Here is a 141761-nt window from a genome sequence, read left to right on the forward strand (position 1 = left end):
TGACTATGGAACGTTTGTTGGTGCCAGCAGGTTTGACTATCACAGAAACTATTGATCTTCTGGGATTTTCATGGACAACAGTGTTTCTAGACCTTACAGAGAATGGTGTGTAAAAAAAACATCCAGTGAGCAGCAGTTCTGTTGGCAAACACATCTTGTTAATGAGAGAGGTCAGAGGAGAATGGCCAGACTGGTTCAGACTGAGAGGAGGACATTAATAACACAAATAACCATGTGTTACAACAGTGATATGCAGAAGAGCATCTCTGAACGCACAACACGGCAAACCTTGAAATTTTGGAGAAAAGCCGCATTGGATTTGCTGTACCTCATAAAGTGGCCTCTGAGTGTATGTCAGTGATAATAGTCGAGTCAAATCAAATATATTGTCATTTAACTATATACATGTATATACTGGAACTGTTGTGTCTGTGCATGACTACATATCAATTAAATAAAAGCACACATGGAAGATGGCTTTACCTGGTGTATTCACATTGCAACAAGAGAGAGAGAACAACGTGCATACGCAGACAACAGATCAATATGTAGTGCTGGGGGGGGGTGCATTGCTCTAAAAGGAATAGATCTATACAGTACACTTTCTCCCCCTTTAGATTAATGCAACATAAAACTGACTTGAAATGTCAGGTGCCATTTTTCTTCATGAACAGTCGGAATTCTTCTGACGTGTATCGTGGTCTGTTGTCATTCACAGTTTGTTCTGGTAAGCCATTTCTCGTGAAGATAGCCCTCAGAGCGGAAACAGTCTTTGCTGAGGTGGTTGACCTTCATCGGTATAATCTCCAGCCACGTGGAATGAGCATTCACAGCAATCAGAAACATGAATAAATGGCCCAGCAAAGTCAATATGTACTCTTTGCCATGGCGACAACAGCCATTTCCACAAGTGTAATGCTGTAGGGGTGCATTTTGAACTTTTTACATCCCAAACTACTTTTGACCAAGTTTCTGGAGGATCTCTTCATCGTTTTTGCCAGTCACAATGATGTCATTAAGGTAACATTGTGTTCCAGGGGTATCTTTAAGTACTTGGTCCATTTTTCTTTGTCAAGTAGCTGGAGTTGATGTGACAGCAAAGGAGAGATGATTACACTGGAACAGTATCTTGTGAATGTTGATTGTGAGGAATTTCCTGCTTGACTCCTCTATCTCCATCTGGAGATAGGCTTGTGACAAGTCAATCTTTGGAAACCTCTCCCCACCTACCAAAGATGCAAAAAATGTCTTCTATTTGTGGCCGGGGATACTGCTCAGTACGCAGCACTGGGTTGATGATCACTTTGAAGTCCCCACATTTGCAAACAGCTCCAGCCTTCTCTTTCTTGATCACAGGGACAATGGCCATGGCCAATCACTCCACTCAACCTTGGAGAGAATTCCAGATGCCTCCAAGCTCTGCAGTTCAGCATCCACGATAGAACAGAGTGCATAAGGCACTGGACGTGCTTTATGAAATCTTGTTGTTGCTATTTCATCCAGTTCAATTCTGGCCTTCATGTCTTTGAGTTTACCGATCCCCTTCTCATTAGCATTAAGCAGCTGTGACAGCCTCTGGCTAGTGCTACCATTTGGGCTGCCACTGCCTGTTGATGTCACACTGAGAGCTTTGATTGAGTGCCAGTCTAGTTGGATTTTTCTCAACCATTCATGTCTGAAAAGTGCTGGCACTCCACTTTTCAATACATGAACATATAACTGCTGAGTTAGCCTCCATATGTCACCTTCTCTTTCAGTTTGCCTTTGGAGCACTTTTTCATCTGTGTAAGTCTTTAGCACCACTGAAGTCTTCTCTAGTGGTATTTTAGAAAAAAGTCTGTTGTAGTCAGCTTCTGGAATTATAGACAAGGCTGATCCTGCATTCAGCTCATTTTTCAGTTTTACACCAGACGCATCAGTTGTGATCCATGTTATACTGAGATACGCTTCAGTAATACTATGCAGTTCATGGCATGACAGCTCACCTCGTCAGACTCTATATTGTCTGATTCTGTTTTACATTTGGTAACTTTATGCATTTGCTTAGTTTTGTGTTTGAGACTTTTCACTCGGTTGTGCTTTTGGTCTGCCTTGCACACTCTCTCCAAGTGGCCTTGTCTGTGACACTTTCTGCAGACATTTTCTCTGAACCAAGTCATTTGCATCATGGGGGAATTTGCCACATCGATAACTTCTTCGGCTTTTTGCACCATTCAGGGACATTTCCTGCATTTCATATTCTAACTTACTTTTCTGTAGTTCTGCTGCATCCTTTCCTGCAGTCTCTAACGATATTGCAATGGTGACTGCCTATTCTAAGGTTAGCCTAGCTTGGGTGCTTTGACTATATATGCTACATACAAGCCTGTCCCTTAATCCATGAGAAAATCCATCTCTGAAGTCACAGTGCTGGAAAATTTTGCACATTTCTGCAATATATTCAGAAAAGCTTTCATCTTTTGATTGGTTCGTTTTGTAAAATCTAAATCTCTCACCTATTACCAATGTTTTAGGGCACAAGTGAGTTTGCAAAATTGCAAAAAGTTCATCGAACATCTTGCTTGCTGTCTTCTCAGGGGTTACTAAGTTGTATAAGAGACTGGACATTCTTGGGGCCCTATTAAGCCGAGAAGTGGAGGGGTTTTCTTTTGCTCCTCCACGTGGTCTGCGTTACAGTACAATTGAACCCTCTCAATATACAACTCCCAGCTGACACTGGTGCTATCAAATTCATCAACTTCCCTGACTGAAGCCATCACCACGTTATTTTCACTTTAAATTCAGTACATCTTTCACTGTCACTCACGCATTCCTCTGTTAGCATCTGTGACGGCTTTCTCTGTTCTGTTTAAGTCTTGCTGGTTCATCCCGTAACTGTCAGTGCAGTTGGTGATGTTCTCAGACAATTTGTTGTGTCTGTGCACAACTACATATCAATAAAATAGAAGCACACAAAGGAGATGACTTTAACTGGTGTACTCACATTGCAGCGAGAGAGAGAGAGAACAATGCACATGCGTAGACAACAGATCAATATATAATGTTAGGAGGGGTCGGTCATTGCTCTATAAGAAATGGATCATACATTACAGTAACCATATAAGGCATATAGAAATAAGACAATGTTTCTTCGAACCAGGATGTAAAAGACAAAGCACAGTAGTACACATAACACAACACACAATGACTTATGAAGATAAGGATAAAGTCTACAAATGAATCACACATACCGAAAATAACAAATTAAAGTGCATTAATACTAAATATTGTAAGGTACAGGACAGATTAACCAGGGATATTTCGAATATGATACGGCAGGGAGTTCAGAAGCCTAATGGCCTCGGGAAAGAAAATGCTTCTCATTCTAACCATTCTTGTTTTTATGCATCGTTGTCTCCTGTCTGATCGTAGAAAGTCAAAGAGGATGCTGGATGGATGGGCGGGATCCTTGATAATACTAAAGGCCCTGCATACGTAGCACTCCTGACAAATGTCCCCGATGGATGGTAGGGTGATCCCTATGATCTTCTCAGCTGTCCTCGCAATCCTTTGTATGGACTTCTGGCCAATGCTCAACTGCTCCCATACCAGATGGAGCTGCAACTTGTCAGGATGTTCTCAATGGTGCTCCTGTAAAATGCAGTTGCCTCAGTCTTCTTAGGAAATGGAGGTGCTGCTGTGCCTTCTTATGCAGGGAGGTGATATTTAGAGACTAGGTGAGGTAATCTGTGATATGAACTCCCAGAACATGGTGCACTAAACTCTCTCTATGAAGGCTTAGGTCGGTTTTCTCACAACAATCCACCAGCCACTCCCCTTCCTCTCTATACCCCATCTCGCCCTTGTTCTTGATGAGGCCATCCACTGTTGTGTCATCCACAAACCTGATGACATATTTTGAGCTGGATTCTGCGACGCAGTCGTGAGTCGGCAGTGTGAACGGTAGTGGGCTGGCAGTCAGTGCTCGAGGGGTGTCAGTGCTCAGTGTAATGGGACGAGAGACGTTGCTGCCCACACGGACCGACTGTGACCTTACTGTTATGAAGTCCAGTATCCAATTGCAGAGGGAGGTGATGATATCCAGCGAGGACAATTTCCCCACCAGTTTCTGGGGTATGGTGGTATTGAATGCCGAACTGAAGTCTATAAACAACAGTCTGCCGTATGAGACCCCATTTTCCAGGTGGGACAGACAGAGGAGGACATTGGCTATTGCATCATCAGTGGATCAATCTGAGTGATAAGCAGAAAGGGTTCAGTGAAGCTAGGAGAAAGGCTTTAATGTTCTCCCTGACCAGCCGCTCAAAGCATTTCATAATTGTTGTTGTTAATGCCACTGGACGATAGTCATTTAGGCAGCTTACTGTTGCCTTCTTTGACACTGGAATGATGGTTTCCACCTTGAAGACCGAAGAGGTAATGGATTATTCCAGAGAGACGTTAAATATATCTGTCCGCACCTCCGTCAGCTGGGCTGCACAGTCTTTCAGAAGCCAACCTGGTATATTATTGGGCCCTATAGCTTTCTGGGGGTTGACTCAGACCAGGGTCTTTCTCACCTCAGCTTCAGCCAGACAAAGTGCCTGCTCCCTGGGGGGTGAGGGGTGCCTTCCTCACCAGCACTTTGTTTTGCCCATCAAACCGGGCATAGAAAACATTCAGCCTCTCAGGGACAGAAGCATGCTGGTCACTGATGTACAGGATAGACAGGATAGACTTGTAGTCTGTAATCCTCTGAATTCCCTGCCACATGCGCCTGGTGTCTGTGGTATCATAGAAGTGGCTGTACATTCTCTGAGGATGCTCTCATTTTGCCTTCCTGGTGGAGCAGGAAAGCACAGCTCTTGCTTCCCTGACAGCTGTCACATCCTCCGATCTAAAGGCCTCATCATGATCCCTCAGCCTGGCACAGACCTCTGCAGTAGGCCATGGCTTCTGAATTGCCCACACCCGGATGTGTTTCGTGATGATAACATCCTCAGTTCACTTCCCTGTGTAACTGATCACAGAATCCACATACTCCTCCACGTTAATATGGTCGCCATCGGTAACAGCCTCCCTGAACCTGAATAAACTTGATTCATCCTTATTTCATGGAAATGAGAGCTATCTCTGAAGCTACCTTACTATAACTAGTTGTGAATCCAACACAAAGAGTTTGAAAGATCCACACAACATATCAACAGCTAGAGAAGTCAGTGTCAGGAACTATTCCCCTCATGACCCATGACATGCCTTGTGGCCAGGTCACTCGTCTAATAAATCACACAGCTGCTTCCTTTCATCATTGCAAAGTGCTTGGCCGTTCCTCTGAAGACAATCAACAATCCCACATATTCACATCTCTTATCTAGAAATTCATCCCAGTAGTGCTAAACATGCTACATAATGACATTAGAGTATTGTACAAAAGAATGAATCTTAGAGCTAGAGAACAGAGGTGACTGTGTTGTACTTAGCACCACCAAGGGAGTGAAATTCTGAGCATTTTACTTTAATCTAAATACCAGATCGTCATCATCACTCCCAGAAGAGACCCAGGAAACTGATGTTAAGACAAAGAATGGTGAGAATACAGAATACCACCCACATCACATATTGAGCTAAACAGCTTTGATGTGCTTTCTGAGAAACTGGGGGAACACACAAACAAAAGGCCATGTCCATCAGCTTAGGTGTCATGTGGAGCACAGAGATAGATGAGTTGAACCGAATGTTACTTTTCTGTTCTGCAAATTCTGTGTAAAAAATGTTAAAGCTTCCACATCTAAAAATGCAGAGAGTTTCCTTGAAAAAAGCATACTTGGAGCTTTTAACCGAAGATCAGTCCCTACACTATCCAAACATTTCCCCTGCTGGGAGAAAGGTCCCTGACACACACAAAAGAAGTTGGAGATAAGGAGAACTTCTTCCTGCAGTTTATTATCATCTGGACAGCACTGCATGAGCATGAACACGCAACAGAAGCAAATTCAAGGGCAATGAATAAATACTTGAAGAGAAAGTACTTGTAGGACAATGAAAAAAAAAGTACATGAACAATTAAATAGCTCTCTGAAATGTTGACATAAGGCACAAAGGGCTGAGTGGCTGCTTCCTTTGCTGTTAGGGTCTAGACATCAGGGAAGTTCTTGCATAACACGCACAAAACGCTGGAGGAAATCAGCAGGTTATGAAGAGAAATGAATTGTTGATGTTTTGAGCCGAGTCTGTTTTTTTCCTTCCATAGATGTTGATTGTGGACTTCAGGGGGAGTAAGACAAGGGAGAATACACTAGTCTTTATCTCGGGATCAGAAGTGGAAAGAGTGAGCAATTTCAGGTTCCTGACTGTTAACATCTCTGAGGCCCAACATATTGATGCAGTTAAAATAAGGCACGACATAGGTTATAGTTGCTTAGGAATTTGAGGAGATTTGGTATGTCACCAAAGGCAGTCACAAATTTCTACAGATACTGTATACGGTGGAGAACATTCTAACTGGCTGCATCGTCGAATGGTGGGGCGGCAAGGGTGCATTGTACAGGATCAAAATAAGCTGCAGTAAGTTGTAAACTCAGTCAGCTCCATCATGGGCACTGGCCTCCCCAGCATCCAGAACATCTTCAAGGAGTGATGGCTCAAAAACGTGGAACCCCAACACCCACGACATCCCCTCTTCTCAGTGCTACCATCAAGGAGGAGGGGCAGAAACCTGAAGGCACACACTCAACGATTCAGGAGCAGTTTCCACCCCTCTGTCATCAGATGTCTGAATGGATGTTGAACCCATGAGCACTACATCACGACTTTTTTTTCTCTTTTTGTACTACTAATTTAACTTTTAAAATATATATTTCTTACTGTAATTTACAATTTTTATTATAACATAATGCAATGTACTGCTGCCACATAACAACGAATTTTATAAGCATGATGGGATATGTAGTGTCGTTTGACATGATAGCGTGCACAAGACAGGATTCGATGATGATCATATTTTTGTGTGATGTCTGGTAAAGACCTGACTTGTGCAAGATGGGTTTCTTAAAATGTTTTGGACATGCCAATTCATTTCTACTATTCCTCTTCCATCTTGTTCCAGGAAGACACTTTCCTTTCTGACAGACGTTTTTCTAATTTTTCACTCATCCAGTTTCCACAGCCTGGGGCCAGACCCAGAGCAAGTTCTACACAATTAAGCAAGTGAAAACCAGACAAGGCTATTAACGGTGCCAAGTTTTGGACATTAAGATAGGTCATTGTAGAACCTAGGCCACAGATTCAGGAAGGAAAACTTCATCAAAGTTTAGGTGTGCTTGCGTGGACTTTCTCCTCCCATTTCTTGTTATAAGCTCAGCTCATTCTCCCCGTACTGATGGTCACCTGGGGAGGCTAGTGCCCATCTAGCTGGCTGAGTTGACAACCCTCTGCAGCCTTTTCCCATCCTGTGCAGTGGTTCCTCTATGCTAGACGGTGATGTAAACAGTTAGAATTCTCTCCATGGAACATCCTGTAGGAATTTTGCTGCAGTCTTTGGTGATATATATAATGAAACATTCCCTGGCGGAACCACCTGGGTGCACCCTCTCCAGTGTAATAACTGACTTCCCATAATGTGGCAACCAGAGCTGTATCTTTCAGCCTGAGAAGGGAAGTGATGCTTTTATTTTTTTTGAGATATATTTTAATTGCACAATGCAGTGTATTTTTTATTTGAAAGTGAGAGACTTTTACACCCATTTGTCCCCATTTCATTTTAATTGTGTTTCAATTGTTATTTTGCCTTTACTCAGTTTTTATCTTTGACTTTCTCTCTCACTATGTCCCACCTTCCTTGTCCTAATCCACATCAAACCCTGCATCAGGGCTAATTTTACCCAACACGTAATCTAGCTACGAATCTATTGCAATTAGAAATAGTAGGCAACTGAAGATAACTGTCAAACCCTGCCTCACATTGCACTGAGAAATGCAATTAAACCACACTGATTCCTGAAATGCAATAACAAATATTGTAGAAACACAAAGGAAAGACTGAAGTGGATGAAATGTTATGGAGGGGGGAGGGGAGGGCACTGTTAGCAGTGTGGACATAGTTATGTGTAATGATCTATGCTAAGTTAGTGACCTGATATTAGATTTTAAAATTATGAACATGTTTGAGATGTATTTATTTGATATGCAAATAATTCGTGTGTATGTAGATCATAACTGCATAATGTGTGTGTGAACCAGTATAAAGCACACACCTTTGATTAGAAAGCTCTCCATGCCTTTAGATAGTATTGCAGTTAGAGTATGTTATTGCTCCCTGCATAGTCCAATGTCCACACCAAAGTACTTTCTAGGGTTTGTTTGATTTGCAGGAACAAAACAGAAGGCATTAAAAGATAGGGTATATAAGACATAAGACAGAGACTCATTAATTTAACAGTGAATTCTGTAAAAATCCCCATACTTGGTTAAAATAGTTAGAATCTCCTCTCACTGAGTCCAATGGTACAGATGTAGAAAGCTGGAAGGAACAGGATGAATACAAAGAACATAGAATGTCGTGACGGTGAATGAAGCCACCAGAGAGACACAGCTGGTAGATATAGAAGTCTCTATTTGGGACACACACAAGCTGACAGCCTTTGGAGTCACTCAACAGAGAGAGCTACCCTGACCCAACATTGCAGCACATCGATATATGTTAAAGAACAAGGGTAATAGGATAATATAATTTCTCAAATGCCTGTTTCTTCCCATAAACACAGCCAAACTGAGTATTAAGTACTATGCTCTGAGTCATATTCATGCAATAGGGTGTCAATTTCATTCATGCATATGCAGACATCTCTGGTCAATTGAGTGTTTCCTGGTCTACAATTTACTCTAAAATGCAGCTCCAGGAAGACCATTGTTCTGAGCTGCATTTAAATTTAATCTACAATCTATATTCAGATCTGAAGACTGTTTGCTGTTGAAATTAATATTTGCCCCATACTTCCAGAATACGACCAAACATAAAACACTACAGCACAGGAGCAGGCCTTTCAGCCCACAATGTCTGTGCCAACTATGCCAAAATAATAGTCCTATATCAAACATATCAAAGTACGTATACAGAATATAACTCTGAGATTCATGCTTATTCATGTTCCTGTCCAAATGCCTCTTAAACATTACTATCGAATCTATATTCACTATCTGCCTTGGCAGCATGTTTCAAGCGCTGACCAGTTTAGAGAAAACATGCCTTGTAAATCTCATTTAAACTTTCCCTCTCTGATCTTAAATCTATACCCGGTGGTATTTGATATTTTTACCCTGGGAAAAAGACTCTCACTATCTACCCTATCTATACATCTATCAATTTCATATTCATCTATTAGGTCACCTCTCAACATAGAATTGGAATTGGTTTATTATTGTCACAGGACACAGCTGTGGACTTGCTTTTGTGAACTTCATATGCTTGCTTGCTTTTGTTGTTTGCACAATTAGTTTTTTTCTACACATCGGGCATTTGATGGTCTTCTTAATGGATTCTATTGGGTTTCTTTGTTTCGTTTCTTTTGTTTTGTGACTGCCCATAAGGAAACAAGTCTCAAGGTTGCATATAGTATACCTACTTTGATAATAAATGTACTTAGAACTTTGAACATGTACAGAGGTACAGTGAAAAGCTTGTATTGCATACTGTTCATGCAGAACAGATCATTACACAGTACATTGAGGCAGAATAATAACAACGCAGAATAATGCAAAGGGGCATCCTTTTAGAACAGAGCTGAGGGGGCATAGCTCTCTCCAGCAAAGCCAGCATAGCCCCCTGCGTCATGGAGGCATGCAAGCCTCAAAACCCTATGCAAGGTTGAGATCCCCTTGGAGGTTTGTCCAACTCATTCATACATAATTCCGGCATCATCTGTAAGACAGTTTATACGTGGATTTTCTCCAGCTGTTCTGGTCTCCTCCCACAGCCCAAAGACATACCGGTTAGTAGGTTAATTGGTTATTGTATGTTGTTCTGTGATTAGGCTGGGGTTAAATCAGCATGTTGCTGGGTGGCATAACTAGGTTGGCTGGAGGGGCCTGTTTCACGCTGTGTCTCTAAATAAAATAAAATAATTCTACGATCAAGACAATTTTTAATACGTCAATCAAATCTCTAAAGGAAGGAAATTATAGATGGATGCAAGAAGTTAACTAAATATAGAAAATCTATCATCACAGTTTCATTTTTTTTCCAGTTGTTTTTCCCATAAGGAATGTCAATCAAGATTCATTTACTAAACTTCCAAATTATCATTTCACATACCACAAATTAGTCAAATCAAAAGATCTTAAGACATAGGAGTAGAATTAAGCCATTCAGCCCATCAAGTCTGCTCTGCCATTCCATCACGGCTGATTTATTATCCCTCTCAACCTCATTCTCCTGCCTTCTCCCCAAAACCTTTGAGGCCCTTACTAATGAAGAATCTATCAACATCAGCATTAAATATACCTAATCGCTGGGCCTCCATGCCCATCTATGGTAAGAATCCACAGATACACTACCCTCTAGCTAAAGAATTCCTCCTTATCTCTGTTCTAAATGAACATATCTGTTCTAAAGAAGTTTAGTAATCGACAATCTCTCCTTAATTTCTTAAGCACACTTTTTAAGCTTGGTGCAGACTCACAAACAGCAGGGACTGGGCAGCACTTAAAAGGCCTCACGTTTTGTGTTTGTAAAAGGATGAGAGATTGGGAGTGCATCTTGACTTGTCCGATTCTGATAGAAGCAGAGAACACATGTGAATCTGAATGAACCGTATCAGACCATCCCAGAGTTTTCAGAGAGCAATGTCTCAGTGTTCTGCAGCAGTGACCTTAACCCAGAGACAGTTCATCACGCTTTACTCCTCCACTGAGCTACTTGCACTACTCTCTGTCCAGTTCAACGACCTACTCAGGGAAAACTGGAGGAGATAAGCAAATTATGTCCACATCAGAGAATAAATAGCAATAAAGAATGTACAGCATGGAACAGGCCATTCAGCCAAGTAAAATCCAAACTACTGGAGAAACTCAGTGTAACGTCTGTGGAAAGAAATCATTTATTTATTTATTGAGGTACATCATGGAATAGGCTCTTCCAGCCCTTCGAGCCACGCCACCCAGCAATCCCCCGATTTAACCCTGGTCTTATCTCGGGACAATTTACAACGGCCAATTAACCTACCATCCGGTAGATGGATCTCTGCCCCTCAGTTAGCCTCTCCCAGATGGGAGGAGTTCACATACTGTACAGGCAGTGTTATCAATAAAGTTCAGACGAATATCCTGCTTGCTGGAGTCTCAGTGTGCTCTGCACCATCCCTCAACATCGAACACAACACAGTTCAACACATGCTGAAGAAACTCAGCAGGTCGGGCAGCATCCGTGGAGGGAAACTCAGCAGGTCAAGCAGCATTCGTGGAGGGAAACAATCATGACCGGAAAGGAAGGGCAGCCGAAGCTTCCGCCCCCCTTCCTTTCAGCTTTCCAGCTCTGACGAAGGGCCCAAAACTTTGACTGCTTATATCCCTCCACAGATGCTACCCGAACTGTTGTGTTCCTTCAGCAATTTGTGTGTGTTGTTTACATTATGATGTGTTTCTGCTTGCCCCCTTTTTCAGTTGCTACTTTGGGCAATTTTGAATTGGGGCAGCTGCAGATAATGAACTGAGCTGAAATGAATATGCCTAGGCTCTTTCAATTTTGTGTTTTACATTCTGTGTTTTCTCACTCATTTGTTTTTTGTTGCTGTTGCGTGATCTGATTTTTTTTGCATGTGGGGTGGAGGGGGTTGATGCTTTTCTTTGAACAGGTTCCATGGCTGCCTGTGGAAAGACAAATTTCAGGGTTGTATACTGTATACATACTTTAATAATAAATTTAAATTGAATTTTTAATATTCCCAGCAACTACAGAATCTTTTCTGATTATTATCTTCAAAACATGCCTCATCCCATTCCACTAACTCATCTCAAACTTCATAGAAATTATTGTAACTTTCCAACATCTGAGGTCCTTCAGTCAATTAAGTCATAAGTCTTCAAATACTTTGCAAATGTGGTTAGTGTTTCTGTCTCTCGATCATTTCCACACTTTACCATCTTCTATGTGAAAAATATTTTCCTCATGCGCTCTAATCTGTTTTCCCCTTCCTCTCATGAAAGCCTTGGTTTGTGTGGGGAGACTAGAAGGAGCACAGGATTCCACAAAGTTTGCTAGAAAACATCTTGGGGAACGTGTTCTGCCTACAATGCATCAGTTAAAAGAATCTTTTCAAGATATTAATTTCTGCCTATGCTTCATCTGTATCAACCACTCCCTAGGTCAGAACCAGGTTTAATATCTCGGGCATATGTTGTGGAATTTATTGTTATGTGGCGGTACATATTAATAAAAACTGTAAATTATAGTAAGTATATATTTTTGAAAGTTAAATTAAAGAAGTAGTGTGAAAAAGAAGTGGGGTAGTGCTCATGGGTTCAATGTCCATTCAGAAATCTGATGGCAGGTACCCCCAATGCACGTCAACACTGTAACACTTCTCATCCTGATAGACTGATGCATGGTTTAATGCTGGCAAGGAAAGCCACCCTTCCCTCCAAAGAGCAGGCACTTGCCAGGCCGCAGCTGGTGCGAAGAAGACCCTTGCCAGGGTTAGCACATGTAAAGCTGTGGGACCTGGTGGGGTGTTGAGGGACTGTGCAGTCTCTGTCAGACATTTTCAAGATCTCTCTAGAGCAGTCCACTATCCCCTCAGGCTTACAGGCAGCCACAATCCTCACCGTGCCCAAGAGGCCGGCAGTAACCTGCCTCAACAACCATGCACTCTGATAATAAATTGAACATACTTTGATAATAAATATGCTGTGAAATTTGAATTGTACCTGCTACAGTGATGACTGGCTCTGCGGCTGTGAACTCACTTTCTTGAGCTTCAGAACTGACTGTTAATTGTTTACTTTTCAAACGCCTGCACGATTTGTTCTTTTCTTTTTGCTCATTAGGTGCTTGATAGTCTTTTTTTAAAAAATGGGTTCTATTGGGTTTCTATTTTGTGGCTGCCTGCAAGGAGATGAATCTCAGAGGTTGTATATTGCATACATACTTTGATAATAAATGTACTTTGAGTAGCCCAGGCTAGAGAGCAGAAGATCTGAATGACAAAGAAGTGAAATCCAAGTGCAAATTAACAGTTTTAATCTCTTAAACGGTTCTTCAGTTTAGGTGGCAATTAATTACAAATTCAGACAAATTCTTTGTCATTTAAACTGCTGCACTACTGCTATCAAGGTGCATTTCTGTGGTAAGTGGTCTCTCCCAGTACAGGGTTAAACAAGAATGGAAATTTACATTTCGCAGGGTGATCCAACACCAGTGCCTAAACAACACCTGAGGAAGTTAAAGAGCCAAGTATAAACTGAATGTTTCCCAGTGACCAGGTTGCAGACACCACCTACTTAATCTGGATTTAATTCTTGACATTTTGCACTAGACTATCTTTTTCTTCTGGTATTCTCCTCCAGCACCAAAATACGTCGTATTCAGTGTTTCCAAGCAGAGTCCATGGAGGAAATTACACCAGCAATCACTTCCACCCCTCTCCCATCGGGAAGGCTTTAGGAATGAGGAAAATCCCCTCTACCACCCTCAATGACCTGGCAAAACTTATTCTTACCCTCAAAAATTTCTTTCAATCCCTTCCACTTTTTACAAATAAGAAGTGTGGCCTTGGGCTCTTGCATGGGTAATGCTTGTCTACATGGAACAGTCCTGGTTCCAAACTTGCTCTGGTCCCTACCCCACCTCCCCCCACAACTCTTCCTCTGACAACTCGTGTGGAACTTGGAACTCATGCAATAGGGAAAAATGCAGCATGTGATGATTCTGGGAATGAAAGGATTATCATACGAGAAAGTTTGATAGCTTTGGGTCAGTACTTGCTGGAATTCAGAAGGATGGGAGGGGGGGAATCTCATTTCAAATGTTGAAAGGTCTAGACATGGTAGATGTGGAAAGGATGTTTCCCATGGTGGAAGAGTCTAGGACAAGAGGGCACAGCCTCAGGATAGAGGGGCGTCCATTTACAACAACGATGTGGAGAAATTTGTTTTGAAAGAGGGTGGTGAATTTGTGGTATTTTTTTTTACCACAGGCAGCTTTGGGGGCCAGGTCGTTGGGTGTATTTAAGGCAGAGATTGATAGGACATGGCATTAAAGGTTTGAGGAGAACACCGGGGAGTGGGGCAGTGGTGGGGATCAAAAAAGAATCAGCCATGATTGAATGATGGAGCAGACTTGATGGGCCAAATGGCCTAATTCTTATGGTCTTACGTCCAATTAATTATTTTTAATCTACAATAGAAAAAAACTGGGAGAGGCTTATGATGATGTCAAGAGAACAGTCAAACCAAACATTGGGTATGTATTAGTAGACAAAGTAATAGTGAATATAATTTACTAAAGGTGAAGACAGAATTTCTTAACTAAAGAATAATTTTTAAAAATTGTTGCTGCAACTGTGTGTAAAAGATGACCAAAGTAAATCAGAGTCCTGTAGAGACAAAGGTAGGAAAAATTCTAAAGAAAAAATGAAGATATTAAACCAACTAAACACAAGAGGTTCTGTTGATGCTGGAAACCTTGAGCAACACCCAAAATGCTGGAGGTTCAACTTCCCATTCCAACACCAACACGTCAGTCATGGTCTCCTCTACTGCCACAATGAGGCCAAACTCAGGTTGGAAGTGCAACACCTCATATTCCATCTGGGTAGCCTCCAACCAGATGGCATAAAGATAGATTTCTCAAACTTCTGGTAATTTCTCCCTCCATCCTCCTCCTCCTGTTTCCATTCCCTAATCTGATTACCCCTTACCCCTTCTCTTCTCCTCAATGCCAATCTTCCCTTTCTGGTTCCCCTCCCATAATCTACTGTCTTCTCCTATTGAATTCCTTCTTCTTCAGTCCTTTACCTCTTGCACCTATCCCATCTCAAGTTCTTACTTCATCCCCTGCTCTCAGCCACCCACCTTCCCCCTCACCTTGCTTCACCTATCACCTCTTACTCCTTCCCCTCCACCTGCCTTCTTATTCTAGCTTTGGCCCCTTCTTTCCAGTGCCAATGAAGGTTTTCAGGGCAAAATGTCATCTGTTTATTCCACCCATATGTGCTGCCTGACTTACTGATTTCTTCCAGTATTTTGTGAATATTGAACTAGTGTTCCATGTCTTAACTGCAGAATACATGGTAATTAAGAAATAAAGGGAATTAATCTAATGAAAGAGTCTAAACTACTTTAGACTAGAAGCCAAAGAAATCCCTGGAGCAGATAGCCTTTACCCCAGCATTCCTTATGATATGTCTGCAGAGATAGTGTGCCTCGGTGACTATCTTCCAAAATTCCTGAGAGTTTGAATTCCTTCCAGCAAACTGGAAGGGAATGAATGTAAACATTGTTCATCAAGGAGGGGAGAGAGAACGGCAAGTGAGTTAGTCTGAGGTCAGTTGTTGGCAAAATGCTTCAAACTATTAAGTGCATGGTAAAAGGCAAATTAGAGAAAGCATAGAAGGAATAAAAAAATGGTTTACTGAAAGAAAAACTTTGACAACTGTTTGAGGGGGTAGGTTCAAGGGGGATGTGAGGGGTAAGTTTGTAGTCAGAGTAGTGGATGCCCAGAATGCACTGCCTGGTGTGGTGGTAGAGGCAGATACATTAGAGGCTTTTAAAAGATGCACATGAGTGTGAGGAAGATGGGGGGGGGGGCGGTGTATGAGCATGGTGTAGGTAGGAGGGATTAGTTTTTATTTTTTTAATCTCCTTTTTAGCTGGTTCAGCACAACATTGTGGGCCGAAGGGCCTGTCCCTGGACTTTCCTGCCTTGAACTCAGCACAGTAAATGAGAGGACATAAGGTATCAAAAAATGAGAGATTAAATCGCACAGGTTAAAAGAGCAGCATTACCTCAATTGGAGAATCTACAAAATGGGTCTCAAGATTACAGATCAGTCGACCAGTAATAAGTGGAAAGTTATTTATACTGCTCTTTATAGCTCACCTGTGACCTGATGCTCACTTTGGCAGTGAAAAGATGGAGGAACTTTCATTAACCCTCACAGCCTCTGACAGCCCTGTGATTTCAGTCTCTGAGGCTGACATGAGAGGATGAATCCAGCCCAGGCAGGGTACCTGGCCAAGTACTAAAGACCTGTGCTGATCTACTGGCTGGAGTGTTCCCCAAAATCCTTACCCTCTCTCTTTGGCTGTCTGAGGTACCCTCCTGCTTCAAGGAGGTTTCAATTATACTGATGCCGAAGAAGAACTTGGCAACCTGCCCCAATGACCATTATCCAGTAGCACTTACACTCACAGTGATGTAGTGTTTTGAGAGACTGGTGATGTGATGAAGCATATCAATTCCTGCTTGAGAAGCAGCTGGTATCCACTCCAACTTGCCTACCATCACAACAGGTCAACAGCAAATGCCATCTTATTGGCTCATCACTCAACCCTGAAACATCTAGACAGTGAAAATGAATACATCAAGATGTTTTTCATTGACTACAGCTTAGCATTCAATATTATCACCTCCTCAAAACTAATCAATAGCTCGAAAACCTAAGCCTCAATGCCTCCTTGTGCAATTGGATCCTTGATTTCTTCACTTGCAGACCCTGGTCAGTTCAGATTGGCAACAACATCTCCTCCACAATCTCCATCAGCACAGGAGCACCACAAGGCTGTGTGCTTAGTCCCATGCTCTACTTGCTTTATACGTATGACTGTGTAGCTAAACACAGCTCCAATACCATATTTAAGTTTGCTGATGACACCACTGTTGTTGGCCAAATCAAAGGTGGTGATGAATCAGCATGTAGGAGGGAGATGGAAAATCTGGCCGAGTGGTGACACATTAACAACCTCTCACTCAATGTTGGCAAGACCAAGGAACTGATTAACGACTTCGGAAGGAGGAAACCAGAGGTCCATGAGCCAGTCCTCATCAGGGGTTCAGAGGTGGAGAGGGTCAGCAACTTTATAAATTCTTCTGTGTTATCGTTTCAGAGGATTGCTTCTGGGTCCAGCAGGCAAGTGCAATTATGGCAGCACTTCCACTTACTTTGAAGTTTGTGAAGATTCGGCATGACTTCTAAAACTTAGACAAACTTCAAGAGATGTGTAGTGGAGAGTATATTGACTGTCTGCATCACCACCTGGTATGGAAACACCAATGCCCTCGATCTGAAAAAAGTAGTAGATACAGCCCAGTCCATCATGGGTAAAGACTTCCCCACCATTGAGCACATCTACACAGAATGCAGCATCCATCATCAGGGACCCCTACCACCCGGGATACGCTCTCTTCTCACTGCTGCCATCAGGAAGGTGGTACAGGAACCTCAGGACTCACACCACCAGGTTCAGGAACAGTTACTACCCCTCAACCATCAGGCTCCTGAATAGAAAGGGATAACTACACTCATCTGCCCCATCATTGGAATGTTCTTACAACCAATGGCCTCACTTTAAGGATTCTTTATCTCACTATCTCCTGTTATTTATTGCTGTGTATTTCTATTTATTTTTGCACAGTTTGTTGTCTTCTGCACTCTGGTTGGTCGTAAGTTGATCCTGTTAGAGCTACTCGATAGATTTGCTGAGCTTGTCCACAGGAAAAACAGATCTTAATGTTGTATATGGTGAAGTATACTGTATGTACCTTGATAATAACATTTCCTTTGAACTTTGATGTACAGTATGTGACACAAATAAAGCTAATCTTTATCTTTGAACACATGACAAAGAAAGTAATGGAGATAATCTGTTAAATTCATGTGATGTAAATTGGAAAGAGGCTCATGTGGGCTATCAACACCAGCTTGGGCCACTTGTACCTAATATTGTACAGTAAAATCAGTGACATGGGCCTTTGCCTGTAGAATTTCTAAGGCGGTTTTCACCACACCAATCTTAGCACAGTAAATAAGAGGTTTTTCAACAAATACCGCAAAGGGACAAAAACACAATGATTGGGCCATGTGGGAACGAGGCTCAGGATTTTGAATCAGAAACAGAACTTTGAATCTTTATCATTTTCTGCAAACTCCACATATTGAGTTTGATTCTTTGCTTGGTAGGCACAAAGAGCAGGAACTTGCACAGCTCCAGTCTTGCCACTTCAGAGACTTGTGTGCATACATATCAGACGCAATTTCCGTCAGACGGTACTCAAATACACCTACTTCCCCTGAAGAGCTACTGATAAATCAAAACCTACTAAAGAAGTCACTGGAGGACGGCGACATCCACAGAACCACCTGATCAGAGGCTGAAAAGTTATAAACAAAGAGAAACCTTCATTGTTGTTTCACATGTCAAACCAACACGTTTCCTTGGCTCCATCGGTCCACATCCAAAACAAATGCACACGCGTTGAAACCCATTTTTAATTTTCTTAATAAAATTTATTTATTTTTAAACAGAAGTTTTACAGTCATCCAGAAACAAATAGGATTCCCTTCATCTGGATTCCACTGAAAAATGATTAATGTTGAAAAGCCACAGTCCAAGCTGTGCCCAGCACAGCCACTTTGTGTTGGTCCCAGGATCACTTCTGCATAACATAACAGAATGAGATTACAAGTAAGTAAGTTTTTGCTTAAAGGTCTTCGTAGATGCTGGGACTGGGTTCCTATCCATCCTAGAAGATGCTTCTTCCTATGGTCCATCTGGGGGGCTTAATCCAACCAACAGCCAATGTTTGATAGCCAATGAATGAAATGTCACCTCGTAACATTCAAGGATGTTTTTGAGTTAGTACCAAGGTACAATGTTGGGAATGTGTAGACCTATGTAATCTTATTCCACCTCTAAGTTTTGCTTTGCATTGGGTGTCTGCTATAACTCAGTGAACAAAGTTTTCATCTCTACTCAGGAGGTTGCTTCAAAATATCCTGGAATTCAGATACTTGAACATACTTTAGAGACCCTGTCCATCCTGTAACCTTAATCCCAGGCTCACCTCCAGATCAATGGCAAAGGTCCTAAGGTGTTATTCATTAGAAAAGCAGGGGCTGATTAATATTTGCCCCATAGTGGGCTGATTAATATTTGCTCCCAGTCATTAAGAACATCATCTTACTGCTGTTTGAGGGAGCTTGCTTTGTGCAATTGGCCACCAGGTTTCCTGTAATACAGAAGTGACTACACCAAGTCCTCGTTATTCATGAGGGATTGGGGTGTGGACTCCCTTGCAGGTATCAAATTAACACCACTCAGATCATTGCCAATGATATATAAACAGTCAGCGCACCCAGCCCCCCAATGGGTACCACTTCAGTGTAAAGTTCAGCTTAACAAGCATTCTGGACGCTGACTCTGACTCTCATTCCAGTTCTACTCAGATTCATGACCACGACCCTAATCCTAATTTAGCTGCATACCAGGATGCCACTGGACCTAGTTCCAGCCCGAAACTTATCTACACCACTTCCAGTCCCCAACCCCAGCTCACTCCGATTATTTATATCTCATGACTTACCAGCATATGAAATTGAATAGAATCACTGGAAACCAAAGGGATTGGGCTCATACTAACGCCACTGCCCACGTGACCTCCACATTTGGCAGTTCAGGCAGCAGAAATTCACCTTTACAAAATGCAAATCACCACCAAAAAAAAATCAAACATACAATAAAATTCACCGTCACAGAACTCGTGGAAAAGTGTACATAACAAGACCATTTTAACCCCACTTGTGCTTCTGGAAGTATGTGCATATAATGCAGATTTGTGTTGTGGAAACTTGTGATACAGATTATTTGCGAATAACAACACCTCCTCCCTGCTGCCCCCATTGGCAGGGGCTGCCCACTTCCACACAAGGCTGACCTCACGGCTCCGCGGATAGGAAGTTTCTGGATAACGAGAACTTAATGCATACTCAAAACAAAAATTAAATCCGCTACGAAAATACTTTGAGACATCATATAAAACAGCTTTGATAATTGTAAAGGAAAATGTTTCTAATCTGAGCTGTGCTGGATTTGGTTGTGCTTGCTACTAGTTTGGGTACATTAAAATGAACAACAAAATGATTTTTAATTTCAAATGAGAGAATAAACAAGGCACAATGTAATACAATCCCCATCTAACCTGGGTTGATCATATTTAAATGCTGCACGAAAAAACCACCAATTGCTTAATGTCTTCAAATAAAACATTCATGCCAAAACTGAAAAGTAGTCTTTAAAGTTAAATAATGAAAATAAAGCTTTTAAATACTTGAAGATTTAATCCGCTCCAATTCCCTTCTGATAACCCAGATTGTAATGCAGGACAATAGTATCTACGCAATTTAAAGCATCTCTTCTCTACACGGTTGACTCCTTTGGTCCCTCTTTGGCCTTCTTGCAGCTATATAGCCACTTGATGACCCGTGCGTTCCTCTCAATGACAGAAATCCCCGAAGAAATTTGCTCGTGAATTTCTTCCTCATAAAGGCCTTCTCCGTCTCGACTCCAGCCAGAAAATTCACTGCCTTCACTGTCAGCCAAGCCAGTGTTCTGAACTCTGACCAAGGTGGAGTCCGAGTTGGCAGGAGAGAACTTCGACATCCCAAGGCAGTCCACCACATCCAGGTCAAGGCCACAGTAATTGAAAAAACGGTCCTTTTCTGACAAAGCAACAGAGTTACGCAGAGGGAGGTCAGAATTTGAGCGTTGTAAAGTCCTGTTTCTCAAGACTACTTGCCCATTAGCTTTAGGGGCCTCGCTTGGCAAGTTCTCAGTCTTGGTAATGCAGGTGGGTGACGTAGGGCAGCTTGTCACTTCTTTCTGGGAAACAAGACCGACACAATGATTCTCAGTTTGTGCTTCATCACTGATGGTTAATTGACATGTGTGGGGGTTTCCTTCAGGGAAGGACCTGGCATCCTCCTTCAGGATGACCTTCTGCGTTTCCAGAGAGACCATCTGCTTGTCTCTCATTGACCCCTGGAACAGTCGCCGAATGAAGTTGTAACCCCTGGAGGTCTCAGTGCTCCCTATCTTGCAATCCCGTTTCTGCCTATAGATGACCAAGGAGTCGGGCCTCATGACTCTTTTGGAAACGGTCCTCCTGGTAACTACCGTATCATGAGAAGGTTTGTCCAGCAAGATATTCCTGGCGTTATTAAGCTCCTCCATGTTGGTATTTTCTTTCCTGGAATTAAGTTCTTGGCATGGAACTCTGGCTTCGCAAGGCCTGACCCGGTTCCCACCAAATGATGGCGATGCACAAGGACTACCTCCGGCCTCTTGCTTAGCGGTCATTGCTTGCTGGCTTTTAACGTACTTGGGCTTGTCCGCTTCAAGCCTCTCAACAGCGCTCAGCGCCCGGCTCCTGTTGTCGCTTTCTATTTGCTTGCGGAGATACTCTGGGCCTTTGTTCAACAGTCTGAGGGGCGATGGAGAACCGACCGGAGTGACTGGCTTCATTCTGCACCTGTCGGGACACAAGGAGCCCAGAGGTGAACCCAGCAGCAGCATTCAGGCCAACGTTGCCATTCCCAGGGTCACTGGAAGCAGATCACATGAAGTTTTGTTCTGGTGTGATTAAAAACACTCATTCTCCTCAATGGATCTTTTGTTGTAAAAAAAAATTGATCAGCAAGAGATGGGATCAAAAGCTTCCATTAAGGCACTTCACTCTCAACTGGAACACTTCACCAAATTTTCCCTCAGCTCCACACGTCCTCCTGAAAAACAAAACAAAGGACATTGCATATCAGTTAAAAGCCGCTGGACTCGACCCTTGAAGATACTTTGTCTTTCAGTGCTGACAGATTCAACGCTGCAGAACCACCACAACCGAGCTGAGTGGCAGCTGGCCTGGCTCAAAGACAGACGATGTACATAATCAGCCAAGGAGACTTACAGTCAAAACCCACTGAAGCAAATCCAGCACAACCAATTATAATTCATGAAGTACATTTGTGCAAAGCCATAAGTACCTCTCATTACCTCCCAGTTATACAGCCATCCATAACTGGAGAGTGCTTGACAAATAATTATGTACTTTCTTTTAAGGGTAGTCAACCTAGTAAAGTGTAACTCAGCAGTCAGTGTATAGAACGCTCACACAGTATGAGCCTTGGGACTCAGCACCACCAGGGTCGGGAACAGTTAGTACCCCTCAACCATCAGGCTCTTGAACCAAAGGGGATAACTTCATTCAACTTCAGTCATTCCAAAACTGGCTGTCCCACAACCTATGGATTTACTTTCAAGGACATTTCATGATATTTATTGCTTATTTATTTATTACTATTTCATTTTTCCTTTGTATTTTTTCAGTTATTTTTGTCTTTTGCACATTGGTTGTTTGTCTGTCCTGTTGGGTGTAGTCTTTCATTGATCCTATTGTGTTTCTTGTAGTTACTGTGAAAGCCCAAAAGAAAATCTATCTCAGGGTTGTGCACAGTAACAAATATCTACTTTAGTAATAAATTTACTTTGAATTAGCACATATTCTACTATAAGCTGTTGGTTAAAGGATCAACATTGGTCAGGACGCTTGGGACTTTTCACAGACACACGAGATTCTGCATATGCTGTAATTCTTGATCAACTCACACAAGCTGCTGGAGGATCTCAGCAGGTCAGGTGGCATCTACAGAGGGGAATAAACAGTTAACGTTTCAGGCCGAGAACATTGATCTCAAAGGATCTCTGGCCAAAATGTTGACTGTTCATTTCCCTCCATAGATGCTGCCTGATCTGCTGAGTTCCTCCAGCAGTTTGTGCATGTTGCTAGGGACTTTTTAAAATCGAGCAGGCCTTATCTAAAAAGCAGCAATATCTACAAGGTTGAAAGTCCTTAATATTGGACTGGATAGCAGGTAGGCTTGTATGTTAAAATATCCTGAATCAGGCTTTGATCAACCACTTTGAAATCAGAGGCAAGAGCGAGACCTACTGAGCCACAGATGACTTTCAGGAGAGGTCCAATCAAAAGGTACTACCTGGTCACCAATAAGTCACAACCAAAGACAGACACATGACTAATTTACTATTTTTACAGTTAAAACAGCAGAAAGTCAACAACAGTTTTCTCATGGTCCAAAAAGCCTCATTATTTGACCTGCAATTAATTATGACAGACAGATTTTAGGAAATTTGTAATGGGCTTATTCTAAGTATAAACAGTACTTGTTTGATGTGTTTTATATACAGTTGCTAGGTTAGATCTCATGGAACTGAGGCTGAGAAAATTGGAAACATCACTTGAGGAAATCTTTATGATGGCTGCTCAGTCATTGTTGTATGGTGTTTATGTAACCTTGATTACATAACACTGCAAGGTTATGTAACACTGCCCAATAATGACTGAGGTTACATAAAGAGCAGCTACATTTCATTTGGAATTGGAGGAGAATTGGTCTGTCACCAAAGACACTCACAAATTTCTACAGAGGCACCGCAAAGTGCGTTCTAACTGGTTGTGTCACTGCGGATCAGAAATGCGCAGGATCAGAAAAAGCTGCAGAAAGTTGTGACTCAGCCAGCTCCATCATGGGCACCAGCCGCCCCAGCATCCAGGACATCTTCAAAAGGCCAAGCCTCATGTAGGCGGCATCCAATAACAAGGATCCCCATTGGCCAAGACATGCCCTCTTCTCATTGCTACCATCCAATAACAAGGATCCCCATTAGCCAGAACATGCCCTCTTCTCATTGCTACCATCCAATAACAAGGATCCCCATTAGCCAGGACGTGCCCTCTTCTCATTGCTACCATCCAATAACAAGGATCCCCATTAGCCAGGACGTGCCCTCTTCTCATTGCTACCATCAAGGAGGTACAGGAGCCTGAATACACACACTCAACATTTCAGGAACAGCTTCTTCCCTTCCTCCATCAGATTTCTGTATGGACATGTATAAATAATATGTATATGCACACATACTGTAATTTATAGATTTAATTATGTGTTGCATTGTACTTCTGCTACAAGATAAATTTCACAATATACGCCAGTGATATTAAACCTGATTCTAATGTAACATTAACTGTAAGTGATTGGACCAGGCAATTTGTGTAGAGCAAGACCTAGTCCAAGAAGTGAGATCAGGTATCAGTGACAAAATATTATCAGAAATATTGCATCTATCCTCAGGAAATCTCAGTGTTTTAACCAAATGAGTTATCATTTATTTTTAATAAATGGACAGTGTGTGATTCTGAGGGTTAAAATGGCAGCCACTTCAAACACAGCAAGACCGGATAATAGGCAATGAATAACATTTGTTTCTTTTGAGTGTGAGTCTTCCTCCTTCATGATGGTAGCAATGAGAAGAGGGATGTCATGGGTGATGGGGAACCTTAACGATGGATGTTGTCTATTTGGGGCATTGCCTTTTGAAGATGTCCTGGATGCGGGGGAGGCTAGTGCCCAGGATGAAACTGGCTGGGTTTACAATCCTAAACTGGCTTTAAATTTACTGCTGAACTTGATTCTGCAACCACCCTTCATTTCATTGCAAATCACAGCTCACTACATAAAACATTTGCCTTGCTCCTCCTGTGTGTGTTGTCAGTCACCTGAATCCTCTCATCTCTGCTCAATCTTCCACCTGACAAAACTATTTCTGTTTCAATACTATCAAACGTTTAACACATAGAATTCAAGTTCATTTTACTGACATTCACCATACACATGTATACCACCGATTGAAACAACAAAGTGCAGAATACAGTACCTATATCTCACACACTTAACACAAAGTAGTATTACCACAAATAAATTAACAGCTGATAAGGTGCATATACGATACAATTAAAAAGTAAACAGTATAACACTACTGGCGCTTCATACATGATGAGACCTGGGTGGTGTTAGGGAGTTCAGTAGTCTTACAGTCTGGGCGAAGAAGCTGTTTCTCATCCTAACAGTTCTTGTCCTAATGCTATGGTACCTCGTGTCTGAGGGGAGGGGGGGGGTCAAAGAGATTGTTGGATGGGTCGTAGGGATCATCGAGCTCCTGATAAATATCCTGAATGGGGGAAGAGAGACCCCGTTGATCCTCTCAGGAGCCTTCACAATCCTTTGTAGGGTCTTGTGGCCAGATGCCTTGCGATTCCCAAATTAGATGGTGATGCAACTAATTCGAAATCGTAAGCACACACACAAAATGCTGGAAGAACTCATCAGGTCAGTTAGTGTCTATGGAAATGCATAAACAATCGACATTTCGGGCCGAGACCCTTTTTTCAGGACTGGGAAGGAAGGGAGAAAGACGAGGAGTGAAAAGGTGGGGTAGGGGATGATGTATCTGGTCAGAACGCTCTTGATGCCGCGCCCATCTAACTTACTTTTCTGCCCCTAGTTTGAGGCTATCCTTGTACACCAATACTGCTTTAGTAAATCAACAGTCTCTTGAGGACCTGACATCCTTCCTAAGTACGGCGTCCTTAAAGGAATACAATGCTCCTCTGAAGGACTAACAAATTTATAAAAAATGTAATTCATTTTTCCTGCATTCACACCCAGACTAACGTCCTTCCTAACATCCAACACTGCCAAGAGCTGAACACAATGCTCCAGATGCTGTCTTTCTGAGGCTTGTAAAGCACCATCCATTAGAGAACCCAGTCTCCGTCTGGAAAGCCCAGCAGCTTCCTGTAGGTATTTATAAACAGCCTTGTTAACTTGTTTCACCGTTTTCAAACATTCCTGTACATTTATTCGCTGCTCCCTCTTCCTTCACCAATTTTTAAATTATACAGCTTGCTCCATATGGTCTTTCATTTTCTGCCTCAATGGATTTCTTGCTTTCTTTACCTAATTACTTGACATGGCAACAAGAGCAAACACAGTAAACAAATTTATTCTAAAGCATGGAACAGTTTCAAAGTCCGACATGCCCAATAGCTGCTCCTCTTTCCGACGTTTATAGATCCAAATGTTAATATTAACTCATTCTAGTTTAAGGCAGTTTTAGGATACTGAAGGACAAGGACAGGGCAAGTCCATGGGTTAGGGTCCTAAATTGAAGTTGGGCTAATTTTGAGGGAATTAGGTTGATTGGGAGAGTATATTTGAAGGTAAAGGAAAGAACGGCAAGCAGGAGGATTTCCAGACCAAGATATCAAGAGCTCAGTGGTAACCTGTTCCTGTTATGGTGAAGGGTAAACCTGCTGGGTTTAGGGAATCCTGATGGACAAGAGGTATTGAGGTTATGGTCAAAATAGATGAAGCTACATTGGGTTTAGGAGGTCAGGGATGAGTAAATCCCTTAATGTCTATAAAAAGATTAAGAATATATCAAGACTGAACTCTAAATGAACCTACTCTCTCTCTATCCATTCTTTTACTTTTAATGGAACTTCTTGAGATTTTCCTTCTCTTTCCCTACCAGGTACATTTCAGACTCTCTTCGCTCTCCTGTTTACCTGTGACTCTGAGGCAAGGGAATGGGTGGAAAATGAGAGTTGATCTGGTAGAGCAATAACACTGACACAATGGGCCGAATGTAACCATTCTGGGAGGGAAATGCTGTAACTACCAGCATTGAATATTACTGAAAGATACTGGAGACATTTCAGAGATTTAAGATCAAAGATGTTAAAAACACAAACGATGTCTATTAGATGTCAAGCCATTAAATAGAGTAAAATGGAAATTTTGTGTTCTCACAGAATTCTATTGTCTGTATTGTTGCAAGTATCCATCACATCTCATTACTAATAATTATTGGTTCATAGCATCACATCCTAAGTTTGACAATTCATCTTCAAATGCCTTTGTCTCATTCCCCCTTTCCCCACCATCTTTGTAATATTCTCCCTAAATTAGCCCTGCTCCAATTTAGGACCCTAACCCATGGACTTGTCCTATCCTTTTCCTTCACTATCCTAAAACTGCCTTAAACTAGAATGAGTTAATAACTTCACTCTATACTAACTTACCTTTCCTATCTCCATCTGACATGGGAACAGGAATGGGTTTTTCAATCCCTTACACCAGCTCTCTCACTCAATGATATGGCTGACCAACATCACAGCTCCACATCCCAGACTGATCTCTCCGGTTGACAAAAATCTCAGTCTGAGATCAAAGTGAACAACTGAACCAGTTTGAGATGCCATTTGCAGAAAACACCTTGTCCATTTATGGAAGGTCCCAATTCCCATATCACTGAATCAAAAACAGACTCTCTCCACAATCTCCTTAAAGTTTCAAAACCTTTGATTATACTGGACATCTAAACTTAGTCGGCTCTATCATGGGCACTAGCCTCCGTAGCATCAAGGACAGTAATTCACAGTTTTTATTGTATATTGAAATGTACTGTTACCAAAAAACAATAAATCTTGCAACATATGCCAATGACATTAAACCCATTCTGATTCTAACATTTAAATTGCAGAGAATACTGTATAACGAGAAGTTGACTAATTTCCGTTTTCACCGTGGTGTTCAGTTATCATTGTGATAAATCTTCCCTGCGCTCACTCAACATCCCTCCCTATGTTCAGTGGTGCCAAGACCTGCACACAGTCTTCCAGATGCTACTTTCATCAGCTCTCTAAACACAGCCCATCCAGAAACATTTTCAAAGGTCAAAGTCCATACACGTCACCATATAAAACCCTGAGATTCATTTTCTTGTCATCATTCTCAATAAATCCATAATAGACAATGAAACACCCCACCAACTTAGGCATTTGACCAGTGTGCAAAAGACAGCAAACATTTCAACATGATATTTAAAATAAAAGTAAATATCATTTCACCTTCCTTCATTCCCCGACTCACTTACTCCTTTTTGTTCAGCGATACCAAAATGCTTCTCTTTATGAGTTGGTTTCGGGGGGAAAGAAAACAACTAAAGTTTGGAGAGTATGAAGCCGAAATATCTCAGCCCACAATTACTCCCAATTCCTTCTAAACCGCTTCAATGCGCCTCTCATGCTATATAATTTCTGCTTTTTATAGTGAATGACACCACAGTCAAGTTTGCTGACTCCACCCTTCATTTAGTAAGGACATAGTTAGGAGAGAAGAACAAAGATCAATGTTAACGGTACGTTAACTACAAACTTGTTGCTTTACACAGAACTCATGATGCAGAATAACAGTGTTTCAACTTTTGGGCTTTAACTGATAATAGTCAAGAAAAAAAATATAAAAACCTGAAACACCTACATAGAGGAATCACTTTTTCTTGCAAATTTACATACACTAATAAATCTATGGCAATGCATTTTATCATGCATTTTGCTTTAAGAATCCAGCTTTCAAAATCTGTATGCTATACAGAGAAAACTGACATTTATTTGTGAGTATGTAATAGAACACACCAACCCAGAATGGAGCTGGGGTAACTCAGAGGGAGCTAGGGGATCTAAATGATTAAAAAAAAACATGGTCGGCAATGAATCAGTTTGAATCTCTAGACATCAGTTATTGGCAGTATCGATATAGTTACACATCTCCATAGATACAGAAAGCTGATATATTATTCTCTCTTTTTCCCTTCCCTCTTCTGGTCCCACTCTGGCCCTTTCCCTCCTCTCTGCACTTGTCTATCACCTCGCCCCGAGTCCCATCCTTCTTCCCTTTCACCCATGGTCCACCCTCCTTTCCTATCTGATTCCCCCTTCTCCAGCCCTTGACCTTTCACATTCTCATCCACTGTACCACCTTCCAACTTGTACTACTTCGCCTCTGTCCTCCTTTTAATTTTATTTTTCCCATTCCCTTCCTGTCCTGAAGTGGGGCTCCGTCTGAAATGTCATTTGTTCAAATGCTGCCTGACCTGCTGAGTTCCTCCGGCATCTTGTGTGGGAAGCTAAGAATTTTACTGTAAAAAGCTTTTTACTTTAAAAAAGGAATTAGAAAGAGGACAATGTGCATTATCCTGTCCACATCAACAGTGTCGAGAGCTTCAAATTCACCAATAGCCTGCCTGGTCCAACTACATTTATGTCACAGCCATGAAAGCTCACCAATGTTTCTACTTCCTCAGGACACTAAAGGAATTTGTCACGTTCCCATCAACCCTTACCAATGTACCATAGAATTTTTCATGAAATTCCATTGTATTTCTATTTGTCCTGTAAACACCTCCAAGAAATCAATCTCAAAGTCGTTTATGTATGTACTTTGATAGTAAAATGAATTTGGGTAAAAAAAACATTGTCTGGATGCATACAGCTTGGTTGGGTAACTGCTCTGCACATAACCACAAGAACTGTCGAGCTGTGGACACAGCTCAGCACCTCACTTGGGCATTGGTGTTTCCATACCAGGCTGTGATGCAACCAGTCAGGATACTCTCCACTGTGCATCTGTAAAGTTTCTCAAAGTTTTAGATGACATGGTGAATCTTCATAAGCTTCGAGAGGTGCTGCCATGCCTCCTTTGTGATGGCACTTTGGTGCTGATTTTACAACATCGAGGAATTTAATGTTACTGACCCTCTCCTCCTCCGATCCCATAATGAGGATTGGCTCATGGATCCCGCGTTTCTTCCTCCTGTAGTCAATAATCAAATCTTTGGTTTTGCCGATGCTGAGTGAGAAACTGATGTTGTGGTACCATTCAACCAGATTTTCAGCCTTCCTCTGTGGACCTGCCTCCCATCTGTGGACTCTGTCTACACTTCTCACTGACTCCGTAAAGCAACCAGCATAAAGACTCCACACATTGTGAATATTCTCCCTTCTCCTTTCGCCCATCGGTCAAAAATACAAAAGCCTGAAAACACATACTACCGGGTTCAAGGACAGTTCCAATCCCACTGTCGTATGATATGGATCGTTGACCTCACGATCTACCTCATTGTGACCTTGTATTTTCTCATTTACCTGCACTGCACTCTTCCAGTAGCTCCTACCACAAGACCACAAGACATAGGAGCAGAATTAGGCCATTTGGCCCATCGAGTCTGCTCTGCCGTTCCATCATGGCTGATCCTTTTTTCTTCACACTTTATTCTGAATTGCTATTGTTTTACCTTGTACTTTCTCAATGCACTGTGGAATGGTTTGATCTGTATGAACAGTGTGCAAGACAAGCTTTTCACTAACAAGAGAGAATCTGCAGATGCTGGAAATCAAAGCAACACACACAAAATGCTGGAGGAACTCAGCAGGCCAGGCTGCATCTATAGAAAAGAGTACAGTCGATGTTTTGGGCTGAGACCCTTCAGGAGTCCTGTTTAAAAACTGGTTGAGCACCTTTGCTCCACCCAGAGGTAGGTTTTCCCAGTGGTCAACCAGTTTAATTCCAATCCCCATTCTGACCAGTTGATCCATGGCCTCCTTTGGTGCAATGATGAGGCCACACTCAGGCTGGAGAAGCAACACTTCATATTCCATCTGGGTAGTCTCCAACCTGATGACATGAACATTGATTTCTCTAGCTTCCAGTAATTTCTCCTCCTTCCCTTCTCTTTCTCCATTCCGGCTCCATTGTTACCCCTTCTCTTCTAATCACCTACCTGTCATCTTCCACTGGTGCTCCTCCTCTTTCCCTGTCAGCCAAAGTTCACTCTCTTCTCCGATCAAGATTCCTCCTTCTTCATTCCTTTACCTTTTGTACCTGTCACCTCCCAGTTTCTGACTTCAACCCCTCCCCCATCTACTTTCCCCCTCACCTGGTTTCACCTGTTACCTGCCAACTTCCCCTCCCTTCACCTTCTTATTCTGGCCTCTTCCCCCTTCCTTTCTATTCCTGAAGGGTGTCGGCCTGAAACTTAAACTGTTTATTCCTCTCCTGCTAAGTTCCCCCAGCATTACGTGATACAAATTCGTTCCCACTGTTTATTTAAAACACTTGAATAGTGATTACACTTTAAAGAGAATTTAACTGGGTGGGTGCAGAGTGCTTGGAAATTTCTGTGGTTGTAAAATCTGCTCCATGTTCCAATGAATTATAATAGCAAGTCTTTCTTACCCTCATTCATTTCCCTCAGTCTACCCACACCAGTTGACCTTAATTTTATTACCATGAAGAAACTAAATGAGAATTTGATTTTACACCTTGCCCTTCAAAATGTTCCATTGGACTTTACACCATTTTCATTGTGGTCACTGCCGCTATTGAGACCATGCTCTCTTCTTGCTGCTGCCATCAGGCAGGAGGTAGGTACAGGAGCTTTAGGCCCCACACCACCAGGTTCAGGAGCAGTTATTACCCTACAACCACCAGGCTCTTGAAGCAGTGTAGATAACTTCACTCATCTCAACGCTAAACTGATTCCACAACTTATGGACTCACTTTCATAGACTCGACAACTCACGTTCTTAATATTAATCCATATTTTTTTCTGAGCTTAAGCTGGTAGAACGGCATACACACTCATTTCTCAATTGCTAGGAACTTTCCAACTGTTCTAGTGGCATTTAGTATTGTGGCTTTCTGAAGATTTGCTTAGATATTACTGCGTAACCCTAATTGTCTTAAAGCAATTGTGTAATGACTTTGGGATGATACCAGTTGTCGATATTGCTATCAGGACAATGCATATCTTGCTCATATTCCATAGTCTTTCATTTCCCCCTTTCAATTCAGCACATTTCTGATGTTTTTTGCTTATTGATTTCTGCATGCTATGTGTGTTTGGAATGCCTATATCTATTAAGCAAGTTGTTCTTGCTTGTTTATCCTGTGATATTACATCCAGATGGTGAAATATTTATTTATTGAGATACAGCTTAGAGTTGGCCCTTCAAACCACGCCACCCAGCAATCCCCCAACTTAATCCGAGCCTAATCACGAGACAATTTATAATGACCAATTAACCTTCCAACCGGTACGTCTTTGAACTGTGGAAGGAAACCACAGCACCCGGAGGAAACCCACACCGTCATGGGTAGAACATACAAACCCCTTACAGGCAGTGGCAGGAACTGAACCTGGGTTGCCTGCTCTGTACCGTGTTGTGTTAACCACTACGCTACTGGGCAAATGGGGAGATGCACTTTGATAGTAAACCCAGTATGAATTTGAACTTCTGAGTCCAGGAAAATATAATATCCAAAGAATCATAAACAGGAATGAGATAATGCCAATATTCTCAAGTTCATAAAGCCATTGGAATAACTCTGCTCACACTACAAAAGCGCTGTGGGAAATGTTGCATCAATTTGAGATTTAAGTTACCTTGGTATAACATCTTGTTTAGAACACTTTTTGACAGTGCTACAGGGCACTGCACTAGAGTGTTAACCCATATAACAGGCTCAGAATTCTCAACGTACTTGAACCTTCAAACTTCTGAAATAGGTGGAAGTCCTAACTAATCTCACCGAGTCTTCAAAGTACATTTATTACCAAAGTATGTCCAACCTTGAGATTTTTCTTCTTGTAGGCAGCCACAAAACATAGAAACACATTAGAAGCCATTAAAAAAGACTGTCAAACACCCAGTCTGTGGAGAGAAAGAAAAGAACAAATCGTGCAAACAAAAAAAAAGTAAACATAACACACAGAACACGAACTACAGGGTCTCCAAGACTGAGGCCACAGCCGCAGAGTCAGTCCGGCAGCCGGTGACTGCAGGCCACAGCCTCAGAGCCAGTCCAGCAGTAAGGTGAGTTTTCTCCGTGTTTCCCGTTGAACTTTAATTATTTTTGATCCATTCTATCAGCAGGTTGCATGGTCGCAGCAATGGAGTCCTCAGCCATTTTGTCAGAAACCTGGGTCACTCTTGCCCTTTCATGTGGATTCAAAGATCCAGTTGTACTAAAGAGCGCCCTGAGTGATTATTGCCGGTTTCTGTCTCACAGTTTATGATCAATGTTGCAGGGTGCATTACAGAATAAGATGACAGGGTCAAGGTGAGTTGGATAAATCAAGCTTTTACTTGATACCATTTCAGCTCTTGATGTTCCCTGACTTGTGGTACTCAAGGTTAGTGCCATCCTCCCCCTTGTCTGAACACTTAACTAGAGCAAATCTGCAGCTATGAAACAGTAATTCGGTGATCAGTAAGATGTCAACCAGTCTGTTACAAAGTAAATTTTGACGTAAGTGCTTTTTGCATCCAAGGAAACGCAGCAAGAACATTGATAATGACAAGAATCTGATTGAGTGGCTATTCTAAAAGCTCTATACTCTCCAAGAGGGACTGAAAACAATTCTACCCCCAACAGCAATCAGTTAAACTCTATAAATTTGTGAGTGAAATATACTAGAAACAAGATAGTAGCTACTTCCGGTAATTTCTCGCCTCTCCCTCCTTCTCTCTTTTTCCATTCCCCATTCTGGCTCACATCCTATCTCGCCTCCTCTCCTCTCCTCTCCTGCCCATCAGTTCTTTCGGGTGCCCCTCCTCTTGCCCATTCTCCATGGTCCAGTCTCCTCCCCCATCAGATTCTTACTTCTTCAGCCCTTTACCTTTCCACCTATCACCTCCCAGCTTCTCACTTCATCCCTCCTTCCCCCTCTCCTTCACCTTCCCCCCCTCACCTGGTCTCACCTATCACCTCCCAGCTTCTCACTTCATCACTCCTTCCCCCTCTCCTTCACCTTCCCCCCCTCACCTGGTCTCACCTATCACCTCCCAGCTTCTCACTTCATCACTCCTTCTCCCTCTCCTTCACCTTCCCCCCCTCACCCGGTCTCACCTATCACCTCCCAGCTTCTCACTTCATCCCTCCTTCCCCCTCTTCTTCACCTTCCCCCCCTCACCTGGTCTCACCTATCACCTCCCAGCTTCTCACTTCATCCCTCCTTCCCCCTCTTCTTCACTTTCCCCCCCTCACCCGGTCTCACCTATCACCTCCCAGCTTCTCACTTCATCACTCCTTCTCCCTCTCCTTCACCTTCCCCCCCTCACCCGGTCTCACCTATCACCTCCCAGCTTCTCACTTCATACCTCCTTCCCCCTCTTCTTCACCTTCCCCCCCTCACCTGGTCTCACCTATCACCTCCCAGCTTCTCACTTCATCCCTCCTTCCCCCTCTTCTTCACTTTCCCCCCCTCACCCGGTCTCACCTATCACTTCCCCGCTTCTCACTTCATCCCTCCTTCCCCCTCTCCTTCACCTTCCCCCCCTCACCCGGTCTCACCTATCACCTCCCAGCTTCTCACTTCATCCCTCCTTCTCCCTCTCCTTCACCTTCCCCCCTCACCTGGTCTCACCTATCACTTCCCAGCTTCTCAATTCATCCCTCCTTCCCCCTCTCCTTCACCTTCCCCTCACCTGGTCTCACCTATCACCTCCCAGCTTGTATTTCTTTCCCCTCCCCCCTCCCCACTTACTTATTCTGGCTTCTTGCCGCTTCTTTTCCAGTTGTGAAGGGTCACAGCCCGAACCATCCACTGTTGATTCCTCTCCATAGATGCTACTTGACCTGCTGAGTTCTTCCAGCATTTTGCCTGTCGCTCATTCCAAAGATGATCTGGCAGATATAGAATTCTCTTGTGCCTGGTGTGTTAAACATCTATCAGTAAACATTTAACCAAGTCCTCTGGTGTGGTCTCGTGATGTGTAATGGTCAGTTTCAGGGGTTCCCCACTAGGAGTCCATGGACCCTTCAGTTAATTGTAAGGTTCACTGGCATTAAATAAGGATTGGGAACCCCTGGTTGACAACTTGTGCAGGAGTAATTTTCTATTTCATATTTCATAAGACATTCACACACTGAACTACTATTTCACTGTGTTTCATTGCCTCTTGCCAGTTCTTCTTCAGCACTGTCTATAGATGTCCCCGTCGGCTGCAGAAGGCATTATAGCAATACACTGCTCTTCACTCAGTCAGCTGTGACATGGTTTTCCCCGCAGCTGGGTCCAATGCATTGATGCAATCTTGAAGAAGGCACACCAGTGGCTCTACTTTATCAGGAGTTTGAGGACATTTGGCATGTCCGGTGGACAGCATTCTGACTGGTTGTATCACCACCTGGTACAGAAGCTCCAATGTACAGGACTCAGCCATCCCCATCGTGGCCACAAGGCTCCCCACCGTCGAGGACATCTTCGCGAGGCAATGCCTCAAGAAAGCAGCATCCATGGGGGGGGGGGGGTCACGTGATGATATGGGATTGAGACGTGTAAATCCAGCTCTCCCGTAAAAAATCAGCAAAGTACCGTTTAAACAAAGTAAAGTTAATAAATACTTTCCGAAAACTACTTATAAACTTCGTAAGACTGCTCTACGATATGCCTCGTAAACCGCGACAGAAGAAGTCTGTTGTTGTGAAGTCGCCGCGAGATGGGAAGAAAAAAGGGCCTACTGCAGCGATGGTGCCTCGGCTTCAGGTTGGATCTCCTTCGGTTGAGACGCATTTTATCTCTGGCGTAGAAGAACAGGGAGTAATGGCGGTGGTAGCAGTCTCTCAGAAGAAGATGCCGGAATTGCGCATGCGCAAAGAAGTACGCATGCGTAAATTGACACAACTTAAACTACAAGAACCGACGGCCACTGCAACTGAAAGTGACTCAGAGTCAGAATTGGATATCGCAGAGAATACAGATGAAGAGGAGGAGGAAGAACTGGAAGAGACTGGAAGTAAAGGAGATGGCATAGACATAAGAGAGGCTTTATTGCAATTAACAGCTGAACTAAGAAAATTAAGAACAGAGCTTAGAGACGTGAAGATGTGCTATGATAAAGCTATGAAAAGACAGGATAAAATGGATAAGAAACTTCAGAAGATGGAAAGAACAATGGAGCATATTAACAATGGAGTGGAAAAAACAGAAAATGATCTGCTTGTCTGGAACACGGAAAGAAAACGACTTGGAGAAAGTGGACGTGTTGGAAAATTTTAGTAGACGTAATAACATTAAAATTGTTGGTCTTAAAGAAGGTATACAGGGAGATAATCCAATAGAATTTTTTCAAAGATGGATCCTGAAAACCTTGCAAATGAAAGAGGAAGACCAATTCATTGAAATTGGGCAGGTACATAGAGCTCTAAGACCAAAACCACAAGATGACCAATATCCACGATCAATTTTAATAAAATTCTTAAGATTTCAAGACAAAGAAAGGATTCTACAGGCGGCTGCCCGAGCTGCCAAGAAGAGAAAAGGGCCACTGATGATAGAAGGGAAGAAAATTTTTTTCTACCCTGACATAAGTTATGAACTTTTGAAGAGAAGGAAGAAATTTAATCCAGTGAAAAAAGCCCTATGGGATCACGGTTATCAATTTATATTGCGTTATCCTGCAACCTTGAAGATTTTTTTGCCCGGTGGAGAAAAAAGATTTTTTGACGATTACCAGAAAGCGGAGGAGTTTGTGCGAGATTCTTTGAATATTCACCAGATGCAAGAACAAACCTAGGGGAGCGAGATGGATTGAAGATGAAGACTGGATCAAGGATTAGGCCTGTTGGATTTTTAGGCAGATGAATATATAAATACATTATTAATTATATGAGGGAGGGGAAGAAAGGTTAAAATTTGAGGAATATTAGCTGGGAATAATGACATTAATTTTTTTTATATATATACAATTTTTTGTTATGGGGGAGCTGGAAGAAACACTGACCAATCGCTACATTATTCATATGTGCAAGCGTGGCAATAGCTACGACCCGCAAAATGGAGGGGGGTAGTGTTGTGAATCTTTTCATTCACAACATTAGTGGGGGGGTATTTTGTTTTTTCTTTTTTTGTATCTTATCTATCTTTTTTTTCTTTTTGCCTGGATGATTGGGAGGGAAACACATAGCAACATGGTGAAGTTCAAAGAGATTCCCCAGGGAACTATGAGAGTTGAGAAGTTAAGTAATGTTTTAGATTTTAAGAGATAAATATGAAACATTTTTGAATATTTGGAGCCCTTATTTATAGCTCCGATGATGAAGATCTTGGTTCCTTGGGGGAAAGTAACAAATATATATTAAATTTATTTTTAACCCCATGGAGCATGTGCAAACCTTCCAATATCCAGGCGGTTCTTTTTTTTTCTTTTTTTCTTTTCTCTTTAGGTAGGAGTATATATCGGGGGGAGGGTTAAGGGGAGGGGGGAGGGTAGATATTATTTTCTCATGTATCACTTTGAAAACTCAATAAAAATTATATAAAAAAAAAAGAAAGCAGCATCCATCATCAAGGACGTTCGCCATCTCAGACATACCCTCGTTTCATTACTACCATCGGAAAGGAGGTACAGGAGCCTGAAGACCCACACTCTGTTTTAGTAATAGCTTCTTCCCCATCAAATTTCTTTATGGTTCATAAACACTACTTCATTATTCCTCTTTTGAACTATCATAATTTCTTATTGCAACTCATAGTAATTTTTATATCTTTTCACTTCACTGCTGCCACAAAACAAATTTCATGACATATGTCAGTGATAATGAACCTGAGTCAGCAATACATGATGAACAGAAATGAGGTAAGGCTGGTATTCTCAAGTCAGTGAGGTAATCCATCAGCAAAGACCAAATTGCCAGTTCCCGAAAGCAAACTTCCACAAATATTTTTAGTTTTCTTGTTGTCTGCCCCTGGTTTGCTAATACTGTGTACAGTCAGTATCCTCTTCAGTTTCATGGTACTCTAATAAAGCACAGATGAGAAAAACCACATAATGGACAGTACCAGATGGACAGGCACACAACCATCGTCTCTTTCAAAGAATCTGGTTTGAAATTCTTTCATTCCATCCCCATTTATTCTGCTGCTTGTATCTCAGGTGACATTGGGTCCCATTCACCCAACATTTGGTTGATCACCAAGCTACATTAGCCCTTTAATTGCCTGACATTTTTTCCCCATCTCCACAAAGCACTCCAGCCCTATAACCAGCACCTATCGTCTGCTCTCCTGTCTTCGGCTCTCACAGGCAACCAACGTTAAACACTTCATTTCAGTAAGCCTTCAATGGTCTGTTCGCTTAAGCTGGGGAATGTCCTCCCAATATTCTTCCTTAAGATGCTTCATTAGAAGCTCACCCAAAGCCCTATTATGTAGTTTAGTGTTGAGACATGTTGGATTACAGTGCCTTGGTTCATTTCTGTTATACTAAACGCATTACAGAGTTGCAAGTTGCTGAAATGCAGGCCTGAATCACTGCATGCCATGCAGAATTTTTAATTAAATAAGCTTCTCTGGTACTGGCACTCTCTGGAAAGTCGTCACTCAATAAATATATAATTGCAGTTGGCGTCAGCAATAGCAATCAGCATTCATCACGTCTGACCCCTTTGACCCTCACTTCAGTGACTGAAGATGACAGGCTTGTGTTAGGATTTTCAGACACTCTTTCCACTGTCCTTTCGTTCATGTTGCCAAATGGCCAGAGGATAATTGGACTTAGTGACCCTGAAGGTCAAAGGATGAGAGGAAAGTGAGATTCATTGACCCCAGCTGTCAGTGGTCTTTTATAGCCCCCAATAAAGAGGTTGAAATCACACCTCATTGAGGACCTTCGGTCATTTCAAATTCTGATTTACTGTGGGCCCTTAACTCTGCAGTCTTTAATCCTGGACGCCCACTTTGTGAACTGAGAATAGGGTTGGCCAATCCCAAGGAAGAAAGGTGGACAAGAATGGTAACTTTACAGCTGTGATTTAGGGTGATGAGCAGAGGTGGAAATAGCATGAATAATTAAAGCAGACAAGGTCAAAATGAGGAGAATCTCATAAGTGTGCCCAAGTATTTTGAGTCTTTGTCATTTACCTTTGTTCTTCAACTGATAAAATCACTACATAGTCATCCTATCACTTCTGACATTCAGCTCAAGTTACCAAATTTGGCTGGAAGCTCTTAAGAGGTTAGATCACAGGTACATCAATATGCCCCACATTGGCTACAAACAACCATCAGGAAATATGTGGACTAATAGTCAGATATTGCATGGTGGGGTGCAGATACATCTCTACCAAAGGAAGTGTAAGGCGTTCCTTCCCTCCACTAGCCTGCAGATTGCCCTTGCGAAACACCTGCTTAGCCCCTGATCAGGGTCACATGAAGCCTTGGGAGCAGGTGGTGGATGGTCGTATGGTGCATATAACACTCAAGTTCTGGTTATGTGACCACTGACGCCAAGCAGACAATCTCTGAAGAGTATTGATAATAATGCTAGGATCAAAGCAACACTCATAACACGCTGGTCCACGGATGCTGCCCGACCTGCTGAGTTGATAATAGCTGGAATCACATCTCTGAAGAGTATCGATAATAGCTGGGGTTATCTGTCTTATAAACGCACATAAAATGCTGGAGGAACTCAGCAGGTCAGGCAGCATCTATGGAGTTGACATTTTGAACTGAGATCCTTCTTCAGCACTGAGAAGGAAGGAAAAAAGATGCCAGAATAAAGAGGTGCAGTTGAGAGGAAGGAGGTTAGCAAGAAGGTGATAGGTGAAGCCAAGTGGGTGTGAAAGATCAAGGTTTGGAGAAGGAGGAATCTGACAGGAGCGGAGGGTGGACCATAGGAGAAAAGGAAGGAGAAGGGGAGCCAGGGGGAAGTAATGGGCAGGTGAGAAGAGGCAAGAGGTCAGAGTGGAAGACGGTGGGGGGGGGGGGGGGTGCAGATTGGAATTGTTTACCAGAAAGAGAAAGTCTGCTTGTTGGTGGCTATCCTGATGGAATATAAGGTGGTAATGGCAAAACCATTTTGTGGAAAAATTTGCCAGTAACTATTAAGGTCATGGATAGACCTTGATCACCCATGTCATATGACATGGCACATAATGATGATGAATCAAATAGGTAATTCTAGAATGCAAACATGAGGAAATCTGCAGTTGCTGGAATTTCAAGCAACACACATAAAAAATGCTGGTGAACGCAGCAGGCCAGGCAGCATCTATAAGAAGCTGTACAGTCGACATTTCGGGCTGAGACCCTTCGTCAGTACTAACTGAAAGAAGAGGTAGTAAGAGATTTGAAAGTTGGAGGGGGAGGGGGAGATCCAAAATGATAGGAGAAGACAGGAGGGGGAGGGATGGAGCCAAGAGCTGGACAGCTGATTGGCAAAAGGGATATGAGAGGATCATGGGACAGGAGGCGTAGGGAGAAAGAAAGGCGGGGGAAAGCCCAGAGGATGGGCAAGGGGTATAGTGAGAGGGATAGAGGGAGAAAAAGGAGAGAGAAAAATATATGCGTATATATAATAATAAATAAATAAATATCGGATGGGGTACGAAGGGGAGGTGGGGCATTAACAGAAGTTAGAGAAGTCAATGTTCATGCCATCAGGTTGGAGGCTATCCAGACGGAATATAAGGTGTTGTTCCTCCAAACTGAGTGTGGCTTCATCTTTACAGTAGAGGAGGCCGTGGATAGACATATCAGAATGGGAATGGGATGTGGAATTAAAATGTGTGGCCACTGGGAGATCCTGCTTTCTCTGGCGGACAGAGCGTAGGTGTTCAGCGAAACGGTCTCCCAGTCTGCGTCGGGTCTCGCCAATATATAAAAGGCCACATCGGGAAGACCGGACGCAGTATATCACCCCAGCTGACTCACAGGTGAAATGTCGCCTCACCTGGAAGGACTGTTTGGGGCCCTGAATGGTGGTAAGGGAAGAAGTGTAAGGGCATGTGTAGCACTTGTTCCGCTTACAAGGATAAGTGCTGGGAGGGAGATTGGTGGGAAGGGATGGGGGGACGAATGGACAAGGGAGTCACGTAGGGAGCGGGGGGGGGGGGAGGGAAAGATGTGCTTAGTGGTGGGATCCCGTTGGAGGTGGCAGAAGTTACAGAGAATAATATGTTGGACCCAGAGGCTGGTGGGGTGGTAGGTGAGGACAAGGGGAACCCAATTCCTAGTGGGGTGGCGGGAGGATGGGGTGAGAGCAGATGTGCGTGAAATAGGAGAGATACATTTGAGAGCAGAGTTGATGATGGAGGAAGAGAAAGAAGCCCCTTTCTTCAAAAAAGGAGGACATCTCCTTTGTCTTGGAATGAAAAGCCTCATCCTGAGAGCAGATGCAGCAGAGATGGAGGAATTGTGAGAAGGGGATGGCATTTTTGCAAGAGACAGGGTGAGAAGAGGAATAGTCCAGGTAGCTGTGAGAGTCCGTAAGCTTATAGCAGACACCTACTATATAGTAATTCTAGAATGTAATATTCCTTTCATTCTGCAGCTCCAATAATAAATCATGATCTTCAAAGAAAATAAAATATATACTTAAATGCACTAAAATGGTTTTGGTCACAGCAGTGTCCTTTAATTTAATCTTCAAAATTAGACTTAAAACTCGAGGGTAGATCTGGATGAGTATCAGCAGCATGTCACACTGATGTTCAGGCACTGGCAGCAGTCAAGTGGACCACTCAACTTGGAAGCCATTAAAATAAACACTGTTTTTGTGATACTTTAATCAGAGGAGTCACATTGATCCACAGACACGGGATGCCCATTTAGAATGGAGATGAGGACTTTCTTTAGCCAGAGTGGATCTGTGGAATTCTTTGTCACAAATGTCTATGCATGTCAAGCTATCGGGAATATTTAAGACAGAGACTGATAAGTTTCTTGATTAGTTGGGGCATGGAGGGATACGGGGAGAATGCAGGAGAATAGGGCTGAGTGGGAAAATGGATCAGCCATGATGAAATGGTGGAAAAGACTTGATGGGCCAAATGGACTTATTCTGTTCCTATATCTTATGGTCTCATCAATAACTTAAGGATGTTTAAAGATTTCTTACATTCATCACTATCATGTGTCATGTTGTATGATGTTGGCAATCATGGTCTATCCATGATAATGATTGTTCTTGGCAAATTCTTCTACAGAATTTGTTTGCCATTGCTTTCTTCTGGGCAGTGTCTTTACAAGACCTGGACTTGTGATGTGCACCAGCTGCTCATTCCATCTGCTCCCATGACTTCGTATAACCCTGATCCGGGGGGCTAAGCAGATGCTACACCTTGCCCAGGGTGACCTGTAGGCTAGCGGAGGGAAGGAGTGCCTTACACGTCTTTTGGGAGGGACGCATCTCCACCCTGTCACCCAGCTTAGTTTATTATTAATGTAATGTATTATCTTCAAAGAAAATGCTTCCTATATTACTAGTATGCAGGGAAACAAGTGAACGAAGGTCAGATATTGGTGGGTCAAAGCCGAGAACAGTCTTGATGGATCAAATGGTCTAATTCTGCTCCCAAGTCTTATGGTAATCTTTGGAAAGTATGTTAAGGTCCTGAAGGTACGGAACAGAAAAGATTTACCCAAATTGGTTCCGAACAATTAGCAATTTCTGTCTCGGGTTAAATTGGCTAAATTGGGGTTGATTAACTCGCGAGTCTGTAACAGAACATTTTACTGAGATGCAGAAAGATCATGACTGATTAAATAAGGTAAATTGAGGGAATAAGTTCCCACTAACAAGTTGTTCAAGGACTACAGGCACAGATTTAAAATTCTGTGCCACATATACAACAGGCTGCAAGCATTTAAGGGTAATTACGATCTGGAACTTCCTGTGTGAAAGGTGTTCAAGTAAATGTATTATCAAAGCACATACAACCCTGAGATTTGTTTTCTTGTGGGCATGCTCAACTATAATAATAACTGTTATAGTTATTATTCTGTTATAGAAAAATAACTATAACAGAATCAATGAAAGACCACCCAACTCTGGTGTCAACCAGAGTGCAGAAGACAACAAACTGTGCAAACACAACAAAATAAATAATAAGAAGAAATAAATATTGAGAAAATGAAATGAAGACTCATTAAAAATGAATTTATAGATTGTGGGAACAGTACAGTGTGAGTGAAGTTAAAAAAAAGGATCTGGTGCTCTCCCAGTGTATATGATGAATAACCTCTTCTTGAACTTCCTATCAGGTACAGGTATCGATTATAACTGACATTTCAATGACAAACTCTGCCATCTTTATCAGGGCTGATGCTGGGTTTGTCTAGTCTGGTGGTATTTAGACCCCTGTCCCTCCTGATTGGTTAGTTTTCATCCAATAATGTTTCCGTTCTCCCACCTTGTTTACAATCGAATTCCAGTTCTTACTTAGAGCAAGACCTTTGTCTTTGTTAAAATTCTTTTCCTCTAGTTTTATTTCAATGGCTTCTTTTACCTGGCGGTCCTGAAAGCCACTGGCATGTCACAGTAGTTTTGTCCTGTTGGAAGTCAATCCTATGGCCATTGCGAATGCAATGTTCCGCTACTGCCGATTTCTCCGGGTAACCCAAACGGGTACACCTCCTGTGCTCCTCGATGCAGGTTTCCACCTGCCAGATGGGATGCACGGCCGAAACTCACATCAGGGAGCACAGGAGGTGCATCAGAATGGGGAAGGAATATTATTTATATATATTTTTAAAGGAATATATATGTACACACATTATATATACACACATGCCTTTAAAATAATACTGTGGGTACACTGTACTTTCTGTTAAAATGTCCAAAGGAATAGTATCTCTTCCGAAAGAAGTCAGCTCCAAAATTTCAATTAATTTACTTATTGAGATGCAGCGTGGAAAAGGCCCCTCTGAGCCTTCGAGCCGTGCTGCCCAGCAATCCCCTGATTTAATCCTAGCCTAATCACAGGCCAATTTACAAGACCAATTAACCTACCAACCAGTCTTTGGACTGTGGGAGGAAACTGGAGCACCCGGAGACGGGGAGGATGTACACACTCCTTACAGGCAGCCGCGGGAATCGAACCCATTTGCTGGAACAGTAAAGCATTGTGCTGACTACTACATTACCATGCCGACCCATAGCAGCACCCCGTCGGTATATATGGACGTTGGAGGTCACATTCTAGCCTTTCCCTCCTGGCCAGAGTAGGGTTTGGAATGACAACCAAGTCGGTTCCTCCAACAGCTTTAAGAGCTGGCAAAGGGGTGAGTGGCCTGGTGATCTTTAATTGGCGGGAAAAATTTGAACAGTAGGCACTGGGACAGAAATAAAAGGGATAGGAGAAAATTGATGGGGTGGAGTTGATGAGAGGTAAACTTTCCAGTTAAATCTTTGTTTAGTGCCAAACTAAAGTATTGCCCGATACTAAATCCTATCCAAGGCCTTTTGATGATCACTGATTCACAATGGCCTTGAGGCAATCTGTAGTAACAAGACAGTTAAATGCAAAAAAAACACTTTCCCTTTAATGAGCCACTAAAAGCAAGATCTGGGGTTATAGGGGATATCCCGTTCTAATTATTGTCTAGCAGAGTAATGGGAAGCTGATCTTAATCTGCTCCTGATTATGTGAAGCGACCCATCACTCTATTTCTACTGCTCATGTTAGTGGATATTTAGTTCTTTTTGCGTGTGGGAAAAAAAACATCAAAACTAAAAACCAAGATTAGCTCTTAGAATCTCCATTCTCTGTCAGAGCATCTCATATACTGGAAGAATTCTTTAAAGAACATGTGGTATTTGTCCTTGCTTTGCCTGCATATCCTGTGGATGAATCCCAACTTATTCCCACACCCTTGAGGTTCTTAACAAAGCCAACAATATTTTAAAATTCGTTCTCTTCTCTTTGAGGTGAGAATTCAAGCTGAGACAGCAGGGTAATCACAATGACCTGAACTGCCAGCGACAGAGAATATGGCTCAAATGTAGATTTTCCTCTCGTCATCCTTCACATATGCACAGACCCCACTTTGTTTCCATGACGATATGCAAGGCAACAATCGTAGGGCTCTGCAGCAGATCCTCAGAATTGAGGACTTCTTCCAGCCCATTTCAGTGCATTCTAAAGTGGTGAATCAAACTATTGTTGGACCTGCAGGCTCTGGCACAGCGAGGGCAGCAGGTGCTTAACAGGAACACACATCAAAGTTGCTGGTGAACGCAGCAGGCCGGGCAGCATCTCTAGGAAGAGATGGGTTTGTGGTACTTCAGGGGGAAATTCACTCCTTTGTCTGTTTGTTGCACTCTTCCATATACCGCCAATGGTTGGATTCACTTCTCAGTGATATCCTGAAAGTCCTTCGCCTTTTTGAGCATCTGTGGTCCGAGATTACCACAGGTCTGGCTTTTCTCACTTTTTTCCAAGAAAGCTTGAGAATATCCTTGTAAACATTTAATTACCCAGCTTGTAACCTCAAGAAAGTGTGTTTTTTTTGAGGAGAATTCAAGTGAAATGACCCACTCATTGGAACTGATAATTAAGGACAAACAGAAGAAAATCTGCCAAAGCTGGAAATCCAACACACACAAAATGCTGGAAGAACTCAGCAAGCCAGGAAGCACCCATGGAAAAGAGTAAACAGTCAACGTTTCAGGCCAAGACTCAGGACCTGAAGAAGGGTCTCAGCCTGAATCATTGATAGTTCACTCTTTTCCATAGATGCTGCCTGAAAAGTAAGGCCTCAGCGTGTGGAAATTTGTCAGGTAAAGGACATAGCCTTCCTTATCCTGCCTGTGGATTGTGAATTTTCTTTATCTGTACAAACAAAACTACCTCAAACTGCCTCACGATGCCTGAGGTAGGTAATCCGTGACTCAGAAGTGTACAAGACTGCAGTCAGCAGTAATCCCTGTACTCTAGTTAAATCTGTAAAAACTGTAACAGTTAAGGAGATTCCCAGCTGTATGATGTAGCAAACTAAACTTGGCACAGAGGCAAATGCATTTAGGTGGGGCTCCGAGAGCTTACCCACGGGCTAAGATGGCTGTAGAGGATTTGGGAGGCGAGAAGTTTCAGGGAATGTTTTCCAGAGCCAAGGCCTCAGCTGCTGGAGGTGAAGTGAAGAAATTCCTGAATGTTCAAGAGACTAGAACTAGAGAAAAGTGGGTCTCTCGGAGAAAGGCTAGGTTAGAAGCTTTCCAGCAATTTCACTCATGGCCCAAGGTTCTACAGAAAAATGGGGCAGAAAGGTTCCACATTAATGGAATGGACTGTAGATGGTGGGAAATGTTCCAAATTGGGGTCTGATTTTAAAAAGTTGCGGTTTAAGAGTTCGAGATGGGGATTAAAATCAAATTGGGTCTTTTTGACAATAAATTGACAATAAACTGGACTGGTCAAAGAACACTGAGGCTGTCTGCAAGAAGGGTCAGAGCCGTCTCTATTTCCTGAGGAGACTGAGGTCCTTTAACATCTGCCGAACGATGCTGAGGATGTTCTACGAGTCTGTGGTGGCCAGTGCTATCATGTTTGCTGTTGTGTGCTGGGGCAGCAGGCTGAGGGTAGCAGACACCAACAAAATCAACAAACTCATTCGTAAGGCCAGTGATGTTGTGGGGATAGAACTGGACTCTCTGACGGTGGTATCTGAAAAGAGGATGCTGTCCAAGTTGCATGTCATCTTGGACAATGTCTCCCATCCACTACATAATGTACTGGGTGGGCACAGGAGTACATTCAACCAGAGACTCATTCCACCAAGATGCAGCACTGAGCGTCATAGGAAGTCATTCCTGCCTGTGGCCGTCAAACTTTACAACTCCTCCCTTGGAGGGTCAGACACCCTGAGCCAATAGGCTGGTCCTGGACTTATTCCTAGCATAATTTACATATTATTATTTAATTATTTATGGTTTTATATTGCTATATTTATACTCCATTCTTGGTTGGTGCAACTGTAACAAAACCAATTTCCCTTAGGTTCAATAAAGTATGACTATGACTATTTTTTCAGCCTGCTGTTATGAGCTAAAATACTCAGATTTTAATTTGATTAGCCAAGATTCAAGTATTTGAGACTTAATCCACAAATCGCAAAAAAGCATTGGTCCAGCACTAAATTCTGCCATCCTTTGTATGTTATCTCTTTCCCTCCCAGTCTTCACCCTGACACAGTGGTGTGAAGAAAACAACCTCCCCCTCAATGTCAAAAACAAAGAAGTTGGTTGTGGATATAGGACAAGTGGAGACAGGCTCACCCCTATTGACCTCAATGGATCTGGGGTTGAGAAGGTGAACAGCTTCAAGTTCCTGGGTATACACATCACCGAGGATCTCACGTGGTCTGTACACACCGGCTGTGTGGTGGAAAGAGCACAACAGCGCCTCTTTCACCTCAGATGGTTGAAGGAATTCAGCATGAGTCCCCAGATCCTAAGGCCTTTCTACTGGGGCACAATTGAGAGCATCCTGACAGGCTACATCACTGCCTGGCATGGGAACTATACTTCCCTCTATTGCAGGGCTCTGCAGAGAGTGGTGCAGACAGTCCAGCACATCCGTAGATGTGAACTTCCCACTATTCAGGACATTTACAGTGACAGCTGCATAAAAAGGGCCCTAAGGATCATTGGGGCCCGAGTCACCCCAACCACAAACTGTTCCAGCTGCTACCATCCAGGAAACAGTACCGCAGCATAAAAGCCAGGACCAACAGGCTCCAGGACAGCTTCTTCCACCAGGCCATCAGCCTGATTAATTCACACTGACACAACTGTATTTCTAAGCTATATTGACTGTTTGATTGTACACCTGAATGTATATACTATTTATTACAAATTACTATAATTTGCACATTCAGACGGAGTAAAGATTTTTACTCCTCGTGTATATGAAGGTTGTAAGGAATAAAGTCAATTCAGTTCAGTTCAATTAAAATGTGGGAACTTTCATGACTCCAGGATATCTTAAGGAAGATGACAGTCTAAAAGCAAGTTCTAAAGTTTTGCCATTGCCACATTGTGTGAAATGCAGCATCCAACTTGCTGTAAGATTATTCCTGGACTGGTCTGCAGATCTAGCCACAGACTCATTATTAGTGGTACAGAAGGGAATAGATGTCTTCAGCGCCTCGAGATACACTGCGCCAGCGATCCCACAACCGTGATTAACCCGAGCCTCATCTCGGGACAACTTACAATGACCATTAACCTGCCCGTCAAGTCTTTGGACTCTGAGGCGAAACCACAGCAGCCGGGTAAAACCCACGAATTCTACAAGGAGGATGTACAGAGACTCCTTACGGAATGACACCGGAATTGAACTCTGGAACGCCCCCAGCTGCGTCTCGCTAGCCACTAGACTATCATGGTGCCCTTCAATCGATCCATTGACAACAGTGACCTGGATCATCACGTACACCGATTGCTCTTTGATCTACCTCCTTGCCCACTCTCCCAATCCCTCAGTCGCTTTTGCTCCTCAATATTCACCTATGAAATACCCTTAATGCTTTTAATTGTGCTAAAGGCACTATATTAATTGCTGCAACACACATCAAAGTTGCTGGTGAACACAGCAGTCGACTTATTCCTGACGAAGGGTCTCGGCCCGAAATGTCGACTGTACCTCTTCCTAGAGATGCTGCCTGGCCTGCTGTGTTCACCAGCAACTTTGATGTGTGTTGCTTGAATTTCCAGCATCTGCAGAATTCCTCGTGTTTACGATATTAATTGCTGTGTGATTTTTAATTTAATTTAGTGATACAGCACGTAACAGGCCCTTCCAGCCCAACGAGCCTGTGTCGTCCAATTACACCCACCTGACCAATTAACCTACTGACCCGTACTTCTTTGGACTGTGGGAGGAAACTGGAGCACTCGGAGGAAACCCACACACACAGGGAGAACGCATGAAACTCCTTGCAGGCAGTGGTGGGAAATGTTTTAGGTTTATACCAGGGACAAGATCAAGATGAGACCCGGATGTCAAAACCAAGCATAAATGTATTACCTTCAACCCATGTACTAAAGAATCTTCAGTTTTCAAAATAAATCTTGGCAGTTTCACTTCTCTTGAATGTTAGATTTAACTGCACTCACTCAACATATAGCAACAACTGAAAACTACCCTACCCCCTACTAATACACAGGAAATTTACATCAAAAATTTGTGCTGGGAATAGCTGCAGCAATGGCTGTGTGATTCTCTGCAAGTGAAACATCAGTTGTACACGTGTTCCCTCCACAACTTTCCCTTGTAAGAGCTCGGCTGGGAGGTCCCGGATCTACCCTCTGTTCATTTAAACAATCTGCCAGAATGAAGTCATTAGCTTCAGGTAATGATCCTGTGAGCTGCCCTACACACTTCAAACCATGGCTGCTCCCTCTCCCCATGTGTCCAGCCAGATGGCTTCACTGTTCACACAGGTAAAAGGGAACAGGCAAGGAGAGAGCAGAATTAAGTTAACACAGATGGAGAAAGAAAACAGATTTAATTAAGAAAGGAGTAAAAAGGTAGAGTGCAAGTGTATAAAAAAAGGAAGAGAAAAATCAACAAATCATGCAAACAATAAAGGTAAGCAAATATATTCAGAACTGAAACTGACAAAAGTGAGAAAGGAATCGAAGTTGGGAGAGAGAAAGGCGAAGTGAGGGAGAAGGCAGGAGGCAGGCAGTAAGTGAAGGGGAAGTTTGAAGATCTTTCCTATGCTTTCTACAAAATGCTGTCTGATTAGCTGAGCGTTTGCAACACTCTGTAAATGTACACATTTACCAGACCGGGTTAATAACTTGTTTTGCTCACCCAAGGCAGATGAATGAACAGAATGCAGCACATCTCAGTACAATAGACATTTAACCACCCATGGTAATGCAAAAGAGTTTCCATTCTCAGCACGGACTTGACTCAGTAGCTTGCTCGTAATGTCGATCTGCCAGGCTCCTCAGCTGTTTCACATAAAACTTCAAACGGCTCAGCTCCCTGCAAACCACCTTTGAATTACACACACCACCCAATATAATCTGTAATTGGAAACTCTGGAACCGCCAGCCTGTCTGTCAAAACGTCTCCAGCCAATCAATCACATGCACACCTTCTCAAAGCCGTCAATCAACTCGACTGCCTGCTCTGGGCCCGAAACCTTGATCTTTGTCTGGGAACATTCAGATACAACCTTCAGGAGAGAGGTCACTCCACCTATTTATGGGGAAAGCATCAACCTGTGCTAACTAACTAAGAACAGGTGGTGCGACGTAAATGGTTCTGAAGTGAACTTGCCTTTTGTGCATGGAAATTATCTCAAGAAACAGCCAGCACCCCTAGCAGAACTGTTTTATCTAGCAGAACAATTCCAAACAGAAAGAGTGCATTACCCTAGAAATCTGATAACACAAAGCTGTTTATTTCAAAGCTCAGTGATTGAAATAAACCTTAGCCAGCTGGAAATGTGATAATGCCCATTTCCACGTCATTTTCCGTCAGTCTGGAATTTTTTTTTCCAAGATTCAAGATTCTTTAATGTCTTTTCGTGAACACAAGTGTAAGGAGAATGAGATAATTGTTACTCCGGATCTGATGCAGCACAAAAAAAACAAAGAGTAAAAGAACACAATAATTATAATAAAACACACAATAAATAGAAATTGATACAATAGCTTACATCATCACCATTAAATGCCATGTCACATGACGTGGGTGATTGTGGTCTTTCCAGGAAAATGATTATTCTTGGTAAATTTTTCTAAAGAAATGTTTTGCCATTGCTTTCTTCTGGGCAGTGTCCTTACAAGACGGGTGAGCCCAGCCATTGTCAATACTCTTCAGAGATTGTCTGCCTGGCGTCAGTAGGACTTGTGATGTGCACCAGCTGCTCATATGACCATCCACCACCTGTGCCCATGACTTCATGTGACCCTGATCGGGTGGGCTAAGCAGGTGCTACACCTTGCCCAAGAGTGACCTGCAGTTAGCAGAGGGAAGGAGCAGCTTATAACTCCTTTGGTAGAGATGCACCTCCACCCTGTCACCCATACCTTACAGTATTTACACAAACATGAGGAAATCTGCAGATGTTGGAATTTCAAGTGTTGCTGCAGGCCAGGCAGCATCTCTAGGAAGAGGTACAGTTGACGTTTCGGGCCAAGACCCTTTGTCAGGACTTGGTCTAAACGTCGACTGTACCTCTTCCTAAAATTGCTGCCTGGCCTGCTGCGTTCACCAGCAACTTTTATGTGTGCTGACAGTATTTACACAGATGGATTGTATGTCCATAAAGTAATGCAAGGCTGCACGCAAGTGACTGATGGGAAATGGTAAAGTAGTGGTGGAGTTAGTGGGTGGAGGCATTGATCAGCCTTACTGCCTGGGGAAAGCAATTCACCAGACTCTTCCCAGTACGAGTTAAGCTTGCAGCCCCAGCATCAGATGTGCTCCAGCCATGTGAGGTCTCCATGAAACATTGCTGGGAAAATCTAACCAAGTTACACCAAGTGTTACCAGCCCTCCTTGAGCAGCACAGCTCCAGCCTGGGGGGTGACACGGTAGCACAGGAGTCAGGGCAACACCTCTATGGTGCCAGCGATCAGGGTTCAATTCCCACCACTGCCTGCAAGGAGTTTGTACGTTCTCCCCGTCACCACGTGGGTTTCCTCGCACAGTCCAAAGACATATAGACTAGAAAGTTGTGGGCATGCTATGTTGACACTGGAAGCATGGGGAGACTTGTAAGGCCGCCCCAGCACATCCCTGGACTGTGTTGGTCATTTCACTGTACGTTTCGATGTATACGATACAAATAAAGCAAATCTTTAATCATTCAACCCTGGCTGTGTTCATTTCTAGCCTTCCCTCCCCCCCCCCCCCAACGTCGATTGATCAATTGGCCATTGTAAATTGCCCCCTCCAGTGTGTGTAGGTGACTGGTAGAATCAAAGGAAATTCTTGAGAACACAGAGAGAATTTAAAAAATGGGATTAACATAGGATTTGTACAGTTGATGTAGACTCAATGAAATGAAGGGTTGGCTTCCATGCTCCCTCGATGAGAGCACGGTGCTGGAGTGAGACCGAAGATCCCAGGAATCAAATCCTACCAGCTTCCCTCCTTACAAGATTCTGCAGATGCTGGAAATCTAGAACAGCGCACACACAAAATGCCGAAGGAACTCAGCAGGTCAGGCAGCATCGATGGAGAGGAATAAATGGTCAACATTTCAGGCCTGGTGAAATCTCAACTGTTTATTCCTCACTATAGGTGCTGTTGGGTCCCTCTGGTATTTTGTGTATGTTATTCTGGCTTCTATCAACTGCCTACCAATCTCAATCTTCTCTCCGCACCCCCTCCATCTTCAATTCAGTCCCTGTGCACACGCTCCCTTCTCCCGTCTGCCTTAGTCCCAGACGGCTATCTGTCCCTTTAACCGCACTAGTTTCTGAGCAGTTATTATCGTATAGCTGAAGTAATCATCTCCCGGTCAACTGGGTTCAGAAGCTGCATTTGCGCTGACACCAAAGATTTGAGTGCCTAGTTAGGATGAACAACGTATGATAGCATAAAAAACTTAGATAGTAGCCTGGCAGACAGAGTTCTGATCTATTTATTCAGAGACACAAGTTCAAATCGGTCAAATGATTATAAATGACCTGGAATTAAAAAATATGTTGGTCCCAACATTGTCCTCAGAAATTAGTTACACTTGCCCAAACTGACCTGTGCAATTCCAGACTCTCAGCTCCTCAGTTCAGAGGAAACTGGGGTTTGACAACAATAGCTGGCACCTCAATCAATACCAACAGCCTGTGAATTGATCGTCCAACACAATCCCAAAGAACCACTGCTTTGTCCAAGTTACTACCTTTCATTTGAGATATTCAAACCAGAGCACACCTGTCCTCTTAAACAATACATCTGCATACCTTTGAAGAGAAGAGGTATTACCCTTTGTCCAATCCAATAATTATCCGCCAAGTTATCCCTTAAACAGAAGATCACGTCATTTATCTAATTGCTGCTTGTGTGGATTGGTGAACACATCACTGCACTTCAAAAGTACTTAATTGGTTGTAAAACACTCTGGCACATCCTGAGATTGTGAAAGACGCTGTATACAGAGCTTGTGCACATGTGAAGATCTGACGCAGGGAGGAGTGTCACTGAAGACAGATCGGGGTAAGTAAACAGCATCGTGGAGCCTGCTTCAGCTTGTTCAGGAATATAGAGTGTTAACTGAAGTTGGAAATAAACAAACCTGATGTTATTTTTAAACTGGTTGGTCTTTATTGATTTGCAGGATTTATGGCTGGTACAACATTTATTACGCATTTCTAATCGTCCCCAAATGGCTTGCTTGGCCATTTCAGATTGTGCACTGTTTATTCAATTTTGTAATTTATAGATTTTTATATCCTTGCACTGACCTGCTGCCACAAAACAAGTTTTACATCATTGGGCAGAGGTAGTAAACCTGATTCAAACACATGCTACCTGATTCAAACACATGCTGTGGGTTCTTTAGCATACACTCAGTGGCAACTTCTCTTTTTTTTGTACACCTGTTCATTAATGCAAATATTTAATCAGCCAATCATGTGCCAGCAACTCCATGCATAAAAGCAAGCAGACATGGACAAGAAGTTGAGTTGTCGTTCAGACCAAACACCAGAATGGGGAAAAAATGTGATCTTAGTGACTTTGACTGTGGAATGATTGTTGGTGCCAGACAGGGTGCCTTGAGTATCTCAAGTTGCTGATTTCCTGGGATTTTCACACACAACTGTCTCTAGAGTTTACAGAGAATGGTATGAAAAACAAGAAAATACATCCAGTGAGTGGCAGTTCTGTGGACAAAACACCTTGTTAGTGAGAGGTCAGAGGAAAATGGCCAGATTAATTCAGACTGACAGGAAGGTGACAAATAATCACGTGTTACAACAGTTGTGTGCAGAAGAGCGTCTCTGAGCTTACAACGTGTCGAACCTTGAAGTGGGCGGGCTACAGCAGCAGAAGAACATGTGCATACTCTCAGTGGCCACTATTAGGCACAGGAGCTACCTAATAAAGTAGCCACTGTGCGTATTCCTGACGAAGGGTCCCAGCCCAAAACGTCGACTGTACCTCTTCCTATAGATGCTGCCTGGCCTGCTGCGTTCACCAGCATTTTTTGTGTGTGTTGCTTGAATTTCCAGCATCTGCAGATTTCCTCGTGTCTGCACTGTGCTTATTTGTTAGGTCTTCTGTGAATGTGATGAAACTTTACAACATTCCTCTCGTTTCCCTAGTTCATGACCGCCTGCACTGAAATTATTTGAGTTCAACTTCCCTAGATACCAAACTAGAACTTAGATTGAAACTTTCCAGATCCAACCTCTGGATATCAGTCTTGTAATTTAAGCACAATACCACTACTTCTCTGGCTGCGAAGTACTTGAGACACGGTTACTGTTAATGCTTCTTTAATTGAGTTACAACCCTAAGGCTGTGAATTAACATGGGTAATTGTTCACGGTTGACTGTAACAGTCAGATGCCATCATTCTAGAATGTAATACTTCAGATTAAAAGGTGCTTTCGGGGCTGATGGATAAGTGTTTAATCAGAGTGACAGATTTTAAAGTAGTTCATAGTGCAGATGATCTGGGATCGGAATTGGAGCAGCACAGAAACCAGAGCTGGAGGCAAAGGAGCCGTAAAGTGATTTGAAGTGCAAAAGCATTTTAAACTGTCAGGTGTTACAAGACCCCCTAGCCAAAGGTGGTCAGAAAACAGTGGAGCATTGGGGAACAATAAGAGTTAGGATTAGGATGCAGGAAGGGTTTTGGAAGAGTACAAGTTTATGGGTGAAAGGCAGCAGAGATAAAGATGGAGCATGCCAAGAGACCACGATACCTCTTCCCACCCTCTCTCCCATAAAAATGCTATCCTCTTTTCTCAGTTCCTTCATGTGCACCACATCTGTTCCCAGGATGAGGCTTTCCTTTCCAGGACATCAGAGATGTCCTCTTTCTTCAAAGAACAGGGTTTCCCTTCCTCCACCATTAATGCTGCCCTCACCCGCATCTCCACCATTTCCCAAACATCCTCGCTCATCCCATTTTCCCACCAGCTCAGCATTGATAGAGTTCCTCTTGTCCTCACCTACCCTCCCCCACCCATGAGCACCTGCATCCAGCACATCATGCTCCACAACCTCCACCATCTTCAACGGGATACTACCACCCAACACATCTTTATCTTTACAACCCCACCTCCCCGCCTCCACTTTCTGCAGAGATCACTTCCTCTGTGATTCCCTTGTCGATTCGTCCCTCCCCACTAATCTCCATCCAGGCACGTATCTCTGCAAATGGTCAAAGTCCATTCAGCTCCTCCCTCACCGCCATTCAGAGCCCCAAGCAGTCCTTCCAGGTGAGGCAACACATATTGGAATCGCCTATTATGTCTAGTGCTCCCAATGCTGCCTCCTCTGCATTAGAGGAACCCAACATAAATGTGGGGACCACTTCGTCAAGCACATCCGCTCCAACCACGGAAAGTGGAACATCCCCGTGGCCAAACATTTTAATTCCCATTCCTAGTTCATGACCAGTACTGATGTTACTTGAATTCAGCTTCCCCAGCCGCTAAACAAGAATTTGAATTAAAACTTTCCAGATCCAACCTCTGGATATTTATTGGTCTTGTAATTTAACCACAATACCATTTCTCTGGCTGCAAAGTACTTGAGATTGTTCCTGCAAATTTCCATTCCCATTGCAGCATGTTGGTCCACGGCCTCTTCTTGTGTCATGATGAGGCCACTCCCAGGTGGAGAAGCAACACCCTATATTCTGTCTGGGTAGCCTCCAACCTGATGACATGAATATCGATTGCTCCTTCTGATAAAAATATTTTTCCCTTTCCTCCAACCCTGCCTTCTTCTCTGCCTCACTCTGGCCCCTTACCTCTTCTCACCTGCCCTTCACCTCCCCTGGTGCCTCTCCTTCTTCCCTTTCTCCTATGGTCCACTCTCCCCTCCTATCAGATTTCTTCCTCTCCAGCCCTTTACCTTTCCTGCCCACCTGGTTTCATTTATCACCCTCGAACTAACCACCTTGCCCTCCCCCACCTTTTTATTCTGGTGTCTACTGCCTTCCTTCTCCGTACCTAAGAAGGGTCTTGGCACAAAAGAGCGACTGCTTGTTCATTTCCATAGATGCTGCCTGACTTGCTGAGTTCCTCCAGCAATTTGCATGTGTTGCTCTGGATTTCCAGCATCGGCAAAGTTTGTTGTGTTTATTATATTAAAAAATACACTCCATGGCCACTTTATGTAGTTCATTTACCTAATCAAGAGGCCAATGAGGGCCAGTTTGTCGTCTTCTGCTCAGTAGTCCTTCCCTTTCCTTCTATTCCCCACTCTGGCCTCTTACCGCTTCTCATCACCTGCCTAGCAGCTCGAACTGGTCTGGCCATTCTCCTTGGCCCTCTCTCATTAACAAGGTGTTTTCACTCACAGAAAAGCTGCTCACTCCGATGTTATTTTGTCTTTGCCCTACTCTCTGTAAACTGTAAAGACTGATGTGTGAAAATCCCCAGAAATCAGCAGTTTTCTTAAATATTCAAACCATCCCATCTGGCACCAACAATCATTCCCTTGTCATAATCACATAATCATATAATCATACTTCTTCCACATTCTAACGTTTGGTCCAAGTAACAATTTTACTACGTCTGCATGCTTTTATGCTTTTGATTGGCTGCCACATGATTGGCTAATTAGATAATTGCATTAATGAGTTGGTGTATATTATAAAGTGACCAATAAGAGTAAATATCCAATGAAGGTTTACAATCAAAGCACTAAAGTTCCCTTCACAAAAACTGACTGGCTGCTTTGAACTGCTGTCATTACCCTCATCTTTTAAATCTCTGCTAACAGACTCTTGCCAGTGGGTCTTGAAGATGTTGTAATGGTCCTGTTTTCCAGCACTTTACATCATTATAAACCCGTCAAAGGAGCAAGTAAGCAAACAACAGCTGGAAGAACAGAAGGGAAGAGGCAAAGGCTCAATAATTACCATCAATTATAAGCAGTGGGCATGCTGGGAAGCTAAAACAAAAGTTGAAAATACTGCAAATTCTTAACAGGCCAAACAGAAACAGGAGGGAAGCAAGTGAATTAATGACACAGGTTAAGTTGCTGATTGAAAATGTAACCTCTTTCCACAGATGTTGAATGATCTACGTTTCCAACTCTGCTTTTTTTTAAAACGTCATGAACATTAGAAATGGAAGCAGGAAGATGACCTGACTATTTGAGTCTGCTCTAATCAATCATGTTGTGATTGACCCAATGCTTCAAGTCTACTTTCCCCAAATGATCCTTCTATCTTCAGATTCCCCATGTGTCTACGAATCACTGTCCCAACCTTCAATGTACTCACAGCGTTCATCCTGGGGCAGAAATTGTCGAAGAACAACACATGGGGGATCATCTTCGATAGTGCTGCCCCTCATCAGGAACGGCCTGCCTGAAGGCAAATTTAACCTTCCAGTGGAAACTGGGCAACTGCCCAGACTCTTGTCTTGAAGTAGGACTTGGAGGAAAGAGCAAGGGCAGTGACGACCAAGATGGCCCCTTCAGAGCCACATTCAAAGCACATTATCAGTGTGTATGCAGTACACAACCTTGAGATCCGTCTTCCCACAGATAGCCACGAAAGAAAGAAAACCCTGAAACCCACTCAAAGAGAAACTTCAAACCTTCCCCCCGCACACCTCCCCCCCACCAACATACAAAAAAGTCATGTAAATGGCAAAAAAGGAAAAAAAATTGTGAAAAACATAGAATATAAGACACAAAACTGAAAGAGTCCAGACATGTTCAGTTCAATTTGTTATCCACAGACTGCCCCAATCAAAATCACCCAAAATAGCAGGAGAGAGTTACCAGAAAGAGAAACACATTGTAACATGTACTACGGAGTCTAGTCTACATCAGTAAAATGGGCTGCAGAGTCTCGATTTAAGTTGTATCTTTCTTCACATTTACACTGCAAAAATAAACAGATCTTCTGAGAACACATCAACTAGATTTTGTTTTAAGAATGATATATTTTGAGGATCTCATTATTTCTTTTCAGTATTTTCTGTTTAAATTCTCTATTTTTTTCCCCCTAAAAAATACACATGTTGAAAGCAAGTCAAGTTGAGGAAGATTCTGGCGATGAACCCTCCCCTTGTACTACATCAGGCCGTGATGGAAGCTATTCTCCTTCGCTGGTGGTAGGGAGCGCTAGGGATTCCCCCCCAGTGATATACCGTCAGCTATTCAAGTTTGTTTCTTGTCATTCTTCAGACCACAAGTGTAAAGGTGAACAATGTTGTTCCCATAGGTATTTAACTTAGAGCAGAGGTTTAGATTCATTTATTTATTACCTGTATAATTGAAACCGACAGTAAAATGCATCATTTGTGTTAACAACACAAACCAAGGATGTGCTGGGGGCAGACTGCAAGCACTGCAATACATACCGGTGCCAACACAGCATACTTCCAATGTTCAGTTCACAATCTTCATCAGAACTCGATTAAACAGGTCTTCCAGAACTGGTGGGCCCCACAAGGAACAGTTCACATCCCGAACCCAAGGAACTACATTTTAATGTAAAGAGTTTCTGTTGGTGTTTTAATAATTCTATGTCAAAAAGGATAAATAAAGGAATAATAGGTGAAGATGTAAAGGAGAGTTTGTGATAGGAACAGAAGATAGAGACTGGGCTGGTATGTATTGGAAGAGCAGTTTCTAAAGGTAACAAAGCTGACATATCACAATTACCAAGAGTTAAGAATTGGGGAGATGAGTGGAATAAGGATCCCAACACCAAACATTGACTGTCGATTCATTTCCATAGATGCTGCCTGACCTGTTAATTTACTTCAGCTCTGTGTGCTTGCTCTGGATCTCCGGTATCCACAGAATCTCGTGTTTATAATGTAAAACCTTGCTTCGTTGATGGTATTGCTATCATTTTGGTGGTTCAGAAATTAAAAACATTGTGTGGTACAGCCTCAGTCAGTTGCCACAGAGAGGGAGAGTTTAAAATGAAAGCCTCACACCCCCACCTTTCCCTTCAAGGAGTCGTCCAAAAACCGCAGAATTGAAATGAACTTCAATCTGACTGCTCTCAATTCATCGTTTGACCTTTCATACCCGCACTGTGCACTACCCCAGCTCAGCCCTAACAGACACATTGCTTGTTGCCTGGAATGTTATCAGGGAAAGGCAGTACTTTTTGTTGTTCTGGGAAATACTGGTTTTATTCTACATGTCCACAGGGAGAGAGCTCAGTCTCGCTCCTACACAGAGCTCAGATGCCTTTCACAAACAACTCATGCAATACTCAACTGTCCCAACAAGAAGTCCTCTGGGAGTCTCAAACTTACAGAGCAGCTTTTGATCCACACCGAAGGATGCTGGAGGTTGACGCACTGTGAGGGGGGGGTGGGTTCAGGGGAGAATGATTAAAGGTAAAAGTATGGGATTTACCCCAAAAACCCCCTGAACACCACTGCTTTGAAAGAATGTGGTTGTCCTGCACTGCCTATTAATAGGTGCTCCCACGACAGTGTGATCCACGCTTCCTTGCGGTCTCCAAAACAAATTCTACATGGGGAATGACATTCTCTCTCACACTCTGATGGATAATTGTATCAGTGCATGAAGATGACTACTTCCTGCAGCTACACTAATAAACTCCAGCGAGATGGAAAACAATCCAGAAATTGTCACGGTTGTGCTTCATTTCTGAGAGAAAAGGAATCCATTTTCAATTGGGAAATGTTAATGTAGTTAAATTTCTGGGGATGTTTGTCAAAGCTTCTCAGGCACCACTAGACCATCTGTATAATGATTTAGCACCAATTTTATTTATTGAGATACAGCACGGAATAGGCCCTTCTGAACCTTCGCGCCACACCACCCCTAGTCTAATCATGGGACAACTTACAATGACCAATTAACCGACCAACCGATGCGTCTTTTGATGTGGGAGGAAACCGGAGCACCTGGAAGAAACCCACAAGGTCACGGGGAGAGCATAAAAACTCCTTACAGGCAGCGGCTGTACTATAAAGCGTTGAGCTAATCACGAAGCTTTCGTGTAAGATGGATGTATGCATATCTTCTCCTTAACTGTTAAAAAAATAAAAGTAAGATTGATGAAACCATGATCGGGAATGTGTTTTATTCATCTTTCCCAAATTTGGGAAGACAAAATTCAATTTTACCCCCTTTCCCCAGCACTTCCATCCAATCACATTGTAATCAAAACTGGAAACAGGCCTGGAACCTGGAAAATTAAACCTCAGTTTTCAATTAGGACAGGATGGCATTTTCTTCACTAAACAAGGGGTGACCTGACAGAGCACTTCAAAATTCTGAAGTACAGTAATGCATTAGAGAAAAGTTTCTTCACGAAGGCAAAGCCATAACAACGGGCCAAAATCATAAAACCATCACAAGTGAACGCAATTAAAAATTAGGAGGTGCTTCTTTATCCAGAGTGACATCTGGGGCGTAGAACCATTAAATGGGAGGCAGGAAAGGTGGGGAAGGCAAGTATAAAGTTAGATTGTTGGGGTTAAATGAAAGGTGACCCACGTGGAACAGGAACATCAACACTGACAATCCAAGGAAATGTTTCAATACCCCAGTACATCAGGAAGCAGCTTTGTTTAGAAGGAATTTCAATTCCTAACAATATACAGCACATTTAGAATAGAATCAAACACTACAGCACAGAAACAGGCCCTTCAGCCCATCTAGTCCTTGCTGAACTATTAATCTGCCTCATCCCATTGACCTGCACCCAAAACCATAGCCCTCCATACCCCTCCCATCAAGTAACATAGAAACATAGAAAACCTACAGCACAATACAGGCCCTTCGGCCCACAAAGCTGTGCCAAACATGTCCTTACCTTAGAAATTACTAGGCTTACCCATAGCCCTCTATTTTTCTGAGCTCCATGTACCTGTCCAGGAGTCTCTAAAAGACCCTATCGTATCCACTGCCACCTCCGTCACTGGCAGCCCCTTCCACACACTCACCACTCTGCATGAAAAAATTACCCCTGACATCTCCTCTGTACCTACTTCCAAGCACCTTAAAACTGTGCCCTCTCGTGCTAGCCATTTCAGCGTTGGGAAAAAGCCTCTGACTATCCACATGATCAATTTCTCTTTTAAAAAAAAGTTCTCAAAACTATCGTACAAAGCAATAGAGGGGTCTGTAAAGAGCAATAGCACAAGGCATTGCAGACATCTTTTTAATCATAAGAATTGCAACCCTTCTGATAATATACTGATGAAATACTACTTTAAAAGGACAGGAAACACAACTTGTGTTAACAATATACATATCTCTCACTGTTACACTTGCATAGCATCTGCTATAGCAGAAGCAGAATTCTGCAAAGGCTGGAAGTCTGAAGTAAGAACAGAACGTTCTGGAAACAGCAGGTTGCTTTGCCTAATTAACAGCATTTTCACTACATCGACTGTAGCAGTTTAAGATAGCAGCTTACTATCTACCACCTTCTCAAGGGACAGACCTCATAAACAATTCCCTGATCTTAGTCCTAGTCTTTTCTCACTCACATAGAAAGCTACAGCACAGAAACAGGCCCTTCAGCCCTTCTAGTCCATGCCAAGCTATTTAAACTGTCAACTCCCTGCACCAGGACCATAGCTCTCCCTACCCCATGTACCTATCCAAACTTCTCTTAAACGTTGAAATCCAGCTCAATAGCACTACTTGTGCAGGCAGCTTGCTCCATACTCCCATGAACCTCTGAGTGAAGAAGTTACCCCGTATGTTCCAGTTACCCTTAACCCATGACTTCCAGTTGTAGTCCCACCCAACATCAGTAGAAAAAGCCCACTTACATTTACCTTATCTACACCCCTCATAATTTTGTATACCTCTGTCAAATCTCCTCTCAATCTTCTCTGTTCCAAGGAATAAAGTCCTAACCTATTCAATCTTTCCTTATAACTCGGGTACTTCAGTCCCGGCAACATCCTCTACTGCTGCGATGAGGCCACACTCATGTTGGGAGGAGCAACACCTTGTATTCTGCCTGGGTAGCCTCCAACTTGATAGCACGAACATTAATTTCTTGAACTTGAGGGTAGTTGCCCGTCTCCCCTTCACCATTCCCATTTCCCTCTCACCTTATCTCCTTCCCTGCCCAGCACATTCCTCTGGTGCTCCTCCCCCTTCCCTCTCATCCATGGTCTTCTTCCCTCTACCATCAGATTCCCCCTTCTCCAGCCCTCTATCTCTTTCACCAGTCAAATTCCCAGTTCTTTACTTCACCCCTCCCCTTGACACAGTGTCACTTATTACCTACCACCTTGTACTTCTTCCTCCTCTCCCCCCGCCCCCCGCCAGAGCGTCTTACTTTGACTTTTCATCTTTATTTTTCCAGTCCTGATGAAGGTTCTTGGCCCGAAACATTGCCTTTTTACTCTTTTGCATAGATGCTGCCTGACCTGTCGAGTTCCTCCAACATTTACCATGCGTCGCTCTGGATCTCCAGCATCTGCAGATTTTCTTGTCCTTGTAAATTTCCTGTGTCCTCTTTCAACCTTATTTACATCTTTCTGAGATCTCCAACCTTTTCCTTCAGATTTTAGTTTGTCTTGCTTTTAAAAAGATGAAAGATTTAAATAATAAATGCTTCTCAGAAACAACACCTCCAGGAGGACCACAATCTTGTCGTAGGGTTTGGAGGTTTGCATGCTTCAATCACCCAGAGAGCTATGCTGTCTGAAGTCAAGGCTTTATGCTTTGGCTCTTGGTAGGGTCACCCATAACAAACAGGTCAAAGGGTAAAGGGTGTCAAGGGTAAGAGTGGTCCACCAGTCCTCCAGGTTTGGGGGTTCAACTCAGGGCTAACAACCCTGACCTATCAAACAAAATTGCTATGAAAACAGCAATGGAGATTGCTGTTCTGTATCTGAGATGGAGGCATACTCTGCTGCCCTAAACGTCAGCGGGCGTAAGGTTACTGCCTGTCACACCGCTGGCATTTAGGGCAGCAGTGAAGGTCCTCCATCTCTGTCTGTTCATACCCCGCACAGATATAGAAGGATTCTTCATTGCTGTTTCTGTAGCAGTTTTGTTTGAACAGTCAGAGTTGTTAGTCCTGAGTTGAACCCCCCAAACCTGGAGGACTGGTGGGCCACTCTTAGTCTGACCTCTGCCCTTCGACCTGTTTGGCATGGGTGACTCTACCAAGAGCTAAAGCACAAGGCTCTAACTCCAGCCAACGTAGCTCTCCAGGTCATTGAGGCACGCAAGCCTCCAAACCCTACAAGGTTGTAGTCCTCTTGGAGGAACGGGCACGAAGTAAATAACAAACAGGTACCCTGAACAAGCAACTGCTACTAATCAAAATCACTTTATTGCAGAGAAGGGTTTACTCCTTTATCTCAATTATTATCATTAAAGTCCAATTTGAATATTATCTTTCCATCATCTCTTCATATCCATCTTCCTTACACCCATTCTCTTCAATAGAATCAGAATCATTTTATTGCCAGTATGTGAAAAATACCAGAATTGATTGCAGTTTGGTGCCAACAAGCATAAGACACAGGACAATACCATAACAGATAACATAATAGCAACCAACAATTGACAAGACAATAGTGCAAACAGCCATGAGGAATCAACAATTAGCAAAACGGTCACATGCACAATCATCAATAATCAAATGTGAACATGTGAACAGACTCAATAATTATTAACAGAGCCAGGACAGCAGGAAGGACCATTTAATGCAGTGATTCACAACCTTTTTTATGCCTTGGAACCCTGCTATTAACTGAGGGGTCTGTGGACACCAGGTTGGGAACCTGAGATTTAACAGATATTCTGCAGGGACTGTTAGGGTATTACACCTGAGTGAGTTTTGTTGCAAAGCTGAATAGTTACAGGTAAGAAGTTTTGATGATAATGTGTAGTCCTAGTGACGATGGACTTGTGGCGTCTCCCTGTTGCAATTTGGTGAATAGGAGACTGCTAGAGTGGATGGAGTCAGCAGTAATTTTTTTCAGCTAAGAAACAACAGGTACGGTGAAGAAACAGCAAAGAGTAACACCTGGAAACTAAAAGTGAATTAAAAGGAGGCTTGAACAACACCTATAAAAGGGAGAAGAAAGAGTTAATGTTTCAGAACAATGACCTTTCATTGAATCAGCAAGATGTTAGAAATTATCAGCTTCTACTGTAAGTAAATACAGGGGCAGGGACATAAAGGAGAAGATTACGAAATGGTTAGCTTATTGCACACAACTTCCTGCTCTTATTTGTTCCCGAATTGTTGGCTTTACTGGCAGAACTGGTACTTATTGACCCGTGACGGCTGCCTTTGGGAGGTTAGTGGTGGTCATCTTCTGTGCAGTGAAGGATTCCTACTGATATTAAACAGGAAGGCCTAATATTTTGACCAGTTGATTAAAGATCAGTGAAATCCATCCAAGTTAGTGATCCCAAGAATGAAAGAGTTAAAATATGAGTACTTGATGGTTCTGGGCCTGTACGCTCTGGAGTTTAGAAGAATGAAGGGGATCTCATTGAAACCTACCAAATATTGAAAGTCCCAGATAGAGAGGATGTGGAGAAGATATTTCCTATAGTGGGGGAGTCTGGGACCAGAGGGCACAGCCTCAGAACAGAGGGACATCAATTTGGAAGAGATGAGGCTGAAGGGTTTCAGCCCAAAACGTTGACTGTACTCTTTTCCTAAATGCTGCCTGGCCTGCTGATCTCCTCCAGCATGTGTGTTGCTCGGATTTCCAGCATCTGCAGATTTTCTCTTGTTAGAGATGAGGGGGAATTTCTTTAGCTAGAGGTGGTGAACCTGTGGAATTCATTGCCATAGATAGTTGTGGAGGCCAAGTCATTGGGTATATTTGAGACAAAGGTTGATAGGTTCTTCATTAATCAGAGTGTCAAAGGTTATGGGAAGAAGGGAGAATGGAGTTGAGAGGGATAATAAATCAGCCATAATGGAATGGTGGAACAGACTCGATGGGCCAAATGGTCTAATTCTGCATCTATGACGTATGCAACAAGGAAATACTGATGATCTCAGTTGTCCGATGTCCTTGAGCTTTAGGTGGCTCTGGGAGACAAAGTCTATGAAGAGCATTCCGTTTGGCTCAGACTCCATTGTTAGAATGACCTTGCCTTCTGAGGGACAGTGAACTCCTCACAGGTTGCCCTCCACGTCATTTCAGAGGCAAACAGCTACCAACAAAAAGCAAAAATAGCATTGCGAAAAAAAAGTGTGCAGGTTCAGATCACTACAGACACCGCAGGAGGGAGGGAGTGGGAAAAGTGTGCAGGTTCAGATCACTACAGACACTGCAGGAGGGAGGGAGTGGGAAAAGTGTGCAGGCTCAGATCACTACAGACACCGCAGGAGGGAGGGAGTGGGAAAAGTGTGCAGGTTCAGATCACTACAGACACTGCAGGAGGGAGGGAGTGGGAAAAGTGTGCAGGTTCAGATCACTACAGACACTGCAGGAGGGAGGGAGTGGGAAAAGTGTGCAGGTTCAGATCACTACAGACACTGCAGGAGGGAGGGAGTGGGAAAAGTGTGCAGGTTCAGATCACTACAGACACTGCAGGAGGGAGGGAGTGGGAAAAGTGTGCAGGCTCAGATCACTACAGATCTGAGAGGGAGTGTGAAAAGTGTGCAGGCTCAGATCCCTGCAGATATGAGAGGGAGTGGACAGAGACACTGAGCTACATTTACTATTCTCACCTGCTTCCCATCGTCACATGAGTAAGCTTGCAGCCGAAGGCCGACGTAGCAATGGTGAATACTGCCACATGTAATGAGTGTTATATGCTATACCCAATGCCCTGTAAGCTTCCATACCCATTAAAGCCACATTCTCTTCCCCAAACCCTACCAGTTCCTCTTCACATCACTCCACCCTTACTGAGTAAGACCTAGTCTATGTTGATATCAAAACTCTCATCCTTATTTTGAAATCCTTCCACAAACTTTGTCCCTCCAAATTCCCATTATCCCCTCCTACACAACAAACCCACTCCTCTCCTGACTGACCACATAACATGCAACTACTCCTTCCCTTCACCATTTCAAGGTGTTCCTTCATCTGAGAAGGTCCTCCCAAAATCTTGAGGACCAGGCCTTGGATCTGGACAAGTTAGAGTGGGGATGAAGGTCAAGGCCTTGGCAGGTAGCCCAGAGGTCAAGGGGAGGAGAAAAATCTCACAGGGATCACAGGATCAAACTGGTACTGGGTTCCAGAATGACACTGGGAAGTAGTGGAGAGAAAAGTTCAAATCAACTCGAGATCATTATCACATGCACAAGTATGGCGACGTATAGTACAATGAAAGACTTGCAGCAACATCACAGGCATGTAGCTACAGAAAACACAGAATATAAATTATACACAACTGACAAGCAAGAGAAAAAGATGGCTGTTCAAAAATAAGACTTTAGTGCACAAAAGAGAGATAATCAGAGATAAGTGCACAGTAGAGCAAAAAGTGGTTTGTAGTGTTCCATTGCTGAGGTAGGATTAGGATTGTGCAGATCAATTGAATCTGATGGTTGTAGGAAAGTAGCTGTTCCTGATCAACACTCACAACATACTGGAGGAACTCAGCAGGCCAGGCAGCATCCATGGAAATGAATAAACAGTCGACATTTCAGACTGAAACACTGACTGTTTATTCCTTTCCATAGATGCTGCCTGACCTGCTGAATTCCTCCAGCATTCTCCGTGTGTTGCTCTGGATTTCCAGCATCAGCTGAATCTCTTGTGCTTGTTAGCTCTTCCTGAACCTGGTAGCACAGGACTTCAGACTTCTGCCAGGTGGTAGCAGTGAGGTTAAGACTGTGTTAAGAGGTGGCCAGAACAATCAGAGGTAATCATTTAAGGAGCTTAGCTCTATAGCTACCCAATACAACACTGACTCTCCAGGTTAGAGCATCTAATTTCTTGTGCTTGGGGTGTGGCACGGGGAATGATGCCACGCACGGCCCCCAATGAAGACTCACTTCAAAAGCAAAAAGGGTACTCCATGCCTCGAAGAGCCCAGTTCAAATCCAGGAGTCTCACAAGCAAATCTGGAATCATTATCACATTTCACTCCGGGGGGGGGGGGGGGGGTAAAGTAACAATGATTTTCCAGTTAAGTGCTGTTAACAAAAACATTGTGCTAGGCACTCATTGACTATTTCACCTCACTAAACCACAGCTCGGTTACATGACAGACAGGATATCAATTAAGTGGAAGAAGTTCTCCTCCTGTTCCCATGGCACCCTTAACTACTGTGGAGTGAGCCCTGTAGGAATAAACAGAAGGTCGGCTCTCAGTGCACTGCAGACCCATTTCCTACAACCCCATCGCCATCTTACACTGATGTAAGATCCTTCATTCAATGTCATCTCTATGGACTCTTTACAGCAGGGGTTCCCAACCCAGGGTCCACAGACCCCTCGCTTATTGGTTTTGGTCCAGGGCATAAAAAAGGTTGGGAACCCCTGCTTTACAGGGATGCTCTCCAACAAATCTGAAATCAGGTCAAATGAGGTGGTATTCGGAGAGGTGGTCAAAAGCACGGCCAAAGGGCTTAGGGCAATTTGCAAAGGTAGAGATGAACAGAATGAGTTAAGGAGAGAACTGAACTGAAGGTCCACACAGCTACAGGAAAACCCCTCAGTGCCAGAGCAATGGAAATTGAGTTGCCTAAGAGGCCAGAATTGAAAGCAACAAACAATCTGCTGGAGGAACTCAGAGGGTTGAAGAGCATTTGTAGGGGGGAGAATTGTCAACGCTTCAAGTCAAAAATCCCGCATCAGCCCCCAGCTACTTCAGGAACACAGGGATCACCACAGCCACAGAGCACAGTCCATCCTCAATCGTCTTCTACTGTCCTGATGGTCACATGATGGACGTGGCCAGAGGTCAATATTTAACCCTGGGTTAAAATATCAAGCTGTTGTTTGTGGGAACTTGCTGTAGACAGGTTGGCTGTTGCCAAAGTCATATTTAGACTCCCTAGAGCATAAAATCAAACCGTGACCAAACAACAAAAAGGCTTCTCAATAGTAAAGTGCAAAGTGCTTTGGAACTCCCTACTTTACAAATACAGAGTTTCCTCTTCTTTTTACATCCAGTCAGCATAATCAGGAAGCAACAAGAATTAAAGGAAAGAGTCTCCTTGTAAAACAAGGCAGGGTCTTGACTAATTGCAATTACACAATTAAATATTTATTGAACATCTGTTGGGTCGGTTGGAGAAACTTGTGGGCCAGCAGGATAATTTTGCCACAGGAAACCAAACTTCTATTGCGCTGCATAACCAGATATAGAGTCAAGTACTTATCAAGTGTAATGCAACAGTTATACTGCAAGAGAAACATCCGAAAGGGCCAGTCACCTGAAGAGCATAACTTAACTGGTTTAACCAATATGACAACTTGCAATCTGTTCCAGACTCAAGCCCTATTATATTAAGGTCAAGTCGTTGGCAATTCGTAAGAAAAAGAATCACTGACCCCACAAATCAGGTTCTGACAGGGAGCATCGCTGGATATTTCTGATAGGAATCCTCTTCTTGACACCCTCTCTCCAGCCAGCATTATGTTAAAGGCAGACTGCGCTCCTGTGACACGCTCTCCTGAAAACTAACTGCTGGCTGAATCATTGCAGAATTAGCGTGGATTCTCAGCTTTAGCCTTCGCTTCCCCAACCCCACCCACTTTAGCTGGAAAGCTCCATTCACTGCCTCTAAGAGGGGTGGCTGGCAGTAAGACATCGCAGCGAAGGTGCGGGTTCAGACTTTCAAAACTCTATACTAGCCATTTCTACTGATACTGCTGTCAACGTAACACGACAACCCATAAATTACCACTTCACATGCAAAATCCAAGCATCTTAATCCTAGAATATTAAATGATTGTTTAAAATTCCTTTCTGTTCAGCACTTATAAAATATTTGGCGAAAGAAGAAAACACTCTAGAATCATCCACCTGGGTAACAATTTCCCAGTGGTCACATGAAAGTGGGATTGAATGTAGGAGATTATCAGTGCCAGGAGACTGGGTCGTTGGGTTTCCGTGTATTCCTTCTCCGCGGGCAGTCCCTCTGTGGTCAAAGATCACTCCCGTTCTGTAGCGGCGGATGAGGGTGATACAGGTTTGTAGGTTGCCGGATGCTTCGGGAGCTGGCAAATTCCAACACTCAGCGTAACCCTGGGCTTGAATTCCAATGCTGAGGACTTTGCAGATATTTTTCAATAACGCTCTGAGATTCTCTTCGGAATGCGGTGAGTGTACAGTATTACAGCAGTCTGGTGCTCTCTGCACGCCACGTGGTCGGAGTGGCTGTAATGAGAGCCTTCATGTTGGGAGTGATAGCCGGCGAGCTAGTGCGATGGGAAGCTTTTTAAAATGTATTTGTTTATTGAGACGCCGCGCGGAATCGGCCCTTCGATGGTAAAATCCTGTCTCCACACCACCACCCAGCAACATAGTATGCCCACTGCTTACTAACTTGTACACTGTGGGAGGAAACCAGATCACCCACAAGACCCACATGGTCAGGGGGAGAACGTACAAACTTCTTACAGTCAGCAGTGGAAACTGAATCCCAGTCTCCAGCGCTATAAAGCACTACGCCAGCCACTGCACTATCCATTTGACTATGAATCTTCTGGATGAGGTGTGGTTTTGTGCAGTGGGACCAATTTAGTGGAGGACCTTTCATGAATGGATACTAAATATTAAACTCTGGTATAGTGGGAGAGACGAGTACATTGGAGGTTTTTCGATAGGCATAGGGATGTTAGGAAGATGGAAGGATATGAACATGGTGGGGGTAGGAGCAATGGCGAAAGATGCTTTCCAAAAAATGAAGACCATATTAACAGACAGAAGGACGAGCATGTACACTAAAAACAGAATACTGCAGTGCTACATTTATTCTATCCTGATTTATGGAAGTGAATGCTGGACCATTTCTCCAGCAATGGAAAAGAGACTAGAAGCAGCTGAATTATGGTTCTACAGGAGAATGTTAAAAATATCATGGACCACACACACATCAAATGAAGAAGTTCTCAGAAGAGCCCAAGCAGTTCGATCACTCATACCAACAATATAAGAAAGACAACTCAAATTCCTAGGACACATCATGCGGAAAGATGAACTAGAAAAACTCATACTCTCTGGAAAGATCGAGGGGAGTAAACCTACAGGAAGACCTCGGCTTACGTACATCAAAAGCATAGCCAGGTGGCTACACATCGAGGAAATAGAACTCATCCAAAAAACGAAGGATAGATCTATATGGAAAACCATGGTCACCAAAGTCCGCATCGGATACGGTACCTAGACAGACAGTAGGTAGGAGGGATTAGTGTTTGGGTGTTTTTGATTTGCTTTTTAGCTGGTTCAGCACAACACTGTGGGCCAAATGGCCTGTTCCTGTGTGATACTATTCTATGCTCCTACCCATTCTATTGCAAGCTTCAGTGAACAGATTAACAATCACCTGTAACGAAGCCCTCAACGTGAGTATGTGCAGATATCCCCTCTATTCTGCAGGCTGCTGACTGACACTGGTCTCAAAGTGAAGGTGGTGTCGGTGATGCAGTTTTTAATTTGTCCCATTCCCAATGAGGAATATAGGAAGGAAGGTGCAATATTGCAGCAGTAACAACTTCACTCGCCCCAACACTGAACAGTTCCCACAACCTACAGACTCAGTGTCAAGGACTCTACAACTCATTTTCTCAATGTTTTTTGCTTATTTATTTATTTATTATTATTTTGTATTTTTTCTAGTTTTGTATTGCACATTGGTTGTTTGTTCACCCTGCTGGGTGTGGTCCTTCAGCGATTCTGTTGTGTTTCTTGTATTCATTGTCCGCAAGAAAATGAATCTCAAGGTAATTTGCAGAAACTTATGTGTTATTTAATAATAAATGAACTTTGAACTTTGAACTGTGGAAAGATAGAGAAAAGGTTATGTGATGGTGTGTCCTTGCTTGACCCAGGTCTGCACAGAAATTGGGTCTGTTGGTCTCTCAGTCAACATGAAGGAGATGTCAGGCAGAGATGAATGTCAGAAGGCAGAGAAAGTTGTGAAAGGCGTTCCTTTTTCCTTCTTGGTTGACAGAGTCAAAGGCTTTTCAAAGTCAAAAAAGACATGTTTTGCTGCTTCTTGCAAAACTTTTGTTGGATTTCAAGCCTCCTGTGCCTCCAGATGAATAAAATTCATACTGTGAGTTAGTCATTGTTCAGGCTGAGAATGACCTTGAGGGGTGTCGTAGTGCTGTAGAGTCATAGAGCACTCTGCACAGAAGAAGGGCCTTTGGCCCACCTAGTCTGCCTAGTCCCATCAACCCACACGGGGACCATAGTCCTTCATACCCCTACCATCCATGTACCTATCCAAATTTGTCTTAAACGTTGAAATTGAAGCTGCATCCACCACTTCCGCTGGCACCTCATTCTACGCTCTCACCACCCTCTTAGTGAAGAAGCTTCCCCTCGGGGGAGGCTTCCCTGCATACTCCCTGTGTCAGACAGTCAGATTTCACCTATTGTGCCTCCGTTATCACAGCACTGTCTGTGGGAGCTTGCTGTGCATAAATTAACGGCTGCTTTTCCTACAGAGACTGCACGAGAGTCTGGTAGACTGCAGAGTGTGTTGGTTATAAAGCACTTTGACGCTTCCTGAGATTGTGAAAGGTATATCCTGAGATTGTGTGCGAGCTTTTGTTTCAGAGCAGTGCTGCAGTACTTCAGGCATATTTAGGCACATTTGATAGAAGGAGGTGAGATAATTTCAATGAGCTGCAGATGTGGCAAACCAGATATGGTAGAGTAAGATTCAAGAAGGCAGCAGAAATTATTTACATACACTCAGTGGTCACTTTATTAGGGACACCTGTACACCTGCTCGTTAATGCAAATATCTAATCAGCCAATCATGTGGCAGCAACTCAATGCATAAAAGCATGCAGAGTGGGTCAAGAGGTTCAGCTGTTGTTCGGATCAAACATCAGAATAAGGGAAGAAAAGTGATCTGTGACTTTTACCATGCAATGATTGCTGGTGCCAGATGGGGTGGTTTGAGTATCTCAGAAACTGCTGATCTCCTGGGATTTTTACACACAGGGGCAGGGGTGCTCAACCTTTTTTATACCATGGACCCCTACCATTAACTGAGGGGTCTGTGGTCCCCAGGTAGGGAACTCCTGCTCTAGAGTTTACAGAGAATGGTGTGAAAAACAAAAAATAATCCAGTTCTTTGGGCGGAAATGCCTTGTTAATGGGAGAGGTCAGAGGAAAATGGCCAGGTTGGTTCAAGCTGACAGGAATGTGATAGTAATTCAAATAACCACACGGGTCATGGGTTAAGGGTGAAAAGTGAAAAGTTTACAGTGAACATGAGGGGAAACTTCTTTGCTCAGAGGGTGGTGAGAGTGTGGAATGAGCTGACAGCGCAAGTGGTGCACGTGAGCTCGATTTCAACATTTAAGAGACGTTTGGATAGGTACATTGATGGTAAGGGTACGGAGGGCTATGGTCTTGGTGCTGGCCGATGGGACTAGTCAGTTAAATGGTTCAGCATAGACTAGATGGGCCAAAGGGCCCCTTTCTGTGCTGTACTTTTCTATAACTCTATTACAACAGTGGTGTGCAGAAGACCATCTCTAAATGCATAACACATCAAACCCCAAAGTGGTTGGGCAACGGCTGCAGATGACCACGAACATACACTCAGTAGGTACAGTGGGTATCTAATAAGTTGGCCACTGAGTCTATATACTGAGTAATCTTTCATCACTTTACTGTGCAAGTTCTGAAGGAGGATCACTCTAATATAGATAACACGCTTTACAAAGTTTAGACAAATTGCTGAAGAATATGGCAAACATAGTCAGCATCATTTTTATTAGAAATAGGTGTGTGGACAACTGCAAAAGGAACAGCAATTTAAATACAAAGCTAAGAGGGGAAAGTAATTATTTGTAAGCTTCGCTCTCATTTATGCCTGAATTTATCATGTGTTTTTCTGCTTTTCATCCTCTCCCTCTCACTCTGTCGCTTACTTTCTTGCACCAGCTCACAAGTCCTTACACATCTGTTCCACATTACATGCTTAATAGGCCTGAAAATTGTTGTTCGTTCATCACTGGAGGATCGAACTCACATTTCAGCTCAGACGACTGCATGTTAAACTATCTGCAGGCTCCCTGGGAATCCCGCCCTTAACCCTTTGGGAATAATGCGGTTATTTGCCAGGTCTGTTTTCACGACTCTTGGTCTGTGGTGTAAAGCAGGCAATGACGACAACGGCAAACCGTTGGTTCTGAACCGAGGTTTCCCAGGGATGTCAGAAATTGGTCTTCTACAGGTTTTTTTTATCACCTCTACGTGTTAACCATCTGGTGCCAACAGCATTCATTACTACCTTGTCATTAGTGGAATTAAGGCTTCCCAAGATATTTCACAGAACTGTTAAACGAGTCAGCTCAGGAGACACCAGCAAGGCTGACCATGAGATGGCTCAAAGAGTAAGTTTTAACACGGACTGGCTTAAGGAGAAAACTCCAGAGCCTAGTACCTAGAGCAGGGGTTCCCAACCTGAGAACCACAGACCCCTCGGTTAATAGTAGGGGTCCATGGCATAAAAAAGGCAGGGAACCCCTGAGCTTGGTTAAGTGAACCAAGCCTGTTAGAACGTAATTGTAAGATTGGAATTAGTTTACTGTTGTCACACATACGGTGAAAAGCTCCATACAGGTCAATTCATTGAGATAGTGCAAGGTAAAATGATTACAAAATGCAAGAATAAAGTGCAGCAGCTATAGAGAAAGTGTGGCACAGCTAAACAACAAGATGCAGAGTCAGAATGAGATAGAATGTGAGGCCAAGAGTGTGAGGGTGTATTCTGGAGTTGGTGTATGTCGCAAATATTAATTTCACCAGCACCAATCTTCAGATTTAAATGTAGAGATTTCAGATTTAATATTTAAAATGCAGCTCAGAGCAATTAGATCCTAGACGCCTGCAAATGCATGGATGTGGCCTAGAGTCACTGGGGATTAACGTTTATTTTGGTTGTCCGGAGTATGGGTGTGAAGAAGGAGGTGTTTGAAAACTACATGCAATTCAAAGGAAGCATTGTAGATACATTGTAACTATAGAATTGTCCTGCCATTACCTTTGTTCTTTAACATATAAAAATGGCATGTAATATTGGGTCAGAAGGCCTCTTCCTCCAAGAGTGTCTCAAATATGATGCCTGCTGCTCATTTTTTGCTGGGTAAAACACTTTTATATCCAACAGCTTCAGTGCCTTTTCAGTGACTTCGTTCACAGTTACAGCAAAGTGTCCATTTTATCACATCAGGGAAACATTCAATCGTCAGAATGTGTCCTTGAGCCTGGTGGTATGTGCTGTCAGGTCTTTTTAACTTCTGCCCAGCGGGAGAGACGAGAAGGGACAATGCCCAGGGTGGAGTCTTTGATTATGATGGGTTAGGGTTTATGTTCATTTGGGATTTGATGGTTAGGCTCTGGAAAGAAAGTGGAGCCTTGTGCTTGGCTTGGATTGGGCTACAGCTACTGCTACCATTTAAGTAAATATGCACAAGGGTAAGGGATTAACTTTTAAGAGTTGAACAGATGCTCTTGAGGACTGGGGTTTTCAGTGTCGGTTCAGATGCTTTTAGCAGGTAATGTTTGGGTCAGGTCAGCTTGGGTATCAAGAAACCTTGTATATTCTTGGCTCAGATCAGGTTTAGCTTAACTTTGGTCAGGTCATAAATCTGAACCTTGTGCTGATTTCCACCATTTGCCTCCTGGCTTGGACAGTGCTGAGGTATGTCAGTTAAAATTGGGTTCTGCACGAGGTCAGAGCTGGAGGAAGTATGAGTGCTACAAGCTCATAAAAGGAAAAATAAGGACAAGATGCCTGTGAGGTCAAACAATATTATCACAACGTCATGTCGTTTAGGCCATTCGGCCCATCAAGTCTGCTCTGCCATTTAATCATGGCTGATTTATTATCCCTTATTAATCCATTCTCTTGCCTTCTTCCTATAACCTTTGATGCCCTTACTAAGCAAGAACCTAAATCCACTCTAAATACACCCAATGACTTGGGCTGCACAGCCACCTGTGGCAATGATTCCACAGATTCACCACCCTCTGGCTAGAGAAGTTCCTCCTCATCTCTGTCCTAAATGGACGTCCCTCTATTCCGAGGCTGCACCCTCTGGTCCTAGATTCCCCCACTATGGGAAACATCTTCTCCACATCCACTCTACCTAGGCCTTTCAATAGTCAAAAGATTTCAATGAGGTTGTCCCTTCATTCTTCTGAACTTCAGCATACCTGCAGGCTCCTCATACATGACCTCATTTATTCCTGGAATCATTCTTCGTGAGCCTTCTCTGGACCCTCCCCATCTTCAAAGTTCAGAGTAAATTTGTTATCAAAGTGCATGCATGTCACCATACACAACCCTGAGGTTTATTTTCTTGTGGGCATTCACAGTAAATACAAAAAACACAACAGAATCAGTGAAAGACTGTGCCCAACAAGAGGGACAAACAACTAATGTGCAAAAGACAAAAAACTGTACAAATGCCAAAAGAAAGAGAAAAAATGAAATAGTAATAATATTAGTAATAGTAAAAAGCAATAAATATTGAGAACATTAGATGAAGAGTAGCTTCCTCAAGTCTGAGCTTAGGCATTGAATGTATTCAGCCACAGTAGGCTTCGGAATTAAATCCAGTTTTATCCTCACTCCATATCCACATTTGTATCCCAGGGCTAGAAGACCTTTCCTGCTTTTCGTCAAATATTGCCAGGGATTTTTAACACTGCCCGAAACACGGCACCTCCCATAACTCTACTCTCCACACACACTTTTATTTGCTGTATGTTTTGGTTGTGGACTGACGTATTCAGGAGTCAGATCATGGTGTTAACTTTAATTAAACAAACTTTTCTCAGGGATCACTACAGTTCATACCCTGTTTAAGTAGGTACTTTGCCTCATTGTCCTAGCTGGTAGAGTTCAAAGTTCAAAGTGAATTTATTATCAAAGTGCATTTAGGTCACCATATACAACGCTTAGATTCATTTTCTTGCGGGCATACTCATTACATCCGAGAACCATAATCGAATCAATGAAAGGCGGCGCCCAGCAGGACGGACAATAGCCAATGTGCAAATGACAAGAAACTGTGCAAATACAAAAGAGAAAGATACAATAATAGTAATAATAAATAAATATTAAGAACATGAGAAGAGTGCTTAAAGTGAGTCCGTTGGTTTTGGGAACAGTTCAATGATGGGGCACGTGAATTTGAATGAAGTTATCCCCTCTGGTTCAAGAGCCTGATGGCTGAGGGGTTTAGAGTAAGTCGTGCATGAGGCTTTGGATACTTCCTGCTGTGCTCCAGGAGAACATTTGCTCCCAGCCATTTGTGTGCCCGGCTCCAATTTGTCACAGGAAGACTGAAAAAAAACAGGGCATGGGGAAACAACTGAAAGGCTGCAAGCAGCATCAGAATAAAGTAGTCTCATTGGAGTCAATATTTTACTGCTCAAAGCCCTGTTTCTATTGTTATAAATAAAACATGCCTTAGCCCGATAGTGTGAGCAATTCTTCTCTTTGCACAGTGAGCAAAGTTCAAGGCACCAACATAGTTAAGTTTTAATCCATTATCTACTGTTGTGTACAGATGCAATTCAGTATATTTGAAACAGATGTTGATAGGTTCCTGATTAGTCAGGGTGTCAAAGGTTACGGGGAGAAGGCAGGTGAATGGGGTTGAGAGGGATAGTAAATCAGCCATGATGGAATGGCAGAGCAGACTCAATGGGCCAAATGGCCTTAATCTGTTCCAATGTCTTATGGGCTTATGGTCTAAGTGCTGCTTTCACAGCATTTTATCATTCTTACTGAGACTGATTGTGGCTGCATGAGAAAAATTATTTTTATTTTTTATTTTTTATTACAGCACGGAGCAGGCCTTTTCAGTCCTTCAAGCTGTGCCTCCCCAATAACTCGGCAACCCCAATTCAACCCTAACCTAATCACGGAGCAACTTACCATGACCCATTAACCTACCCAGTATAATTTGGACTGTGGGAGGAAACCAGCAGGGCTCACAGGGAGATTGCGCACCATCCTTACAGAGGGTGTCAGAATTGAACTCTGAGCTCTGGAGCACCCTGCGCTGTAACAGCAGCACGCTAATCACTACACTACCATGGCCTGTAATCTTGGGTAATACTGCGGTATACGGGCTACATCAGAATGAGAATCAGGGTCAATATCACCAGCATACGTCGTGAAATTTGTTAGTTTTATGGCAACAGTACAATGAAATACATAATAATAGAGAGAATAAAACCTGAGAATTACAGTAAATGTATACATTTACTGTAATTCACAGGTCTGTCTGTATATAACAGTTAAATTAAATAAGTAGCTCAAAAAATAGGAGATAAAGAGTAGTGAGGTGGTATTCATGGGTTCAATGTCCATTCAGAAATCAGATGGCAGAGGGGAAGAAGCTGCTCCTGAATTGTTAAGTGTGTACTTTCAGGCTTCTGTACCTCCTTCCTGATGGTAGCAGTGAGAAGCAGGCATGACCCGGGCAGTGAGGGTCCTTAATGATGGACTCTGCCTTTTTGAGGCATCGCCCTGGGATACCGCAGAGGCTAGTGCTCATGATGGAGCTGACCAACTTTACAACTCAGTGCGGCTTTTCTCGATCCTGCGCAGTAGCACCCCATCACCCCATACCAGATGGTGGCGGAGCCAGTTAGAATGCTCTCTGCGGTACATCTGTAGAAATTTGAGCGTGTTTTAGGAGACATACTAAATCTCCTCAAACTCCTAATGAAATGTTGCCACTGTCTTGCCTGCTTTATAGCTGCATCGATGTGTTGGGTCCAGGTAGGGACCTCAGCGATATTGACATCAGCTGTACTTCAACTCCATGTTGAAATGCTTGGCTTCAAGGCCCAGTCCAGAGCACTGAAATCTAGACTGGCACAACGGAGGAAGTGCTCTACTGTCAGAGGTGACGTTTTCCAAATCAAGTAATCATTACTGACGGGGGAAGAGAAAATACTCATTAAAAAAAATAACACCTCATTGTTAGCTGTAATATATCCTGTAAGTGGCAAGAATATAACAGTAGGAGCTGGCTATGCACAAATTGGGGCGCCAGCGTAGCGTAGCAGTTAGAGTGACGCTAATACAGCGCAGGGTGTCGGAGTTCAGAGTTCAACCCCTGTGTTCTCTATAAGGAGTTTGTACGTCCTCCCTGTGGAATGTGTGGGCTTCACAGTCCAAAGATATACCAGTTAGTGGGTTAATTGGTCATTGTAAATTGTCCTGTGATTAGACTAGGGTTAAACAGGTGGGTTGTGGCACGACTCAAAGGCCGGAAGGGCCTATTTCGTGCTGTATTCCTAAATAAATAAATAAACTGCCTGCTGTGACTTCACTATTCCATTGGAAAAGAGCGCCATCAGCTGCAAATTCTTTCCCGAGTTTCCTAAAAGGGACATGGCAGTAACAAAACACAAGCCTTTCTTTCCTTTCATCTGTCTTGATGCATAAACTAACTGCCTGAATTGAAAAATACTCTGTTCCCCAAAAACAAATTTGATGTGGGAATTGGGAAACAAAAGAAGTAAAGATGAAAGATTCGGCAGATGCTGGAAATCCAGAGTGACACACTGGGGGGTCTCAGCAGGTCAGGCAGCATCAGCATTTATGTCCTGAGGAAGGGTCTTGGCCCGAAGCATTCACTCTTTGTTCCTTTAAAGAAGTGAGATGCATGTATATTCCACTTTGAAATTGGAACAGATTTCAAAAGTAAATTGAGTTCCTTTAAAAAGCACATTTAAAAAATCTTAATTTTTACCTGATGAATTTCTGCTGCATCAGATCCCTGAAGACTAATTAGCTGTTTCTGAAAATGACCTTTCCACTTCTCCCATTGTGGCCCATCTGTTGATAGACCTTTTCACCTATAACAGGATCCAGACCCTGCAGGGACCTGAGATTAAGCTGATTGATACGATCTGTGCTTTAGACCAAGCCTCGAGACATTTCCTGTGTCAACGGGGTCTGTGTCATATTGATGTGGTGGACCAACTGAGGGTCAAAAGACAGGAAAGATTTACAATCTGAACTCAGGATAAAGATTTTATATGACCATATCCGAAGCAGGACTGCCCTGTTTTCAATGAGCAGAACAGATCATTTATTAATAAAGTTTTGCATGGACCCTTCAGTTGTAAACAACCCCGCCTCCTTGTTGAATGTGGATTTCCTCTTCTGTAATGAGAAAGCTTTTTTTAAGCAACTATTAATATGTTTTTGTTTCCTTTGTTTTAGCTGTGGCTATATGGGTAGCAATCTCACATCTGTGTCAGAAGGTTATGTGTTCAAATCCCACACCAGTGATTTGCACATCAACTATACCAATATATTTCAGTAATGTATTTAACAAGTTTAAAAACCCGAAACAATGGCAGAGACAATGAAATTTTTTGAAGTTTAGTCACTGGTGTAATGAAGGAAATGATTGCACACCAGTTTATCACAGACTGCAATACGTCGACCAGATTATCTACTATTGGTGCTGTTGATTGATGTGTAAATATTAGCCACAGTATACCAGCTTCTTTCAACTTAGAGTGCACGATCACCAGGCTAGACAGGGTTTTGGAAGTCCAACTTAGTGATCTCTCAATTCCACCTTGGTAGAGTAAACTCAGATTAGAGAGCATAGATCTAATGGGGCTGAATAAAGAGATTTTTTTTTCAACTCTTCAAATTCTGATGAAAAACTTGAGGCTCAGATATGATCCTCTCTTTCCCCTTTCACAGAACCGCCGTAGGTTTGTATGCTCATTCTTTCTCATTTCCAGCACTCTAATTTTCTTCTCAATAGCCATGCAATTTTTTTTTCTGCAATTGAGGCCCTTTCCTGGATGAACAATATTAACACGGGCCAATTACAGCGACATGTAACCCAGCACGGCCAGGCTTGTACCTGACTCTCGTTACAGCTCGGGAGCCACTATAATGGATTTGCCAGAGGATATCCATTACCCTCAGGACGGTGCCTGAAACCTGAACACGTTACGCAGCTGTACAATTCCTGCTTCCTGTTATGTGTGGAAATGTAAGAGAAATTGCCATGAAACCCACAGTGAGCACTGAGACGGTCCTTGGCTAGAATCTAATATTGACGGTCAAATTTGGAAAAGACATAATTTGCTTCCATTGTTTGAACTTTAAAATTCAAGATTGTTTAATGTCATTTCCTGCACACAAGTATAAGGAGAATGAAATAATTGTTACTCCAGATCGAATGCAGCAGAAAAACAACACAATAATAATAAAAACACACACACAAAATATATCTATAAACACATGAGATAGCTTATACACAGAGATCGATTGTATGTCCTTAAAGTGGCACTAGGCTGTTCATAAGGTGACTGACAGGAAATAATAAAGTCATGGTGGAGGTGTTGATCAGCCTTACTGCTCGGGGAAAGTCACTGATTTTGAGTCTGGGGGCTCTGGTGTGGATGCTACATAGTCTCCTCCCTGTTGGGAGTGGGACAAAAATATAAAATGTGGAGTTGCAAGTTCAAAGGTTTTGCTCGCAGATGAGTAGAAAACCAACACCTTAATAAAAGCAGATTATGCTGTTCTGTATTCATTCTACGCACTGGTTGCAGATGTTAACCAAAATCCTGAATTGTGGCCTTAAGTATATGAAACCTAAAGGCAGGTTGCATGGTCTGAGATGCTGTCCACATGATGAGCCAGATGCTGAAGATTCACTTGAACAGACAGGTGGAACTGTGGTTGAAAGACTTTTCGTTAGTTGTGGTTTGGAGGAGAACATTTTCACTAACGGGTACAAGCCTCAGCCAGAAGATTTGAGCAAACGATCAAAGCTGATGTTCAGACATGGTACTGACAAAGTGCTGTACAGTGGGAGGTGCTCACTTTCAGATGCAACATGAAACTGAGAAATAAAAGATGCTGCTAGAATGTTATAAAGAGCATGTAAGTTTTTTTCTGGATAAATTTCACCTTTGATACAAGGAAAAGCAGATGATCTGGTCACTTGACCATATATAAGACATTGGTGAGGCCTAATTTGGAGTATTGTGCGCAGTTTTAGTCACCTACCTACAGGGAAGATGTAAATAAGGTTGAAAGAGTACAGAGAAAATTTGCAAGGATGTTCCCGGGACTGGAGGACCCGAGTTATAAGGAAAGACTGAATATGTTAGAACTTTATTCCCAAAAACATAGATGACTGAGGGGAGATTTGATAGAGACATACAAAATTAAGAGGGGTATTGATAGAAAAATACAAACAGGCTTTTTCCACTGAGGTTGGGTGAGACTACAACTATATGTCATGGGTTAAGGGTGCCAGGAAAATAACCTCTTCTTCAATGTCAACAAGACAAAGCAACACTCACAACAAGCTGGAGGAACTCAGCAGGTCGGGCAGCATCCATGGAAAAGATCGGTTGATGTTTCGGGCCGGAACCCTTCATCAGGACTGAAGAGGGAAGGGGCAGAGGCCCTATAAAGAAGGTGGGGGAGGGTGGGAAGGAGAAGGCTGGTAGGTTCCAGGCGAAAAACCAGTAAGGGGAAAGATTAGGGGGTGGGGGAGGGGAAGCAGGGAGGTGATAGGCAGGAAAGGTGAAGAAGGAATAGGGGAAAACACAATGTGTAGTAGAAGGAGGCGGAACCAAGAGGGAGGTGGTAGGCAGCTGGGGGAGGGAGCAGAGTGACATAGGGATAGGGGAAGTGAGGGGAAGGGAATTACCGGAAGTTGGAGAATTCAATGTTCATACCAAGGGGCTGGAGACTACCTAGACGGTATATGAGATGTTGCTCCTCCAACCTGAGTTTAGCCTCATCATGGCAGTAGAGGAGGCCATGTATGGACGTATCTAAATGGGAATGGGAAGCAGAGTTGAAGTGGTGGCAACCGGGAGATCCCGTCTGTTGTGGCGGACGGAGCAGAGGTGCTCAACGAAGCGGTCCCCCAATCTGCGTCGGGTTTTACCGATGTAGAGGAGGCCGCACCGGGAGCACCGGATGCAATAGATGACTCCAACAGACTCACAAGTGAAGTGTTGCCTCACCTGGAAGGACTGTTTGGGGCCCTGAATGGTGGCAAGGGAGGAGGTGTAGGGACAGGTGTAGCACTTACGCTTACAGGGATAAGTGCCGGGTGGGAGATCCGTGGGGAGGGACGTGTGGACCAGGGAGTCGTGGAGGGGGCGATCCCTGCGGAAAGCAGAGAGGGGTGGAGAGGGAAAGATGTGCTTAGTGGTGGGGTCCTGTTGAAGGTGGCGGAAGTTGCGGAGGATAATGTGCTGGATCCGGAGGCTGGTGGGGTGGTAGGTAAGGACAAGGGGAACTCTGTCCCTGTTGTGATGATGGGAGGATGGGGTGAGGGCTGAAGTGCAGGAAATGGAGGAGATGCGGGTGAGGGCATCATTGATGACGGCAGAAGGGAAACCACGATCCTTAAAGAAAGAGGACATTTGAGATGTCCTGGAACAGAAAGCCTCATCCTGGGAGCAGATGCGGCGGAGACGGAGGAACTGGGAATAGAGAATGGCATTTTTGCATGTGGCAGGGTGGGAAGAGGTATAGTCGAGGTAGTTATGAGAGTCAATGGACTTGTAGAAGATGTCAGTGGACAGTCTGTGTCCAGAGATGGAGACCGTGAGATCGAGCAAGGGGAGAGAAGTGTCTGAGATAGACCAAGTGAATTTGAGGGCTGGGTGGAAGTTTGAAGTAAAGTCGATGAAATTGACGAGCTCAGCATGGGTGCAGGAAGCAGCACCAATGTAGTCATCAATGTAGCGAAGGAAAAGTTGGGGAGTAGTACCAGAATAGGTTTGGAGCACAGACTGTTCCACATAACCAACGAAGAGGCAGGCATAGCTGGGGCCCATGTGAGTGCCCATAGCTACACTTCACACTTAATAATTTCTCTTTTGGCTCTTCCTACTTTCTTCAGACCAAGGGTGTAGCTCTTCTTTGAATCTCTTCTTTCAGTTAGTCCTGACGAAGGGTCCCGGCCTGAAACGTCGACTGTGCTTCTTCCTATAGATGCTGTCTGGCCTGCTGCGTTCACCAGCATTTTGTGTGCGTTGCTTGAATTTCCAGCATCTGCAGACTTCCTCGTGTTTGCATTATGTATGTAAGCTGTTTTATGCATTTATATTTATTGTGTGTGTTTAGTGTTATTATTGTGACCTTTATGTTTCGTGGGTTTTATTTTTGTGCTGTATCAGATCCAGAGAAACCATTATTTCATTCTCCTTGAATCTCGGAAAAAACAAGCTTTGCTGAAAAATAGGCAATGGATGACAACTCTGTAAGTAAAGCAATTTAAATTCTCAGCAGAAAGTGACAATAAACTGAACTTTATGTTAGTGTCTCATGGGTAATTAACAATGCAAGAAAATCCAGAGTTGGGCATTGTGGCAACACTTTTATCTCATTGGACACTGTTTGAAAAGTACTGATGAAGGTTTGTGAAGCAAACATGAGATTCCCCGGGAATGTAAACCCAGTGAGGACAGGGATTCCTTTCTCTGAAGAAGTTCCTGTCTCATATGTGGAGGATGGGGCGGGGTGGTGGTGGAAGTGGGGGAGGAGGGTAAGGAACTTTGCTTGCTCTGAAGGAATCCTTTAATGACTCCTGGTGAAAATATGTGCGTGTATCAATTTTAAACTCTCATCTTTGTGTCGAAGTTACTCTCATGATCGCAATCCTCTGAGATCTCAGTTTTCATGCATTTTAGCCATCCTCGCATCCTTGAATTTTATTGCTCTGTAATGCAGCATGTCAGAGTCATAGAACACTACAGCATAGAAACCCTTCCGTAAGACCATAAAACCATAAGATATAGGAGCAGAATTAGGCCATTCGGCCCATCGAGTCTGCTCCACCATTTTATCATGGCTGATCCATTTCCCTCTCAGTCCCAATCTCCTGCCTTCCCCCATATCCCTTCATGCCCTGACTAATCAAGAATCTATCAACCTCTGCCTTCAAAATACTCAATGACTTAACCTCCACTGCTGCCTATGGCAACAAATTCCACAGATTCACCACTCTCCGGCTAAAGAAATTCCTCCTCATCTCCATTCTAAAATTATGTCCCTCTATTCTGAGGCTGTGTGCTCTAGTCTTGACTCCCCCACCATAGGAAACATCCTCTCCACAGCCAACTCTATTGAGGCCCTTTAATATTCAATAGATTTCAATGAGGTCACCTCTCATTTTTCTAAGTTCCAGTGAGTACAGGCCCAGAGCTTGTATATGACAGTTTTTTCAATCCTGGAATCATTTTCTTGAACCACCTTTGAGCCCTCTCCAATGTCACTGTATCCTTTCTAAGATAAGGGGCCCAAAACTGCTCACAATATTCCACGTGAGGCCTCACCAGTGCTTCATAAAGCCTCAACGTTACATCCTTGCTTTTATATTCCAGTCCTCTTGAAATTAATACTAACATCGCATATGGCTTCCTCACCACTCTTCAGCCCACCTAGTTTGTGCCAAACCATTAACTTGCCTTGTGCCATCGACCTGCACCCAGATCATCGCCCTCCATACCCCTGCCATCCACGTACCTATAAAAATTCCTTTTACATGTTGAAATCGACCCCGCATCCACCACTTGTGCCAGCTGCTCTTTCCACAATCTCACCACTCTCTGAGTAAAGAAGTTTCCACTCAAGTTCTCCTTAAACATTTCACGTTTTATCCTTACCCCATGATCTCTAGTTGTTGTGTCACACAGCCTCAGTGGAAAAAGCATGCTTGCATTTACCCTATCTATACCTATCATAATTTTGTATCCCTCTATCAAATCTCTTCTCAATTTTCTACGTTCTAGGAGATAAAGTCCTTACCTATTCAATCTTTCCATATAACTCAGATCCTCTACCCGGCAACATCCTAGTAAATTTTCTCCGCACTTTTTCAATTTTATTTACATCTTTCCTGCAGGTAAGTGACCAAAACTGGACACAATACTCTAAATGTGCCCTCAGCTACGTCTTATACTGTACAACTTCAACATGACATCTCAACTCCAGTACTCAATTCATTGATTTATGAAAGCCAATATGCTACATGTTTTCTTTATGACTCTATCTGCTTGTGACACCACTGTCATTGAATTATGGACCTGAATTCCCAGCTCCCTCTGTTCTACTACACTCCTCAGTGTCTTAATGATCTTTGTGTAAGACCCACTCTGGTCAGTGTTCCCAAAGTGCAACACCTCAAACTTGTCTGCATTAAATTCCATTTGCCATTTTTCATCCTATTTTTCCACTTGAGCAGATCCCGCTGCGAGCTTTGATTGTCTTCCCCATACCACCAACCTTAGTGTCATCTGCAAACCTGCTGATCCAGTTTACAACATTATAGACCAGCAAGACCCTACCCCACCTAAACAACCAAGAGGAATGCAGACATTCAAGATCATCGTTTCTTTTGTCCTGTGCAGTCTCTGTGTCTTAGAGAAAAAGAAATCCAAATGAAAATCAATAAGAAAAGTAGATGCTGCAGTTCTGAAGTACAAATTCAGCAGGCCATGCAGTATCTGAGAAAAGGGGAATTAAAATTTCAGGTCGAGGGTCTTTGACTTTTAATTTTTTATGTGTGTTTGATATATTGGCCACTTTAGTAGGTACATCTATATATCTAATCAGCCAATCCTGTGGCAGCAACTCAATGCATTAAAGCACGCAGACATGGTCAAGAGGTTCAGACTAAATATCAGAACGGGGAAGAAATGTGATCTAAGTGACCTTGACCGTGGGATGATTGTTGGTGCCAGATGGAGTGGCTTGAGTGTTTCAGAAACTGCTTAACTCCTGGGATTTTCACACACAAGCATCTCTGAAGATTCACCAAGAATGGTGCAAAAAGCAAGAAGCATCCAGTGAATGGTAGTTTTGTGGCTGAAAATACCTTGTTGATGAGAGAGGTCAGAGGAGTTTGGCCAGATTGGTTCATGCTGGAAGGTGACAGTAACCCAAATGACCACGTGGTGTGCAGAAAAGCATCTCTGAACACACAACATGATCTTTGAAGTGGGTGGGCTAAGGCAGCAGAACACAAAGATACAATCAGTGGCCACTTTATCAGGACCAGAGGTATCAGATAAAGTTGGCACTGAGTGTATGTACATATGGAAAATGGGCAGAAGATCATATCGAGCTTAAATATTGCCAGAGACCTCTTGAGCTGCAGTTTCTGTGCTCTATTAACATGTAATTCTGTGTGTTTTCTTTATCCTTTTTAACTTTAACCTAAAAAAGCAGACTGTTTAGATTTATAATTTTAATGTTCAAATTTCAAAGTAAATTTATTACCAAAGTACAAATAATAATAAAGGCATCCGTTAGTCTTGCGAGACTATGGATCTGTGCCTGGAAAGTCTTCACTCTCCAGGGCGCGGGCCTGGGCAAGGTTGTATGGAAGACCAGCAGTTGCCCATGCTGCAAGTCTACTCTCTCCACAACACCAATGTTGTCCAAGGGAAGGGCATTAGGACCCATACAGCTTGGCACCAGTGTCGTCGCAGAGCAATGTGTGATTAAGTTCCTTGCTCAAAGACACAACACGTTGCCTCAGCTGGGGCTCGAACTCATGACCTTCATATTGCTAGTCCAATGCCTTAACCACTTGGCCACGTGCCCACACAAAGTACAAATATGCCACTATATACAACCCTAAGATTCATTTTCTTGCAGGCATTCATCGTAAATCCAAGAAACACAACAGAATCAATGAAAGACACACCCATCAGGACGGACAAACAACCAATGTGCAAAAGACCAAAGAAATAAAAAACTGAGTGAAATTATCACCTCTGGTTCAAGAGCCTAATACTTAGGGATAATAACTGTTCCTGAACCTGCTGGTATGGGTCTGCAGCTCCTGAACATTCTTCCTGATGTCCGCAGTGAGAAGAATGCATGGCCTGGTTGGTGGGGTGTATGATGATGGACGCTGCTTTCCTGCAACCATGCTCCATGTAGATGTGCTCAATGGTGGGAAGGGTTTTACTCGTGATGGACTGGGCTGTATCCACACTTACAGGCTTTTCTGTTCAAGGGCATTGGTATTTCCATACCAGGCTGTGATGCAGCCAGTCAATATACTCTCCACCACACATCTATAGAAATCTGTCATAGTTATAATGTCATGAACATCTTTTAATTAATCAGCATCCTGGGGTCAGTTGCTGTCTGTTTCATCGCACGACACGCTGAGTAACCGATGGTCCCTCGGTTAACTGTGCTGTGTGACAGGGTGGTTAGTGTAACACTTTACGGTGTACATGCACCAACCTCAGTTCCTGCTACTGTCTGTGATTAACGTTCTTCCCGGGAGCGCTCGAGCTTCCCCTTGGTGCTCGGGTTTCCCCGCATTCCAAAGTCGTACAGGTTTGGGCATGTCATGTTGGCATCAGACACATCACATTCTCAGATTGTGTTCGTTGTTGGCACAATCGACACATTTCACTGTATATGTTCTGATGTAAATATGATGAATACGTGAATCTATCTATATAAACTGATGTGGTTTCCTAACTTCTTAAACATTTTTGTTTATAGGAAGAAGAATCTTATAGCATCTTTCACAACGTCATTGTGTTCTACAATTCGTCATGTAGAAATGTACCATTTTGTAGAGAGGAAACTTCTCCCAAACAGAATGCCTAGATAATGTTTTTATTTAATTGATAAAATGTTGGCCGGGTCACCAGGAAAGTATTCTGGCACTCCTTCAGATAGCCCTGTGGGATTTTAAATCTCACACAAGAAGGTGGACAGTCTTTCTCTGAACGTCACCCTTGAAAGGAAGAAACTGAGAGTAGAAAATACTACAGTTATGTTGTACTCAAGTCTCTTGAGTGAGTCTTAAACAGACAATCTTCTAAATCTAAAGAAACAGGGCAATACTCACTCTATAGAAAATAAATTGCTCTCAACATCAGACTCCAGCTACATCACTCCTTCAAATTTATTGACCAAGCTTTGGTAACATGATTCTATCTCATTGCAAGGCGTCATCTCCAAATTTTGTTCAAACACTTTGAAGTCTTGGAATATTTCACTATTTTGGAAGTATTGCTTGGCATCTACCCTGAACATCACGGCTCTCATTTTAAGGCAGTCAAAAAGCCAAGAAGTACAGATGCTCAAAATCTGAAATAAAACATGAAACTGCTCGAAATATTCAACAGGTTAAAGTTGAAAGATTGAAGTAAATGTTATTATAAAAGTACATATCAAAGTACAACCCTGAGATTTATTTTCCTGTGGGCATACTCAGCAAATCTATACAACAGTAACTATTACTGGATCAATGGTCTTTCATTGAAGGCAACAAACTGTGCAACTAATATAAATAAATAACAAGAACATGAGATAATGAGATAAAGAGTCCTTAAAATGAGATCATTGGTTGTGGAACAGATGGGCAAGTTATCCCCTTTGTTCAAGAGCCTGATATTGGTGGAGTAGTAACTGTTCTTGACCCTGGTGGTGCGAGTCCTAAGATTTTTGTACCTTCTACCTGATGGCAGCAGCAAGAAAAGAGCACGGCCTGGGTGATGGGGATCTCCGATGATGGATGCTGCTTTCCTACGACAGCATTTCATGTAGATGTGCTCACTGGTTGGGAGGGCTTTAACCATGATGTACTGGGCTGACTCCACTACCTTGTCTAGGGTTTTCCATTCAAAGGTGTTGGTGCAGCCAGTCAACACACTCTCCACTGCACATCTACAGAAGTTTGTTGAAGTTTTAGATGTGATGCCAGATTTCCACAGACTCCTAAGGAAGTGAGGAACTGCTGTGCTTTCTTCACAGTTGTACATGTGCTGGGTCCAGGACAGGTCCAATGAAATAGTAACACCCAGGAATTTAAAGTTACTGATCCTCTCCACCTCTGATCCAACGATGAGTACTGGCTCATGGACCTCTGGTTTTCCTCTCCTGAAGTCAATAATCAGGTCCTTGGTCTTGCTGACATTGAGTGAGAAGTTGTTGTAAAGACACCACTCAACCAAAATTTCACTCTCCCTCCTGTATGTGGATTCATCACCACCTTTGATTTGGCCCACAAGAATGGTGTCATCAGCAAACTAGAATATGGTGTTGGAGCTGTGCTTAGCCACGCAGTCATAGGTGTAAAGTGAGTAGAGCAGGGGGCTAAGCTCACAGCCCTGTGGGTCACCTGCGATGAGGCAGCATCTGTGGAGAGATTGGTGGAAGTATGAGACTTGTGCCCTTCTGACACTGTAGAGAGACTGTTGGAAGCCTGGCACCTGTGCCCTTTGAAAGTTGAGGAGAGATCGGTGGAAGTCTAGGACCTTGCTCTTTGGAAGCTGTGGAGATTGGTGGAGGTCTGGGACCTGTGCCCTCAGGAAGCTGTGGAGATTGGTGGAGGTCTGGGACCTTGCCCTCAGGAAGCTGTGGAGATTGGTGGAGGTCTGGGACCTTGCCCTCAGGAAGCTGTGGAGATTGGTGGAGGTCTGGGACTTTGCCCTTAGGAAGCTGTGGAGAGATTGGTGGAGGTCTGGGACTTTGCCCTTTGGAAGCTGTGAAGAGATTGGTGGAGGTCTGGGATCTTGTCCTTCAGAAGCTGTGGAAAGATTGGTGGAAGTCTGGGATGTTGCCATTAGGAAGCTGTGGAGAGATTGGTGGAAGTCTGGTAACTATGCCCTTAGGAATGTGTGGAGCCTGTCATGAAGATGAGGTGGGAATAGATGGGTATCAATTGAAAATTTGAAAACTGACCTTTCTTCGTTGACCTGAAACAAGGTCTCTGCACAGACATTCCCTGACCTGTTGAGTATCTCTGACAATTTCTTGGTTTTTAATTTTTTTTTCTGGATTTGCAGCCAGTGAAAACAGACTCTCTTTGCCTACCTTGCCAACCTGTCTTAATCCTAAAGATACCACAATTAAATTAACACTCATACAAAAGAATATATTGTAATCCTGGTCTAGACAACTGGTTCCCATAATTTTCACCCTCTCAGCACCCAGATCATTCTGGTGGCTGTTCACTTCGCCTGAAAGCTTATCTGCCATTTTCCTCCTGACAAAATTAAATTCTTTGTTCAGAAATGTTATAGACACCTTGCAACAATGAATAATGTTTTCCTCATGATTTCCTTTACACAATTCATAATCTTTCATTCACACGTTGTATGATTGCAGTTAAAACAAACCAGACTGATGGTGGAGGCTTGTTGTCCCCATAACTCCTTTACACCTGTTGCAGTTCAAAGTTCAAAGGTAATTTATTATTAATGGATATGTTTCCATATATTACAGGAGATTTATTTTCTTGCAGGCATTTACAGAAACTTTACTAAAAATTGTACACAAAGAAAGACTGGCAAACAACAATATGCAAAAGAAAACAAATTAAGCAAAATAATACTGAGAACGTGGCTTGCAAAGAGTCCTTGAAAGTGAGTCTGTAGGTCGTCGATTCACTTCAGTGTTGAGGTGAGTGAAGTTATCCATACTAGTTATCCTTTGGCTTGATAGTTAAAGGGTAATAACTGTTCCTGAACTTGGTGATGTGGGGCCTAGGGCTCCTGTACCTTCTTCCTGATGGCAGCAATGAGAAGAGAGCATGTCCTGGATGGTGGGGATTTGTGATACTGAGTGCTAACTGTTAAACTTCTGGCTTAAGATAGCACTACTGAACCCACGCGACAGTTCACTGGTAGTTCAGAAGGCAAGACATTTGACTAAATACATTACTAACAACACCTTTCCAAGGTCAATTGTAGTAAATGATCACCACAAACGTTGAAGAGGCAAGCGAAGGCGCAGTGAATTGGAGGGATGGACCATGTGGAATCGGTGAGGAGAGGTGGAGCCAGAGGAGTTTCGAAGCCCGTGCATTGGGTTGAGTGCAAGGTTCCAGCGCTCTGGGTGCTGAGCCAGTTTGGAGAAATCGGGAGCAGCTCTGGCTGGGTGGTGACATCCAAGCCCAGAGTGTGCTGCTGGGTGGTGTGTTCTAGGCCCAGAGCCTTTCACTGCAGCGGTGCCCAGGCCCTAGTGCATGGTACATTACACTACTTGGGCAATTTCAATGATATTGGGAAGACAGGGTGTCGGGACCAGAGGTGAGAGCTGATTTAACTCACTCGGCCACGATATTCACTGCACTCTCCATGGCACTGATGCTATGAAGACTGCCTCCTGCTGCTGTGCTCCAGGCCTGCTAATATGATAGACTGATACTGAGGCCTGGGGCCTACGCCGGGGTTCGGACCTGAGGACTCGTTTTGGTTTGGAATATTGTTGCTGGCTTTCACTGTTCGTATGATTTGTGCTTTTTCTATCCCCTTCTCTGCGCATTGGGCGTTGGCCTTTATTAAATTGGTTCTTTCAGGTCTCTTGCTTTGAGGCTGCCTGCAAGCAAACAAATCCCAAGGTTGTATAATTTATACACTCTTTGATAATAAATGTACTTTGAATCCTGAATCTTTGAACCTTTTGCTTCAGGGCACTTTAGCCTCTGTAGTGCTGAACCCTGGAGTGTGTTCGTTCATTTGTTCTGCTGGAAGACCAGCCAGGTTTGGGCGGACCTTTCCCGAGGTGTGGTGGGCAGAACTCTGTATGGAATCTGAACAGACCTTGACACAAGTCGGGGCCATGAAGCCGTACACTCTGGAGCAACAACTGAACTTCAAAAAAGCTCTCAGTGTTGTGGTGAAGGGAGAGATGAATATAGAAGTACTTAGGAATCCCGACTGCCCGGATTTAGTTCCTCACCTGCTGTATCTCAGCAAGCAATAAAAGAAAATAACCTGAAGAAACACGCAGTGGGGGCGATGAAATAGAAGACCACGGGGACAGGGCTTACAGATCTGCCTTGGCAGCTGAATAAACAGACCGACACTTCACTGGTCAATGTGCGAGGCTCAGACTACAGTGACATGGGAAACCACGTCACTGTAAAATAAACTCGACTAAGTCACCAATCTATTAATTATGATCACATCAGGTCCCAAAGGCTCTTGCCTCCATCTCCCTCTCCCTCCCTCTCTCTCTCTTAACCCTCCCTTCCCTTCACTCTTTCTTTCCCCTCTTCCTTTCTCCTCCTCTCTTTCTCTCTCCTCGTCCCCCACTCTCTCTCCAGCCTCTTCTCTCTTTCCCTCCTCTTTCCTTCTTTTCCTCTCTCTCTCTCTCTCTCTGTATGTGTACACAAGTATATATTTCTCTTTCCTGTAGTGTAAATTTATTATTTCATTTATTTAGTTTTCAGGATCTTGGAGCCCACCTTATCAATGAAATGTTTGTGGTGATCATCTTCTTAAACCACTGCACTGCTTCTGATGAATCAGTTGCACAGTATGGTTGGGTAGGGGTTTCTGGATTCAGACCCAATGGGCCATTGAAGGACAGGCAAGTGACGAGAGTGTCACAACACTCCCACAAGAAGGCGACGAAGCACCTTTCTTTGACATTTAGAGACATTCCCATCACCGTCCCCCACCACCTTGGGCATCACCATTGATCAGAGAGTTAAAGTTCAAAGTTCAAAATGAATTTACGATCAAGGAACATATATGTCACTATATACAACCCTGAGATTCATTCATTTTCTTGCAGGCATTCACAGTAAATACAAGAAACACAATAGTATCAATGAAAGATTGTATCCAACAGGATGGACAAACAATGCACAAAAGACAACAAACTGTAGGTACAAGAATTTAAAAAATAATAATAAATAATAAATAAGTAAGCAATAAATATTGAGATCATGAGACGAAGAGTCCTTGAAAGTGAGCATGTGGGTTGTGGGGACAGTTTAGTGAAGGGGTGAATGAAGTTATCCCCTCTGGTCCAAGAGCCTGATGTTGGAGAGGTAATTATTGTCCTGAACCCGGTGGTGAGGGTTCTGAGGCTCCTGTACCTCCTTCCTGATGGCAGCAGCAAGAAGAGAGCATGTCCTCAGTGGTGGGGTCCCTGATAATGGATGCTGTTTCCTGCGACAGCTTTTCATTGTGTCTTATAAAATATGGTGTATTATTTGTAAATGGATGACAAGGTTCCAGAATACTTTCAGATGGAGGTGTGTAAGGAAGAGGGACCCAGTGATTCCCCTTTGATCAGGGCTTCTGAGCACGAATAAACCACCTGCAGTCTGACAATTGTTTGATGGTGGAGAGCTGCTTTGTTGCAACATCTGAAACTAGTTACTTTGATTTCCACTCATTTCCTGTTGGCCAGAGTTAAGTCCACAAATGGACCCAGGTAAGCTTTATTCCTTATTTGCTTTGTCTGTGTTCTGCTTGATGTTGTGTATTTAATATTTGAGTAATATTGTAAATATATTGTTTGAGTAAGCGTTCTTTGTTAGTTTACATTATTCATTCTCCTCCCTCCCACACACAAGCAGCAGCCCCCCTTCTGCACTTATTTCAGCCAAAAAAAAGCATCAGCACCCTCCTCCACCAAGCTGGCAGTAGCAAAGCCGAGAAGAAAGACCAAGATCTGCAGACAACAAAAACTAATCATTCACCCGATAATTCAGTGTACCACAGGCTCTCTCGCTCCCTAATAAAGGGACAGAAAGGTATTCCCCTTTCCACAGTGAGAGGGGATGCCAACAAAAACAAACAATTCGCTGATTTACGGTGGACTGTACAGGGCTGATAGACTGCATAGGGAAGAGAAGAATATAAAAAGTCAAGTTGTAGTTTCAAAAAGAGCACTAATCTATATGCTGTTGATGAAAAATCTGATAGTAATGAGAATGATACAGGACGGTGTAGTCTTGAGATTTAAAATATGAAAACTAACAATAGACAAGCAATATGGCTTACACCAGATAATACCACAACAGTTTTCAAGGGTGGCATTGGAGAACTCAAACATATCAAGTGTAAGGTAGTGATAAATGGAAATGCCACACCCAAGTTTTACAAGCCCTGTCCTGTTCCTTATACCATCCACGATAAAGTAACCAGTGAGCTAGAGCACACAGAGGCAGAAGTGGAGCCCATGGTCCCAGTCGCTAAGGATAGTGGGTCTGTCAGGATCTATGGTGATTTCAGGTCATCATCAAGCCAGTACTAAAAGTAGATCAATGCCCTCTGCCCAGCATAGAGGATATCTCTGGAAACCTTTCCGGAGGGAAAACTTCAGTAAAGTGGACTTGGCTGAGGCCTACCTACAGCTGGAGATAAAAGAAGAGTCCAAAGTGTTTATCACAATAAACACTCACAAAGGGCTTTATCACCATCATAGGTGATGTTGTGTGAATGAATTCACCAGAGAAAATTACTGTTAGATATGAAGCAGCTTCTTTATTCAACAAAACAAGGTACCATATGGAGATGATTTCAAACAAAAGGTCTGGCTAGTCTAACGCGGGGCTTAATATTTTATATGTTAAACATCAAATTTACCACGTTCCACATCTACAATGCTTTCTTTGAAACTGCACACAAACTTCACAGCTCCCGATTTGCACACACACCACAGGCGTGCAAATGAATTTTAATCAGCATTGTCTGGTCTGGGATTCATGACTTTTAGGAATCCATTCTTCAGAGCTGCAAATCAAATCCACAATTTATACTCAGACCTGAAGATTGGTGGCCAAAGTCATTTGCTAAATGTAAATGTGCCAAACCCAAAAATCACTCTAACAGTCCCTCCTCTTGGCTGACTATCACCCCTAAATGACCTGCTTCATCTTCCAAAGCAATTAGTAGATTATCTGCATATTGTCAGCTGGTCAACCAGAAGAGTGTTAGGATGAGCTTTTCCAAAGTCTGCACCATGACCTTATGAAAAATGGTTGGGCTGTTGTGGAATCCCTGGGGGAGTCTGGTCCACATATACTGATGCCCACCCGGGGTGAAGGCAAATCGGTCTTGGGACTGAAGTGCTAAGGGGAGCCTCCAAAATCCATTACCGATATCCAGGACTGAAAAGAACTTTATGTTCTGGAAAACAGGCCATTCAGGATTGTTGCAGGGCTCACCACAATGTGATGCTATTTCAGTGCCGTCTTGTTGAGGGCGGTAACCGGTATGATCCATCGGGCTTCTTTACTAGTGATATAGGCGAGTTGGTAGTTGACACAGTTTCTCTGAGTATCCTCTGGTGTTTTAGTTCCTTCACTTTACCCTGTCAGTGCAGCTACACTGGCTATGTTCTCTGTTGGCTGTCTGTGTTCACTGCCCCTGGCTTGTCCATATTATTTCAACCTTTCCTGAATCCATAAAGGCCCCTGTATCCTTTAGGTGTCCAGTCCAAGGACAGAACCCTGATTATTTGGACAAACCCAGAAATACACTGGAAGCTGCACTCTGCCAATTTCAAGCATCTGCAACTTGCTTTTCTCTGCTTTCACTGTTTTCCCTCCTGCGCCTGTAGTATAAACAGCCTGTCCGGTTGTTGGCAGTTATCAATACCGATGCCCCTGCCATCCACTAACATATCGCATTGCCGCCCCCCTAACAATGCTGTTGTGTACATCCGCGGGTCACCAGCGCTGGCAGAGGGGGCCACTGCCACATCTTTTTCTGACCTAGAAGCCATCTTCACCAGTTCTGTGATCTGATCAACAGTCAGATTGCTCAGACTGGGTGCCGAAGAGGTGAGAGATTGCATGTCTGTTGTGACTTACACCTAATTTTCTTTCCTCTTTTTTGGACACTGCCTCCAGCCAAGTCCCGATAGGCCACAGCTGTAACATATCAAGCCATTTACCTTCCCACATCTATTGCAGAAGTTCCTTGCCATGTGCCCCAGCTGCCAGAATACAAAACAAACCCTCTGGGACATCACAGCAGCTGCATCCACTACAGCCACTTCACGATTTCTCTTGCACTTTCTGTGGTCTATCTCACTGGCCCAAGAAGATATCACTGAATAGGTCGACCCCACCATTATGCTTAAATCTAAAACTTCCTGGTGGGCTGAGCTCAGGCTTCGTCGTTTTCAGGAAGACTTGGTCGTCCCTCCCTGGATTATCCAACCCGGAGTACTACTCATACGCTCGATACTTACGTTCTGCATAATCCATGGCTGTCTCATCAGCTTTTTGAGTCACTGCCATTATCGTTCCCCAGTTACTCTCACCTCCCCCCAGTCGCTGCCTCACTTTCCCTTTAAAAAAGCGATACCTTTCTTCATTACTGGCATTCCCGAAAGTTGCCCATGTACCATCCTGTCCCACATATTCCTTGGGCATTTCACCTTTACCAACACGCGTATATCTTTAGGGTGCATCTGGTGAATTTCAACCACTTCCTCGAGCTTGTGCCAGAATTCTGAATTCCCACATGCAACTTTAAGTGAGGGCAACTCTGACGAAATGCTCTGTTTCTCCCCGGGGTGAAGGGCTTATGAATCGTTATAATCAGGGTCAAGGGCTGGCTCAGATCGTCAGGGTTCTTGACTGCTCTGATCAGACCTCAGGTGCCATCTGACAGATATTTCTGGGTAAATCCTCTCCCTGAAATATCTCCACACTAATTCTCACATCATGCAAAATATAAAAGACAGGTACCAGTTAAACAACACATACTTAAAACTGTAGAGTATGTACTCCACAAACTGCCACTCTTCAGCACCTGAACTCATAATGCCTGCTGTATTCCCTGAATCTAACTGTTACACCAAGGTGCGCGTGTGCACGCACACACACACACACACACACACACACACACACACACGCACAGGCACACACGCACACAGGCACACACACACACACACACACACAGGCACGCACATGCACACGCACACAGGCACACACACACACACACACACACACAGGCACGCACACACGCACACACGAAAGAGTATACACACCCCCCACTGGTGTCCCAAACCGAATCTTCAATAAAAACCCTTTGCATCTGGTGGTTCCATCTCTCCAAATTACACACAAAGTTTCATCTCAAACATAAACACACATGCACATGCAAGCACTACATTTATATCTACCAGTTCAACTCCCCATGCTTGTGGTACTATAAGACCATAAGATATAGGAGCAGAATTAGGTCTGAAAATTTACAAAAGAGGACTCTCTTCTTGACGTATTCTCCCTAATTCAAATTGAATGTCTCCCTATCATGGGTGTTCCAAAGGGAAACCGGAAAAGACCGCAGCAATAGCCAGTAACTTCCCTTTGGACTTGGAGGCAATTCGATGTGGCACAACCGAGGTGAGGTGAAGCTGTGGGCCCATCACCAAGAGCAACGAAGACCCGAGGTCAGGTACAGGCTGAAACGAGGTGGCAGGGTCCAGGCCTCAGAGCATATCGAAGTGACTGAACCCAAAGTTTGGGTGATGATTTAGGCGCCGGGTCACATTTAAAAGGTCAGGGTGTCAGGGTCCGAGGACAGTCTTTGTGGACTTCAGTTCAGAACGCTATTTGCTTGCATTTATTGTTTACAAGATTTGTTTTTTTCTCTCTGCACAGTGTTCTTTTTCAATGGGTTCTTTTGGGTTTCTTTGTTTTATGGTTGCTTGTTAGGAGATGAAGCTCAAGTTTGTATAATGTATACATACTTTGATAATAAATGTACTTTAAACTTCCATCTCACCTGCCAGGAAGAGTGATCCCCTTTGCTGGGAAGGGCATTACGCACAAGAGTAAGAGATCCTCTGCAGTGATTAAATCTTTAGGCCTGAATGGGACAATTTAAAATTTACCATGCTGTGGATGTCTGTAGATAATTGTTGTTTTAGATATGATGACTAGAGAGCAATGCGTTACATATTTGAGTTGAGATGCATTCTCTATTGAGTTGGAGTTTATAGCTTAGAAGGAAGGAATGTTGTGTGTTTAATATTTCAGTAATGTTTGTAAATATATTTGGCTAAGCATTCTTTGTTTACATAAATTATCGGTGTAAGAAGTACGTGAATGGCATACGTCACTACACCACCGCCTCGTAAGTGTGTGGCCCTCTAAAGTAAAAATGAAGCATGCACATTTCCTTGGGCTCCCGTGTTTTTCTGTTGATTAGTTTTTGGAGGTACAAAACCTAACAGCTGAGTCCTCTCCTCCCCTATCTCCCACTGGCTCGTTACTTTATAAGGTAGTGGGATGTTGGTTAATCAGTTCTGGACTGTACAGGCTCCGTGACCTGGCACCAAATCAAGCAGCGTGTGAGCGGGAAGTGGGGATGAATCCTGCTGATAACTCATGTGGTACCATGGGGAATTATTGGCACTTGGCTGAGTGCCAGTTTGAGCCTAGTGATTACTCCCACAATCCACCTGCCATGTGGGGTACTTAAGGGGATTTCGTGCTGGCCAACCCAGATTTAAGTGGGAAAACTTAAAATGTCTAAAATGTAAAACAGTCATCACAGTACTCTAAATGTAAGAGTCAGTTTAGTTCCTTAGCTCAGCAAAACAAAATTCTGAGTCACCAAACCTCTGTACCTGCCCCCCATGCAACAATATCCACTGACCCATAAATTCCCCTGGCTCTCCCTGCCTCCTCTTTCTTCCACCTTCTAGAAACGTCTTTTCCTCTCTCCTTTATCACACCCTTCCACTGTCTTTCTCTCTTCCTGCTTTTCACACACCTTCCTTCTCTTCCTCTCTCTCTATCTTCTCTCTCTCTGTCACTCTATCCATCCGTATGTGTGTGTGTGCCTGTGGAGGGGTGTGTGTGTGTGTCTGTGTACACATGCGCATGTGTGTGAGACAGACAGAGATCAGAAGACTCAGTATTATTCCCCAGTCTCACTGAAGTCTGCAGTACTGTACTCAGTCCTTCACTTTATGAGCTGGGAACTGCAAATAATGATGACTAAATGAGGCTCAAAGGGACCAACAGTGTAAGACGTTGACTTTCCCGGGGCAATTTGGTCCAGAGAAAGGTAAACATTCCCACACATGTTCCTGTTTGTGCAGATGAGAAAGAGGAAAACAATGGTCTTGGCAACAGTTACATGGTGGGCAGGACAGGGTGTGTGTGGTTTAAATAAAGGCCAGCGAGCAACATGGCTGATTCATGATTTAATATATTTGACTAATACCCAAGGTCACAAAAACAGAAGTATAATTTTTGTTATGAGTCAATTCTGAATTTACAAGAAAATCCTGGTATTCTTGCATAAAAGGTCTGGCATTTTTCCATCAGTGAAACAGAAGTTTGTTTGAGTGTTTGGTGATTTTCTTGTGACTGCATCAGATTCCTACATATAATGATTATTCTTCACATTTGCAACCAAATCCTTGCCCTCGTCTACCATCCAGATAATCTGACAATCCAATTCCGTTTGTAAAGAGATTCTGGAAAACTTGAGCAACACACACAAAATGCTGGAGGGATCCAGCTGGTCAGCCAACATTTATGAGGAGAATCAATAGCCGATATTTCGAGCGGAGACCCTTTATCAGGACTTGAGCGCTAAGAGAGTGAAACTTATGGGAACAAGTTGTCCATAGTGATGGTTGTCACCATCATAAAGGATAACAGCTTGAAACATTGATTATTTATTCCTCTTCATTAATGCTACTTGACCTGCTGCCTTCCTCCAGTTTTCAGTGTGCCAATCTGACTAACGCTTTACAGGGTTTGGTCTCCAGTGGAGGTCTGTCTGTGAGGGAATCCTCCCATTTCCCTTTGAGCACCTGGAAGTGGAGAGCTTTTCCATAAGTTCATAGGTGCTGACCATCAACGAATTTCATCACCTTGAGGAAACCACTTGCCACATCCACAAAGAGTTTGGCTCCATTTTCAGGATTAAAAGGGGCTTCTTCTCAGTTTACACCTCTGCTGAAAGCTCAAGAATTCTGGACACCACTATGGGGCTGTGGGTTTGTGGTCTCACAGACAAGTAGGAAAATGAATTGGAAAGTCCTTTCATGAATGAATGGGAAAACCCTTCACTGGGTGTTGGACCTGGACAAATGTCCATTCAAAGGACCACCTTTTCACAGATATTGGTTATTTATGTATATTTTACTTTGTTATTGTCTCATGTACTGAGGTTCAGTGCAAAGGTTTTATGGAATGCCATCCAGACGGATCATTCCATTCATACTGTAAGTGTAGTGAGATAAAACAAAAGGAAAACAAGATTCATTTATTATCAACAAATGCATAAATTATACAAACTTGAGATTTGCTTGCTCACAGGTAGCCACAAAGCAAGAAACCAAAGAAACCAAATTAAAAAAATAAAATAAAAGACCAACACTCGATGTGCAAGAGAAAGAAAAAAAATACAAATCATGTAAATAACTGAAGAGAACAAAACCATTCTGAACTAAAATTAAGTCTTCAGCTCCAAACCAGAGCAGCCCGGAGTAGGCCCAGAGCCTGGCTTATCAGTTCATTGTATTAACAGGCATGGAGCACAGGAGCTGGGGCAGACTTCATAGCCTCAGTGCCATGGAGATGGCCATCACCGAGAACAAGTGAAATTGACTCTCGTTCTGACCAACACCCTGCCTCTTCAGTCTACCTGGGCTGGCGTTTAAATTGACCCAATGACGGAACAGCAAAAGGCTCCGTGCCCTGGAGAGAGGAGTGACGTCTGCAGACAGTGAACTAAATCAGCTCTCAACTCCGATTTGGAGTGGTGTTTAAGTTGTCTAAACAGCAAATTGTGCCTTGCACTAGGACCCAGACGCTGGGCCTGGATCACACTGCCCAGTGACTCACTCCAGGCCCAGATTCTGTTGCCCAGTCCAAAGCCGCTCTCAGGTTCTTCAGATCAGCTTGGTGCCCAGAGTGATCCAACCTCGCTCCTGGGCCAGTTGAACGAGCATTGGAACTTTTCTGCCCTAGCCTCAAATTCTTTCAGTGCCAGAGCGATCCAGCCTCGCTCCTGGGCCAACTGCATGGGCCTCGCAACTCCAACTGCAACGATTCTGCAACAAACCATCTTGGCAATAACAGAATGCAGAACATATTGCAGAGCAACACACACAAAATGCTGGGGAAACTCAGCAGGTCAGACAGCATGTATAGAATTGAATAAACATTTGATGTGTCAGGCCGAGCGACATGCAGAATATATTGCTGCAGTTATCACTGGAGTTGAAGTACGTGGTGCTTACAAAAGTACATAAGGTGATGACACCACAGGTTTTCACTTGCTATGCAGCTGAGTGTGTTGTTATATCAGCCCAGGGGTTTGGATATCTCATTTTCCTCCCAGAGATTATGTAAAGTTCAAAGTTCAAGGTACATTTACTATGAAAGTGTGTATACTGTATGCAGCCTTGAGATTCATCTTCTTGCAGGCAGCCACAAAACAAAGAAACACAGTAGAATGCACAAAAGCCCCCACACCACAAAGTCCAAGAAACACACAGTGTGCGAAAAAGAATGAACAAATGCTGCGAGCAGCAAGAAAAACCAAAGAAACAACCCAGGAGCCGGAATCACTGCTCCCGAGAGTGAGTCCACAGCCACAGAGCCGGCTGAGGTGCTGCAGCCGGTCCAGGAGCTCGATGGTCGCATGGCACAGTCACAGAGCCAGGTTCAGCACTGAGACGGGTACCAGAGGCTGTAGAACACAGTCACTGAGCCAGGTTCAGCAGTGAGACGGGTACCAGTGGCCACAGGCCACCGCTGCAGAGTGGGTTCAGCGCTGTGACGAGTTCTCCCAGAGTTCTGAGCAGAACACGGTTCATCTCCTAGTCTCAGCCTCCCATGCCTTAATCTTTTTAATCTACTTGGTTCATCTTATCTTAGTAACACTCCAGCACTCCTGCCCTCCTGTGAGCCTGTTGTCTTGGTGATTGTCAAAGGCTCTTAAGGCTCACCACCCAGGGGAATTGTATCTGGAAGAATCACTTGCTGCTGGAAGCTGCTCACAGTGAGTGAGCTGGGACTGACAAGTAGGTTGTGTTCAACCAGAGAAAGAAACCGCCAAGGATTTCCTGAGATTCTTTTATCAGTCAGAGAGCAGCAGACGAGGGAGCCCCACTTGAGTGGGGCCTTGATAAGTGACAGGAATTCAATATTAATCCTGTACAACTTTCTTTTAACAGCACAAATTAGCGGCCTAGCTGATAAATGATCACTTAAAACCTTCACTCTCAGTTTGTTTTTAAGTCACTTGCAAGAATTACGATAACAATACCTTGGATTTTGCATGGCCTCCTTAATGTGGCAAAATGGTCCATGATCGTTACTGTCATTCAGTGCACAGGATGATAATCGGGCTGGTGTCCTAAAGCTCAGTCTGAAAATGTAAATGAAGGGCTTGTAATTAGAAAGAGAGATAAAGATGCAGAGAGCTTTAAGCATGGAATTTCCCACAGCACCAGGTTCAGGAACAAGTATTAACTTTAAACCATCAGGCTCCTGAACCACAGGGATAACCACTCACATCAACACAGAACTGATTCCACAACTATCGACTCACTGTCAAGGACTCTGCAGCTCCTGGTCTCAATATAATTTATTTACTTACTTATTTATTATTTGCTTTTTGTATTGGCACTGTCTGTTGTCTTTTGCACATTGGTTGCTTGTGAGCTTTTATGTGTAGTTTTTTTCATTTTATCGATTGGATTTCTTTGTTCTACTGTGAATGTCTGCAAGAATCTCAAGTTACTATATAGTGACTTATACATACTTTGTTAATAATTTTACTTTGAACTTTGAACTTTGAAACTTGGAGCCTTGAGATCTAAAGGCACAGCCACTGATGGAGGGGGGGTTAAAATCTGATGAGAATTTGTCACCCAATACTAAGATTAAAATGAGAACTTCTTTCGGGATCTAGAAAGAATGAGCAGTGAAGTTTCAACAGGTAGTGGGACAGGAAGGGAAGGAGTGTGACCACCGAAAACTAAGATGCAAGTTCTACAACCAAGGAGCTGGTGAAACTCAGCAGGTCGGGCAGCATTTGTGGAGGGAAATGATAGTAGTGTTTCTGCTCTGGATAAAAGGTCTGTTTCCCTCCACAGATATTGGCTGACCAACTAGTTTCCACCAGGTTTGAGCACTAATGAAGGGCCTTGCCCCGAAACGTCGACCGTTTATTCATTTCCGTAGATGCTGCCTGACCTGCTGTGTTCCTCCAGCATTTTGTGTTAGTTACTCTGGATTGCCAATATCCTGTAGAATCTTGTATGTTTCTGAACTTCGCTCCACGTTCCAGCATCTGTGGTCTCCTGTGTCTCCATTAAAACCCAGCTGGAAAGGCTGCAACAGAGGGTGGGTGGGTGTGTGTGTGTGTGTGTGTGTAGGGGTGTGTGTGTAACTGTGTGTGTAGGTATGTTTGTGTGTGTGTGGAGGAATGAGGCAAGTGCAATTGATGGAATTTCACCATTTCCACTCTCAGTGTAAAGTAAAACGAGACTTTATTGAAACTGAACATTTCGGAAGCACAGGATAGAATGAAGTTCTTTACAACCAGTGAAGTCTTTGAAGGTATTCCCTCTTTTAAAGTAAGAAAAGTGGAAGCTAATTTAGATATTGCAAACTCCATAAACATTAAACCGAAAACCATGAGTCCAGACATTTCTAGTTGAAGGATAAACATCGGCTCAGATAATAGTGGATAAGTCCCTGCTCTTCCTCAAGTTAGTGACATAGGATTTTTTGACCCACCTAGGAGAGCACAGGGGCCTCAGGCAGGGGTTCCCAGCCTTACTTATGCCATGAGCCCAAAGCATTAAGCAAGGGATCCATGGACCAAAATTTGAAAGCCCTAGAAGTCATGTCTGAAAATCAAAGCTGCACAAGACTATCAGCCCAAGTATCTATGTTTATGTCACTGTCTCTTCTATTAATTGCCAAAGTAATTAACCCAATACAGGTTACTTCCAGACTGAGCTATTTTCAGAAAGATAGCAGACCATGTATTTTGACTGGGAGTCGGACTCCTGCCTCTTATTCTAATTGACCATTTGCCCAGAGACCAAAGTCTTGACTGATTAAATCACATTAGTAGCCTTAACAACAGAGTGTTAACTCTGTATGGGGTGAATGTTTACACTGCAACATTTCTGCATTCTGTCATCCATTATCTGTTGAAAGGAATTACAGAGTTACAATGTAAGGACAGGCCTTTCAGCCCGACAGACCAATGCCAGTGGTCATGATTGTTATGAGCATCATCCCCAATTCATCTCACCCATCCTGATTCCAAAGGGAGTGGAAACTCCAGCTCTGAACTGACTCCACAACCTATCGGTTCACCTCACCAGCCTATTACTTCCCCCTGGATCCCCTCCTCCTTCCTTCTCCCCTATGGTCCACTCTCCTCGCCTATCAGATTCCTTCTTCTCCAGTCCTTTACTCTTCCTACCCACCCATCACCTTCCGGCTAGTTTCCTTCCCCTTCCCCCACCTTTTTAATTCTGACATTTTCCCCTTCCTTCTTGGTCCTGAAGAAGGGCCTCAGCCCGAAACGTTGACTGTTATTCCTTTCCACAGATGCTGCCAGACCTGCTGGTTCCTCCACCACGTCAATCTTTGTGTGTAGTTTTTCGTTAATTCTATTGTATTTCTTTGTTCTACTTAAATAAGTCGTGCAAAAAGAGGAAAAAAAGGTAGTGAGGTGGTTTTCATGGGTTCAATGTCCATTCTGAAATCTGAGGGGAAGAAGCTGTTCCTGAATCATTGACTGTGTGCCTTCGGACTCCTGTACCTCCTCCCTAATGGCAGCAATGAGAAGAGGGCATGTCCTGGGTGGTGGGGGTCCTTCATGATGCATGCTGCCTTTTTGAGGCATCGCTCCTTGAAGATGTCCTGGGTATTATGGGGACTAGTGCCTGTGACAGAGCTGACTAAGCTTACAACTTTCTGCAGCTTATTTTGATCCTGTGTAATGACATTGCCCCCTCTCCCCAGACCAAATAGTGATGCAGCCAGTTAAAAGGCTCTCCACGGTACATTTGTAGAAATTTGTGAGTTATTTTGGTGACGTACAAAATCTCCTCAAAATTCTAATGAAATAGAGCTGGTGTCTTGCCTTCTTTATAACTGCACCGATATATTGGACCCAGGTTAGATCCTCAGAGATCTTGACACCCAGGAACTTGAAACTGCTCACTCTCTCCACTTCTGATCTCTCTGTGAGGATTGGTATGTGTTCCCTCATCTTACCCTCTCAGAAGTCCACAGTCAGTTCTTTGGTCTCACTTACACTGAGTGCCAGGTTGTTGCTGCGACACCAGTTTTAGAAATACTTATAGAAACAGTTACAGTAATAGATTCAACAGGATGTTCACAAGAGACTTAAATCCAAGTTAAAGCAGAAATTTACACACACACACACTCACTCACACACACACACACACACACACACACACACACACACACACACACACACCACACACACACACCACACACACACAGGCACACACACACACACACTCATACACACACACACACACCACACACAAACACAGACACACACACACTCATACAGACACACACACATACACTCATATACACACACACACACACACACACACACACACGCTCCTACACACACACACACCACACACATACACACACACTCACTCATACACCTACACACACACACACACACACACACACATACACACACCCATACACACAGACGCACACGCAGACACTGCACACACACAGACACACTACACACATACAGACACACAGACACTATACACGTACACACACTCATACACACACACTGATACATACACAGTTACTCATAATTAGCTATTTGTCTCCCCCTTGTGGTCATATGCTGTATTTCTCTCACTCCCAGCCGAGACACTGTGGTCAGTCAGTGTCTACAGAGAAAACAAAGGTTAAGAACACAACATGGTAGGAAGCCATTTGGCCCTTCCTGTCTGCCATCAATGCCATCAATCTCACTCAACTTCTTAATTCCTTGCAAGCCTTCACCTTACTGTCCAATTCCCCTTTTATTGTTTATATGGCTTACCCCACTAACGGATAAATTACTACACTCAATCAGCCTTTCAAGGCATCTTTGGGAGAGAAGAGGAAACCATAGACAGTTTATAGAGAGGGGCTAGGCATATTTTCACAGGGGAATATGTTGACTTCTCACAGTAACAGTCAAGGTCAAGTCCCTATAGCACCAGCTGCTGCAACACTGAACAGTCCTTCTAGGTAGATAACCTCACTGCCTGATTCCATAACAAACGAGAACAGCAAATTATCCAAAATCATTATCTGAAACTCGATATGAAGTCCCAACAACCTTAATTATTTTTCATTTATTTATTGAGATACAGTCCTTCGAGCCGAGCCACCCAGCAATCCCCCAGTTAAATGCTCCCTAATCACGGGATGATTTTCAGTGACCAATTAACCTACTAACTGGTATGTCTGTGGACTGTGGACGGAAACCCACACAATCACAGGGAAAATGTACAAAGTCTTTACAGACAGCGGTGGAAATTGAACCTAGGTCATCTGTACTGTAAAGCATTATACTAACCACTATGTTACAATGCTGCCCCATGGTTAGTTGGTCACGATTAACGTTAAATTAAATAAACTTGGGTTTTCTGGCATTTTCTATTTTTATCCGCATTTGTCGACATCTGAAGATCTTTGATTTCTATAGGAGTTGGGATGTTATGTTCAAAGTTCAAAGTAAATTTCTTATCAAAGTACTTCTTTGGTATTCTTGCAGTTGTACAAGTTTGGAGAGGTCACACCTGGAATATTTTGTTCAGTTCTGGTTAACCTGTCACAGGAAAGGTGTAATTTAACTGGGAAGTGATCAAAGCAGATCGATGAGATAGTTGCGAGGACTCGGATGGAGAGGGTGGGCAATCGAGGACTTCATTCCTTAGAGTATAGGAATCTAAGGGGTGATCTTAAAGAGATATCTAAAATGATAGATAAGGTGGATGTGCGGAATCTTTTCACCAAGGCATGAGTAGAAAAGGATAGAGGTTTAAGGTGAGATGTGAAAGATTTAAAAGGTTCCTGAGGAACAACGCATGTTAGCGTTGTAGTTAGCACAAGTTTACAGCACCAGTGTCCTGCATTCGATTTCCACCGCTGCCCATAAAGAGTTTGTACGTCCTCCCTGTGATGACATGGGTTTCCGCCGGGTGCTCTGCTTTCCTCCCACCGTCCAAGGGGATACTACTTGGTGGTTAATTGGTCTTGGTAAATTGTCCTGCGATGAGGCTAGGCTAAATCGGGGACTGTTGGGCAGTGTGGCTATAATGGCTGGAAAGGTCGATTCTGTGTGGTACCTCAGTAAATAAAAAATGAAGTGCGAGCCCATGTTCAACTCTATTAATCATCAATTAAAGCATCGAGGAAGATTGAGACATCGCGGCGACATCGGATATTCATTGATTCTATAGTGTTTCTTGTATTTACTATGATTGCCTGTAAGAAAATGATTCTAAGGGTAGTATATGATGACATATATCTACCTTGAATTGACTTTATTTCTTACATCCTTCACATACATGAGAAGTAAAAATCTTTACGTTACGTCTCCATCTAAATGTGCAATGTGCAATCACAGTAATTTATAATGAATACAACAGTCAGTTTAATATAGAGTACACTCAAATCAGCGTGAGTTCATCAGTCTGATGGCCTGGTGGAAGAAGCTGTCCCGGAACCTGTTGGTCCTGGCATTTATGCTGCAGTACCGCTTCCCGATGGTAGCAGCTGGAATAGATTGTGGTTGGGGTGACTTGGGTTCCCAATGATCCTAGCACCTGCACTTTTGAGCAGAGGATGTTGATGGGTAGCAAGATTCACTGCAGCTTATGATATGGACAGCATTAATGGAAGATTCATAAGGATCCCAAGCTTTTGCTCCAGCACCAATGAGTGATGTCCTTAAAAGACGGGCAACTGAATGCTAAGGGGATTCCATCTTCTTCAGCCCTTTGGTTCTCCCAGCTATCACCTCACAGTGTTTCACAGAATACCCCATTCTTCCTTCCCCCACCGACCTTCCTTCCCTCCCCCTCACCTTTCACCTGCCAGATTGAGCTCCTCCCCCTCCCCCTTCCTTTCCAGTCCTGATGAAGAGTTTCGGCCCAAAACCCTGACTGTTCATTTCCCTCCATAGATTCTGCCTGACCTGCAGAGTTCCTTCAGCATTTAGTGTGTGTCAATTATGATATTCATCTTGTATTCAATCCAATAAGAGAAGTATACAACCTCTAATATGAAAATAAATCTTTTAAAGCTGGAACTCATCCTTCACACCTCTACCTCCGGAGGGCGCTAGGGCTCCAGAGTACAATAAAGGAGCCTCTGCTCTCATTTTAACAGATCTGTCGCCACCTGCTGTTTGAAACTGATATTGTCATGAAGCAGCTTGGCAGATGGAGTGAATACTGTTATTTCTTCTTCAGCCTGTTACCTGTACCTCTTCCTAGAGACGCTGCCTGGCCTGCTGCGTTCACCAGCAACTTTGATGTGTGTTACCTGTACTGGAGCACAGGTTGCTAACAGCTCACCGGAGTCCTCTGTCCTGGAGCGATGGAAGATTGATTGGCCCTGTGGCTTCCACTTTCACCTCACACCTTCTTGGCAAAGATCCCTCCTCTTCCAGGCCTGAGGGCTTTGAAGCTTCTGCTGGCGTTTCTACAAGGGGTGATTGATAAGTATGTGGCCTAAGGTAGAAGGAGTCAATTTTAGAAAACCTAGCACATTTATTTTTCCCACATCTACACACTTAGTCCAGCGGTCGTGGAGCATACGGATCCCTTCTTTGTAGAGGTCGGCATATTGGACCTCCAGAAAGTGGTCTGCAGCAGGGGTGATTGATAAGTTTATGGCCTAAGGTAGAAGGAGATGAGTTATTAACTTCAAACTTTCTGCATTATCACTCAAAGAGTTGAACTGCACGTGCATGTAATGAGAGCTGTATAACTCATCTCCTTCTACCTTAGGCCACGAACCTATCAATCACCCCTGCTGCGGACCACCTGGAGGTCCAAGACGCTCTCATTACATGCATGTGCAGTTCAACTCTTTGAGTGAAAATGCAGAAAGTTTGAAGTTAATAACTCATCTTCTTCTACCTTAGGCCACGAACTTATCATTCACCCCTGCTGTGGACCACTTCTACAAAGAAGGGATCCGTATGCTCCACGACCGCTGGACTAAGTGTGTACATGTAGGAGGGGACTATGTTAAAAAATAAATGTGCTAGGTTTTGTAAAATTGCCTCCTTCTACCTTAGGCCACGAACTTATCAATCACACCTCGTCTAGCTCTGGGTTTTATAGGACGCAGTTGCTTGCCCTATGCCCAACCCTCCTCCTCTTGCAGCTGGGCTTGGGAGTTACATACTCCAAACTTAATGCCCAGGTCCCTCAATCATTTGGGAATGGGAACTGCAGTACAAGAAATTCCTCACATTTATTAATATAGTCCCACTGCAGGAGCATAATTAAACACCAAACCTCATTGGATTCTTCAGTTAGTTGGCCCAACATTTGATAAAATGATCAGAATCTGAATCAGGTTTAATATCACTGACATATGTCATGAAATTTGTTGTTTTGCAGCAGCAGTACATTGAAATACATAAAATATACTAGGTTACAATAAGAAACATAGGAAAATGAATAAGTAATGTGAAAAAAAGCAGGAAACCGTGGAAGTGTTTATGGGTTCAATGTCCATTCAGAAATCTGATGACAGAGGGGAAGAAGCTGTTCCTGAGTCGATGAGTGTGTGTCTTCAGGCTCTTGTACTTCCTTTCAATGAGGGAAGGACATGTCCTGGGTGATGGGGGTCCTTAATGATGGAAAGTGAAAGGGTTAAAGGAAGTAAAAGAGAGACATCGTGTCTCCTCAGGAAGGAACTGGAGGATTTAGAACCTTAGCAGCAAAAGGTGCAGCCATTAGATGTGAAGAAATAAGGCTGAAAATGGAGAAATTCAGAAACCAGAGACGATAATCTGGACTGGAGGAGGTTACAGAGATTAAAACAGATAAGACATGGGGATATTTGTAAATAGGATAGAAATGTTAACACTTTGTAGGTGGGGACCCTTAATGATGGATGCCACCGTCCTCAGGCACCACTCCTTGAAGATGTCTTGGAAACTACAGGGGCTAGTACCCACGATAGAGCTGACTAATTTTACAATTTTCTGCATTTTACATCAATCTTGTGCAGTAGCCCCCCCCCCCACCCCACCCACCTGCACCCAACTACCAGACAGTGATGCAGCCAGTCTGAATGCTCTCCACGGTGCACTTGTAGAAGTTTTCGAGTCTTAGTTGACAAGCCAAATCTCCTCAAACATATGTAATATTATGCCATGTATATGTGACATAAGTACATCAAGTTACAGTAATTAAGTTAATTTCATTAAGTTAGCAGCTATTGCACTGTTTGTACACAACTTGATTTGTGGCTCCTTCTGTCTCTGAGGTACAGACCACCACCACATTTGATCAACTGGCAATGAAGATGTGTATCTGCTCCAAGTGTGCAGTCAAAGTTCTTTGATGCACCTTCTGAGCATTAATGATCAAATCCAGTCACTGTGGTGCAGGAGAAGAAGGTGCTTAATTTCTATTGTTCTTCTTTATTTTCCTGTAAATGCCTGCAAGGAAATGAATCTCAGGGTTGGAAATGGTGACATAAGTGTACTTTGATAATAAATTTTCTATGAACATTGATTATAAGACAAATAAACAGAGCATCACTGTTGAAGAGTAGAGAGATGTGAGTTGACATGATAGAATGGAAGTGGAGGAAGAGGACCATGCTGAGCACATGCAGGTGTAGTGTTAGTTCATAGTGTTATTCTTATGTCCCTCGGTTAGGCACTCCCACATACTGTATAAGTAGTGATATCAATAAAGTTCAGTTGAATATTCTGCATGCTGGTGTTCTTGGTGTGCTCTGCACCATCCCTTAGTGAATAATACTGAGAACATGAGTTGTAGAGTTCTTCGAATTGAGTCCATAGCTTGTGGAATCAGTTCAGTGTCGAGATGAGTGAAGTTATCCACGTTGGTTCAGAAGCCAATGACTGTAATGGCCATGGAAACATGGAATGGCCTCTGGAGACCAACAGGAGCTCAAGAGATGCCACTGTGATTTATGTAGAGCCATCAACGTAGCAAAATGGCAACACAGGGACAAAATTCGGTCACAGCACTGCAATGACAGACGCAGCGTACAGCAAGGACTACACACCATTGCCAACTTCAAGAGGAAACACAGCAGTACAGCCAACATTGCCACCTTGCTCCCGGACGAGCTAAACATTTTTCTACGCTCGTTTCAAGGTGGACAGGATGGAAACCCCAAGGAGAGCTGCCGACGAGACCTGTGCCTTGGTCACCTCGTGGCTGAGGTATGTAGAACTTTCCAACGTGTCAACAGCCACAAGACAGCGGGGCCAGACGGCATCCCCAGGCGCATCCTCAAAGTGTGTGCAGAACAGCTGGCTGGTGTTTACAGACATTTTTAATCTCTTCCTACCCCAGTGTGTAGTGCCCTCCTGTTTCAAATTGTCCATCGCTGTCTCTGCACCTAAGAAAACCAAGTTAGCATGCCTGAACAATTGGCACCCTGTCACACTCACCTCAATTATAAGCAAATGCTTTGGGAGGCTGGTTAAAGACTACATCTGCAGCTTGCTACCACCCACACTGGCCCCCTACAATTTGCCTACCGACACCACTGGTCTTACTGATGATGCCATAGCCACGGCACTACACACCATCCTCACTCACCTAGAGAAGAGGGATGTATACGTTAGAATGCTGTTCCTGGACTACAGTTCAGCATTCAACACCATAGTTCCTTCCAGACTTGACAGGAAGCTCAGAGACCTCAGCCTGTACCCCACCTTGTGCAGCTGGATCCTAAACTTCTTATCCGATCTCCGACAGGGGGTAAGGATGGGCTCCCTCACCTCTGCCCCTCTGACCCTCAACGCAGGTGCCCCCCAGGGCTGTGTCCTGAGTCCCCTCCTCCACTCTCTTTACACTAACAACTGCACTGCCACGCAGCTCCAATCTGCTGACCAAATTCGCAGATGACACAACTTTAATCAGCCTTGTTTTTAGTGGTAAAGAGACAGCCTACAGAGGTGAGCTTAACCCTGACACAGTGGTGCCAAGATAACAACCTCTCCCTCAGTGTCCAAACACAAAAGAGCTGATTGTGGGTTACAGGAGGAACGGAGACAGGCTCGGCACGATCACCATCAATGGGACTGAAGTTGAGAGGGTGAGTAGTTTCAAGTTCCTCAGTAAACACATCACTAAAAATCTCACCTGGACTGTACACACCGGCTTTGTAGCAAAAAAAGCACAACAGCGTCTCTTCCACCTCAGGTGACTGAAGAAGTTCGGCATGGGCCCCAAATCCTCAAGACCTTCTGCAGGAGCACCATTGAGAGCATCCTGACTGGCTGTATCACTGCCTGGTTCAGGAACTGCACCAACCTTGATTGCTGGGCACTGCAGAGAGTGGTACGGACAGCCCAGCGCATCTGTGGATGTGAATTTCCCTTCATTGAGGACATTTATAACAGCAGGTGCAGAAAGAAGGCCTGTAAGATCATCAGGGACACCAGTCACCCCGACCATACACTGTTTCAGCTGCTTCCGCCCGGCAAACGGTACCGCAGCATTAACACCAGGACAAGCAGGCTACGGGACAGCTTCTTTCTACAAGTTATTGGACATAAATTCACATCCTGTACATTGCAAGGGAGTCATAACAAAAAGATTTTTACTCCCTCACGGGATGGACGCAAGATTTTAAATAATTTCTAATTCTAATTCTTCAGAAACAATGGCAGTCAAACACCAGGTATCTGTTCCTTTCAGGGGATAAAGAGTTATGCGTTAGGAGGAAGTGTGAGTAGTAAGATTCAAATCCAAATACAGAACACCAAAGCAGAAAAGTGTCACCAACGCTGCATCTAAAAATACTGGACCCCCTTGCTGGTTTTTCACCTGGCACCTACCAGCCTTCTTCCCATCCTCCCCCCACCTTCTTTATAGGGCCTCTGCCCCTTCCCTCTTCAGTCCTGACGAAGGGTTCCGGCCCGAAACATTGACTGATCGTTTCCACGGATGCTGCCCGACCTGCTGAGTTCCTTCAGCGTGTTGTGAGTGTTGCTTTACAGAAAGGAAGTTGGCATAAAACGCTAATGCAAATCAGACAAACTTTGAATGGTGCTGCCAATCTAGTTTCTCAACAAAACTCACTCAGGTGTAATACCCTAACCGTCCCTGCACAATGGTCCTCGTTCTCCGAGTTCAGTTCAGTCTGTCCAGATGCATTGACGTTTGTGCTAATAGCTGATTACTCATGGCTGTTTGCACTATTGTCTTGTAAGCTGTTGGTTGCTGTTGTGTTGTCTGTTCCGGTATTGTCCTTTGTTTTATGCTTGGCACCAAACTACAGTCAATACTGTACTGGTATGTTTCACACACTGGAAATACAGTGATTCTGGTTCTGACTCTGATCTATAAATGAGGAATGGAAAACAACGTGGTTTAATTGTCACAGTGCTGTTCAAATTGAAAGGAAAGCAGATGATTTACCACGGACAAAGACATCGACGGTCATCCATGGCTGGCAGAATGCACAGCTGATAGCAAGAGAGGGGATTGTTGATTCTAAGGTTATCACAGAATAGGATACAATTTAACGTTAACAATATTTTGCAGAAAGGGTCACAGATTTATTGCTTTAAATATGTAGTGTACTTCCTAAAGAATGCGGGTGTTTTTTATAGAATTTGATGCAAACAAAAACGTGTAGGGTTTCCATACCCTGACCCACACTCCAGTTCAGAAGGTGGCCATTATGCACCTTAAAGCTGTTTGCCAGTCGCAGTCGAATCTAAGAAGAAGAAGAATACTTTGGTGAAGTAATAACAATGGTGAAATAAATACAGTGTTCTGTGTTTTATCACGGGTACTTAATGGTCAACAAGAGCATCTGGCCAAACAAACAAACTCCTGATCTCTGTCTTCCTGGTCATGACCCTTGCTCCTTGGTTGTCTACCTGTACTGCACGTTCTCTGTACTGTAGTTTAGCTTTCTATTATTGTTTCTCTTTTTGTGTTACATTAATATTTTTACATGGAATGATCTGTCCAGATGACATGCAAAGTTTTTCACTGTAGCTCAGTTTGTTTGTTTGTGCTGTGTTGTATGACGTGAGTGAACATAGCTGTTCATCGACCATGATAGTTCTTGGCAAATTTTTTTACAGAAGTGGTTTGCGGTTGCCTTCTTCTGAGCAGTGTCTTTACAAGACGGGTGACCCCAGCCATTATCAATCTCTTCAGAGATTGTCCACCTGGTGCCAATGGTCACATAACCAGGACAAGCTGCTCAGACGACCATCCACCACCTGTTCCCATGGCTTCATGTGACCCTGATCAGGGGCTAAGCGGGTGCTACACCTTGTCCAAGGGTGACTCGCAAGCTAGTGGAGAGGAGTGCCTGAAGCCTCCTTTGGTAGAGACGTATCTCCACCACATCACCCATGTGGCATGTGACAATAACAAGCCCATTTACCAGGGTGCAGGTCCGTGCTGTGTGGCTGCGAGACTGTAACTGGAATTGTCAATAATCACCTACGCAGGATGAACAACATTTCAGAAGCAAAGACTGGCTCGGCAGCGAGGAACACTGAGGGGCAGATGTGTTGATTGCTCTAGCCAGACTAACACGTGATATCAGTGAAAGGGTGATCTCCACAGGACAACACGTGGATGATGACCTTCCAGTTCTAGCTGAAGAAATTACTTGGAAAATACTGAGGATTTCATTAAGGACCCCCACTATCCAGGCTGTGCTCTGTTCTTGCTGCTGCCTTCAGGAAGGGAGTACAGGGGCCTCACCATCAGGTTCAGGAACAGTTATTACCCCTCAACCATCAGGTTCCTGAACCCGTGTGGATAACTTCACTCACCTCAACTCTGAAGTGACACCACAATCTACAGACTCACTTTCAAGGACTCTGCAAATCATGTTCTCAGTATTAAAAGGCATCCGTTAGTCTTATGAGACCATGGATCTGCGCCTGGAAAGTCTTCACTCTCCAGGGCGTAGGCCTGGGCAAGGTTGTATGAAAGACCAGCAGTTGCCCATGCTGCAAGTCTCCCCTCTCCATGACACCAATGTTGTGCAAGGGAAGGGCATTAGGACCCATACAGCTTGGCGCCAGTGTCATCGCAGAGCAATGTGTGATTAAGTGCCTTGCTCAAGGACACAACACGTTGCCTCGGCTGGGGCTCGAACTCACGGCCTTCAGGTCGCTAGTCCCATGCCTTAACCACTTGGCCACGTGCCCATACGTTCTCAGTATTATTTATTATTATTATTATTATTGCTTTTGTATTTGCATAGATTATCTTCTTTTGCACATTGGCTGTTTGTCAGTCTTTATATGTGTGTAGTTTTTCATTGGTTCTATTGTATTTCTTTGTTCTACTGTGAATGCCTGAAAGAAAATGAAGCTCAGAGTAGTATATGGTGCCATGTACATATCTGATAACAAACTTACTTTAAATTTTGAACTTTGAAATTACAAAGGGCCTAGACAGAGCAAAATAAAAACAGTAGCTATGACAACGCAGATAGAAATTAATTGTTAGAATTGGAGGGAAACAGAGGGGAAATTATTTCACTTGAAGGATGGTGGAAATTCTGGAAGTTGGCACTTGAATTGGTCCTTGAGCAAAGAACAAACTTCTGGAGGGAATCAATGGGTCAGGCAGCATCTGTGGAGGAAAATCGACAACAATCATTCTCTGTAAAAGCTGCTTGAGCTGCTGAGCTGTGGTGCTTTGATCTTGGCTCAGCCTGCATCCAGACAAAATGATTTCTACGGTGCATCAATCCAAATTGTTAGAGTCAATTGGGACATGCTGAATTCATTAAGCCTTCCGAACAAGTAGAGGCATTGGTGAACTTTTATGGCTGTGACAATGACCTGGACAGGCTTTTGGTGATATTAACATCTAGGAACTTGAAGCTCTCAACCTTCTCGATCTCAGCACTATTGCTGTGGACAGAAGCATGTGCTTCTTCTCCTTTCTGCAGTCAGCTACCGTCTCTTTTGTGTTGTTGACATTGAGAGAGGTTGTTGTCATGGTATCATGTCACTGGGCTCTCTATCTCCTTGTGCACTCCAACCCATCATTATTTGAGATGTGGCCCACTACAGTGGAATTAGACCAAAAGTAGAGTAGGGGGTAAGGACAGAACCTTGTGGAATACCATTGTTGGGAATAATTGTGGTGGAAGTGTTGTTGCCTGTCCTTACTGATTATGGTCTGTTGGTCAGAATGTTAATGATCCATTTGCACAGAGAGGCATTAACTCCCAGAGTCTACAAACTGCTTGAGAATGCTTACAGTTTATAAATGGACAGAGTCACAGCACATATAGGTATCTAAAGAGGTAGAGATTTATTAACTATTAACTTGTTGAGTTTATTTTATTGTTGCAAACTGGATGTTCCAAGCTATATGAGACTTTGCTGCGAAACAAGCTTCCCCGAGGATTATCACCTTTTGTTGTGGTGGAGTGGCTTGTGAGTTCCTGAGATCTCAAGAGCGATGCTGTCTGGAGTTGAGTCATCTGGAGTTTAGCTCGTGGTATGATTACCCATGTGATAAGGTCAAGAGGGAGGTTCCAGATAAAGATCGGTCCAGCCAGGACCTCAACAGTGGAGCTGCTGGAAGATGATGACATCTCCATGTGGAATACTTTGCCATGGATGGCTGCGGAGTCCAGGTCATTGGGTACGTTTAAAGTGGAGCTTGTTGATTTCAGAGTTAGTCAGGGAGCAAATGGGTTGCAGGGAGAAGGCAGGAGAATGTGGTTTTGAGAGGGAAAATAAATCAGCCATGATAGAATGACGCAGCAGGCTCGATGGGTTGAATGGCCTAATTCTGCATCTCAATCAGAATCAGGTTTAATATCATGGGCACTTGTCGTGAAATTTGTTGTTTCTCTGCAGCAGTACATTGCAATACATAATAATGAAAACTATAGATCACAATAAGAAGTGCAAAAAGAGAGGAGAAAAATTAGTGAGGTAGTGTTCATGGGTTCACTGTCCATTCAGAAACCTGATGGCAGAGACAAGGAAGCTGTTCCTGAGTCGATGAGTGTGTGTCTTCAGGCTCCTATATCTCCTTCCTGATGGTAGCAATGAGAAAAGGGCATGTCCTGGGTGATGGAAATCTTTAATGATGTAAAGTGAAAGGGTTACAGGAAGTAAAAGAGAGACATGGAGTCTCCTAAAGAAGGAATCAGAGGATTTGGAACCTTAGCAGAAAAAGGTACAGCTTTCAAATGTGAAGAAATTAAAATTAAGGCTGAAAATGGAGGAGTGCAGAGACCTGAGATGATAATAGTCATAGTCATACTTTATTGATCCTGGGGGAAATTGGACTGGAGGACGTTACAGAGGCCACGTCCTGAGTGATGGGGGTCCTTCATGATGGAGATCACCTCCTAGTCTCTACTGTGTCTTTTGGTCTTAAATTGTTCATTCTATTTGTGGAAGCCTGCTGTACAGAACTTAATTGTTGTATTCCTGACATTACAACAGCGATTATGCTTCAGAAGTATTGGCTGTAAAGGATTCTGAAATAACCTGGAAGTATAAAAGGCACCATTGAATACAAGGTTTAGAAATTCTAGTGGCAGCTATTTGTGAAGATAACATGTAAAAAGTTTATAAATCGTAAAATATCTTCCAATTCCTCTAAGCGTCACATTTTCACACCATCCGGATCATAAATATCTTTGTGTCAACTTCTAGGTTAAAAAATTGAATAAATGGTAATTTCCAAAGGATGTGGTTTCCATTTTGCTTTTATCTAATTTGCTTACTAAAACAACTTTGATTAATAGTTTCACATCTCATAAGCTCTCATTTGGCAATAATATCCCGAGGATATTTCTTCCTGATGCCCCTCTTTGCTCCCTGGGCACTTTTACAAGTTTCCCAGGGTGAGCTATACAACAGATGTCAGGAGCTGTGTGTGGGTTAGGCATCAGTACAGTTGAAGCAACCATTAGGAAGTCACCAATAACAGTAGTGGAAAATATCTGTCTCTGGAGATGGTAATGAGCACAAGTCTAGTTATTAATGAATGCCTTGTGTTGAATAATGGAAGTAAATAAATTGAGAGAGATTTATTTATTTATTTACTGAGGTACAATGTAGAACAGGCGCTTCCGGCCCTTTGAGCTGCGCCACCCAGCAACTCCAATTAATCCTAGTCTAATCATGGGACAATTTACAAAGACCAATTAACCCCCTACTAACCAATACGTCTTTGGACTGTGGGAGGAAACCGGATCACCCGGAGAAAGTCCACACGCTCCACAGGGCGGACGTACAGACTCCTTACAGATGATGTCGGAATTGAATTCCGATGCCCCGAGCGCACAACACTTTACAGTTCAGACGACACAGGTTCGATTCCTGCTGCTGCCTGTAAGAAGTTTGTACATTCTCTCCGTGGCCATGTGGGTCTCCTCCCACAGTCTAAAGACATACTGGTTGGTAGGTTAATGGGTCATTGTAAATTGTCCCATGATTAGGCTCAGGTTAAATTGGGGGTTGCTGGGCAGCACGGCTCAAGGGACCGGTAGGGTCTATTACACACTTCATTTCAAGAATGTCCCCTATTTTTGAAAGTTCCCATTGAATCCCTGGATGTGGATGTAGCTGGCAAGCTCCTCTGTTACTGCGAACCTGTTCCTTTCAAGGATGCACCAGACCCAAAACCTTAGACCTCCCAAATGACTAAGTCAGGTGGGAGTTGCCATTGTTTTGATTTCCATTCTAAACTTCATTCCACATTTCTATGATAATTGCTATTTCATAGCATTGCAATTAAATCAACAGTTAATTAACAAGAGATGGGAAAGCAGAGGGGTAGGAGGTGGTGTTGAAACCATCCGGGGCTATAGATAGTACATGGGGAGACAAGGTGCCTCACCCGGAAACCTATAGAAATGTCCAGGGAGTAGAGATGAGCATCAGGAAGAAACAAAGGTAAGAAATTTCAGCAAGATAGGTGGCAACTGCTTTCATTAAAGGAGATTCTGGCTTATTATCAAAGATTTCATATCGTGAAAACCAGCTATTTTTTTTTTTTGAAGAATGTTATAGTTCAGAAGGCCAAATGTTGTGATTACCTTAAAATAGACGGAGCTGCACTTTGTAGTCCGTCGTCCAAATGTATGTACCATATGTTACCACTGGAATGTGTGGCGACACTTGTGGCCTCCGCAGCACACCTGCGGGTGCATTACCCTACTGCTACTCTACCATACTGTTGTGATTATGAAGAGGCCACCATTAATGCAATCTTTGAAGGGGTAGGGCCCAGGCTTGAGAGCAAGTAACAAGCCGATGTTTGACAGGGTGTTGGGGCGGAGGAGCGGGATGGGCTGGTGTTCAGCTCGCTGCTCCACGCGGTTTACTCATCTGGGTGCTGAATTAAAGCTGTGGCCTGCAACTAACGGGCTCCTGGACCAGCAGCAGTGATGACTGGCCTTGTGGATCTGAGCTCACTTCCCTGAACTTCAGTTCTGAATGTTATTTGCTTACTTTTATTGTTTGCATGATTTGTTTTACTATTTCTGCACATTAGGACTTTTTTAAATGGATTCTTTGTTTTGTGGCTGCCTGCTAGGAGACGAATCTCAAGGCTATATATAGTATACATTAAAGGCATCCGTTAGTCTTGCGAGACCATGGATCTGCGCCTGAAAAGTCTTCACTCTCCAGGGCGCAGGCCTGGGCAGGATTGTATGGAAGACCAGCAGTTACCCATGCTGCAAGTCTCCCCTCTCCACGACACCAATGTTGTCCAAGGGAAGGGCATTAGGACCCATACAGCTTGGCACAACACCACCAGTGTCGTCACAGAGCAATGTATGATTAAGTGCCTTGCTCAAGGACACAACATGTTCCCTTGGCTGGGCTCAAACTCACAACCTTCAGGTAGCTAGTCTAATGCCTTAACCACCTGGCTACGTGCCTACACATAGTATACATATTCTGATAATAAATGTACTTTACAAACGTTTCGGTCCATGGATAGAAAACTGGGTTGTTCTGGAAGATTGTGTAAGGGTCTCCCAATCAATTCAGAATCAGAATTGGGTTCTCTATCACTGACATATGATACAAAATCTGATGCTTTGTGGCAGCTGTACAGGGCAATTCATTTAAAATATTACTATGTTACAATGAGAAAATATTAAAAGAGGTGGTGCAAAAAGAGAACAAAATAGTGAGGAAATATTCATGGGCCATTTTGTAATCTGATGATGAAGCTATTCCTAAAACATTAAGTGGGTTTCTTCAGGCTCCTGTGCTTCATCCATGATGATAGTAATGAGAAGATAGCCTGTTTAGGATGGTGAAGAGTTTGTGATTTTTCCAACATATTAGCAGAATTCAGTGCCAAAGTTCCACCTTAAATGATTACCACAGTTATATGCTGATAACCCACTATCTGACTATTCAAAAATCCCAGTGGTCTGCATCTGGTTTGTCAGGTGCCAGATCCCACAATTCCTTCTGCTCAGTGAGCCTACTTTTTGTGCCTCCCTTGAAATTTACCAGCTTTACTGAAAGGTTATTCTACTGTTAACAATACAAACAAAAAGTGAATTAAAAATGTGTTAGAGTGATCCAAAGAATATGCAATTCCAGCATTGCAGCCCTGGGCATGCTAGATTAACAGTTCAAAGCAGCATACGGTCTTTGTTCAGTAACCTTTTACCACAAACCACAAATACAGCCCCATTGAAGGAGCACTCTGCAATCAGTTGATAATATGTAGATTTATACTGCAGTTCCACAGGAAGGTTGTCAATTTCAAGACAAGGATTTCATCAGTTCAATTTTGCCAGGGTCTTTATTTCCCAAAGGCTGGATTAACCATGCAAATAACAAAAAAGCACTTCCTTCAGCCAATATGCACAAAAATCAAAGCTGATTATTGACTACAGATGCACTAAACCAAAGGTCCATGAGCCATTTATCACTAGGGGATCAGAGGTAAAGAGGGTCATTAACTTTAAATTCCCCGGCATTATAATATCAGAGTATCTGTCCAGACTGTCTTAACAGTTTGCACAGATTCAACATGTCAACTAAAACTTCAACAAACTTCTATAGATGGACATTTGGGAGCATCCCGCCTGGTTGTATGATGGCCTGGTATGGAAATACCAATGGCCAAGAATGGAATAGTCTACAAAAAGTTGTAGATGCAGCCCAGTCCATTGCAGGAAAAGTCCTCTTCACCATTGAGAACATCAACAAGGAAAGCAGCCTCCACCATCAAGAAGCCGCACCACGCAGGTCATGCTCTCTGCCCACAGCTGCCATTGAGAAGGAAGTACAGGAGCTTCGGTCCCACACCACCAGGTTCGGGAACAGTTATTACCCTTCAACCATCAGGCTCCTGAACCAGCATGGATAACTACACTCATCTCAACATTGAACTGATTCCATAAACTATGAACTCATTTTCAAGGACTCTATAACTCATGTTCTCAGTGTTATTTATTTATTTATTCCCATTTGTAGGTTTTTTTGTATTTGTACAATTTGTCTTCTTTGATTCATCAGCTGTTTGTTGGTCTCTGAGTGTAGTTTTTCATTGATTCTGTTGTATTTTTTGTTCTACTGCGAATGCCTGCAAGAAAATGGATCTCAGGATTGCATACAGTGACGTATACATAATCTGATAACAAATTTACTATGAACTTTGAAAAACTGTGAGAATACCAGGGAAATTCCAGCATCAATATTGCAAGGAGTCAGTCAATATTGAGAATGTGTGAGGGAGCGCAGAAACAGAAACAGCGGACAGGGACAAAAACAAAGAGGGTATGTAATGGTCTGTAGAGAAAGAGGTTGTGGATCACACCAACAACCCAGGTAGAAAAAAGGACAGAAAAATGCGAGATAGGGGCTCTGTTTGAAAGGTATTTAGGAAGACAAGAGGAGGAAACCATCGTACAGGGCATTGACAGGGGTTCTGATAACCAGCCTTCATAATAAGATTAATGAGTAGATCATAAGAAATAAATGAAATAGTGTGAACCAGTATGATAGATACATGCTTCTAACAAGAGCATAACCTGAAACAGAATATTTAGGACTATTTGACACATCAAGGGGAAAAACAAGGAGGTGTAGAGGCTTTTAATAAAGGATGTAATTATTGTAGAGGTAAATTTAATAGAATCAGGATGGATTGAGAAAAGAAACAAAATGGGTTAAGAAAACACTGGTGGAAAGTATATATATCCCAGTTAACAATATACTATACTGTAAGACAATGTCATTGAAGAAATAATGGTGGCGTACAAGAAGGTGCCGTTAAATGGGCACCACAATAGCATAGTAGTTAACACAATACTACTACAGCTCAGAGATGGAGTTCAGAGTTCAATTTCAATGACGCCTGTAAGGAGTTTGTATGTCCTTCCCATGACTGCATGTCAGTCCACAGACATGCCGGCTGATAAGTCATTGTAAATCATCCTGTGATGAGGCTAGGGTTAAAAAGGTTGATGGTTGGGTGGGACAGCTCAGTAGGCTGGAAGGGCCTGTTCTGTGCTGGATTGCGAAATAAATTAATTAATTAATTTAATTTAATCATTTGTTTTTAATTATTGTATTGATTCAACAAAGCAAATTGACAAGGATAGCCTTGAAGAAGAGCTCATAGTTTGTGTTTGTGATTCCAGTTTACAACACCTTGACGACATTGCCAGAGAGCCATGTGCTACTTGCTCTGTGCATTGAAGGAAGGCTATCGAAGGCGACATGGAGAATTGTCACTACGTTGATCCCTGAGATAAAGGGTTAATGTACAAAAGCAGTAGAACAGGTTAGAACTACTCACTGGAGTTTACAAAAATAAAACTGACTACATGGAAACTCAATATCAAGTTGGAGGGAAGGGGGTTGATGGTGGTGTGAATGCTGAAGGGTCGATTACCTTATTTGGGAAACTGAGGACCGGGGAATGTTGTTCCAAAATGACGCACCACCATTTTATGACAGATGAGGAACTACTTTCTGAATGGTTATGAACTCCAGTGGGCTTTGAATCGTTGTTTGTAAAACCTCCCTAGTAGTTCACAATCCTGAAATACAGTATGTGGGAGCTCCCACATAAACACTTCGACTCCCATACACAATAATCCATAAAGTGTCACAACAAAGCGTACCACATCATTATCCAGTTTAAAGACGGCTTTATTCATAATCAATAAATAGAGAAGTTGAATTAAGAGCTGATCACCAGCAGAGGGTTTGTGAGATCTTTTCTCCAATAGGAGCAAACATTGCATACAATCTTTGAACAGAATATCTTGCTTTAGATGTGAAGTTTTGCTTTATAAAAAATTAACAGGTCAATCAGTACTTCTCAAGTGCCTGGTAAAGATCAAAGTCGGTGTTTTATCGGCCCACGGAGCCTCTATCTGCAACACATTTAGCAACAGTTAGAAACACAAGAGATTCTCGTATACCGGAAATCCAGAGTAACACACAGATTACAAAAATTAAGGCACCGAGGCCAACGGCAAAGGATGAACCAGTGTTCAGCTCACTGCCCTCTGAGGCTTTACTTAGTTCAGCGTTGAACTGGCTCCATGGCAGTGGACTCACTTTCGGGGCTCTGGGCCTCATGTTATGTGTGTTATTTCTTTACTGTTTTTTTTATCACTTGCACAATTTGTTCTTTCACACAATGGATTTTGACAGTCTTTGCGTGTGGCATTTTTCATGGATTCTATTGTGTTTCTTTCTTTTTGTTTTGTGGCTGCCTGCAAGAAGATGAACCTTGAAGTTTTATATGGCATATATACTTCAATAATAAATGTACTTTGAACTTTGAAATGCTGGAGGAAATCAGCAGGTCAGGCAGCATCTATGGGGAGGAATAAAGAGTCAATGTTTCAGGCCAAGAGGTGAGGGCAAGGGCAGCATCAAAAGTAGAGGGAGCAAAACCTGCAGGAAAATAGGAACCTGAGGGACAACGTTTTTCACCCAGAGGTCAGATGCAAATATTAATCGGGGACTGTTTCCATGTTAAACAACTCATTCACATACAATCAAGTATCTACTTACATGTACTCACTTTAGAAATTACCTAGGGTTACCCATATCCCTCTATTTTTCTAAGCTCCATGTACCTATCCAGGAGTCTCTTAAAAGACCCTATCATATCTGCCTCCACCACCATCGCTGGCAGCCCATTCCACGCACTCACCACTCTCTGTGTAAAAACTTAACCCTGACATCTCCTCTGTACCTACTTCCAAGCACCTTAGAACTGTGCCCTCTCATGTTGGTCCTTTCAGCCCGCGGAAAAAGCCTCTGACTATCACGATCAATGCATCTCATCATCTTATACACCTTTATCAGGTCACCTCTCATCCTCCGTCACTCCAAGGACAAAAGGCCAAGTTCACTCAACCTATTCTTGTAAGGTCTGCTCCCCAATCCAGGCCACATCCTTGAAAATCTCCTCTGCACCATTTCTATAGTTTCTACATCCTTCCTGTAGTGAGGTGACCAGAACTGAGCACAGTACTGCAAGTGAGGTCTGACCAGGGTCCTGTATAGCTGTAACATTACGTCTCAGCTCTTAAACTAAATCCCATGGTTAATGAAGGCCAATGAACCTTATGCCTTCTTAACCACAGAGTCAACCTGCGCAGCTACTTTGAGTGTCCTACGGACTTGGACCCCAAGATCCCTCTGATCCTCCATACTGCCAAGAGTCTTACCATTAATACCATATTCAGCCATCATATTTGACCTACCAAAATGAACCACCTCACATTTATCTGGGTTGAACTCCATCTGCCACTTCTCAGCCCAGTTTTACATCTTATCAATGTCCCGCTGTAACCTCTGATAGCCCTCCACACTCCAACCTTTGTGTCATCAGCAAATTTACTAACCCATCCCTCCACTTCTTCATCCAGGTCATTTATAAAAATCGCGAAGAATAAGGGTCCCAGAACAGATCCCTGAGGCACACCACTGGTCACTGACCTCCATGCAGAATATAACCCATCTACAACCACTCTTTGCCTTCTGTGGGCAAGCCAATTCTGGATCCACAAAGCAAGGTCCCCTTGGATCCCATGCCTCCTTACTTTCTCATTAAGCCTTGCATGGAGTACCTTATCAAATGCTTTGCTGAAATCCATATAAACTACATATACTGCCCTTCCTTCATCAACGTGTTTAGTTGTATCCTCAAGAAATTCAATCAGGCTCGTAAGGCATGACCTGCCTTTGACAAAGGCATGCTGACTATTCCTAATCATATTATGCCCCTCCAAATGTTCATAAATCCTGCCTCTCAGGATCTTTTCCATCAACTTCCCAACCACTGAAGTAAGACTATGATTTCCGGGGCTATCTCTACTCCCTTTCTCGAATAAGGGAACAACATCTACAACCCTCCAATCCTCTGGAACCTCTCCCATCCCCATTGATGATGCAAAGATCATTGCCAGAGGCTCAGCAATCTCCACCCTCAACTCCCACAGTAGCCCGGGGTACATCTCATCCAGTCCCGGTGACTTATCCAACTTGATGCTCCAGCATATCCTCTTTCTTAATGTCTATATGCTCAAGCTTTTCAGTCTACTGTAAGTCATCCCTACAAGCGCCAAGATCCTTTTCTGTAGTAAATACTGAAGCAAAGTATTCATTAAGTGCCTCAGTTATCTCCTCCAGTTCCATACACACTTTTTCACTGTCACAATTGATTGGTCCTATTCTCTCACGTCTTATCCTCTTGCTCTTCACATACTTGTAAAATGCCTTGGGGTTTCCTTTAATCTTCCTCGCCAAGGCCTTCTCATGGCCTCTTCTGGCTCTCCTAATTTCATTCTTATCTCCTTCTTGCTAGCCTTGTAATCTTCTAGGTCTCTATCATTATCTAGTTTTTTGAACCTTTTGTAAGCTTTTCTTCTCTTTTTGACTAGATTTTCAACAGCCTTTGTACACCACAGTTTCTGTACCCTACCATCCTTTCCCTGTCTCATTGGAACGTACCTATGCGGAATGCCACGCAAATATCCCTTGAACATTTGCCACATTTCTGCCGTTTATTTCCCTGAGAAATGTACTTAAGAATCATGTTTCACAATTACACAACAATATTCCAATTATCCTATAATTCTTATGGTCTTATGGTCTTTTATTTTCATCAAAAATTTTTAACCTGAAGACTAAGTAAAATCCTTTGAAATACATTTGTTACACTGCAATTCTATTAATTAAATTTAATTGTGAATATTTAAATATGCCAATAAGGAATAAAATGGGGCAGAGTACAAATGATATGAGCTTGCAAATCAAAAACAAGGAGAGCAGCTTCAAAATGTCAAAGGAAAACATACCAGGCATTGTGAAAACAAAATCCTAAATGAAAAATAACAATGTGAGAAGACATCAGTGGTAAAACACTGAAAGACCTTTTCCTCTATTTCTTTAAATACAGATATAATTTTACAGCAAGTTTGGTTTAGTACCTCTGTGAGATTTAATTGGATAATGCTACAACCTTCATTAAATACAGGTGTAGGAGCCTTTCATCTCTTCTCCATCTGCATTGTATTCTGTGTTGCAATTTATTACGTTAACTACTCACATGAGTGGAGAAGAGGTAAAAGTGAAGGGCATATCTTTTGCTGAATGCTCAATTACACTTACACTTGGGTACATTTAAGTTTCAAAGTTTGAAGATTGTATGTTTGCTAATTGCAAATTAGGAATCAAATACATATCTTTGACTTTTGAAACAATTATTGATGGAGCTGAGGGCACATCATACAATTATAACAAATCCAGAGGCAATTTGTCTTGGTTACAAGTTCTAAAATATAATTTATCATTGACTAGTACTTTAAAATGGGAAGAACAATGTCTTGTACAAAACACGGAACCCATTTGAAAATATGAGGAATCTGATCACCTTGAAAAATTTACAAACGTAGAGATTTTCAATGATTAATGGAAAAGCCACATCATTTTTTTAAACAATCCATAAAATGAATAAAGTACCTCTAACACCTGGAAGTGGCATGAATTCCCAACTCTTTTTAGCTTCGGCATTGACCTTGTCTCAGTACTCCAGATCCAGAAAGATTTTTCCTCATTGCAACCTCAACCCCTGCAAAGTATTAAACTGTAAACCTATTTTTTTTTCCCATTACGCCTCTGGTGTTTAGGGCAGCAATGAAGGTCCTCGATCTCTGACAGTGTACAGGGATTCCTTCATCATGTCATAGCTTCCTCTTGGTTTTCACTACTGTCAGTCTTGCAAGTCCCAAGTGGAGACTCAGGAATATCATCGCACTCAGAAGTAGAAGATTCTTCATTGTTGTTTCCATAACAATTTTGTTTTACCAGTCAGGGTTGTTCACCCTGAGCTGAACCCTCAAACCTGGAGGAACCATGGACCACTCTTAGTCTGTCCTCCACGCTTTGACCTGATTGGCGTGTGTGACCCTACCAAGAGCCAAAGCATAAAGCCCTGACTCCAGGCAACATAGTTCTCCGGGTCTCTGAGGCACACAAACCTCCCAACAACAACATTGTGATCCTCTTGTAAACCTATTCCAAGAAAATTACACCAGATAATTTTTCAGATTCAAATCCATTTTCAGTGACGCTAACACCGCTTTCCTTAAGGTTTAACTACTTTGCTCTGTTACAATGGTTCCAAACCTTTTTTATGCCATTGACCAATACTGTGGCGCATGGACCCCAGGCTGGCAATCCCTGCTCCATAATATCCAATTTACCACATGCAAAAACAGAAGAACTATGTTATTGTACATGTCATCTGTAAACATGACTTTAATATCACCTCAGTAACTCTGTCTTCCCAATTCCTATCATGCTAAATTCTATCAAATAGCAGAGGTCTCATATCTTGATGGCAAACTAAATTTATCATTATGCCCAATTACAGTACAGCAATTATTCACTTACCCAATAGCTCTACCACAATAGATAAATTAATATTGACTCATACTTATCAGTTTATACAGCAGCAAGTCCAATGTTATCACATTACAACCTGATGTTGTGCAGACTTTGGCACACTAGATTATTTTATATAGCCTCCACAGAGCCCTGATCTCAACATCATCAAAACTGTCTGGGATTACCTGGAGAGAAAGAAGCAAGCGAGACAGCCAAAGTCTGCAAAAAAAAAACAATGAAAAGTTCTCCAAGATGCTTGGAACAACCTACCAGCTGACTTTCTGATAAAACTGTGGTGTATCTTAGAGAATTGATGCAGATTTAAAGGTAAAGGGTGATCACACCAAATATTGATTTGATATAGTTTTTTTTTGCTGTTTACTGCTCTTTAGAGTAATTTTCTTGATGTTTAGAATTTTTTCATTTCATCATTTTTGTAAGCAAGTTCATTTTACAATTTTTTTTTACATGTGCCTAAGCACTGCACGTGACTGAGAATTCTGTGTGGTTGGTGTTCGATGTGATTGACAACTGAATCATGATAGATCCTAAAAACATCTTTAAAGTATTACGGTTACTCACCAAGTGTTCCCTACATTCCTAGCCTCATCATTAGGAAGAACAGTATCCAAATCATGGGGCAAACCCAAATGCTGATTATCCCAATTTTAATACATTGCTTTTCCTTCAGAATCTGAAACTCTGTATGCTTCAGAACCTGTCCTTGAGGGTTTTGTGATTATTACTGGAGAGGATTCAAAGGAAGTTCACGAAAATTATTCCAGGATAGAATGGTTTCTCATATGAAGAGTGTTTGATGGCTCTGGGCTTGTATTCACTAGGATTCAGAAGAATGAGGGGTGACCTCATAGAAACCCATCAAATGGTGAAAGGCCTTGAGAGAGTGGATGTGGAGAGGATGTTTCCTATGGTGGGAGAGTCAAAGACCAGAGAACACAGCCTCAGAATAGAGGGGTGGCCTTTCAGAACAGAGATGAGGAGGAATTTCTTTAGCCAGGGCATGGTGAATCTGTGGAATTCTTTGTCACAGGCAGCTGTGGAGGCCACGTCTTTAATGTATATTTAAAGCAGAGGTTGATAGATCCTTGACTGGTCACAGCATGAAGGGATATGGTGGGGGGAGGCAGGAGATTGGAGATGAGAGGAAATTGTGGAGCAAACTGGCCTAATCCTGCTCCTATACCTTATGGTCTAATGGTTATTACCTCTAATTTCTCAGGATCAGAGATGGGCAGGAAAGGCAGACAACAAACTTGCTGTTAGTGAACAGTGTTCTTTTACCTATGAAATGGCAAGTCACGTTCTCCGTCTTCATTTTGACCCACCCTAACAATCCAGCTTGGCTGCTGTGATCTTGCACTCACCAGAATAAATGCTTGTTTCCTCCGCTCCTGACTCATTGCCAGGGGAACAATTGTCATTTCACTAGCTTGCAAACTTAAAGGCTGATAAAAAAGCTGGTTCAGCAGGAATTTCCCTTATGATAATGCAGCAACATTACAAACATATTTCTTCACCTGGCCCACTTCTGCAAAGATCACCATCTTAGAAATAAATAGAGAAATAATAAGCAGTTATTTGGGTCAGGTGAGGTATAAATGTCAGAAGGACAAAGGATTATCCCCACTGCCTAACACTCCTCTACTCTCAACCACCGCCCCCCCCCCCCCCAAAAAAGACATGAAATCCCCCCTCGCTTGAGCTGTGAGGTAATGTTGCAGCTCTATGAAGCCGTGGTTGGACCACACTGGGAACATTGCGTTCAGTTCTGGTCACCTCACTATAGGAAGGATGTGGAAGCTTTAGAGAGGGTGTACCAGCAACTTACCAGGATGCTGCTTGGATTAGAGAGCTTGATTTATGAGGTTAAGTTGAACAAGCTAGGGCTTTTCTCTCTGGAGCAAAGGAGGATGAGAGGTGACTTGATAGAGGTATACAAGATGACCAGAGGCATAAAATGAGTGGACAGCCAGACTTCTCCCAGGGCAGAAATGGTTACTATGTGGGGGCATAACTTTAAGGTGATTGGAGGAAAGCATAGGGGGGAATGTCAGAGGTAAGATTTTTTTTTAAAACACAGTGATGTGTGTGGAATTCACTGCCAAAGGTGGGGGTAGAGGCAAATACAGCAGAGACATTTAAGAGTGTTAAGTAGGCATGTGGATGATAGAAAAGTGGAGGGCAATGTGGGTGGGAAGGGCTAGATTTTTCTTGGAGTAGGTTAAAATTGTGGGCTGAATGGCCTGTACTAAGCTGGAATGTTCTATGTTCTAAAAATAATCATGCACTAATCATGTTCCCTTCCTATCGATTCCAGTTCCCAAAGTTTAGGATAAATTTTCTATCCATTGATACATGTGTAACACAGAACAACTTCAGAATTAAATAATTACCCAGAATAGAGTCCACTGGCTAGAGTTCAAGATCAAATTCAAGTTTAATTATTATTCACCCATACATGAATATAGCCAAATGAAACAGAGTTCCTCCGGGGCCAGGGTGCAACACACATTACCAACAGCACACAGCACACTACATACAGCTCAAGTAGCACATATGGTTACGAATTCAGAAAAAACATAGTGTTAAAGAAAAACATAATATAGCCCACATCCCTGAGTGGCATGAGTGTCGTCCTAGTTCAGATTGTTTTTCCAGTGAGTGAACACGGGAGAGCAGCAGCGAGCGAACGCCAGAGCACAGTACTGATGGGAGTGGCCAGCTTCCAGAGTGCCTCAGAGAGGCACTCTCACACCAGCTTGGTGTCTCCTTTCCTGGGTGGCTGCAACAGATGATGCCAGGGCTTCAGCCTAGTCCTTGCCACAACTGAGGCAACGTCAGTCTCGTCAATGAACCAGTGAACCAGGCTTGTTTCATACTACATTACCATCGTCCAACAGGATCTTGTGATTCCCAATAAAAATGTCCAAGATAATTACTTGCACCACACACCATCAGGGCACAAGGCAACAAGTCCAGGTGACAACAGCCTAACTCATGTCAGCACCATATGATTCAAAGAAAACAACTCAACAAGATCAAATCAGATCTCAAATAATGAAAGCCAGAATATGGAGACACTGGAAACTTGTAGGTGCTGTAATCTGGAGGAAATCAGAAGGACAAGCAGCATCAATGAGAGGAAATCAATTGTCTGCAATGCTATGGGGTTGAACCCCTGCATTAGGACTGAGAGTGGGGAGGTCATATGGTCAGTATACAGATAAAAGCAGGGACTAGAAAGGAATCCAAGGGACCAAAAGTGCATTTATTAAGTTCTTCATGAAAATTCCACACAACTATTCCATTTACCACTAGGTTCTTAAATAAGTTAAACAATCTAAATGTCCGAAATTCGAGAGTGTCTGGGGGCAAAGGAGACCGTCATTGCTACTACTAAGGAGAAGGTGTTTGGGAAGCTGAAAGGTCTGAAGGTAGATAAGTCACCCGAACCAAATGGACTTTACCTTGGATTACTGAACAAGGTAACTGACAAGACTGTGGAGATATTAACAATGATGTTTCAAGAATCTCTAGTTCACGGGTTCCCAAAATTTTTTTATGCACGGACCAATACCATTAAGCAAAGGGTCCAATGACATCAGTTTGGGAAACTCTGAGGATCCTGGAATGGTTCCAGAAGCTCGGAAAATCACAAATGTCACTTCACTCTTTCAGGAGGAATGGAAACAAAAGACAGGAAATTATAGGCCATTTAGCCTGACTTCAATGGTTGGAAAGATATTAGAATCCATTATTAAGGATGATGCAATGGAGTACTTTGAGGTACATAATAAGACAGGCCAATTTTAGCACTGTTTCCTCAAGGAAAAATTTTGCCTTACTATCTGTTGGAATTCTTTGAGGAAATAACAGGGAAAGTAGACAGAAGAAAATCAGTAGATGTTGTTTACTTGGATTTTCAGAAGACCTTTGACATGGTGCTGCACAAGAGGCTGCCAAACAAGATAGGAGTCCACGGTATTACAGGAAAAATACTGGCATGGACAGAAGATTGGCTGACTGCCAGAAGGCAAAGAGTGAGAATAAAGGGGGTCTTTTCTGGTTGGCTGCTGTTGACTAGTGGTGTTCCATAGGTCCACTATTTTTCAGGTTACGTGTTAATGATCTCGATAATGAAATTGAGTTTCATGGCCAAGTTTGAGGGTAATACAAAAAAAGGTGGAGGGCAAGTAGGGATGAGGAAGCAAGGAGTCCGCAGAAGGACTTGGACAGATTAGCAGAATGGGCAAAGACGTGACAGATGGATACAGTGTCATGAAGTGTATTTTTGTGTACTCTGATAAAGCAGGGGTCCCCAACCTTTTTTGCACCGCGGACTGGCCGACCGGGGGTGGAGGGGTGGTGGTTCAAGTTCAACAGTGCGTGACAGGGAATGAGGAAAGATGCAGCTGACTCATATCATTTCATATCGCCAAATCATATCATTATGATTTGGCGATATGAAATGATATGATTTGGCGATATGAAACGATATGAGTCAGCTGCCCGGTAGCATATGCTTTGCGACCCGGTGGTTGGGGACCACTGTGGTAAAGGCATAGACCATTTTCTAAACAAGGAGCAATTACAGAAACTTCAGGTGCAAAGGGACTTGAGCGTCCTAGTGTGGGATTCTCTAGAAGTGAACTTGCAGGTCGAGTCAGTAATAGGGAAGGCAAATGCAATATTAGCAAGGATGTAATGCTGAGGCCATGTAAGGTATTGGTCAGACCACACTGGGGAGTTTTTTGAGCAATATCAAAGAATGAAAGAAATGCAAACATTGGAGAGGGTTGAGAGGAGTTTCATGAGAATGGTACCAGAAATGAAAGGGTTAATATATGAACAGTGTTTGATGGCTCTGGGCCAGAGTGTAGACGAATGAAATGCAATCTCATTGAAATCTACCAAATATTGAAAGGCCTAGATAGTGTGGACGTGCAGAGGATGTTTCCAGCAGTGGGAGAGTCAAGGACATGGGGGCGGGGGGGGGGGGGGGGAACAGCCCTGGAATAGAAGGACATGCCTTTATTAACAGAGATGAGGAGGAATTTTTTTTAGCCAGAGGGTAGTGAATCTGTGAAATTCATTGCCATAGATGGCTGTTGAGGTCAAATCGTTGGGTATATTTAAAGCAGAGTTTGATAGGCTCTTCATTAGTAAGGGCGTCAAGGATTATGGGGAGGAGGAGGAGGAGAAAATAAAAGCCATGATCGAATGGTAGAGCAAACTCATTGTGTGAGTAGCCAAATTCTGCTCCTATATTGTATGAATCAGAATCAGGTTTATTATCACTGGCATGTGTCATGAAATTTATTAACTTAGCAGCAGCAGTTCAATGCATTACATGATAATATAGAAAGAAAAAAATTAAATCAATACCAGTATGTATATATATGTACATTAAATAGATTAAAATAGTGCAAAAACAGAAATTATATATCAAAAAAGTAAGGTAGTGTTCAATGTTCATTTAGGGGTCAGATGGCAGAGGGGAAGAAGCTGTTCTGAATTGCTGAATGTGTGCCTTCAGGCTTCTTCACCTCCTTTCTGATGAGAACAGGGCATTGTCCTGGGTGATAGGGGTCCTTAATAATGGATGTCACCTTTCTGAGTCACCTCTCCTTGAAGATGTCTTGGATACTACAGAGGCTAGTACCCAAGGTGGAACTGACTACTAACTTTACAACTTTCTGTGGCTTCTTTCGGTCCTGAGCAGTAAACTGCTCCCCACCCACCCCCATAACAGACAGTGATACAGCCTGAAAGAATGTGTCCACAGTACATCTGCAGAAGTTTTCAAGTGTTTTAGGTGACAAACCAAATTTCTTAAAACCCCTAATTAAATATAGCTGCAGTGTTGCCTTTTTTATGTTGGGATCAGGTTAAATCCTCAGAGATCTTGATACCCAGGAAATTGAAATTTCTCACTCTCTCCACTTCTGATCCCTCTAGGAGTATTGGTTTGTGTTCCCTCATCTTACCCTTCACGAAGTCCACAATCAGCTCCTTGGTCTTACCAATTGTCTTATTTCTAATCCTATTAAGATGGTTCTTCTTTATGAAGTCATGCAGTTTTAGCTTCCTTCCATCCTGTTCCAACAAGTTTAATAGTTGAGCTGCTTTTATTTTAAATCACATGCCTCTCACTGCCAAGCAGAATTATGATTAGTTTGCTTCAAGCAGAATGGTCTTTTTTTGCACAATCACGCCCAGTCATCTGAGGAATTCAGGCAACTGTGAGAATGAAAAACCTAAAATAAACTCAAACCCATAATCCAATCCATTGAAGGTATACATTTACACTCAGTGGCCACTTTATTAGTTACCTCCTGTACCGAATAAACTGGCCACTGAGCATATGTTTGTGGTCTTCTGCTGCTATAGTCCGTCCACTTCAAGGTTCGGAAGGCTGTACATTCAGGGATGCTCTTCAGCACACCACTGTTGTAATGTGTGGTTATTTGAGTTAATCTTACCCTTCTGACAGCTTGAATCCTCTCTAATGTCCTGAGCTGTTGTAGCATTGCGCTGACTACTACATTACCATAGCACCCATGTAGTTGAAATAATTTCCTATAAACCTGAAAATGGGGGAAACGTACACACACACAGCTTCCAACAAAAGAAGTATTTTCTATTTTTGAAGAAAGCCTTTAAGTCAGGAGATGTTCTACGAGTCTGTGGTGGCCAGTGCTATCGTGTTTGCTGTTGTGTGCTGGGGCAGCAGGCTGAGGGTAGCAGACACCAACAGAATCAACAAACTCATTCGTAAGGCCATCGATGTTGTGGGGATGGAACTGGACTCTCTGACGGTGGTGTCTGAAAAGAGGATGCTGTCCAAGTTGCATGCCATCTTGGACAATGTCTCCCAGCCACTACATAATGTACTGGTTGGGCACAGGAGTACATTCAGCCAGAGACTCATTCCACCGAGATGCAATACAGAGTGTCATAGGAAGTCATTCCTGCCTGTGGCCATCAAACTTTACAACTCCTCCCTTGGAGGGTCAGACACCCTGAGCCAATAGGCTGGTCTTGGACTTATTTTCCTGGCATAACTTACATATTACTATTTAACTATTTATGGTTTTATTACTATTTATTATTTATGGTGCAACTGTAACAAAAACCAATTTCCCCTGGGATCAATAAAGTATACTATGACTATGTTCTATTTGCAGTGTCATTCCATCAGAGACCAACTGCAAAATAGGAAGGGTCTGAATGGGTCTTTTGGCTTAAGCCAAAATGACAGGTCTTTTCCCAAACCACCACCAGTAATCTCCAACAACATCCTTCAGTTTATTTTTTTTTAGTTTCTCAGCCACACCTTTCAAGACCATGCAATCAATTTCAAGTTTTTCCACTTTAGATGCTACTTTAGCCATCTAACACAGGAATATTTAGCATTCACGAATCTTGGCAACATACTCCAAAGTTGAAAGACACCGGCTCATTTACTAATATCTAGAATGCTTTCTTGCTCTCATTTCTGTCAAATTCTTCTCAGAATATTAGTTTTAATTTTGTCATAACTTTCCACCATTGCTAACAAAACCTGATTCAATAGTTTAGTCTTTAAGATTCATGCTCTTTTCTTGTTTAAATCAACAACTGGTATGTGACTGACAAAGAAACTCAGTCGAGTTCCAGCATAACCAGGAAATACGCCCAAGTTTGGGAGCAGTAGTTTTGCTGAATGTGATTGGTTAAAGTTGAAAGTAAACACAACATTTAAAAATACACCAGCTTCGTTGAACATTGCATATCTGTAACTTTCTGTTTACACTGGTTTCATTATCAACAGAACAGGGAGCTGTGGTTTGGATAGATTAGATGGAGGCGGAGCTAATCAATTTAGCCCTCTGTTTTCAGGGATTGTTTTTCTAGAATGACTCTGGATACAGCAATTTTAAATTCTATATTTAAAAATGCTGCATCTTACAGGAGTCTGGAAGACAGTTAATTCAGCTCAGTTGTGTCAATGCTTATGATCCCACTCTTCCTATTAGGCTAAGAAACCCTCAGAGCAGCCCATGTACAGAGGGTGCTTGCAATAAGGGTCGTAGAAAAGTACAGCACAGAAACAGGCCTTTCAGCCCATATAGTTAGTACCAAACCATTTAAACTGCCTACTCCCATCAACCTGCACTGGGATCGTAGCCCCCCATACCCCTACCATCCATGTACCTATCCAAATTTCTCTTAAACGTTGAAGTCGAGCTCACATGCACCACTTGCGCTGGCAGCTTGTTCCACACTCTCACGGCCCTCTGAATGAAGATGTTTCCCCTCATGTTCCCCTTAAATTCTCATCTTTCACCCGTAACCCATTACAGTACCTCTGCTTGTAGTCCCACCCAACCTCAATGGAAAAAGCCTGCTTACATTTACCCTATCACTACTCCTCATAATATTGTATACGTCTATCAAATATCCTCTCAATCTTCTACGTTTCAAGGAATAAAGTCCTAACCTATTCAATCTTTCCATATAACTGAGGTCCTCCAGACCCAGCAACATCCTTACAAATTTTCGTTGTATTCTTTCAACCTTATTTATATCTTTCCTGTAGGTAGGTGACCAAAACTGCACACAATACTCCAAATTAGGCCTCACCAATGTCTTATACACCTTCAACAGAACATCCCATTGCACTGGCACTTTTCTAGCCACAAGACTTCCAGAGTCTACAAAGTTAAAAGTTCAAAGTACTTTTATTATCAAAGTATGTATACCATACACAACCTTTAGATTCGTCTTCTTGCAGGCAGTCACAAAACAAACACAATAGATCCCACTTTAAAAAAACCCCACACATCAAAGACCATCAAACACCCAATGTGCGAAAAAAGAACAAATCATGGAACCATAAAAAATGTAAACAAGTAACACACAGACAGAGTTCCCAAGAGATAATCCACAGCCACAGAGACAGTTTAGCATTGCAGCAGGTCCAGCCTGGCCTCAGAGCTGGTGTTTGTGAAGCTAAGCTGTATGTCAGTACAGCTAAACTGCAGATTTCATAGCAGTGTGTACATATCATCCTGCACCTTCTGACATCCAGTATCAAAGGCAGAATATTGTTAACATTAGATTCAATGTAACTTAAAAATAGGAAACGTACAGGCAACCCCCTGATTATAACAGGCTTTTGCTCTCGAGAACTATCCATAACTTGAACAGTTCATAAGACAGAGATAAGTAAAATGTGGGAGAGGGTCACAGAGACAGTTGCGATGCGAGAGCAAGCAGACACAGGGAGACCGACTGCCAGCTTGACCCACTGTGTCGGCGAGTCTGCTCAGACCTCCTTCCTCAGATCAGCTCAACCTAGCCCAATTGTTGTAGCTCATGGGGAGACAGTGGGGTTGGAGGGGGTGGTAGGAGAGAAGACACACAGAAATGCCCCATTCACAACTGGAAGATCATGCCCGCAACCCCCAAAATCCATCCCAATTCAGCTTGCTGGTCTCCCAATGTTTGTATGTACAGGTGTCCATAAGTCAGGGGTTCAGAACTGAGGGAGGACCTGCACCTATTTACTGAAAGTCAGGGACATTGCTAGATGTGTCAGCAATGATTTACAAAGCTGTTGACCAGATGGAGTGTGGTAGTTTACTCAATGTTACATTTGCTCATCATCACAGTAATCCCATACAACCAGTAGTATATCCAAGGATTAAAGAACAAATGCATCAAAAAAGAAATCAGCACACACTTCTTCTTCCCTTCCACATCATAGTCAGATAATCCTCAAACATCTGTAATCTGTTTGCCTTAATTATAACCTGTGAACTTGTCATAACTATCAGTCTCCAGGGAAAGAGGTTGCTACCAAATTCCCTACTGAATTTAGAGACCCTTGTTTTTACCTAGTTAGAAGCCTCACAGTTGAAAGATATGGATATATTTCTTAGCATTTCATTTATTTTAAGGAACATCTGTTTAGTAAGAGTACAGAATGCAACCTTCAGCAATTAATTTATAAACAAAAATAAATTATTGATAAGCATCATTAAAATGGTGCATGAACCAATTTCCCAGTGGTTATTATAGATCAATAAAACTACACCTAATATGGGTTTTTAGATTAGTCCTTGTAAAGTCAAACCAAGCAAATTATGACCGGTTAATTTAGCAGTGATAAGGCATTTACAACACAGCTTCCAATTGGATCCTTCAAATTCAAGAAGCAGTTACATCTGATTCAGCAAACACATCAAGCTAATCTTTTACGCTGCGTAAACAGATGTCTTTTTTAAATAAGTACATGTAGACTGGCTAGTACGAATAACAATATTTGGTAAATCATTCATTTCTGGCTGATTTAGACTTTGTTTCATTAACTCTTTGGCTTCGAGTCAAGTTACATTGTAAAGATTTTGGGATCAGAAAAGATCTGGTAAAATTGCAATTCTAGCCTCAGATCTATTCTCCAATTCTCTATAGTGCGATGATGTATACATTGGTCTCTACCTAACCTTTCAGTTACATGCTCATAAGACCGTAAGATATAGGAGCAGAATCAGGCCATTGACTCTGCTGCCATTTCATCAAGGCAGATCAATTTTCCCTCTCAACCCCAGTCTTCTGTCTTCTCCCTGTATCCCTTCAAGCTCTGGCTAATCAGGAATCTGTCAAACTCTGCCTTAAATATACCTAATGACTTGGCCTCCACAGCCACCTGTGGCAACAAATTCCACAGCTTCACCATTTTCTGGCTAAAGTAGGTCCTCCTCATCTCCATTCTCAAAGGACACCCCTCTGTTCTGAAACTGTGTCCTCTGGACTCCCCCACCATAGGAAACAACCTTTCCACATCCACTTTATCTTGGGCTTTCAACATTTGATAGATTTCAATGAGGTCACCCCTCTCTCTTCTGAATTCCAGTGAGTAGAGGCCCAGGGCCATCAAACGCTCCTCTGATGACAAGCTTTTCAATCCCAGAATCATTTTTGTGAACCTCCTTTGAACCCTCTCCAATGTCAGCACATCCTTTCTTAGATAATGGTCCCAAAACTGCTCACAATACTCCAAGTGAGGCCTCACTAGTGCTTTATAAGGCCTCAACATTATATCCTTGCTCTTACATTCTAGTCCTCTTACATCTACAAAAGTCATTTACCTAGATCTAGAAGCAAAAATTCAAAGGATATATTCACTGAAATGGTTAGTAAAAGAAACAGCAACTAGCCCTTAAAACATTTAAAGCATTCAATAGTGTGAGTATAGTATTCCAGATTTTTTTAATGTACTTAGCCAACTCCTCTTTGAACACTATCAGTGAACCTGCCTTCATTACTCCTCTGCCCTCTTGAAGCATTTATTCATTTAATTTCATGAGCACAGGGGAGAAAAGTAATAAAATAGACAAAAAGGATTAGATTTGATAGGTTGGATGGAGGCATGGCAGAGAACATTTTTACTATGCTATAGATTTGTATAAATCTGTTAAAAAAAATCAAATCCTAAAAAATTCATCTCAAACTCATTAAATGAGCCTATTCCTTGTCATGAAAGTAGATAGGGTACTAAAGGTGGTATATGGTATGTTTGCCTTCACTGGTTTGGGCACTGAGTACAAGAGTCAGGAAGTCAATTGCAGCTATATGAAACATGGGATAGGCTGTACTTGAGTACTGTGCAGTTCTGGTTGTCCCATTACAGGAAAGATATGGAGGCTTTGGAACAGGTGCAGGAGAGGTTTATCAGGATGCTGTTTTCTGCATCAGAGGGCATTATTATAGAGAGATGTTGGACAAATGGGTTTTCTCTGGAGTATTGAGACTGAGGGAGAGCCTGATAGTAGTGTACTGCATACGATTTTGAGGTCTATAGATAGAATTAGAATTATAACTGACATACTGTATGATGTGAAATTTGCTGTTTCAGACGTTTTACTTCAGGGCAGAATTATCAATTGCTAGACAACATGCATTTAAGTTGTGGGGAAATTTTAAAGATGGGCGCCACAGTAGCATGGTTGTTAGTGTGATGCTATTACAGCTCGGGGCATATTCCACCGCCATCTGTAAGGAGTTAGTATGTTCTCCCCGTGTGACTACTCCGGTTTCCTTGCACTGTGCAAAGACATAACAGCTAGTAGGCTGATTGGTCATTATAAATTGTTCTGATTAGGCTAGTGTTAAATAGGTGTGATTCTAGACAATGTAGTTTGTTGGCTGGAAGGGTCTGTTCCCTACTGTATCTCTAAATAAAATAAACAAATTATTTACGTACAGTGCTTTTTTTTAAAACTACACAGAGAGCAATAGGTGCCAAGCAGTGTGGAAGCAGATATAATAGTGGTATTTAAGAGCTATTAGACAGACACATGAATGTACAGAGAATGGAGGGTTATGAATTATGTTCAGGCAGAAGGCAATTAGTTTAATTCAGCACAGAAGGGACTGTACTATGTTCTTTTCGATAAGAGATTTTCATAGTTTTGACCTCTGCAGTTATTCCACAATATGCCAATATCAACAATTCCTCTCAGGATTCTCAGACTCCTTTATAGATCTTTCCTGTTTCCTTCATAAGCATTACAGGATCTAACCTTCTTGGCGAAACATTTAAGCTACTGATGCTGATGGCACTTTTTCTCCACGTAAACTTCGTACATCTACACACTTAATAAACTCATCTCCTTTCCAAATGTGGAGAAAGCACTTTACATTGTACGACCATAAGCCATAGCAGAAGTTCTAAGAAAAGATATGCTGGCCATTCAGCATATCAAGTCTGCCCCAGCGTTCCATTATGGCTGACTTATTATCCCTCTCAACCCCATTCTCCTACCTTCTCCCTGTAACCTTTGATGCCCTGACTAGTCAAGAACCTATCAACCTCCGTCTTTAATATACCCAATGACTTGGCCTACACAGGCATCCTTGGCAATGAATTCCACAGATTTCCCCATTCTCAGGCTAAAGAAATTCTTCATCTCTGTCCCAAATGGACATCCCTCTATTCTGAGCTCTCTTATCCTAGACACCCCCACTACAGGAAACAGCTCCAAATCAATATGCGATAGGCTTCAATGAGATTCCCCCCATTCCTCTAAACTCCAGCAACTCTAAGCTCAGAACCATCAAATGTTCCTCATATATTAACCTTTTCATTCCCATAATCATTCTTGTGAACCTCAGTTTGACCCTGTCCAATGCCAACACATTGTTTCTTAGATAAGAGATCCAAAACTGCTAACAATACTCCAAATACAATCTGACCAATGTGTTACAAAGCCTCATCATTACATCCTTGCTTTTGTATTCTAGTCTTCTTGAAGTTAATGCTAATATTGTAGTTGCCTTCCTCACCACCAACTCAACCTTCAAGTTAACCTTTAAGGAATCCTGCACAAGGACTCCCAGGTATGTTTGCACCTCTGACTTCTGAATTTTCTCCCCACTTAGAAAATAGTTCATGCTTCGAATCATCCTGGGAAGGGTTAACATCTGAGGCACATTTGATGACTTTGGTCCTTTACCCACTGGAGTTTGGAAGAATGCAGGAGTGGGCAAGGGGGGAGGGAGTGGTCTCACTGAAATCTATCATATGTTGAAAGGCCTACATTGAGTAGGTATGGAGAGGATGTTTCCAATACCAGGGGAGTACAGGACCAGAGCGGTCACAGGTACAGAATACAAGGACATCACTTTAGGACACAGATAAGGAGGAACTTCATTAGCCAGTGAGTGGTGTATCTGTGGAATTCATTGCCAAGGGCAGCTGTGGAGGTCAAGTCATTAGCTATAATTAAAGTGGAGGTTGATGGTTTCTTGATTAGTAAGGGCATTAAAGATTATCCGAAGCAGGAAAATGGGGTTGGAAGGAATAAAATAAACCATGGAGAAATGACAGAGCAGACTCAATGGGTTGAATGAGCCAAATCTGCTCCAATGTCATGGTCTTTATTCTTTCAGCCAAAGTGCATGACCATACGCTTTATTCCATCTGCCTCTTCTTTGCCTATTCTCCCAATCCGTCCAAATCCTTCTTCTGCAGAT

At 43.0% G+C, this 141761-nt stretch overlaps 1 protein-coding gene and 1 long non-coding RNA gene across 3 annotated transcripts; one reads left to right on the top strand and one right to left on the bottom strand.

Annotated features, from left to right (window-relative positions):
- Positions 1-18497: 18497 nt before the first annotated feature.
- On the bottom strand, positions 18498-68247 carry fam110d (family with sequence similarity 110 member D). Of its 2 annotated transcripts, none has more exons than XM_072246991.1 (2): positions 68120-68247; positions 18498-21749 (listed from the first exon to the last, which is right to left on the bottom strand). In XM_072246991.1, the coding sequence occupies exon 2, from the start codon at positions 21538-21540 to the stop codon at positions 20386-20388; it is 1155 nt and encodes a 384-aa protein (XP_072103092.1). In that variant the 5' UTR covers positions 21541-21749; positions 68120-68247; the 3' UTR covers positions 18498-20385. The 2 variants fall into 2 exon arrangements, with proteins under 2 accessions (XP_072103092.1, XP_072103093.1); XM_072246992.1 differs by lacking the exon at positions 68120-68247 and adding an exon at positions 34270-34290.
- Positions 68248-68747: 500 nt separating this feature from the next.
- Positions 68748-92437, top strand: LOC140190542 (uncharacterized). The gene is made up of 4 exons (XR_011883628.1): positions 68748-68890; positions 82971-83053; positions 90074-90231; positions 92353-92437. It is a non-coding gene; the product is annotated as an uncharacterized lncRNA (long non-coding RNA).
- The last annotated feature ends 49324 nt before the right edge of the window (positions 92438-141761 follow it).

This window comes from Mobula birostris, chromosome 30 (genome assembly GCF_030028105.1).
Source record: "Mobula birostris isolate sMobBir1 chromosome 30, sMobBir1.hap1, whole genome shotgun sequence".
Taxonomy (NCBI): domain Eukaryota; kingdom Metazoa; phylum Chordata; class Chondrichthyes; order Myliobatiformes; family Myliobatidae; genus Mobula; species Mobula birostris.

Coding starts and splice junctions, on each gene's coding strand:
- fam110d (XM_072246991.1), bottom strand. CDS start 21,540: ATGCTGCTGCTGGGTTCACCTCTGGGCTCCTTGTGTCCCGACAGGTGC.